The sequence below is a fragment of the Pinus tabuliformis genome, chromosome 6 (genome assembly GCF_031772625.1).
Source record: "Pinus tabuliformis cultivar Carrire ecotype Pingquan chromosome 6, CPIR1, whole genome shotgun sequence".
Lineage (NCBI taxonomy): Eukaryota > Viridiplantae > Streptophyta > Pinopsida > Pinales > Pinaceae > Pinus > Pinus tabuliformis.
The window spans coordinates 418651902-418796080 of record NC_142292.1 but is presented as its reverse complement, the minus strand read 5'-3'; the positions used below and the strand labels follow the sequence as shown (position 1 = coordinate 418796080).

Sequence of the window (144179 nt, the reverse complement as noted above, 5' to 3'; positions counted from 1 at the left end):
CAGTCGTTGGGATGAACGATGTGATTCCCGACTGTAGCATATGAAACACCTTCAAAGCCTTGACCAGTGCATAGGCCTGTTTTTCCAATATATTATACTTCTGCTCAGCATCCCTTAGGACTTGGCTTAAAAAGGTGCTGGGTTGCTCATAGCCTTCTTTATTTTTTTGCAACAGCACAACAACGATAGTATGTGGAGAGGCGAAAGAAAACATGTAGATAGGCACTGAATAGTCGGGGCTAACTAGCACTGGGGCTTTAGCCAAATCTTCTTTGATTCTAGTGAAAGAATCACAGGGGACAAATCTCCACTTGACTTCATTCTCCTTCTTGAGCATATCTATAATACCTTTGACTATCTCAGCATAGTTGGGTATGAATCACCTTAAGAAATTTATCCTCCCCAAAAAGGCTTGGACTTCTTTCTTGTTTCTAGGCAAGGGAATATGGCTGATGGCTTTGACTCGTTCAGGATCAATATTTACTCCTTCCTGCACTACTATGTGTCCAAGAAGCTTCCCCTCACTTAGGGTGAACTGATATTTCTTAGGATTCATAGAGAGACCATACCTCCTGCACTTCTCGAAGGTGAGCTTTAAATGGAGGATATGCTCTTCATCAGTCTTAGAAAAGATTGTGATGTCGTCTAAGTAGACTACCATAAATTTGTCTTGCTCACCTACAAAAGCTATGTCCATAGCTCTCTGAAATGTGGCCCCTGCATTTATCAACCCGAATGGCATGCGGGCGTACATGAATTTTCCCCACAAGGTGGTGAAAGCAGTCTTTTTCTGGTCCTCAGGGTGGATTGCCACTTTGTTATATCGGAGAATCCATCCATCATGGACATTATGGTTGTACCACTACCTTCTGCAATATATTATCCATCTTGTGCAGACGGTAGTTATCTTTTAGATATGCCTTGTTTAGATTCCAAAAGTCCACACATAGCCTTATCTCTCCATTCCTTTTCCGAACAGGGACCAAATTAGCTACTCACTCAGAGTATCTTAAAGGTACTATGATATTAGCCTGCAATAGCTTCCTTACCTCCTTTTCAGTGGAGGGAAGTAAGAATGGATTTATCTGTTTGAGATTTTGTTTGCATGCCTTTGCCCCACTCTTTAAAGGAATCTTATGCTAAATTATATTATTATCAAATGATTTCAAATCATCATAAGACCAAGCAAATACATCTTTGTAAGTTTTGAAAAGATATAACTACCTTTGTTTGTATTGAGAGGGGATTCCTTTGGAAATCCTGATCATCTGGTATTCCTCCTTTGATTCGACGTTACATTCTTCTACTTTCTCATCCTTCTCGGGGGCCATTTGTTTGGAGTCTATGTCATCTTTATTAAAAATCCTTTCCAGTGGAACAAGTCCACGAGGGATGGTGTTCCCTTTTAATTGAAAAATGTTTTTCCCAACCATTGTATTTTTCCATGAAGTGGCTTCTTGTTCTGCTTCTTCTTATACGATGGTGGAGTGGGCGAACTCACCATCGACTTCTATGAATCTTGTCATTTGCTTGTCATCTTCGAATACCTGCCAGTGTTTGACATTATCAAGTATTGAAGGCTTGTGTCTGACTTCTATCTCATATCTGAGGAGTAGATTTTGTGGGTGCCTAAAAGTGCTTACAGCTACCGCAAGAGAGTTAGTCATCCTGTTTTCTTCCCTGGGCATAAATTGGATGTTAAAGTCCAGGAAGAAATTATCGATTAAGTCCCACACTTCATTTCGATACATCCTCAGTCTAGGGTGTTTGGCCTGGAATTGATTTCTGATTTTCCTTATGACCAACTCAAAGTCTCCATAGACCGCTAGGTATTCAATATTCATCTTTTTTGTTGTTTGTAACCTGAGGGGAAATGCTTCATACTCTGCTACATTGTTGGTCACCTCGAATTCCAGCTTGAATGAGAAAGGTATCGGGCTGCCTTCCGAAGATACCAACAATATTCCAACTCCATTTCCCTCTTTTGAGTTTGCTCCGTTGAAGTACCATTTCCATACTTTGTTTTTATTTAAGTGTTGCTATTCCAATTGCCTTGTCAGTTGTACTGGTGCTTCTTCTAAGAAGTTCTCGTCTTCTTCTAAGAATAGGTAGGAAAGGTCACTTTATTTTCCATGAGATGGGGATTTTTCTGACCCTTTAGTTGGGGTCACGTTTTTTGCAAACCTGGATTCTCTATACATCCTCCTTTTCTCACCTCCGAAATTGGGAATAGTGGCATAAGTCAGATCTAGCTTGATAGAGCCACCCACCTTGGAACCCCAAGATCTGGATAAGAGCATTCCAAAACGAGGAGGTATATCAGCCACCACTATGTCCATTACCACACTTTTCACTGGGATCTGAGCCAGGTTTACCACCAGATCCTTTATCATGCCTAAGAACTTGACTCTTTTGGATTCAAAGGAGTACAGGTCCTTGTATGGTATGGTGATCTCCAAACCCAGTTGTTCCATTACTGATAATGGCATGAGGTTGTGTGAGGCCCCAGAATCTAGCATGTAATTATGCAACAAAAGGTCATGGATCACCAAAGTCACATAGAAAGGTGCAGTAGAAGGGTCCAACTCTTCCACATGCAGCCCGAAAACAACCATGGGCCTCTCCTCTTGGAGGTTCAAACTATCCTGGGTTGGTGTTGAGGTGACTGGATGCATGAATTGAGAGACCTAAGCTTTGTAATTAGGTTATTTTAGGAGCTCAGTTAGGGGAACAAGAATTTTTACCTTTTCAAGCTCCTTCTAGAGATTGAATGTGGGTTGGGCCTTTTCTATATCTCCTGGCTCTATTCTTTCTCCCTTCCTGCTGGCAGTTTTCAATAGAATAGGTGCCTCCTTTTCTGTGTGCCCCTTAGGACCATTTCTCTCCTTATTTGCAGAGACTCCTGTCTTGGGTGGGTCAGGATGGAGCTTACCTTTCCCCTTGTCTGGTGTTGGAGGAACCACTTAGGGAGTAGCTTCCCCTTGTTGTTCTAGTTCTCTCATCCTCTTCTTTGAATATCTTAGATTATACTTATGTTGGGGCTATGCTTTCATGAACTCTGCAAACTGTTTGCAATAATAATCCATATCTTCCTCATCCACTGCTACTTCTCTATCATGATTGGCCTCCTGGTGAGCCATATTCTCATGTTCTTCTTCGGAAAAAGCAGAGTACATATTTCCCTGCATCTCCTGTGTATCTGACGATTGTTCGTCGGGACCATCTTCCAAGTATTAAGGATGAGGGATCTGATCAAGCTACTCATTTCTTTCCTTTGGAAGTAGTTGCATTGGAGGCCTTCTATATTGCGAGTTATATCTCGGTTGTTTATTTGAGCATTCTATCTGGAGAGGTTCTTGTTCTCAATTTCAAGCTTTCCAACCTTTTGTGATAGACTCCTAATGAGTTTGTACAAATCATCCCACTACAGGTTTCATGATTCTATATCTCGACCAAAGGAGGATGCCTCTTCTTTCCCTCTTTTGGGTTTAGTAGGTTCTTGCTTTACTAGTGACTTCCATGCCGAGGCCATATTTGCTTCCACATCGAGAGCATCGATCTGAAGTTGGTCTAGAGTGAGAGACTTCCTTTCTCTCGGGGTAAAACCAACGTCGAACTAAAAATATCCCAATAAAACCACACGAGCTGCGGCTGGAGGAGGCTTTATATCAACTGGCAGGTTATTGTACTGCTTATTGAATCTTTTGATAAATTATGAAGTATCCTCCTTTAGCTTATTTCTTATGGCATTATACTCTGTGAGGAGGTACTCATGGTTTCTCTTTTCACCCCATTTATGTGTGAAATATTTTTCAAGTTCCTTGCAGGTAGTGATGGAGGCATTCGGTAGGGTTTTGAACCACTTTCTGGCCTCTCCATCAAGGGATTGTACAAAAAGTCTCATGACTACATCTAGTTGTTCCACATTTAGGATCTCAGCAAAAAAACTGAAGGTTTCAATGTGAATATGTGTCATGGTATCATCTTCCCCATTGAACCTAGGCAGATGCTTTAGGTAGCCTTGGGGAATTGCACTCAAAGGTTGAGGTAAATTAAGAGGTGCATATTTATTTAGAAAAAAGCTTGGAAGAGTCATCTGGATTAATGGAGGGGGGTTGAGACTTGACTGAGGAGCTTGGCCCAAAAACACAGTGGTAAGAGTGACTAGATTAGATGGGGGGTATGTCAGGGCCTTAGGAACAAATCCCGAGTAGTGAGTAACAGTGGGCTAAGAGCTAGATGAGGAAGCTTCAAAGGTTTGTGAGATGGTAACACACGCAGGGGGTGTTTTCTCTTTCCATACTTTCTTGAAAATCAACTTTTTTGGGTTAGATATAAATGGGGTTTTCTGTTGAGATGTATATGAGTGAGTATGATGCCTTTTAAAAGAGAGGGTGATAATTGATAATGGGGGGTTGTGGAGTCACCAAGGTGATGTGAATGTAATCAAAACAAACTTCGCTAACCTACACAAAGAGTGTTCAATTTGTCATATCCCAGGGGAAATATCCTTTAATATGTTCCCAACAACGATGCCAAAAGATGTCATCACTCCCAGAGACAACCTCAGATTGCTTACAAAACAAGTCCCTGCGCACATCTATATTGATGTGTCTCACATGATTTACAAGAAACTGGAGACATCACTTATGTTTTATAGATATATATATATATATATATATATATATATATATATATATACATATATACATATATATATGTATATATATATATATATATATATATATATATATATATATATGTATGTATATATATATATATGTATGTATATATATATGTATATATATATATATATACATATATGTATATATACATATATGTATATATATATATATACATACATATATATATACATACATATATATATATATATATATATATATATATATATATATATACATATATATATATATATATATATATACATATATATATATATATATATATCTATATATATATATATATATATATATATATATATATATATATATATCTATAAAACATAAGTGATGTCTCCAGTTTCTTGTAAATCATGTGAGACACATCAATGTAGATGTGCGCAGGGACTTGTTTTGTAAGCAATCTGAGGTTGTATATAGGAAATGGATTGGTTCATTTATCCAAAGAAATAAGACATGAATTTTCGATACTTCTTCACAAGCTCAAATCTCAGAAATATGCATAAAAATAGTGGAGGCCGAGTAGTCCAAGGGCTTACAACTTAATAAGATTTTGCAGAGCAAATGAGAGAGGACAAAGAGAATGAGAAACTCATCACATAGACATACGGCTTCAAGACTTCTACACTTAACACATGGAGCTTGAGGCATTAAGTATTTCTATATTTATCTGAGTTACAAATTAAAAATAATGGATGAAAGAGGGGTTGAATGCTATGATTCATGTGTTGCAGATTTAAATATATGATTGTAAAATTCCACATAGGTATATGCATCAACAATATTGAGACAAGTGAGTCAGTGATATAATTACAGGCACTTGCATTCACATGTCAATATAAATAAATCTATGAGGAATATTGAAATATTTATAGCAGCTATAATTGCATGAATACAGAGAAGGAATATGAACATAAAATGGGTTTCAATAGATGGAACATATATTGTAATTCTTAAAGAGGGAATCACCACCATTCCCTTGATATTCTGAAAAATCTATGTTACAAAGAGATCCGATCTTAAAATAGCATGTCGTGTTTTCTATAGAATTTATGAACCTTCTCTAAGTCTTGCTTTCCCCTATTTATCTAGAGAGGGGAGCAAGAACAATCATTACAACAAAATATCTCTAGTCTAGACTTAGCTGTCGGGTCGACTAGCTGTCTTAGTCATAAATGACTTTGTGGCCCAAAATATTACAAAATTAAATGCCTCAGGAAAGGAGGCATGTTACAATACAACAAATAAATAACCATCGAACGAAAAATATACAAAGATCTCCTTGCCCATCATGTGATCATCACTGTTGTGGGAGTTGTTCTACTTAAGGCATGGATTCCTTCATTGCTTCATCAACCTCTGTCTTTCTGCCTTTATTTCATTCGGCGCTGGCTCCAGGACATGTGTCACAGTGGGCTTCTTCTAGATTATCCCATCTCGTACTTTAAATGCACCACCTGTTCTTCTTAAAATCGTAGTTGTCAACCCATCATGCCCTTTAAACCTTTGTCCTGCACTATCAGTGCCTTGATTTAGTGTAACAATGAAGTCTCTCAGTTGCAGGCTTTTTACCTCTAAAATAGGTGAAACAGTGATTTTTTTATTACCTGCTTAGCCCCCCTTTATTATCGCCCCTTGTGTGACTTTCCTCATATGGTTGGGGGCTGGAACCAGGGGCTTAGCCCTTTGGGCACTAAGGCTATCAAAAACTATGTGGGAGCCTTTTCCTTTTATAACTTGAATCAACGTCAATGACACCTTTTTACCACCTTGGCTAAAATTTGGACACAAAATATTTATCAAATATAACCTATGAAACATCACATCCAGGGGCCTTTTTCTTTGTTACTTGGAATCTCGCATCACAACGTTGAGTGCACTTTTCCTTAAGTTTCTCCCCTAGGAAGTTGTGATCACCGATATGCGGGATGACGTCATCGTTTCAACTTGTCACCCTGTGAGTGGTGACACGTGTAACCCAGAAATGCACCTATAGGACCCCTGAAAATGTTGAAACTGCTTGACACGGGTCCTTCGTACTTCCACATCATTGATGACATCAGTTGCCATGTCAGCCATCAAGACCAATCATATTGCGCCATGTGGCCCCCAGGAAGAGAGATAAAATTGCCTACCCTGTCCTATCTTTTGCATGGGTTTCCTTTGTTAAATCATTTCGACCTTCCTTGATGATCTTATACTAAATCACAAAATTGCAACCCCACAAGGTTTTTTGGGGAGGTAGCCCCTCTATTCCTGCGATCACTAATAATGCGGGATTGTGGGGCTGCGAGATTGCCCATCGTTGATATGTCATACTGTCGTATTGCATCATGGAGGAGAGAGAAGGGGGCGGCCTAGCCTTTGTTTTACCATGCTTTTCCTTTATAAATGAATTTCAGCCTTTCCCAGAACCTTTACATTGTATCGCAAAATCGGCCCCCGCACGGTCTTGGAAGGAAAACCCCGCAGATCACCGGTATCCGGCACTTCGTCGATATGTCGGTGCGTCGATGCCACGTGGAGGAGAGAGAAGGGGGTGGCACTATCTTAGTTTTACCATTTGTTTCTTTTGTAAATGAATTTCGGCCCTAACCAGCGATGTCACACCATATCGCACGATTGCAACCCGCGAGGTCTATTAAGTCAGAACCATGTCGATTCATCGATCGCTGATATCGCGGGGTTGTGGGATCGTGGGACTACAGGATTTTGATATCGAAGTTTGGCATTGTGAACCACTGATAGCCATAAGTGTATTCCCTGGGACCCTGCTGATAGCTGATTTGTGATTTTGATCGGCTCCTAGGTACCCCATATTGTGATTTGCCTTAGACCTGTGGTGCTTTTTTCTTTGATTGTTGGGCTTTCCATAGGTAACTTCAACATGCTCTAACTTCCGATCCAGAAGTCTAATCTTGGACTTCTATATACCATTGGAAAGCTCTTTTCAAATACTAGGTAATGGAGAGGGTCCAATTTAGCTTTGAGATCTTTTGTGGCTTGGGAAAGTGACTCCAAACTTCACTTCTCTTGGGAAACCTTGACTAATTGAAACCCACAATGCAGTGAGTGACAACAGGAGGTTTCCCCCTCGAAGAGCATAATTTTTAAGTCATTGGTTTATATTTTCTTCTGTTTTGTGAGTTGGTTGCATAATAGACACTAGCTTGATGGCCTTCAAAATGTTGGCACACTAACCACATAATGTTGTTCAATCCATTTTTAGAGGGCCCCTCTCAAGCATGCATGGATCCTCCAAGTGTACTCTTATCCCCATGGTGTAGAAAGCTCATCTAAACTCAATCTTCTGTAAATGCTCCTCTAAGCATATATTCATTTCCTTCCTCCTCCTCCACTCCTTCCTTTGTTACCTACCTTATTAAATCCCTATCCTAATAAGGAAATGTGGCTCTGTATTATTATGAAATTTCACCACATTTCTTCACTTGCCTAACACTTGTTGCAAGCATGCAAATAAATGCATGGACATGGAATAACATTTTCCATGAGCATGTAAGTCAATGCATGAAATCCTTAGGAAAATAGTGAGTTATTGATGCTAGATCTGCATCGCTCATATAATCATTTAGATATATTGGACAATGAATCACCTATTTTTCCTAATATCCTTAGGGGAGTAGCATATTAGAAATATATGGGAAACTAGTTCATTATGTTACTAACACTTGATAAATATTTTGAAGAACTTGTTTTGGTCTCTTCTGTAGAAAATCCAAGTCGACTTCCTCTTTAATAGAGTAAGTCAGAGGAGAATATTTACCATCACCACACCTTTCATTTCTAAATTGTATGTTACCGCCAATTTATCAATAGATATTAATGCGCTTTAAATGTGTGATGTAACCAAATTTTAATTTTTTTTCCTCCATGAATAAAAAATTATAATTTTTCATTAATGTATATAAATATTTAAAAATTATGTAAATAATAGACATTAATTCAACTTATTAGTCCAACCGTATTACATGTATATTTACACATTACATGTCCATTTAACCCCATATATGCTTTATTAGAGTCGTATCATATGCATGTAACCTCATATATTCTCCACTTCATCTCATATCATATGCATTTAACTCCATATATGCCCCCTTTATGGTCATATCATATACATTTAACTCGATATATTCCCCCTTTGTGGTCATATCGTAATACCCTCTGTTGGGCCTTACATACTAATGTAAGTCAGGCTTCAATTTCTCTGTCAACCCGAGTAGGTACACTTAGAGGCGCTATCTAATATATATAGAGCTAGAAGGATTTAGTTTCTAAATGATAGCTTAATGTGGAAAAATCAACAATGCTCTTTTATAAGAGGTTTCTCTTTGTCTTTTTAACGCTTAAGCATTTACTTAAATGAAACAAATCTAATTTTCTATATGGAAAACAGAGTCCTAATTACTCATCACACAAAACAATGAATGAAGTATGTAGCTTTTGTGATCAACAATAGTGAAACCTATTACAAGGTTCAATCAACAAACTACTAATTGAGTTCTACAACTACAAATCACAACCAATGAACAGTAAACTATATATCAAGCTATGAGATAAAACCCATGAAATATCAATCACAATTGTCAATTTCAAGATGAATATCAATTAAGGTTTTCTTACAAAACTCTTTCACAAGAGATGTGGATCTCTTCAATTAACAATTTCCAATTTCATAAATATGCAGCGTATTAATTGAATGACAATTCTAAGTATCAAATCTATCTATGCAATTGTAAAAGAGAATTCAAGGAAAAGTGTACCATCTTTGTAGTGGGGGGCCTCCACACTTTACAAGCACAACTTAGACTAATTCAAATGAAGACAACAACTTGTAAGGAGGTAACCACTATAGAGCTGGTCCAGGAAGACTAAATTTGGATAGAAAGGAAAAACATTGGAAGAAGATGACATCTTATAGCAGCCTCTATATGATTATATACACGAATTACAAACAAAGGGGAAGGAGGAAGAACCACAAGAACAAAAATTTTCAAGGAAAAAGAAAAGGAAATTGGAAAGGAAAATTGAAAAACTGCAGCAACAACTTATGGAGTCTAAAATGCTGGAAAGAGTTGTGAAGAAAGAAAATGAAACCCTTAGAACGCAAAGTAAAAAATTTTGGGATGAAAATGAGAATTTGAAGAAGAAGGTCAAGAGACTCCAAGCCTATAAGGTTCAAATTGGTAAGAGGGCCTATAAATTATACAAACAGAAGAAGGCAATAAAAACTAAATATCAAATTCTGAAAACTAAATACAAGGCCTAGATCAACATCAATGCTTTACTCCAGGCAGTAGAGGTAGAGGCAGAAGCAGAAGCAGAGGAAAGGGTTTGACAATTTATAATTCATTTGCATGAGGACATGCAAAGTCTTGTGTTTGGGGGAGATGTTGGTACCAATTTATGACTGGTTATTTTATGTAAAAACCCTCTCTTATTCATCATTTTCCTTGATTTAGCCTTTAAATTTCCTCCATACTCCTCAGAAACTGATTGATATAATGTTATTTCCATTATTTTTATCTTGGAATTAATCTTAGGAATTTTTGTGTTGAAATTGGAAATTTCCAGAAAATTACAAGTTCTTGTAACTTCCTGTAATGGCTCCATGGTTTGACATGTTTTCGGATAGATTGGCAAATTCAAGGACCTAGGGATTGATCCTAAATGTACAAGGATGGTAGAATACCTATCCACTCTTGGATTTGAAAATTCTAGGTGGTCGGTCAACGCTATTCAAACCCAGCCACTTTAGCAAAAATACCAGATTTTGTGAACAAACTTTGTTACTTTGGGGATTTTGCTCAAATTGAGGATCTGAACAAATTCGACCTCCTTTGGTGTAATTTTTAGGATTTCATTAGGATTATGAGGAGTACGAATAGCTTCCTCTTGTTGTGAAGATTTATGATAAATAACTCAAAAGGAAAATTATGTAGTTTAGTAGTTAGTGATACATAAAAAACTTGGGAACACAGTTTATGTTTTTTTTATTTCCAGACTTGAATACAAAGATACAATGTCGGAATCCATATTTATGTTTCATATCCAGTATTTTTCTTCATTTTAATTATTCTAAGGTGTGCTTGCAAAGTGTGGAGGCCCCCCACTACAGAGTTGGTACACTTTTCCTTGAATTATCTTTCACAATTGCAGAGATAGATCTGATACTTAGAATTGTCATTCAATTAATATGCTGCAAGTTTATGAAATTGGAAATTGTTAATTAAAGAGATCCACATCTATTGTGAAAGAGTTTTGTAAGAAAACCTCAATTGATATTCATCTTGAAATTGACAATTGTGCTTGTTATTTCATGGTTTTTATCTCATACCTTGATCTATAGTTTATTGTTCATTGGTTGTGATTTGTTGTTGCGGAGCTCAATTGGTAGTTTGTTGATTGAACCTTGTAAGAGGTTCCACTATTGTTGATCTCCAAAGCTACATACTTCATTCACTGTTTTTTGTGATGAGTAATTAGGACTATGTTTTCCATATAGACAATTAAATTTGTTTCATTTAAGTAAATGCTTAATGCTTAAGTGTTAAAAAGACAAAGAGAAACCTCTTGTAAAAGATCATTGTTGACTTTTCCAAATTAAGCTATCATTTAGAAACTAAATCCTTCTAGATCTATATATATTAGATAGCGCCTTTAAGTTTACCTACTCGGGTTGACAAAGAAATTGAAGCATGATTTACATAAGTAAGGCCCAACATTGTTGGTACCAATTTATGACTGATTGTTTTATGTTAAAACCTTCTTTTATTCATCATTTTCTTTTATTTAGCCTTTAAATTTCCTCCATATTCCTTAGAAACTAATTGATATAATGTTATTTCCATTATTTTTATCTTGGAATTAATCTTAGGAATTTTTGTGTTAAAATTGGAAATTTATAGAAAATTACAAGTTCTTGTAACTTCCTATAATGGCTCCATGGTTTGACATGTTGCAAGACAGATTGGAAAATTCGAGGACCTGGGGTTTGATCCTAAATGTACAAGGATGGTGTAATATTTGTCCACTCTCATATTTGGAGATTCTAGGTTGTCAGTCAATGCTAGTCAAACCCAACCATTTTAACATAAATTCCAGATTTTGTGAACAAACTTTGCTATTTTGGGATTTTGCTCAAATTGAAAATTTGAACTAATTCGACCTCCTTTGATGTAATTGTTAGGATTTCATTAGGATTATGAGGAGTACGAATAGCTTCCTCTTGTTGTGAAGATTTAGGATAAATAACTCAAAAGGAAAATTATGTAGTTTAGTAGTTATTGATACATGAAAAACTTGGGAACAAAGTTTATGTATTTTTTATTTCCAGACTTGAATACAAAGATATAGTGTCGGAGTCCATATTTATGTTTCATATCCAGTAGTTTTCTTCATTTGAATTATTCTAAGGTGTGCTTGCAAAGTGTGGAGGCCCCCCACTACAGAGCTGGTACACTTTTCCTTGAATTCTCTTTTACAATTCCATAGATAGATCTGATACTTAAAATTGTCATTCAATTAAGATGTTGCAAGTTTATGAAATTGGAAATTGTTAATTGAAGAGATCCACATCTGTTGTGAAAGAGTTTTGTAAGGAAACTTCAATTGATATTCATCTTGAAATTGACAATTGTGCTTTCTATTTCATGGTTTTTATCTCATAGCTTGATCTATAGTTTATTGTTCATTGGTTGTGATTTGTAGTTGTAGAGCTCAATTGGTAGTTTGTTGATTGAACCTTGTAAAAGGTTCCACTATTGTTGATCTCCAAAGCTACATAATTCATTCACTATTTTGTGTGATGAGTAATTAGGACTCTGTTTTCCATATAGACAATTAGATTTGTTTCATTTAAGTAAATGCTTAAGTGTTAAAAAGACAAAGAGAAACCTCTTGTAAAAGAGCATTATTGATTTTTCCACATTAAGCTATAATTTAGAAACTAAATCCTTCTATATCTATATATATTAGATAGTGCCTCTAAGTGTACCTACTCGTTTTGACAAAGAAATTGAATCCTGGTTTACATCAGTAAGTAAGGCCCAACATTGTTGGTACCAATTTATGACACATTATTTTATGTAAAAACCCTCTTTTATTCATTATTTTCCTTTATTTAGCCTTTAAATTTCCTCCATATTCCTTTGAAACTGATTGATATAATATTATTCCCATTATTTTTATCTTGGAATTAATCTTAGGAATTTTTGTGTTGAAATTGGAAATTTCCAGAAAATTACATGTTGTTGTAACTTCTTATAATGGCTCCATGGTTTGACATGTTGTAGGACAAATTAAAAAAATTATAGGACCTCGGGTTTGATCCTAATTGTACAAGGATGGTGGAATACCTATCCACTCTCAAATTTGAAGATTCTAGGTTGTCGGTCAACGTTGGTCAAACCCAGCCATTTTAGCAGAAATTCTAGATTTTGTGAACAAGCTTTGCTATTTTTGGGATTTTGCTCAAATTAAGGATCTGAACTAATTCAACTTCCTTTGATGTAATTGTTAGGATTTCATTAGGATTATGAGGAGTATGAATAATTTCCTCTTGTTGTGAATATTTAAGATAAATAACTCAAAAGGAAAATTATGTAGTTTAGTAGTTATTGATACATGAAAAACTTGGGAACACAGTTTATGTTTTTTTTTATTTCTAGGCTAGAATACAGAGATATAGTGTTGGAGTCCATATTTATGTTTCAGATCCAATATTTATCTTCATTTGAATTAGTCTAAGGTGTGCTTGCAAAGTGTGGAGGGCCCCCACTACAGAGCTGGTACACTTTTCCTTGAATTCTCTTTTACAATTGCATAGATAGATCTGATACTTAGAATTGTCATTCAATTAATATGCTACAAGTTTATGAAATTGGAAATTGTTAATTGAAGAGATCCACATCTATTGTGAAAGAGTTTTGTAAGAAAATCTCAATTGATATTCATCTTGAAATTGACAATTGTGCTTGCTATTTCATGGTTTTTATCTCATAGCTTGATCTATAGTTTATTATTCATTGGTTGTGATTTGTAGTTGCAGAGCTCAATTGGTAGTTTTTTTATTGAACCTTGTAAGAGGTTCCACTATTGTTGATCTCCAAAGCTACATACTTCATTCACTATTTTGTGTGATGAGTAATTAGGACTCAGTTTTCCATATAGACAATTAGATTTGTTTCCTTTAAGTAAATGCTCAAATGTTAAAAAGACAAAGAGAAACCTCTTGTAAAAGAGCATTGTTGATTTTTCCACATTAAGCTATCATTTAAAAACTAAATCCTTCTAGATCTATATATATTGGATAGCACCTCTAAGTGTACCTACTTAGGTTGACAGAGAAATTGAAGCCTGATTTACATCAGTAAGGCCCAACATTATTGGTACCAATTTATGACTGATTATTTTATGTAAAAGCCCTCTTTTATTCATCATTTTCCTCTATTTAGCCTTTAAATTTCCTCCATATTCCTTAGAAACTTATTTATATAATGTGATTTCCATTATTTTTATCTTGGAATTAATCTTAGGAATTTTTGTGTTGAAATTGGAAATTTTTAGAAAATTACAAGTTGTTGTAACTTCCTGTAATGGCTCCATGGTTTGACATGTTGCAGGACAGATTGGAAAATTCGAGGACTTGGGGTTTGATCCTAAATGTACAAGGATGGTGGAATACCTATCCACTCTCAGATTTGAAGATTCTAGGTAGTCGATTAACACTGGTCAAACCTAGCCATTTTAGCAGAAATTCCAGATTTTATGAACAAACTTTGCTATTTTTGGGATTTTGCTCAAATTGAGGATCTGAACTAATTCGACCTTCTTTGATGTAATTGTTAAAATTTCATTAGGATTATGAGGAGTACAAATAGCTTCCTCTTGTTGTGAAGATTTAGGATAAATAACTCAAAAGGAAAATTATGTAGTTTAGTAGTTATTGATACATGAAAAACTTGGGAACACAATTTATGTATTTTTTATTTCCAAACTTGAATACAGAGATACAGTGTTGGAGTCCATATCTATGTTTCAGATCTAGTATTTTTCTTCATTTGGATTAGTCTAAGGTCTGCTTGCAAAGTGTGGAGAGCCCCCACTACAGAGATGGTACACTTTTCCTTGAATTCTCTTTTACAATTGCATAGATAGATCTGATACTTAGAATTGTCATTCAATTAATATGCTACAACTTTATGAAATTGGAAATTCTTAATTGAAGAGATCCACATCTGTTGTGAAAGAGTTTTGTAAGAAAACCTCAATTGATATTCATCTTGAAATTGACAATTGTGCTTGTTATTTCATGGTTTTTAACTCATAGCTTGATCTATGGTTTACTGTTCATTGGTTGTGATTTGTAGTTGCAGAGCTCAATAGTTAGTTTGTTGATTGAACCTTGTAAGAGGTTCTACTATTGTTGATCTCCAAAGCTACATACTTCATTCACTGTTTTTTGTGATGAGTAATTAGGACTCTGTTTTCCATATAGACAATTAGATTTGTTTCATTTAAACAAATGCTTAAGTGTTAAAAAGACAAAAAGAAACCTCTTGTAAAAGAGCATTGTTGATTTTTCCACATTAAGCTATCATTTAGAAACTAAATCCTTATAGATCTATATATATTAGATAGCGCCTCTAAGTGTACCTACTCAGGTTGACAGAGAAATTGAAGCCTGATTTACATCAATAAGTAAGACCCAACATTGTTGATACCAATTTATCACTGATTATTTTATGTAAAAACCCTCTTTTTTTCATCATTTTCCTTTATTTAGCCTTTAAATTTCCTCCATATTCCTTAGAAACTGATTGATATAATGTTATTTCCGTTATTTTTATCATGGAATTAATCTTAGAAATTTTTGTGTTGAAATTGGAAATTTCTAGAAAATTACAAGTTGTTCTAACTTCCTATAAAGGCTCCATGGTTTGACATGTTGCAAGATAGATTGGAAAATTCGAGGACCTGGGGTTTGATCCTAAATGTACAAGGATGGTGGAATACCAATCCACTCTCAGATTTGAAGATTCTAGATGGTCGGTTAACGCTGGTCAAACCCAGCCATTTTAGTAGAAATTCTAGATTTTGTCAACTAACTTTGCTATTTTGGGGATTTTGCTCAAATTGAGGATTTGAACTAATTCGACCTCCTTTGATGTAATTGTTAGGATTTCATTAGGATTATGAGGAGTACAAATAGCTTCTTGTTGTTGTGAAGATTTAGGATAAATAACTCAAAAGGAAAATTATGTAGTTCAGTAGTTACTGATACATGAAAAACTTTGGAATACAGTTTATGTATTTTTTATTTCCAGACTTGAATATAGAGATACAGTGTTGGAGTCCATATTTATGTTTCAGATCCAATAGTTGTCTTCATTTGAATTAGTCTAAGGTGTGATTGCAAAGTGTGGAGGGGCCCGACTACAGAACTGGTACACTTTTCCTTGAATTCTCTTTTACAATTGCATAGATAGATCTGATACTTAGAATTTTCATTCAATTAATATGCTTCAAGTTTATGAAATTGGAAATTGTTAATTGAAGAGATCTACATCTGTTGTGAAAGAGTTTTGTAAGAAAACTTTAGTTGATATTCATCTTGAAATTGACAATTGTGCTTGCTATTTCATGGTTTTTATCTCATAGCTTGATCTATAGTTTACTGTTCATTGGTTGTGATTTGTAGTTGCAGAGCTCAATTGATAGTTTGTTGATTAAACCTTGTAAAAGGTTCCACTATTGTTGATCTCCAAAGCTACATACTTCATTCATTGTTTTTTATGATGAGTAATTAGGACTCTGTTTTCCATATAGACAATTAGATTTGTTTCATTTAAGTAAATGCTTAAGTGTTAAAAAGACAAAGAGAAACCTCTTGTAAAATAGCATTGTTGATTTTTCCACATTAAGCTATCATTTAGAAACTAAATCTTTCTAGATCTATATATATTAGATAGAGCCTCTAACTGTACCTACTCGGGTTGACAGAGAAATTGAAGCCTGATTTACATCAGTGAGTAAGGCCCAACATTTTGGCGTCATTGCTGGGGAGGTGCAAACTAGGAAGATTTTAAAAAAAAACTAAAAATCTTAAATAAACAAAACAACAAAAACATAGGTTTAGTTTTAATTCTTTAAATCCATGATCCTTTATGTCTAGATCTAGGGATGAAAAAGGAAGATTCATAAAAAACCCCCACCAAACAACTAACCCTCCATTGGGAGAAGAAACTTTAGAGAGGATTGAGTACACAACACCAACTAGAAAAGTTACTATGGAAAAACTTGAGGAAAAACAAAGATCAGGCCAAAGACTTACTCTCGTTGAAAGACAAATCCTACTAGCTCATGAGGCAAAGAAAAGATATATACCTGAGACTTCTATAGTAGGGAAACAAAAAGAGAGTAGTACAAGAATCCAACAACCTATCCTTGAACAGATTGTTCCTCAAGAATCAAAACAGGAAGAAGAGATAGAAACCTTAGACAAGTCACATATCACAATGGCTGAAGACGGAGGATCCAGAGGACCTACTACATAACAACTCAGAGAGTATGAAGGACAAGTGGAAGAAAGGAGAAGACAAAGAGAGTTTGAATAAAAAGAAGTAAATGATACTCTGTTTGGAGGGAATCAAAATCCACCAGAAGAAGAGGAATCAACATTTAAATTTCCAATTCAAGATAGAGGAGAGTACATGGATGAGGAAATTAAAATGAAAAATATCCCACCATCTGTATTACCAAACTTTTATGGTATGGCATCTGAAGACCCTGATTCACTTTTATTTGAATTTGATATAGTATGTCGAACCTATGGATATACCGATGATGCACACCAACTTTGACTTTTTCCTGCCACATTAAAAGCAGCAGCACTTAGTTGGTTCATGGGATTAGGTGAACACACAGTCACTGATTGGAATAACACGAGAAAAATCTTTTTCAAAAAAGTATCAAACTTATTGTCGATCAAAAGGCTCTAAAGATGACATCTTTATAATGAATCAACAAGAATATGAGACCTTAGAAGAATACTTGGAAATATTTTCATACAATCTGCAAAAATCAAAACATAGAACCATGTTCATTGATCTTATTTGAACACTATTCCTTAAGGGAATCCGGGACAAATATCTAGATGACCTCAATCTCATGGGTAAAGGGGACATTTCTAATTTACCTTTAGAGAAGATTTCTGATTCGTGTCAGAAGTACTCCAGAAGTAGAGCAAGAAATGGAAGAAGAACTATGACATCTAGAATCACTAAATCTGCCACAGGAAATATTACCAGAGCTAAACTAGGCAATCTATTTGAAGATTTTAAAACAGAACTCTTAAGCACTTTGGAAAATCAAATAGACACTCTGAAAGCAAAGAAAATACAAGATGAACAAGAACAAGTGTTGTCTATATTTTTTCCTAAATTCCGAAAAAAAACATGCTTTGAAAGAATGTTCAGATCTGTGGGTTTTGTACAGAAAATCATGACACTAATGACTATTCTAAGATGAAAGTTTTGCAGAGTTATAATTTGGAAGCTAATGCAGAGATGGAGAACTTATTTTGTGGGAGCTCGGAGACCATGGCAGCCAAGACCTCCAAGTATGTTTCAAAATCCAAATCCAGCAAATTATCAAATGCTTGTTCATCATTCTTGGAATGTACCTATGCCATGGAAAATTTGGTTTAATCATCAACAACAATCTTATCCACAACAAGGATGGAGAGGATATTCACATCCTCAACAATTTCCTCAACAACCACCTCAGCAATATCAGCAGTCATTTCCAAACCCATATCCTCAACAATATCAGCAACAATACTCTTAGCCGTATCCACCATAGTACACACATCAATACCCTCAACAACCAATTACTTATCAATAGCAAAATCCTCAGCAAACCTTACCTACTCCTCCACCAATGAATCAACCACAACTACAATTACCATCTAATCAACCTCTTAAACCTACATAGATACCTTCTCAATGAGTAGGTAATCCAAATAATCGACTGGACAGACCAGTGTACAGTGTGGATGAGGGACCGTCATACCCAATTCTACCTCTGCAAAACATAGAACTTAGATCCGGTCTAACTCTTCACACAGAACCTTCACCTCCACCTATTTCAACGAAAGAGAATTTGAATAAAACTGATGAACACAAATTGCCAACACACAATAAACAAGATGATTTAGAACAAGGTAAACAAATTAGGACAGTGCAGTCACCTCCTTATCCTGAGTGGTTACTTCAACCAAAAATTAACCACACCTCTACCACAATTCGATGTCCTAGATGAGCTGAGAAATGTGTATGTAAACGTGCCATTGCTCCAGGCAATTAAGGATATTCCAATCTATATGAAATCCTTCAAAGAACTTTGCCTTAAAAAGCCTGCAAAGAAAATATTTAATCCACAAACCATTCATGTTATTGGCAATTTAGTTGGCCTTATGTCAAATGTCATTTCTATGGAGAAATATGTGTTGAAAATAACAAAAAGAAATGATAAAAATAGAATCCAGAATATTCCAATTTTAATTTGTCCTTGAATTAAAATTGAATTTAGTCTCACCAGCTACTTGGAAATAATTAATTAATTCATTATGGATTAATTAGTTGGAGAAATTCAAGTTAGAAGTCTTTCTGAAGTCATGCAATAGTTATCCCTTAAATTAAGGATATTATCCCTTAATTAAGGAGATAAGATTGAGTTATATTTGAGTTGTAATTAGTTAGCTTAGTTTATAGAGTTAAGTCCAGTTAAATTAGTTTCAAACTATTTGAGGAACTAATTGTGAGTTATCAGTCAATTGATGCATGCATGCACTTAACTAGTCTACTCCAGATAACTGAAGATTCCCTCATCAGAAACTCATGCATTTCTATTCTGAGAAAGACCCAGTTGAGCTAAATGTCAGGGACATTGTACTATCAGTTGCATGTGTTTTCCTATAAAGGAAACTCATGCATGCAGTCAAGGAAAGGTTCCTTGAGGATTGCACAGTTCTGATAGGTTGTTAGAGCAGTGTGTGAGAGTAGTGTTCCACTGGGTGAAGGAGAATCATCCTAGAGGAACTGCGCAAGGAAATAGGAGCTTGGAGGGCAGAGAGGAAGGCTTGTGAGAAGCTTTGATTGCCTATGAGCATATAGGAGGATTGTACTCAGAGCTGGCTAGCTGTGAGAACTAAGTCTTTGTATAATTCCTATGTATTTCCACCTTGTATGATAATATAGATAGTGGGGTTTTTAGCTGAGGCTTTCCCCTAAGTATTTTCTGTATTTCAAGTGCATTGATTCTTCTTCTTCTGATTATATGTGTTCAGATCGATCTTTCTCAATCTTTAAGCTTCCACAAATTGATAGTAGAAGTAGATTATAGTATAATATTTTGTATATTGCATTATCGGGTTAATATATAGTTAGATTTTCTACATGATATTAGAGCTAGATTTGTAGAGAATTTGCAAAATTTCTACATGGTATCAGAGCTAGTTGATCTATAGCGAAATTCTACAACATGTTGACCTTGGTATACTTAGAGTTACAGCAACCATCAACAAAATCTCCATTCCAAATACTCTAATTGACTTGGGAGCTGCAATAAATGTCATGACATTGGATACAATCAAAACCTTACAGCTGACAAATTTACAGTCAACACCAATTGTTTTAGAATTAGCAGATCGCTCTAAAGTCATTCCTAAAGGTATATTGGAAGATATAACAGTTTCACTGGACTCTTGGGAGTATCCAATTGATTACCTAGTTCTCCAGCAAAAGTCAAATTTAGGAGGACACCCTTTCATACTTGTCATACCAAGGTTGACAATTGCTAATGCATTTATTGGGTGTAGATCGGGTAATATGATCATTTCCAGAGGAACAAAGATAAAAAAACTTACATTATACCCATCAGCCCAAGCTCCAGCAATAACACATAACCTATGGTTTGATGAAAAATACAATTATAGGGAAGAAATATAGTTTGTTTTAAGCATCATTCAAATTTATGATTTCGGGGAAGACAACAATGAAGATTTGGTAGAAATTTTTATCTCTCAACCTGGTGTTTCAAAGGAATTGAGAAATGAACAATATAGTGCTGCAGATAAAATATTGGCATAGAGCTTCTAGGAAACTTGTACCATATATTCTCTGAAAACATTATTTGAAGATATATTTGCAATAAACTCCATTACAAACACACAAAGCAAGACTGTAGAAATCAGCCCAAGAAAAACACTGAAAATTGGAGAATTTTTAGATTCATCTCAGGAACAGAAATTGCTTGATTTGCTGACCAAATACCAAAAGGCATTTGCTTGGGACTACACTGACATGCAGGGAATTCACTCGGAAAATAGCACTCACCATATCTATACAGACACTAGGATTTGACCAGTGAGGCAGCCACAGAGAATGATGAACCCCATGCTTAAAGAGATTGAAAGAGATGAATTACAGAAGCTACTAAAAGTAGATTTCATTTACCCCATCTCTGACAACTAGTGGGTATCTCCACTAGTGATAGTCTCCAATAAAAATGGTAAGTAGTGAGTTTATGTTGACTATAGAGAACTGAATAAAGCCACCCTTAAAGACTATTTTCCATTTCCATTTATTGACCAAGTTTTGGATACATTAGCTAGAAAAATGTAATTTTCCTTCCTGGATGGTTTTAGTAGTTACAATCAGATCAGCATAGCCTTAGAAGGCTAAGAAAAAACAACATTTACTTGTCCCTGGGGCACATATGCCTACAAAGTTTTACCATTTGGCTTGTGCAATGCTCCAGCAACATTTCAGAGAGCAGTATTAGCAATATTTGCTGATATGTTTCATGAATGTGTTGAGGTATATATGGATGATTTTTCAGTATATGGTGATTCCTTTGACCATTCTTTGCAAAATATTGAGAAAGTTTTAAAATGATGTATAGAAACCAACTTGTCTTTAAGCAATGAAAAATGTTAAATGATGTTGAATGAGGGAATAGTCTTAGGAAATCATGTTTCTTCCGAAGGAATCAAGGTAGATCAAACCAAAATTCAAATTATTATCAAATTGCCAATTCCAATAAATCAAAAAGATGTAAGAAGCTTTCTTGGCTATGCAAGCTATTATAAGAGATTTATTGAAAACTTTAGTAAGATAGCCTTTCCTTTGTTTAAGCTTCTTGCAAAAGATGTATCTTTCAATTGGAATGATGCTTGTCAAAAAAAATTTGAGAAACTTAAAGAGAAATTGTCCACAAATCCAGTTTTGAGGGGACCCAATTGGACTTCACCTTTTCATATTTCAATTGATGCATTCGATACAGTAGTAGGGGCTTCTTTAGGGCAGAAAGACGACAGTCTAACTTATTTCATTTACTTCATTAGTAAAAATTTGACTCTTGATGAACTCAACTACACAATAACTGAGAAGGAAATGCTTGCACTCATGCATGCTGTGAACAAATTTCGTCACTACATAACTAGTTATGAAGTTTTTGTTCACACTGACCACTCTGTCTTTAGATACTTAATGAACAAACCTACAACTAATGGCAAGATCACAAGATGGTTACTATTACTACAGGAATTTAATCTCACAGTGCTGGACAGACCAAGGAAAGAGAACCAGGTAGCAAATTACTTTTCTAGACTACAAAATCCAGGTGAAGTTGTTCCAATTGAAGATTCATTTCCCGATGAAAATTTATTTGCAATTTCAATATTAACACCATGGTATGTGGATTTAGCTAACTACTTGTCCACAGGGAAGATATCTCCATCATTCAGCTCAAAGGAGAAGAAAAGACTGATTAATAAAAGTGAAAGATATTCATGGGTTAATGGAGAATTGTTTTATACTAGTTATGATTTAATTATTAGAAGATGTATCAGAGAGGATGAAATTATTGACATACTAAAATCTTGTCATGATGAACCTTGTGGTGGCCATTTTGCAGCCAAGAGGATAGCACACAAAATCCTTAGCCTTGGCTACTATTGGCCATCAATTTTCAAAGATTCAAAGAAGTATGTGAGAAGTTGTGATAGCTGTCAATGCGTAGGTAGACCAATTACCTCAAATAAGATGCCACTACAGCCACAGGTACATCTAGAGCCATTTGAAAAATGGGCTCTGGACTTTGTTGGACCCATTAATCCTCCCTCCAAAGGGAAAAAGTACATCTTGGTATGTACAGATTATGTGACTAAATGGGCAGAAGCAAAGGCACTTCTAAGGAAACTTAGCAAACAGTAGTCAATTTCATTTTTGAAGAAATATTTTTTAGATATGAAGTGCCCAGAGAGATAGTAACAGACCAAGGGACTCAATTCACTTCTACATTGGTTCAAGAAATCACTGACAAGTACAAAATCAAACACAGATGGAGTACACCCTACCATCCACAAGCCAACGACGAAGTGAAATCTACAAACAAGGCACAGGAAGGGATCATGACTAAAACAGTGGCAACAAACAGAAAAGATTGGGAATGTAATCTCAATGAGGCACTCTGGGCATATAGAATCACCTAGAAAAACACAACAGGGTTTACACCTTATCATCTAGTGTATAGCAAAGAAGTCATGTTGCCAATAGAATTTCAAATACATACTTACAAATTGGCAGCGGACTTAGGCATTGAACTCTCTGAAGCACATCAAGAAAGAATTATCCAATTGAATCAGTTGGATGAGATGAGACAACAAGCAGTAGAAATGACAACACTGATCCAGCAACAAAGACGACAGTGGCATGATAAACTAATCAAGAAGAAGGAGTTTAAAGTTGGTGACTATGCTCTATTATTTGACTCCAAATTTAAATATTATAAAGCCAAATTTACAACACACTGGATGGGCCCATATGAAATACTTGAAGTTTTCCAGAATGGATCAGTCAAACTCGGAACCATTGACCAAGAAGGCTGAACATTTACAGTAAATGGACATAGGCTGAAGATCTACCACAAGCTTGTCAACAAAGAAGATTTCATGAAAACAATGACATAGCAAAATGAGGTTCAGATAGTATAGTAGTCTGTTGTGATATCTATACCTTGGTCATTTTTCTACTTTAAAGTTAAAAACAAAGTAATAATAATAAAAAAAATAACAGTTTAGATGTGAAAAAAAATGATAATTTTTTGGATTTGGATTTTGAAACATACCTGGAGGTCTTGGTTTCCATGGTCTCCGAGCTCCCACAAAATATAAGTTCTGTTATGAAACCAGCTCAAGAAAATATAGAAAAGATAGATCAACGCCTTAGAATTCAGCCTCTTCGAGGGGGCAACCTCCTTTACATTACATAAATGAACAATTCTTGGATGATTCAAATGAAAAAACCTCCTTTCTATATATAGGAGTCTAAGGAGTCATAATATAATCCAGCCGACCTAACAATAATAATATAAAGCCACAAAAATAACAATAGAGGGATTCTATGGGGCACAGTAATAACAATATGGGGGCAATAGGGGCACAACAATATTAATAAGGGGTATAACTACAATAGTAATGGGGTAATCACTAGTATTATAGGGACCCAACATGCCCCTCTCCTTCAAAAAAGTGTTGTCCTCAACGCTTGAGTAGTTCTGGATACTTTTGCATAAAATTCTCATCCTCCCATGTGGAATCTTCAGCGGATAAGTTCTTCCACTTGATAAGATACTCTGAAATTGAACGATTTCGTAGCTGTCGAGTTCTTGTTTCTGTGACTGCTTCCGGTTCCAATATAATTTTTCCTTCCTCGTCAAGTTCTGGCAATATTTTTTGAACTGGGAGCTTGTCGCCTATAACCTTCTTTAAACATGAAACATGGAAAACTGGGTGCAATCGAGAAGCTGCAGGAAGCTCCAATTTGTATGCCATAGTACCAATCTTTTGCAACACCTTGTACGGACCATAATACTTTGGTGATAATTTATTATCCTTCTTAGCTTGCTTGAGGGACATTTGCTTATATGGTTGTAGCCGTAGGAATACCCAATCACCTACATCAAAACTTCTTTCACTGCGATGTTGATCTGCCTGTTGTTTCATTCTATTCTGTGCCAACACGAGGTTATCCTTTAAGAGTTGGAGGACTTGTTGTTGATGTTCGATGTGATGTTCCACTGCCTGAACCTTAGAATTTTCTCTTAAATATGATGTGATGGATGGTGGTTGATACCCATAAAGTGCCATAAATGGGGTCATTTTTGTTGTTGTATGGAAGGAAGTTTTATACCACCATTCAGCCAGAGGCAACCATTTGACCCATTGTGTCTGTTTATCAGATACAAAGCAACGAAGATATCCTTCCAAACATTTTTTTACTATCTCAGTTTGCCCATCAGATTGAGGATGATAAGATGAGCTATGAGCTAACTGAGTACCAAGACAAGAAAATAATTCTGTCCAAAAATTTCCAGTGAAAATGGGATCTCTGTCACTTACAATAATCTTTGGGTTTCCATGTAGCTTTTGAATTGTTTCCATAAATGCAGTAGAAACTGTACTGGCTTTAAATGGATGTGATAATGCACAAAAGTGTGCATACTTGGTAAGTTTGTCAACTACCACCATGATGACACTCTTTCCCTCAGACTTGGGTAAACCTGTGATAAAATCCATTGAAACCTCCTCCCAACGTTGGCTTGGAATGGATAAAGGTTGTAATAGACCCGGTGTCTTAATTGTTTCAACTTTATTTTGTTGGAAAACCAAACATTCAGCCACAAACTTTTGAATATCTGATTTAAGGCCATCCCAAAAAAATCCTTCTTAACCCTGTGGTAAGTTTTTAAAAATCCTGAGTGCCCTCCTAAGGGAGAAGTGTGCAATTCCATAAGAATCTTTTGTTTTAGCTGGGAATTCTTACAGAGGTATAAGCGATCTTTGTACCATAACGAATCATTTTTCCAGCTAAATGTATCAGACGTACTGGAATCTTGTTGTAACTTTCGAATAAGTGCCCACACTTCTTCGTCATTCTTCCATTCCTCCCTTGCTTCGTTTATCCAATCTGGTTGGATAATAGAAATGGCACACAACAATGCTTCCACATCCTCATCCTTTCTTGAGAGTGCATCTGCCACCACATTTTGCTTCCCTTTTTTGTAGATGATTTCAAAGTCATAACCCAACATCTTTGTGACCCACTTTTGTTGCTCTTCAGAGGATAATCTTTGTTCTAAAAAGTATTTAAGGCTATCATGATCCGTTTTTACCTTGAAGTGTCTTCCCATTAGGTAGGGTCGCCATTTCTTAAGTGCATGGAGTATTGCCAACATTTCCTTCTCATAAATAGCTTTGCTTAAAAACTTTCCCTTGATTGGACGACTTTCAAAAGCAATGGGTCTTTCATCTTGCATTAGAACAACACCAATTCCATTTCCTGAAGCATCACATTCCACAATAAAGGTTTTTGTGAAGTCCGGTGTAGCTAAGACCGGTGCTTGGCACATTGCCTCTTTAAGATGTTCAAAGGCCTTTGTTGCTTCCGGAGTCCATGAAAATGCATCTTTCTTCAATAATGTTGTTAGAGGTGCTGCTATTCTCCCATAATTCTTAACAAACTTGCGATAATACCCTGTCAACCTGAGAAATCCTCGCAGATGCTTTATGGATGTGGGGATTTTCCATTCCTTAATGGCTTTAATTTTGCTAGGGTCTACCTTAACTCCTTCATGAGATACAATATGACCCAAATATTCCACCTCCTGGACTCCAAAGAAACATTTGGATCTTTTTGCATATAATTGTTTCTCCTTCAATAGTTGTAGCACCTTGTCAACATGTTCAACATGATCCTTCCAAGACTTGCTGTAGATTAGTATATCATCAAAAAATACTAACACAAATTTTCTAAGGAATGGTTTGAAAATTGAATTCATCAAACCTTGAAATGTTGAAGGTGCATTGGTAAGGCCAAAAGGCATGACCAAAAATTCATAATGACCCTCATGAGTTCTAAATGTTGTTTTCGGAATGTCTTCAATCTTCATTCTGATTTGATGATATCCTGAACGAAGATCCAACTTGGTGAAGTAAATTGATCCATGCAATTCATCCAGTAATTCATCAATGACAGGAATGGGGAACTTATCTTTAATAGTGAGCTTGTTGAGCTCCCTATAATCCGGACACATGCGCCATGATCCATCCTTCTTGTGCACCAATACTACTGGAGCAGAGAAAGAACTTTGACTCAGTTGAATTATACCAGCCTCTAGCATTTCTGCAACCATACGTTCAATTTCACTCTTTTGGACATAGGGATATCTGTACGCCCTGATGTTTGGAGGAACACTTCCTAGAATCAGATGAATAGCATGATCATGATCACACATAGGTGGGAGACCTTTGGGAGTCTCAAATACCTTGGAATGATTGTCCAGGACTTTTTGGAGATCTGGAGAAATAGATGATTCCGATGTGGAAACATCTAGCGAGCATAATTGTGCAATTACACCTCTTTGCTCCTTTTTTAGAAGCTTTGTCATACTATTAGAGCTGATTATCTTTCCTGGTTTCCCTGCAATACCCCTTAATTCAACTTCCTTTCCTTCCGTAGAAAATTTGATGAAAAGTTCTTGAAAATTAAAAGCTATTGTACCCAGGGATTGTAGCCATTGGACTCCTAGTACAACATCAACACCTCCCATTGGAATGGAAAGCATTGGGCTAGTCAATACATATTCTCCCATGGATAGCTTGATATTATGGCACTTTCCAGAGCAATTTATTGTTCCTCCATTTGCAATCATCACTTGACACTCTGGTGCTGGATATAGGAAGCAATTCAATTCTTTTGCTACCTTACAATGAATAAAATTGTGGGTGCTTCCTGAATCAATCAACACTATTACCTTTTTCTTCTTGATTTGTCCTTCTATCTTGATGGTTTGAGGAGTGGTAATTCCCGCCAATGCATTACAAGATATGGTCGGATTTATTTGTTCTTCATCTAGGCTTTGTTCCTGGAGTATATCCTCTTCTTTTGACCTTTCTTGCTCCTTTTCTTCTTCCTCTTCACAATCTATGTAGAATAATTTCTTCTCAGCACACTTATGACCTTTAGTGTATTTGTTATCACAACCGTAACAAAGCCCTTTTGCTCTTTTTTCTTCCAATTGTTGTGGTGTCAACCTTATAGGTTGTGGAAGACTCAGGGCAACAACACTTCAGTCTTTATAGTTGTGAGTGGTATGCTTCCTGGTTGCCATAATTTTGCTTTCCATTTTTCTTGCTAACCTGAATGCCTTCTCTAATGAATCAAGTTCCCAAAGGCGAACATCATGTTGGATATTATCCTTTAAAGACCCTATGAACACATCAATCCTATGCTCCTCTGGAATATCTTTTACCCTTATGTTCAATTTTTGGAACTCCTCAATGTGCTCCATTATTGAACCCTTTTGTTTGAGACTTATCAATTGGCTAAAAAAAGTGTTGCTTTTTGTATCCTCATAATGTGCTATCAATTCTTCCTTAAAAATCAAGTGATAAATGGTTTACGAGAGCAAAGCCATTGATACCATACAAACTGATTTGGTTCCAAATATAAAGTTGTCATACGTACCTTTTGTGTTTTTTTCACATTATTGAGATCGAAGAATTGCTCCATCTGTAATATCCATGTGTCAGGATCCTTGCCATCAAACTCCCTCATATCGATTTTTGGAATATGGTGAGTCTTTGATCCAACATTAGCGTCTATGGAATCATGATTAACATTTCTTTTGTTCTCATCATGAGTTTCCTTTAGTACCCTTTCACCCTTAGGGACCATTTCTTGTAGCAACTTATTCATATTTATCTTCAATTCGTCCATGTCTGTCTTCAAATCCATCTTCAAATAATCCATCTTATCTTCCACGTCAATCATCTTAGCTTCTACGCCTTTCTTTAAACAGTCCATCTTAGCTTCTACACCTTTCTTTAAACCATCCATCTTAGCTTCTACATCTTTCTTTAAACCATCCATCTTAGATTATGTTCCTTTTTGTGCAAGGGATAGTTGTTGCACTTGGTCTTGTAATTTTGATATATCATGTTGCATTTTTTCCTCTTCTTCATGATTCATGCTAGAGCTTTCAGGTTCCTTACTAGGTGTTTGCATTTTCTTTCCTCAGGGCATCAGTTACCGATAATAATGCTCTATTATGCCCTTTGAATTCCTTCAAAATAAATTTTCAAACCAAGCTTAAGAAAAAATTTAAGAAAATCTACACACCTTTCTTCACTTTGTAGGACCTCGATATTGCCTTTGATGTATCTCTGTACTTTCCAATCATCTAGTTCTAAATTTGTGAGCTGTAGTATCCCTCTATGTCCTCTTTCCAATGCCACAAGCCTGACCCAAATTGGATTCTCCAAGAAAGAGTTATGTGAAATCTCCCACAGTGACTTTCTTATAGACTAGTTCAGTAGAGCGAACTTGTACGACGTGCCACGATTCATTGTTTCGACCTTTGGATCTGAAACATGCATACAAGAAACTACAGTCCGTCCTCTTTCTGTACCTTCTTACGAAATTTCAATCCGATCCCCAGAGAGAAAGTTATGACGATTTTCCCCAGGTCACCTGTTTTGAATGTAATTTAGGAGTCTGCAAAAAGACCAATTTCCTCAGATCATATCTCCGCAAATATCACGCGAAAAGCTCTAAAATTCGGACCCAAGGTTCAACGCGATTTCTTCTCAAATGGTTTTTTTTGTGACTTCTGAAACGTCACAGAAAAAAAGTTATAGCGAAAATGCCACGATGACCTGTTTGGAGCAGCGAAACCCTAGAATCCAAAGCTCTGATACCAAATGTTATGAAACCAGCTCAAGAAAAGATAGAAAAGATAGATCAATGCCTTAGAATTCAGCCTCTTCGAGGGGGCAACCTCCTTTACATTACATAAATGTACAATTCTTGGATGATTCAAATGACAAAACCTCCTTTCTATATATAGGAGTTAAAGGAGTCACAATATAATCCAGCCGACCTAACAATAATAATATAAAGCCACAAAAATAACAATAGAGGGATTCTATGGGGCACAGTAATAACAATATGGGGGCAATAGGGGCACAACAATATTAATAAGGGGCATAACTACAATAGTAATGGGGTAATCACTAGTATTATAGGAACCCAACAAGTTCTCCATCTCTGCATTAGCTTCCAGATTATAACTTTGCAAAACTTTCATCTTAGAGCAGTCATTAGTGTCATGATTTTCTATACAAAACCCACATATCTGAATATCATCTAATGGACATTATTTCAAATCATGTTTTTTTTTGGCATTTAGGACAAAATATAGACAACACTTGTTCTTGTTCTTGTTCATCTTGTCTTTTCTTTGTTTTCAGAGTGTCTATTTGATTTTCCAAAGTGCTTAAGAGGTATGTTTTAAAATCTTCAAATAGATTGCCTAGTTCAACTCTGGTAATATTTCCTGTGGCAGATTTAGTGATTCTAGATGTCGTAGTTCTTCTTCTATTTCTTACTCTACTTATGGAGTACTTCTGACACAAGTCAGTGATCTCCTCTAAAGGTAAATTAGAAATGTCCCCTTTACCCATGATATTGAGGTCATCTAGATATTTGTCCTGGATGCCCTTAAGAAATATCATTCAAATAAGATCAGCAGACATGGTTCTATGTTCTGATTTTTGCAGATTGTATGAAAATCTTTCCAAGTATTCTTCTAAGGTCTCATCCTCTTGTTGATTCATTCTAAATATGTCATCTTTAGAGTCTTTTGATCAACAGTAAGGTTGATACTTTTTCAAAAATATTTTTCTCATGTTATCCCAATCAGTGACTACGTGTTCACCTAATCCCATGAACCACCTAAGTTTCGTTGCAATTTAATGTGGCAGGAAAAGGTCGAAGTCGATGTGCATCATCAGTATACCCATAGGTTCGACATACTATATCAAATTCAAACAAAAATGAATCAGGGTCTTCACATGCCATACCATAAAAGTTTGGTAATACAGATGGTGGGATATTTTTCATTTTAATTTCCACATCCATGTACTCTTCTCTATCTTCAACTGGAAATTTAAATGTTGATACCCCTTCTTCTAGTGTATTTTGATTCACTCCAAACATAGTACCATTTCCTTGTTTTTCTCCAAGCTCTTTTTGTATTCTCCTTTCTTCCACTTCTCTCTCATACTGTCTGAGTTGTTCTGTAGTAGGTCCTCTAGATCCTCCATCTTCAGCCATTGTGATATGTGACTTATCTAAGGTTTCCATGTCTTCTTCCTGTTTTGATTCTTGAGGAACAATCTGTTCAAGGATAGGCTGTTGGATTCTTGTACTACTCTCTTTTTGTTTCCCTATTGTATAAGTCTCAGGTATATATCTTTTCTTTGCCTCATGAACTAGTAGGATTTGTCTTTCAACGAGAGTAAGTCTCTAGCCTGATATTTGTTTTTCCTCAAGTTTTTCCACAATAACGTTTCCAGTTGGTGTTGTGTACACAATCCTCTCTAAAGTTTCTTCTCCCAATGGAGGGTTAGTTGTTTGGTGGGGGGTTTTTATGAATCTTCATTTTTCATCCCTAGGTATAGACATAAAGAATCATGGCCTTAAAGAATTAAAACTAAATCTATGTTTTCTTTTCTTTTGTTTATTTAAGATTTTTAGGTTTTTTTTTTAAATCTTCCTAGTTTGCACCTTCCCGGCAACAGCGCCAAAATGTTGGAACTTACTTACTGATGTAAATCGGGCTTCAATTTCTCTGTCAACCTGAGTAGGTACACTTAGAGGTGCTATCTAATATATATAGATCTAGAAGGATTTAGATTCTAAATGATAGCTTAACGTGGAAAAATCAACAATGCTCTTTTACAAGAGGTTTCTCTTTGTCCTTTTAACACTTAAGCATTTACTTAAATGAAACAAATCTAATTGTCTATATGGAAAACGGAGTCCTAATTACTCATCACACAAAAAAGTGAATGAAGTATGTAGCTTTGGAGATCAACAATAATGGAACCTCTTACAAGGTTCAATCAACAAACTACCAATTGGGCCTTACTTACTGATGTAAATCAGACTTCAATTTCTCTGTCAACTCGAGTAGGTACACTTAGAGGTGCTATCTAATATATATATAGATCTTGAAGGATTTAGTTTCTAATTGATAGCTTAATGTGGAAAAATCAACAATGCTCTTTTATAAGATGTTTCTCAGTCTTTTTAACACTTAAGCATTTACTTAAATGAAACAAATCTAATTGTCTATATGGAAAACAAAGTCCTAATTACTCATCACACAAAATAGTGAATGAAGTATGTATCTTTGGAGATCAACAATAGTGGAACCTCTTACAAGGTTCAATCAACAAACTACCAATTGAGCTCTGCAACTACAATTCACAACCAATGAATAATAAACTATAGATGAAGCTATGAGATAAAAACCATGAAATAGCAAGCACAATTGTCAATTTCAAGATGAATATCAATTGAGGTTTTCTTACAAAAATCTTTCACAACAAATGTTGATCTCTTCAATTAACAATTTCCAATTTCATAAACTTGTAGCATATTAATTGAATGACAATTCTAAGTATCGGATCTATCTATGCAATTGTAAAAGAGAATTCAAGGAAAAGTGTACCAGCTCTGTAGTGGGGGCCCTCCACACTTTGCAAGCACACCTTAGACTAATTCAAATGAAGATAACTATTGCATCTGAAACATAAATATGGACTCCAACACTGTATCTCTGTATTCAAGTCTAGAAATCAAAAAAAACATAAACTATGTTCCCAAGTTTTTCATGTATCAATAACTACTAAACTACATAATTTTCCTTTTGAGTAATTTATCCTAAATCTTCACAACAAGAGGAAATTATTCGTACTCCTCAAAATCCTAATGAAATCCTAACAATTACATCAAAGTAGGTCGAATTAGTTCAAATCCTCAATTTGAGCAAAATCCAAAAATAGCAAAGTTTGTTCACAAAATCTGGAATTTCTACTAAAATGGTTGGGTTTGACCAGCATTGACTGACCACCTAGAATCTTCAAACCCTAGAGTGAATAGGTATTCCACCATCATTGTACATTTCGGATCAAACCCTAGGTCCTTGAATTTTCCAATCTATCCTGCAACATGTCAAACCATGGAGCCATTACAGGGAGTTACAACAACTTGTAATTTTCTGGAAATTTCCAATTTCAACACAAAATTTCCTAAGATTAATTCCAAGATAAAAATAATGGAAATAAAATTATATCAATCAGTTTCGCAGGAATATGGAGGAAATTTAAAGGCTAAATAAAGGAAAATGATGAATAAAAGAGGGTTTTTACATAAAATAATCAGTCATAAATTGGTACCAAAATCTCCCCCAAACACAAGACTTTGCATGTCCTCATGCAAATGAATTCTAACTTGTCAAACCCTTTCCTCTGCTTCTGCTTCTGCCTCTGCCTCTGTTGCCTGGAGTAAAGCATCGATGTTCATCTGGGCCTTGTATTCAGTTTTCAAAATTTGGTATTTAGTTTTGATGGCCTTCCTCTATTTGTATAATTTATAGGCTCTCTTACCAATATGAACCTTATACGCTTGGAGTCTCCTAACCTTCTTCTTCAACTTCTCATTTTCATCCCAAAAATTTTTACTTTGCGTTCTAAGGGTTTCATTTTCTTTCTTCACAACTCTTTCCAGCATTTCAAACTCGATAAGTTGTTGCTGCAATTTTTCAATTTTCCTTTCCAATTTCCTTTTCTTTTTGCCTGAAAATTTTTGTTCCTATGGTTCTTCCTCCTTCCCCTTTGTTTCCAATTCCTGTATATAATCATACTGAGGCTGATGTAAGATGTCATCTTCTTCTAATTTTTTCCCTTTTTGTCCAATTTTAGTCTTCCTATACCTCCTTTCATAGGTCTAGGAAGACTAAATTTGGACAAAAAGGGAAAACATTGGAAGAATATGACATCTAACAGTAGCCTCAGTATGACTATATACAGGAACTGGAAACAAAGGGGAAGGAGGAAGAACCACAGGAACAAAAATTTTCAAGCAAAAAGAAAAGGAAATTGGAAAGGAAAATTGAAAAATTGCAGCAACATCTTGTAATTTTTTGGAAATTTCCAATTTCAACAGAGAAATCCCTAAGATTAATTCCAAGATAAAAATAATGGAAATAACATTATATCAATCAGTTTCTAAGCAATATGGAGGAAATTTAAAGGCTAAATAAAGTAAAATAATGAATAAAAGAGGGCTTTTACATAAAATAATCAGTCATAAATTGGTACTAATACCCTCCCTAAAAAATCTTTGTCCTTAAAGCTTTGCAATTAAGGACGTGACATGTGATGAAACCAAATAATAAAATTTCCTTATATTTTTACATTCTTTGTGCCTTCATTAGGGGAATGTTGAGGTCTAAAATGGGCCTGCTAAGAAAAATGTACAAAAAAAATAAACTTTATAGGAATGTTATGAAACCAGCTCACAAAAAGATAGAAAAGATAGATCAATGCCTTAGAAACTAGCCTCTTCAAGGGAGCAACCTCCTTTACATTACACAAATGAACAATTCTTGGATGATACTAATAACAAGACCTCCTTTCTATATATAGTAGTCTAAGGTGTCATAATATAATCAGAGCCGACATAACAATAATAATGTAAGGGCACAATAATAGCAATAGTAGGCTTTTATGGGGCACAATAATAACAATATGGGGAATACATGGGCATAACAATATAATAAGGGGGTTGTACTAATAACAATAAGGGGTTACACTAGTAGTATAGGGACCTAACATGTCTCTCTCCTTCAAAAAGTGTTGTCCTCAATGCTTGAGTAGTTCTAGATGCGTCTGTATAAAATTATCATCCTTCCATGTGGAATATTCAGCGAGTAAGTTCTTCCACTTGATGAGATACTCTAAAATTGATTGATTTCGTCGCTATCTACTTCTCGGTTCTGTGAATGCTTCAAGTTCCAATATGATTTTTCCTTCCTTGTCAAGTTCTCGTAATATTGTTGGAACTTGGATCTTCTACAACTTTTGAATGAGTTCCCATCCTTCTTCATCGTTCTTCCATTCATCCCTTTCTTTTTTTATCAAATTTGGCTGGATAATTATTCCAACCTCTACCATTTCTGCAACCATATGTTCAATTTCACTCCTTTGGGCATATGGATATCTATAAGGCCTCATGTTTTGAGGAATACTTCCTGGATTCAAATGAATAGCATGATCATGATCACGAATATGTGGGAGACCTTTGGGAGTCTCAAATACCTTGGAATTATTGTCCAAGACTTTTTGGAGATCTGGAGAAATAGATGATTTCGATGTGGGAACCATTAGCGAATATAATTGTGCAATTACTCCTCGTTGTTCTTTCTTTAGAAGCTTTGTCATTCCATTAGAACTGATTATCTTTGCTGGGTTCCCTGTGATACCCCTTAATTCAACTTCTTTTCATTCCGAAGAAAATTTCATGAAAATTTCTTGAAAATTAAAAGCTATTGTACCCAAGGATTGTAGCCATTAGACTCTTAATACAACATCAACACCACCCATTGGAATGGAAATCATTGGGCTATTCAATACATATTCTCCCATGGATAGCTTGATATTATGGCACCTTCCAAAGAAATTTATGGTTCCTCCACTTACAACCGTCACTTCACACTCTGGTGCTAGATATAGAAATCAATTCAATTCCTTGGCTATATTACAATGAGTAAAATTATGGATACTACCCGAATCAATCAACATTATTACCTTTTTCTTCTTGATATGTCCTTCTATCTTTATAGTTTGAGGAGTGGTAATTCTGACCAATGCATTACAAGATATGGTCGTATTCATTTCTTCTTTCTCTGGGGTTAGTTCCTGGTGAGTATCCTTTTCTTTTGATGTTTCTTGATACTTTTCTTCCTAATATTTCACTGCTTGAACCTTCTTCTTCTTGATATGTCCTTCTATCTTGAGAGTTTGAGGAGTGGTAATTCATGCCATTGCAATACAAGATATGGCCAGATTCATTTGTTCTTTCTCTAGGGTTGGTTTGCAGTGTATATCCTCTTCTTTTGATGTTTCTTGATACTTTTCTTCCTCCTCTTCACAATCAATGTAAAATAATTTCTTCTCAACACACTTATGACCTTTAATGTATTTGTTATCACAATTGTAACAAATTCCTTTTGCTCTTTTTTCTTCCAATTGTTGTGGTGTCAACCTTGTAGGTTGTGGAAGGCTAAGAGAAACAACACTTCCATCTTTATAGTTGTGAGGGGTAGAATTCCTTGTTGCCATAATTTTTCTTTCCACTTTTCTTGCCAACCTGAATGCCTTCTCCAATGAATCAGGTTCCCAAAGACGAACCTCATGTTGAATGTTATCCTTTAAAGTCCCTATGGAGACATCAAACCTCTGCTTCTTTTGAATATCATTTTCCCTCATATTTAATTTTTTAAAGTCCTAAATGTGCTCTGCCATTGAAATCTTTTGTTTGAGATTTATCAATTGGCTAAAGAAGGTGTTTCTCTTTGTATCTTCATAATGTGCTATCATTTCCTCCGTGAAAATTGACCACGTAACAAGTGGTTTATGAGAAAAAATCCCTTTATACCATAAAAATTGATCCATTTCTAAATATGAAGATATAATACGTACCTTTTGTAATAGTTGCACCTCATGTAGATCAAAATATTGCTCCATCTGTAGTATCCAATTTACGGATCCTTGCCATTAAACTTCCTCATATCACCTTTTCTTGATTTTAGGAGCTTGATATTGAAATGACTATAACTTTGTAATTTTAGATCTCCAAGTTCTGAAGTTGTGTCCTACATTATCCCTTTGAGTCCTCTTTCTAACCCCACAAGTCTTATCAAGATTAGATTCTCTAAGAAAGAGTTATGCCAACTATCCCACGGTGACCTGATTATATACTATTTTAGTAGAGAGAACTTGTACAAAGTTCCACGTGTCACTGTTTTGACCTTTGGATCTGAAAAATATACACAGAAAACTATAGTCCGTCCTCTTTCTATAACTTCTTACGAAATTTCAATCTGATGCTCAAAGAGACAGTTATGACAATTTTCCCCACGTCACCTGTTTGGAATGTAATTTGGGAGTCTACAAAAACCCTAACTTCCTCAGATCATACCTGCGAAAATATAGTGAGACAAGCTCTGAAATTTGGACCCGAAGTTCCAAACGACTTCGGCTCAAATGGGTTATTTTTTATCTTCTAAAACATCGCAGAAAAACAGTTATAGCGAAAATTCCATAATGACTTATTTGGAGCAGCGAAACCCTAGAATCCAAAGCTCTGATACCAAATGTTATGAAACCAACTCACAAAAAGATAGAAAAGATAGATCAATGCCTTAGAAACCAGCCTCTTCGAGGAGGCAACCTCCTTTACATTACACAAATGAAAAATTCTTGGATGATACAAATGACAAGACCTCCTTTCTATATAAAGTAGTCTAAGGGGTCATAATATAATCAAAGCCGACATAAAAATAATAATGTAAGGGCACAATAATAACGATAGTAGGCTTTTATGGGGCACAACAATAACAATATGGGGACTACATGGGCACAACAATATAATAAGGGGGTTGTACTAATAATAATAAGGGGTTACATTAGTAGTATAGGGACCTAACAAGCAACCAATAGGATTCAAGATGATGATGTCAACCATGGGGGATTATTCACCATTTTTAGAGTAAAAAAGTAAAAAGATTAAAAAATAATAAAGTAATAAAACTACTTTTTCAATTCGTATTTTCAAATTATCTGCCTAAGATTTTACTCAAAGAGCGAGAGTATTAATTGGATGCAAAATTTAATTCCCCATCCAAGGAGTATCCATGTTGCATACTTTCGATAAACCCTACTACATGAAAAATGATAAATACATGAAAAAATGTGATTCCAAACACGTTTTTCATGTATTTCTCATTTTTCATGTGCTAGGGTCCTTCAAAAGTATGCAACATAGATACTCCTTGGATGAGGAATCATATTTTGCATCCAATGAGTGTTTCCACTTGAAATTTGGGTAAACCCATAGGTAGATAAGTTAAAAATACGAGTTGAAAAAATAGTTTTTTCTTTTTTCCCTCTAAAATTTGATGATGTAATCTAATCTTATTTTATTATTTCCACTATTATTTTATATTTTCCTTAGGAGGCCCATTTTAGACCTCAAAATTCCCCTAATGCGATGATGATCCATCCATCCTAGTTCTATTTTTTTAGCCTTAATCCTTGATGGCTAGTTATTACATAACTTTATTTTCATTGATTCCATATAATGTTGTTGTGACTTCTCCAATTTAGGGTAGTTGTTGGTCATTGATAATATCCTATTAAATAATGATTTTTTGATGTCATGTTCAATGGATATTGGTGAGTATTCTAACTTCTTCCTCAATGATAGTGATATTGATCATTTTTATTTCCATGAAATATTTCCTAGTAATGACGATGTTAATATGGTTTCACATTTGATGGCTCCTCTTCACTCTCCATACCCATTTCATCTATCTTCCTTTTAGAGACAATAGCCTCTTTTATCCTCTTTGACCGGTATGTGATTACTATAGCCTTAGAGATAATACCATCAAATTTTCCCTGTACATCCTCAAGTTTGAGTTAATCTTTTCAGGAATCTTCTAATGACCTTCTTGAATCTTGTCTTATTTCTCCTTTTGAATTTGCAATGTGACCCCACATATCAAATTTGACATTATTCTTCAACTCTAGAATGCATTTTTTATTTTACTTCATCCATGTCTAAGGCCTCTTCCATCTTATTCCAAATTTCATATTAAACTCTTTTGGTAGTATCTTCATCTAAGATCCTTATTTCTTTTTTACTTTGATAATGTTTTTTTTTCTTTCAATATTTTGACACCATCTAGTAGTTTTCTATTCTGATTTCGTAATCTACCTATTTCTTTATCTTTCTTTTTCAATTCTTCCCTTAATTTTTTTCCTTTTTCTAATTCCCCTTGTAACTCTTTTCCTATTTCAATTATTCAATCTCCTTAATGAGTGCTTCTTTAAAGTTTTGTATCTTCGATAAGTCATCATCCTTCTTCTTGATATCCTCTCTAGATTGTTTTAATACACTTGAAATTTATACAATGCTTCCAATTTTGTATCCATGATCCATTTATTTGAGAAGAGTTTCTCAGATGCTTCCCATATGATGTCCCATCTAATACCGAAATCAATATTGACCCACCAATTCTAGGCTTCACCATGAACATAAAAAATTTCCACCGAGCAATTATTGCCATGTTCCTTACCATAATCAACCTTTCCATAGAATTGATTCTGTCATTATCTTCATTTCCACTAAATTTATGTATTTCCATTACTTCTTAATTGAGATATTTTAGAACCATGTTTTGGATTTTGTTCTTTTAACAAACCTTTTTCCTCGTGTATCTTTGTAATTTTGGCTCTTTTGTGTTTGATATTTTGGCTTGTAGTACTCCAATATGGATTCTCTACAGTTTTATAGGTTTAATCAAAAATTGATGTGCCAAAGTAAATGTTATAATAATTTTCCTAAAACTTGTTGGTTGTTGGCCCCTTCTCCAGAGAGAAATCTTACAACATGCCATGTTTCCAAATTTCCAAATATGCTTTTGAAACTTCTAGTTTAAGTACTCCTCTATGTCTCCTTAGACCCCTAAAAACTTCATATTCTGAGACTTTTGTAGAAAATATTACAGTGAACATACCAAAATGACTCATTCAAAAGATGATTTGAGGACTAGTCACAAATCCTAACTTCCTTTAGATATATCTTCAAATTTATAGTGCAAAAGAATATGAAATTTGGATCACCTTTACTTCAATATCTCTCCTTTATAGCCTTAAAATTTGATGGTATGGAACTTTATAGAAAAAATGTTATCGTGAAAATTCTAAGATGTCTCATTTGAAATTGATTTTAGGATGAATCACAAACCATAACTTCCATAGGGTATATAACTATATGTATAGTGAACCAGAATCTAAAATATTGACCATTTTAACTTTTATATTTTTCCTCATTCTCCTAAAAAAATCATCTTTCGAAGATTCCAAAACAAATATTATAGTGAAAATTCCAAAATGACTTGTTTGAATATGATTTCACGACCAATTAGAAACCCTAACTCCCATGGGGTTTATCTTTGAAAGTATAGCGAACTAGAATTTGAAATTTTGACAACCTATAATTCGATATTGCTCCTCAATCACCTCAAAAGTTCACCACAAAATCCTAGGTTCATAGTTGTGATACCAAATGTTATGTTTCAAATAGATTAAAAACATAGACACAAAGTACGCTAGTGTAAGTCCTTCATACACCCAAATTTCCAATTACTTTCATACACCCAAATTACTTGTCCTCAATAACAACCATATGATTTTTATATATACATATTTACAAGTTCTACATATAACCGCTTATTTATTAGGCCAACCATATTACATATATATTGACACATTACATAAACATTTAACTTCATATATAACTCTATTGAAATCATATCTTATATTGTTATTCAAAATATCTTATATTGTTATTCGAAACATTACTTCTCAAAAATTTAATGTTGTGACCATAAATAAATCATAAATTACATACAAAGGAAAAAATCAAACGAAATATATTTTTGCTCCTATATAAAGTTGTGAGCAGGGAATCATTGTGTATACCATGTTGATAAACTTAAAATTTGAGGAAGAGATTTACTGTAGCACTGCACAATAATTATAATTAAAAAATTATATATAGATTTAAAATGCATGGACCTTTTATGTATGAGTGCAAAAATTTAGCATGTTGCTCTCAACAAAACAACTTTTGCATGGTAATAATTTCTTTTGGGGAACGTTTGGTAATCATTTACCTAATAAAGATATCAAAGAATTAATATTTTTAATGATATTTTATTTTTTTTCTATTTAAAACAAATAAAAAATAGAAGGTATAAGATACTTTTTTAAGGACAACTTATTTTTTTCTATTCAATATAAAAACAAATCTAAAAATTACTGCTTTAGCAATTTTTTTCCAAATCTTTCAGTGATATTTTTAAAAATATTTAATTTTTATTTAATTTATTATAATTAAAATTAAAATTAAAATTTTTTATATTTTTTAAATATTTAATTTATTATTATTAGAATTAAAATAAAATATACATATTTTAATGAAAAATTGAAATTAACAAAAGATAATTAAATTAAAAAATATCATACAAATAAAAAAAATAAAAAAAGATTTGAAGTTAATGTGAGTTCTATCATTTAATTAGAAATTTATAATATTTCATAATATCTGTTTTTAGAAAGGAAAAAATATATCACTAAAAATTAAATTAATATTTTAAATACCATTTATATTTAATAGAAACATAAGATTTTAAATACCATTTATATTTAATAGAAACATAAGATTTTAGTTGAAAAATAAAATAAAAATATTTAACCTCAACCTAAAATAAGCAATTTCAATTTGTATTTATATATGTTACCAATCACAGAACACTAACTATCTATTTATATTTTTATCATGTACTTTTTATATTAAAAGTCCATTAAATTGAAAGAGTGAAATGATAAATTTAAATTAATTAATTATTTTAATTAATTATTTAATTTTGATATTATGTTTTAAAATTTATAATTAGTATTATTTTTAAATTAATTCATTTTTATTTTTATTTTTAATAAAAAAAATTATAAATTTGTTATAAAAATTATATTATATCTTCATCCATCTCAACATCCACGACTTTATGTCGCATCGCTTTTATATTAAGAACTTCCAAAACAAAATTATAAATTTATTAGAAAAATTTTATCGTGTCTTCATCCATCTATCACAACATCCACGACTTTTTTGTCGCATAAGTACTTATCATTTTTATATTAAAAATGCTTAAAGAATAGGTTTAAAAGAAATTAAAACATGAAAACATCGCATTAAAACCTGGTTCTTTCTATATATAAAATTTACATTAAACTTAAAGAACTAATGATAACTATCAATTATAGGAAGGGGATCTCATATTCTCTCGTCAGACTTATAGAGAAGAATAACTTCTCTAAACGGAGTTTAGCCTGCATCATACCAGAGACCATATCATCTTTTCTCTTAAGACTCATAGAGAAGAATAACTTCTCCAAAGGGAGTTTATCCTGCATCATACCAAAAACATATTCACACATTTTAGTTTTATAATTTGAAAATATTTCCTAAATGCCATAATATAATGGTGAATATTATTCACTTATGTATTATAAACAAATTAATTAAATATATTTAATAATACTTAAATTATCATTTTAACATCTAATAATATTGAAAAGCATGAATTGTGAATTAGTGCAACTTTCACAGTAATAAATCAAAAATATGTTCATAAATTCAAATGGGAAACAAAATTATTATTGAATATTGTTATCTAACAATTTTCTTCATTAGTTATAAGTTTATGAAGTTATAAAAAAATTCTTACTATTTGATAATTGAATAATCTAATGGAAATGTATCATGAACATACTAAAATTTTGAATCTTTTTGCTTTCTTAGTAACTTTGGAGTGGATTAAGTAAAAAATTTAGGAGCATATTTGGAATTATATTTGGAATGGTTGGGTGTTGTTGACGTTGTGATCAATATCTTTTAAAATATTCTTATATTTGAATTTTGAAGCCTATTGAGGATCTTACGATCTGTCTTCTATGGTTACTTCATTGTCGATTGATGTTGTGCTAAGTGTTTAACTCCTCTTCGCGGTTTTAACTGTTGAAGTCACTTACTCACACATGCTTAGTTTGTAATAAATTCATAAGTGCACTTCTTTTATGCAATCTTGATCAAGTATCGCACAATGCCTATGCAATTTTCAACCCATGTCAACAATTTGTGCACACTTTCATTGATAGTCTCCCTCAATTTAGTTGCAATTGTACTTCTATTTCGGTGAGTTTTCTCAATTGTCATTTTCATGCACCTTTGTTTTCACATGTGTCACTTCCATGTTCACAATTGTCTCTTTTGCTTGCTTTCACTTCAACAAGTGTCATTTTCATGTTATCTTCACTCTAACATGTATTGCTTTCAATGTTGTTTTCATGTTTTCTTACTGTCGCAGGTGTCACCTTGTGTTGTTTTCACTCCTGCATGTGTCGCACCTTTTTGCATCACTAGAATTAGTTTTGTCACACTCTTCTACATTACATAGCCCTGCATACCATAAAAATATGAACTAGACACACTTCTTGCAACATAGCGCACCTTTTGATCACATTCAACACTTTTGTTGCAACTTGTGTTCTAAGTGTCATAATGTGTCGTTTCAACTGTCGCACTTAGAAATAAGTGTTCCTTTGTCGTCGTTTCGAGGTGTGACTTTTTCTCATGAGTCCTATGTATTCTCCTAGCTTGTATCGATGACATTAATGTGTGTGATCTATGTTTGAGTTATGCTCATGTGCATTTTCCTCCCTTACTCTACTAGTCCCACACTTAGCCATTTTGGAGCTCTTCTTGGTCCTACTGCTCAGTGCAAGTTGTGATGGCAATAGCCCTCTTACCAGGCGATGAGCACATCCCATTAATGAGCAACATTTCCCACTAAGACTTTTATTATGAGACCTTCTCAAGGCCATCTCCAGTAACTGCAAATTGAGGAACCTTCCAAGTATGGTCACCTAACCCTTCTTGTTTGTAATAACGCATTGCACCAAGTTTTGATCACCTTTTCCATGCATGATACATTAAGTAATTTTAGTTGATAGCAAGGACCTATTCCATCCCCTTGAAAAGTAAAATTGCACCATGCAAAGACCCTCCTCCTTCCTCAATGTTGTGAAGCACTTTCTAGGCTAAGTGACCTAGCTTTCTGTTGCCTCCCTCGGTGAAAAGTGAATTCTAGATGAACAATCAACCACTATTGAGAAAAAAATGTGCTATCATAAAGAGGACAAGTTCATTTTAGATGAACAATGACACCTTGTTGACAAAAATTGTGCTTTCCCTTAAGCCCCCTCTGTCCTTCAGCACATAACATAGTCTCAAGCCTCAAGCCTCCAACCTTATTCCTCATTCTTCCCCTCTGCTTTGAAAACTTGTTCAAACCTCTCTTCCTAATTACATGGCATAGTAAGAAGGCTCAACGAGGCCTCCTCTCAGTCCTTGACAAGTCAAACTGCGCTGACATAGTCTTCCTCTCTTTCCTTCCTGACACATGGCACAATCTTAAGCAAGAAGCTCATCAACCTTCTTCCTTGTGCCTCCCCACTGTGTTGGATCAAGGAGAGCCCATATTTATAGTGCATAGCATTGTAATAGTGGACAGTTCTGCCTTCCTAGGCCACCGTTGAGTTCAACTATGATTTCCTTATCAAGCCTCCTCATTTCAATCCTTCTATGGGCCCATCATAAGCAGCGCTTCCCAGGAGCTAGGTAGAGATATAATAGAAGATTTCAAGACTGATTTTTCCTTGTCATGAGTTAAATTCATCGATAGGAATACCTTCTTAGCATGATAAGAGGATTTTCAAGGAAGATGTCAAAGAAGCACTTGGAGAGAAGAAGTACAAAGAAGAACCATCGCAAAGACATGCAGCATATATTGCACTAAGACAGAATGGAGATAGTTCATGATCTCTTAGAAGATTCCAATATTGATCCAAGACCCTTTGGAGGATGAATGATAAGAAACTAGGTGGATCTTTCATGAAGATGGAGCATAGATTAGATTTTTCATGAATATTGAAGACATAGCATCAATAAGAACATATTATCATTGTCACCTCATCATGAAGTCCATGTCATCATTGTCAATTTGTAACTTGTGCAAGTATCATCACTATGTCATATGTGTCCATGTGTCTTGCCACATCATCATGTGGAATGTAATGATGTATTGTAAAGGAAAAGGACAAAATGTAATGTGTGGAAGTGCAAGGGTAATGTTTGGAATATGAAAAGTCCCATGTGGACAAATGAATTAATAGAAGTTCATTATTCATTAAGAGAAGTCCAAAAGTCTTTTAGAAGTTCAAAGATCACTTGCGAAATCTAAGATTCATGAGGGTAGTTCAAGGGTCACAGGGATATGAAAATTTCATTAGGGGAATTTTGAGGTCTAAAATGGGCCTCTTGAGGAAATTATAAAATAATAGTGGAAATAATATGATAAGATTATATTACATCTTCAAATTTTAAAGGGAAAAAATAAAAACTATTTTTGCAACTCGTATTTTCAACTTATATCCCTATGTGTTTACTCAAATTTTGAGTAGAAACACTTGTTGGATGCATAATTTGATTCCTCATACAAGGAGTACCCATGTTGCATACGTTTGATGGACCCTGCTACACGAAAAATGAGAAATACATGAAAAACGTGATTGCAATCACGTTTTGTCATGTATTTCTCATTTTTTGTGTAGAAGGGTCCATTGAAAGTATGCAACATGGGTACTCCTTGGATGAGAAATTAAATTTTGCATCTAACGAGTACTCCCACTCTAAATTTGAGTAAAACCTTAGGTAGATAAGTTGAAAATACGAGTTGAAAAAATAGTTTTATTATTTTATTGTTTTTTAATCCTTTTACTTTTTTACTCCAAAAATGGTAAATCATCCCCAATGGTTGACATCATCATCTTGAATCCTTTTGCTTCTTATAAATTTTATTTTGGTTGTACATTTTTCTTAGGAGACCCATTTTAGACCTCAAAAAGCCCGTAATGCCTCTTGTTATAAATAGTCCTTCATAACTCAAGCAAAAGGATTTTGGGGGAGTCATGGACTTTGAAGAGCTAGCCTTCACTTCTTCCACTTGGCATAGGAGAGAAAATCATTCTTTTGGAGAAGTAAGAAGTGGCTTAATGTTCCACTATTGGAACTAGTGGAACTAGTGCCTCAACATTGTAATTGTGTACTTGGAGCTTTCACTTAATAATTGAAGCTCATTGAGCTAACACACTTTCATGCATGTATTGTGAATGTTTTAAGACTATCCTTTGGATGTTTGCGATATATTTTATTGTTCTTTTGTACTAAAGAAATTGAACTATTTATGTGGCTTTGGTGCTTATCTTGTTGGATGTGCGTTGTATTTTCTTTCATGAATCGTTGTTATCTTGTGAACTCATTTGCAGGTTAATCAATGAGTTTTTCCATGCTCTCGTGTACCTCTCTTAGGATAGTACTATTACTTTCCTTCTAGAGACTCACTCTTGTCTCCCACTCGTGAAGGTATCCTTTTATACATTGCAATTGGTGTTTCACGATGTCAACTTACTTGTTTATAAAAAGGTTATGTGTAAATCTCTTATGTTATCCATTGAAACCAAGGAAAAACTTAAGTTGTGGTGGTCAGGCCGATACTCTGGATGGGGCTCTTACTCCAAATGATGTGAGGTCTAATTTGGACTTCACATCAAGGAGACCCATGTATGTTGGTGGCATCCAGCAGCGTCAACATGTGTGAATATATTTTGGTTATAATTAATGCCCTAATTTATCAAGCTAGAAACTTCATTTATGTTTCAATCAAATAAAGTTACCAATATATTTTTACTGATTTAAATGTTTTATCTATGCAGAGTATTCTACGTAATCACTTCGGTTTGAAAAATCATACAAATAGATAAATAGGTGGAGTTCGGGATTAAGAAACTCACTAATGGGAAAGTCTTGGATATTGAAGGCTATCAAGCTGAAATTTTCCAAATGGGAAGGTTTATCCTCATCTACCATATACGCAAACTCCTCAATTTTACAGTAAAACAAGGCTTCCCTAAACCTTAGACACATAGTCTATTGTGCCTATATTTAAACATGGGGATACAAACATTCCCTCTAACTATAGGACCATTATGATTAGCCACATTTTAGCCAAACTCTATGGTCTCATTTTTGAAAAGAAGATTATCCTTTGGCTTGAATGCCATGGTAAAATAACGAAAGGGAAAGATGTATTTTGGAGACATCACTCAACTATATACCATCTTTTTACTCTTAGGAAAATTGCAGAGGAATGTCGTCATAATAAAATTAAACTCTTTTATTGTTTTATTGACTTTAGAAAATATTTTGACATAATTCCTCACGATAAGTTATGGAATAGGCTAGAAGAGATAATGGTTCATCTTGATTTGAGGTTTTTGTGACTAGGCTATATGAGAATTTTATTTCCAAGCTTAATACCACTAAGGGTTGGTCAAAATAAATTAAATGAAATATTGGAGTTAAGCAAGGGTGTCCCCTATCCCCTACCCTTTTTGGAATTTAAATTGATAAGCTAGAAGAGTGCTTGGAAGTTGTTGGATGTGATGGCCCCATATTCATTGGTATCATCATTACTCTTCTCCTTTACATTGATAATATCATTCTTCTAGACAGGAGGCATGACGATATTGAGAAGCATCTTAGAATACTCCAAGATGTGTATCACTATTAATATTGATAAGACTAAATTCATGATAATTAAATCGAAAAAGAAATTTTATTTATGATAATAAATACTTGGATAAATTTTCATCATACAAGTATCTTGGAAATGACATCCATCATAAACTCACTAGAATTATAACATTGATAAAAGGATCGTTGGGGGCTAGAAAGCTTATTATGGGCTTGAAAACAATAGTAAGTTAATAGATCTTTGGGTATGGAGTAAAAAAATGTTTCTCTTTGAGACTCTCATCACCCTTGTTATTTTATATAAATGTGAGGTTTGGGGTTGTAGTATATCTCGAGAATTATGGAGGAATATTGAGTTGATCCAAAAGCAATTTATAAACTACAACCTTAATATTAAAGGAAACAATCCATACCCTATCCTCTTGATTGAAGCTTTCCTTTCCCCAATTGAAAATATGGTTATGAAAAAGTATCTCATGTATAATAAGAATCTATATGACATGGAAGCCAAGCAGTTCCACAAAATTACTTCTAACTTTAGCAAAAAACCCCACCTCAGGTTCAAGCGAGGTTGGTATAAGGATGCCTAGTCTTGGCTACACCATTAGGGGGTAAAGGAGGACATCATCTAAGAGAATAAGGACAATATTAAAAATATTATTACTTCCAAATTTAAGGATAAGTTATGGGGTGATAAGGAGTTAGAGGGAAAAAGGACACCAGTGTATTATAAGGAGGTGATAAACCTAAATCTTGATAACTAGAATTATCTTTCTAACTTGACCAGTGCTAAGAAGAAAATGAATATTACCAAGATAAGAACTAATTCTCATGAACTTCAAAGTGAAATCAAGCATTGGTCAATTCCCGGAACACCTTGGGACAAAAGATTTTGTCACCTTTGCAATACTAATAGGGTTTAAGATGAAAATAACTTGTTCTTAGATTGCCCAGCTCTTACTCACATTCATTCTGATGTTTAAGATCTTTGCCACACTACCAACCTTCTTGACTTGTTAATACAACAAAACTATGGTGATCTAGGAATTCTTATCTCCGTTATTTTCGATCAGTGAAAGAAACAAAATATTTAAAAATCTCAATTAATCTCTTACTATATTAAGGTCCAATAGACCATATTGGTCTTACTTGATGTTAATCATCATCATCATCATTCAATAAAAAACATATAATTTACTATTAACACTGGTAAATTGTTTTGCGAATTTTATTACTTTAACATTTGGAGACATATAACGATCTTAAAAGGTTCTTGTAATCAAAAAAGATATCACTGTAGACCCCTAGGTGAGGATATGGGAGAAATCCCAATAGTGAGTCTGAAGCATTTCAAACAAGTTATGGATCAAAAAATGATAGTTGAGAAACCCTAAAATTCTTAGGCAGAGGATGTCAAACATAATTTATTAGAGTTTTTACCATCAATTTGAAGATACTACCCAATGGAACATAAATTGGGGGAGAGGATGGATAATCAATGGTGTTAGAAATTGAAAATATAGAAGATGAAAACAAAGCCCCAAGGGACACATCAAAAAAGTTGAGAAATAGTATGAAGAGTCCAAAAACATAAATGACTAAAAGTGTTTGAGGTATTTTACATGACCTCTATGAAGACATCTACGATGAGTGTAAGAAAAAATAAGATCAAGAGACATGTCAAATTAATATTTAAAATCTAACTACCTTTAATGTCATAGGAATTCCACCTTCTCACCATTAACACTTAGTGGGAAGGAAAAAATGGGATGAACAACTTGACCTTCAAATGAAAATTAAGAGGTGGTGTTATATCATGAAAGACAAGAGTTGATGAGTGCATTTATTTGAGAGGTTGGAAATACATGATCTTGTAGTTTCAAGAATGAATGGGTGTATCCCAATATGAAGGTATCAATCCTCCTCAAGTTGAGGAGAACCCACAATTAACGGTTGAACTATTTTGGCAATGTGATGCTTGAGTAAATGAGATATTCTACTATATACAATAAAAATTTCATCAACCCATCCACATGGATTGGTTCATTTTGGTCTCTATTTTAATCTCTAAACATAAGTTTGAAAAAGGGGCCCAAAAGCGTATCAATAAGCCCAAGATATGACCATATAGGTTAAACATGACATGGAGAGGAATCCACAAGACAAACTATGAAGCAAGGAAAAATGGATGCAAAATTAAGATTGATGAAGCCAAGTGATATGAGTTGAGAACAAACAAGCAAGAAATGAGGCCCAATGACAAATTTTCATCTAGAAAGAAGTATATGAACCCGAAAAATCTCTATTAGATTTTTTTTTAGAATTTAGTAAATATGATAATTCATGGTACAAATGAAAGCTCAATTTAAGGAGCCAAGGCCAAGTCGATGATTAGAAAAGGGATCGAGATAATTGGAATTTCATATTGTAGCACCAAGATCATGAGTAACCATATGACAAGAATGCTTTCAAATCTTAGGAAAATCAAGTAGTTACTTAGAAATTTACTGAGCTAATACAAATAACACTTGTAAACTATTTATCGTGGATTATGGGGATATATTTTCAACATACCATGAACCATATGTTGTCTATATTCCTTCATAAACATATACTAGTGATTATATGCATACCAAAGTGTAACCCATGAAAATATTCTAGATGATTCAAGTTGAGAAAGGTGATCACAAATAAGCCTTGATCATGATAAAATATAAAATACGATGCTATTATAAATAGGGCTTTGATGAATAGCTTATCCTTTCCATGGAGGAAGCATATCCCAAGTTTGTTGAACATAAAAGAACACTTGAGAATATGTTGGAAGAATTACAAATTTAGATCTGAATTATGACAATGAAGCCCCAATAAAGAAACAATAAGGATTTTATATATATATATATATAGGAAATGTATGGGTTCCTGGTATGCACGTTGAATGTTGATGAGGAATATGACATTGAATATGATGCAATGAAGGTCAAAAAAGAAAGTAAATTCTTTTGGAAACACTTATTGGTACCTTTGAAGGTCATGGAATAATCAATGTAATAATGGAACTACACACCAATATAAATAAATATTGCCTATTTACTTAGATGATATTCATGGTCATCTTTTTATGTTCCAAATTTGGGTCATGGTTTAAATAAAAAATCATACTACATAGAAAGTTATTGGTCAATAGGTGGTGATCTCAACTAACTATTATGGCATCAGTGCTTATGCCAACATCAAATAGTTGAAGCTTCCAAGTGATACATATAAGGTTTTCTTTGGTAGTCCATGAATTTATTAGTGCATGGCTTAATTTGCTCCAATGAGATGGAAATTATATTTTGGCAAGGAAAGAGAAAATTTAGTATTCCTTTAGACAAAAGCAAACACATGGTCTAAGATGAAACATATGTATGTAGAATATATGAACCATCATAACTAAGCACTAAAGGAGGCCAACTATATATAATGGAATAAAAATTCCACTAGAACTTAGACGGCCAAACAATATCACATATGTGTGTATCATCGCGAAAACATTTTGACCAAGTAATACAAGCTTAGGCACATTAGAATCATGAATTCTACCTAGGGAATGTGAAAATTATTTTTCATGTTGAAATTCAAATCACTTGGCCAATGAATAAATTTAGAAATAGGTAAGACCCAGTGAGAAACAATGAGAAAATAAAAACAAGAACAAAATTATTTAGTGAAGAATATAAGATTAATGAATTCCACTAACAATAGGGATGACAATTTATCAGTGGTAATGGCTCAATTCTTACCCAGACAAGAACATACTTCCTTCATATATTGATGGTTTCATATACAAATGGTACTACCACAAAGAAATAAAGTCTAAGCTAAAGGATTGGAATGATATTTGGAATTAATTCATTATTGATTTAAATAAATGACATGTCAATAATAAGGTTGTATTATTGGAGGTTCTTAAGAAATTACACCATTGAATGTACATAAATTGATAACTATAAAATGGTGTCTACAGTCACACTACCAAATGAGGAATATACTCCAAGAAACTACACTAAGTAACATATTAGGGATATACAAATAATGGAGGAGGAAACTAATAATAAGATTATTGAAGGCATGGGTAACCATCAAAGAAGATCAACATTTCAACACAAGGAGAAGATTCAATTTCTTCGAGATTGTTGATTATTGGGATTATCAAACAATGCCAATAAATATTGCTCTCTTTCAAGAAATTTATCTTTAGTGACCATTATTCAAAAGGCATCATGAAATAATTCATCAATATAAGAACTAAACTCCAACCTGATCTTAAGACAATATGATAGATGCTTTATCATATTAAACCACTGGAAAAAAGAAAAGGTATAAGAATAACTCTACAAAATTTTGGAGGTTTCTATCATATGCCTTATATCACATATAAAGTTGGTTTTTCTAACCATTATTCCAAAGAAGAATAATGATAGGTGGAAAATATGTGTCAACTTGCACAAGTTGAACTAGGTAATGATAAAAGACCTCTTTCTATCACCTTTCATTGAATAAATGCTTGAGGGAGTCATGGGAAGGGAATTTTACTCCTACTTGATGGCTATTTAGAATGCAAACAAGTGTCCACGCAAGAAAAATATCATTATTTGACTGATTTTGCAACTAAATGGGGAGACTATGCCTATCGACTCTTTTCTTTTAGTTTGGTTAATGCCCCAACTTGTTTCTCAAGAACAAACCTAGAAATATTCAATGATTTTACTCATACATGCTTAGAATTATACTTCAACAATCTATTACTATTTGATTGTCTAAAGAGTAATATTTATTACCTATGATTCTCAACAATCATTGAGGAATGGGGATGTCCTTGAAAGTGAAAATTTCTTCAACCATTTGACCAAAAATTGGGACATGTTTTAAAAGAAGGCATTGTGTTGGACCTAGATAATCTTAGGTTCATTTGATAAATGGAACCCTTTACTTTCCCATCAAAGCTTAAGTAATTCTTTGGGAAACACTAGATACTATCAATTTTATTAAGGGATATGCACATATAATGTATTCAATGTAGCAATTATTGATGAAGCAAACTCCATTTTTCTATATCCTTGATTGAGGTGGATATTGGTGGTAACTCGCCTATTCCACTTGGACCCCCACCATTGTTTCTTTCATTTTCCCTAATTGTAGCACAACTTACTATTTTTGGTAGTTTTTCAGGTCCTAAATTTCCAAAGCTATTTCTAGGGCCTAAAAGAAGTTCCTTGGGAAAATGGAGAGATGAAAATTGAAAGGCTAATTTTTTATTTTATTTTTCGTTATCCTCTTGGAGATCTTCAAAACGAGGTGTTATAATAGCCAAACGGAGATCGTATGCCAAAGTTAAAACCCTAGGAAGTTGAAGTTCCAGCTAACCCCAATGTGGCCCACAAGCTTTTGGTGCTTCATCTCCTAGGGTTATATTTTTGGATGTTTATGGTTTCCCATTATTTCTTAATGATAAAATGGCATTTGAGCCTCATTGTAACACAATTGAGAGGCATGTAGCCACCACATCTCTTCTCAGAGATAAGCTACCATTGTCCGAGCTAGTTTATTTACATTCTGCATGTAAACAATTCTCATTATTTTATTAATGAAGTGAAGTTCAATTTTCATTGTATCTCTATGTTACTGTTTAAGTCTATATTTTCATTTCGTTCCTGCATAAATTTGGATTAATGGTATTAGAACGATCTGCTCTTTCTCTATTTTCCTATCCATGCCCCCAATGAGGTTGGGGTATAAGGAGTTGGGGCTTGAACTGGTTGAAGCTTCGCAAGACTAGATTCACCGACCATGACGGCCTCCCATGGCGGAAGAAAAGAAAAACGATGGAGTTGGACATCCTTTCGAAATATTGCTCGAAGAATCCATCGAGTGACAAAGGAACGATGATGGAAAACATTTCCCAGATCCTTCGACGGATGCCCATAGGCGATGCATCCTCATCTAGCAGCCACCTTGGAGGTGCAACTCCTTTAAGGTACAAGTTAGCTTTGACATTCCCATATTTGAAGTCCAAATAGATGTAGATGTCGTAGAAAAATGGTTAAATCTGTTGGAAGGATATTTTTCGGTTCATGATTTTTCAAATAGGGAAAACATTACTTTTACCCTCCTCAAAGCCGCCCCCCATGTTAAGGACTCATGGGAAACCTACTGTGAGAAAAGGGACGAGAGGGAACCCTCACTATTTTCAACCACACCCACTTGGAATTTTTTCCGAGGCACCATCAAGGAACAATATTACCCTATCAGGAGCTATGAAGATAAGTACATAAAATGGACCACACTACTACAGGGAAGGGACCAAGACGTGTCAGAGTTCACAAATATTTTCCATACCCTTCGCACAAAGTTAGGTATCAAGAATTTTTAGTGGCATCTAGTACTCAAGTATCACGGTTGTCTACACAAATACATCTAAGGTGGGATGGAGTTCATGAATATCTCCTCGCTTGGCACATCCTACCGATATGCTATCAAGATTGACCAAAAATTTAAAAAGAAGGAGTGAGACTTTGAATCTACGAATCTAAAGCAAGTGAAAGGTGTCGTCAAACCATAGAACAAAGGATAAAGGCAAGGTAGGTTGACCCAGGAAAAACCATCGAAGCCACAAACAACACCACGAAGACAAAGAAGGACTTAGGAAAGCAATGTGAGTTCCATAAGAGCCCCACTCAAAAAATAAGTGAGTGTCAAGCCAAACAGTCATCGGTAGCCAAGCTGAAGGCTTCATAGTTAGATGCATGCTATGACTCTGAGTCAGAACCTGACAAGGGGAATGACAAAGGGACGCATATTATTAATGCATATCCTAGTGCCATCGTTACCACCACCAAGATCCAGAAGATTGATCTTGAAGATTGAAAGGAAGGGGAGTGTCTCTTCCACTCACAAATGTGGGTGAAGGGGTATCTGTTACATTTCATTACCAACAACGAGAGCTAAAAGAGCCTCATATCAATAATGGTCATTGAGCAGCTGGGCCTACTAACTAGACAACACCTATAGACATACACCATTTGGTGGCTCCACCAAGGACGAGATCTCCAAGTCAACCAACAATGTCGTCTTCCCTACGACATCAACCCCTTCACGTATTAGGTATTGTGTGATGTTTCTCCTCTTGCATTTTATGATCTATTATTAGGCCAACCATACTTATGGAAGCATCATGCTATGTATGAGTCGAGGCCTCGAACTCTTATTATTACTTTGGGAAGTAAGTTATATAGGGTACCGGAGGTAGCCTCTCGTACCACCATCTCTTTTATCTCTACTAAGCAATGTAGTAAGATCATCTACCAAACCAAGAAATTTGTTTTCTTTCTGATTCACTCTCAAAATAACGGAAATATCATGGCCACATCCATGGCCCCTTAGAAGGGTTCTTCCAAGTAGCAGAAGTAGGTGGATAAGGCTGTGGAAGAATACAGGGACATCTTCTCCTCACCCACAGGGTTACCCTTGCACCATCAAGTCAAGCATTCGATCAATCTAAATCCCAAAGCACCTCTACCCAATGGGCTGATATACTACCATTCCATTCTAGAAAATTAAGAGATTAAACAGCAGATCCAGGAGTTGTTGCAAAAATGGAATATTTGACCAAGTTCCTCACTTTGTGGGAGCCTTATTGTACTTATAAAGAAGAAGGATGTGACTTGGAGGCTCTGCATTAATTATTGAGCACTAAAAAAATCATTGTCAGGAATAGGTATCCAATCCCATAGATTGATGAACTTTTGGACCATCTCAAGGGGGCCAAGCATTTCAGCAAGATCAATTTGAAGTTTGGCTATCACCAGGTTCCAATAGATCCCACAGATGTATGGAAGACCACCTTAAAATCCAAGGAAGCCCTTTTTGAATGGTTGGTCATGCCTTTTGGGTTGAAAAATATCCCTACAACGTTTATGAGGATGATGGATGACATCTTGCATCCTTTCACCAACTTGTTCATGGTTTTTTATTTGTACGACATCCTCATCTTCAACAAGATATGGGAGGAGCACTTGCAACACATTCAGCAAGTCCTTCAAACCTCGCGGCAACATAAATTGTGTGCCAACTTTGAGAAATGCACCTTTTGAATGAGCTGGGTCCTAAATTTGTGTTACATCATAGATGAGAAAACCTACATGCATGTGATTTTGGCTAAGATCCAAGTCATTCAAGATTGGTCAGCCCTAACCACTCTAAGAGATCTTTGCAGTTTTTTGGGTCTTGCCAATTTTTATCAAAGGTTTATGTTTTGATTCTTCCATATCACTTGGACTTTGAGTCAAATTACCAAGGGTGGAATGAAAGAAAAGTTTTACTGGTCTAAGTCCCAACAAAAGGTGTTCATTGAGTTGAAGCTTCGCCTTTTCTCTGCACCTATACTCACATTGTTAGACTTGCAACAACCATTTGAAATTGAGATAGACACTTCTAACTATGTTATTGGTGCATTCCTCACCCAGAAAGGGCATCTAATGTCCTATCATAGTGAGACACTTTCTGATACAATTCGGAAGTACCCCACCTATGATAAAGAGATGTATTATATCATGCAAGCTTACCAATAATGGAAACATTACATTCTGATGAAGGAGACGACCATACAAACAGGTCACCGACCTCTTCAATTTATATATACATAAGGGAAGTTGCAGAATGATCGCCATCAAAAGTGGTCTACATATCTGCAACAATTCCACTTGAACATTAAATACAAAAAGGGTAGCACCAATAATGTTGTAGATTGCCTCAATTGGCCCCTAGTTGCAACAATAACTATTATTCTCAACCCTTGTGTCCATGAAACCTCTGGATGACTACAACTATACAAAAATGATCCAGAGTTCACCACCACATACCAAATGCTAGTAAACGGAAAGCAAGTTCAATATTTCCACATCCAAGATGCATTATTATGTAGCTTGGGACACCTTTTTGTTCCTTCAAGTGAGCGTGCCAAGATGGCTTTGGAAGCGCTCTACAATCAAGTCGCGTGACACTTTGGTGTGGAGAAAATTATGGTCGTACTACATAAGCATTTTTATTAGACAAAACTCCGACAAGATGTTGGAAAATATATTAGATACTACATTTCATGTGTCATCTCCAAGCAAATCATTAAGAAGCAAACCTTGTACACTCCTATTCCTACTCCCAACAATCCTTGGGAATCCATATCCATGGACTATCTGTTTGGCCTCCCTTTTACCAAGCATGGTAATGTCTATGTATTTGTTGTCGTGGACATATTTTCTAATATGGCTATATTGGCGGCCTTCAAATAATAGAGGACATTTCCAAACTCTTTTTTAAAATAGTGTGGGTACATTTTGGGATTCCGCAGACTATTACATTAGATCAGGATAGCAAGTTTCTGAGTACATTCTGGTCAACCCTCTAGACATTGTTGGACACCAAGCTCATTGTTAGGCCCCTATACTACTAGTGTAACCCCTTATTGTTATTAATACAACCCCCTTATTATATTGATGTACCCATGTATTGCCCATATTATTACTATTGTGCCCCATAGAAGCCCACTATTGTTATTATTGTGCCCTTACATTATTATTGTTATGTCGGCTCTGATTATATTATGACCCCTTAGACTCCTATATATAGAAAGGAGGTCTTTTCATTTGTATCATCAAAGAATCATTCATTTGTGTAATGTAAAGGAGGTTTCCCCCTCGAAGAGGCTGAATTCTAAGGCGTTGATCTATCTTTTCTATCTTTTTGTGAGCTAGTTTCATAACATTTGGTATCAGAGCTTTGGATTCTAGGGTTTCACTGCTCCAAATAGGTCATCGTGGAATTTTCGCTATAACTTTTTTTATGTGACGTTTCAGAAGCTCAAAAAAAAACCCATTTGAGACGAAATTGCATTGAACCTCGGATCCAAATTTCAGAGCTTTTCGCGCTATATTTTCGGAGATATGATCTGAGGAAGTTGGTCTTTTTGCAGACTCCTGAATTACATTCCAAACAGGTGACCTAGGAAAATCATCATAACTTTCTCTCTGAGCATTAGATTCAAATTTCATAAGAAGGTATAGAAGGAGGACCGACTGTAGTTTCTTGTATATATTTTTTAGAGCCAAAGGTCGAAACAGTGACACATGGCACGTCGTACAATTTCGCTCTACTGAACTAGTCTATAATCAGGTCACTATGGGACATTTGGCATAATTCTTCCTTGGAGAATTCAATTTGGATCAGACTTGTGGCATTGAAAAGAGGACGTAGAGGGCTACTACAGATCGTAATTTCAGAACTTAAAGATCTGAAAGTACAGAGTTACAGTTGTTTCAAGCTCGAGCTCCTAAAAGCAAGAAAAAGCAAGATGAGGAAGTTTGATGGCAAGGATCCGGTAAATTGGATACTTCAGATGGAGCAATGTTTTGATCTACATGGTGTACCACTGTTACAAAAGGTATGTATTGCATCTTCATATTTAGAACCAGATCAATTTTTATGGTATAAAGGGCTTTGTTCTCGTAAACAACTTGTTACGTGGTCAATTTTCACGGAGGAAATGATAGCACATTATGAGGATACAAAGAGCAACACCTTCTTTAGAGCGACAACACAATAATTGGAAAGAGTAAAAGAGCTTTGTGACATAGTGGAAAGCAAATTATGAAAACCAAGAAGCATACCCCTCACAACTATAAAGATGGAAGTGTTGTTTCTCTTAGCCTTCCACAACCTACTAGGGTTACACCACAACAATTGGAAGAAAAAAGAGAAAAAGGGCTTTGTTACAATTGTGATAGCAAATGCACTAAAGGCCATAAGTGTGCTGAGAAGAAATTATGCTACATAGAATATGAAGAGGAGGAAGAAAAGGATCAAGAAATATCAAAAGAAGAAGATATATGCCAGGACCCCACCCCAGAGAAAGAAGAAATGAATCAGACCATATCTTGTAAAGCATTGGCAAGAATTACCACTCCTCAAACTCTCAAGATAGAAGGACATATCAAGAAGAAAAAGGTGCAAGAAGTGAAATATCACATCGAGAAAGAAGAAATGAATCCAACCATATCTTGTAATTCATTGGTTGAAATTACCACTCCTCAAACTATCAAGATAGAAGGACATATCAAGAAGAAAAATGTTCAAGAAGTGAAAGATCACATCGAGCATCAAGAAATGAATCCAACCATATCTTGTAAAGGATTGGAAGAAATTATCACTCCTCAAACTCTAGAGATAGAAGGACATATCAAGAAGAAAAAGGTTCAAGCAGTGAAAGATCACATCGAGCATCAACAACAAGTTCTCCAAATTTTAAAGGATAATGCCACTTCGGTGCAAAATCAAACGAAACAACAGGTAGATCAACATCGTAGTGAAAAATGTTTTGATGTAGGTGATTGGGTATTTTTACAGCTACATATCAAGCAAGCTATTTATGAGAAGGAAATGTTGGCAATACTACATGCACTTAAAAAATGGCGACCTTACCGAATGGGAAGACTCTTCAAGGATAAGGATGTGGAAGCATTGTTTTGCTATTTCTATTATCCAACCAGATTGGATAAACAAAGCAAGGGATGAATGGAATAAGGAAAAAGAAGTATGGCCACTTATTCAAAAGTTGCAAAAGATCCCAAACAATATTACTAGAAATTGAAGAGGAAGGAAAAATCATATTGGAACCTGAAGCAGTCACAGAAACAAGAACCCCACAGCTACGAAATCGATCAATTTTAGAGTATCTCATCAAGTGGAAGAACTTACCTGCTGAACATTCCACATGGGAGGACAAGAATTTTATACAGAAGCATCAAGAACTACTCAAGCATTGAGGACAACGCTTTTTGAAGGAGAGGGGCATGTTAAGCCCCTATAATACTAGTGTAACCCCTTATTATTATTAGTACAACCCACTTATTATATTGATGTACCCATGTAATGCCCATATTGTTACTATTGTGCCACATAGAAGCCCACTATTGTTATTATTGTGCCCTTACATTATTATTGTTATGTCGGCTCTGATTATGTTATGACCCCTTAGACTCCTATATATAGAAAGGAGGTCTTTTCATTTGTATCATCCAAGAATTGTTCATTTATGTAATGTAAAGGAGGTTTCCCCCTCGAAGAGACTGAATTCTAAGGCGTTGATCTATCTTTTATATCTTTTTCTTGAGCTGATTTCATAACATTTGGTATCAAAGCTTTGGATTCCAGGGTTTCGCTGCTCCAAATAGGTCATCGTGGAATTTTCGCTATAACTATTTTCCTGCGACGTTTCAGAAGTTGCAAAAAAAACCCATTTGAGAAGAAATCGCGCTGAACCTTGGAACCGAATTTCAGAGCTTTTTTCACTATATTTGCGGAGATATGATCTAGGGAAGTTGGTCTTTTTGCAGACTCCTGAATTACATTCCAAACAGGTGACCTAGGGAAAATCGTCATAACTTTTTCTCTGAGCATCGAATTGAAATTTCATAAGAAGGTACAGAAATAGGACGGACTGTAGTTTCTTGTAGATATTTTTCAGAGCCAAAGGTTGAAACAGTGACACGTGGCACCTCATACAAGTTCGCTCTTCTGAAAAGGTCTATAATCAGGTCATCTTGGGAGATTGTGCATAACTATCTCTTGGAGAATCCAATTTGGATCAGACCGGTGGCATTGGAAAGAGGACACAGAGTACTACAGGTTTCAATTTCAAAACTTAAAGATCAAAAAGTACAGAGTTACAGTCGTTTCAAGATCAAGCTCCTAAAATCAAGAAAAAGCAAGATGAGGAAGTTTGATGGTAAGGATCCAGTAAATTGGATACTTCAGATGGAGCAATATTTTGATCTACATGGTGTACCACTATTACAAAAGGTATGTATTGCATCTTCATATTTAGAACCGGATCAATTTTTATGGTATAAAGGGCTTTGTTCTCGTAAACAACTTGTTACGTGGTCAATTTTCACGGAGGAAATGATAGCACATTATGAGGATACAAAGAGCAACACCTTCTTTAGAGCGACACCACAACAATTGGAAAGAGTAAAAGAGCTTTGTGACATAGTGGAAAGCAAAATTATGAAAACCAAGAAGCATACCCCTCACAAATATAAAGATGGAAGTGTTGTTTCTCCTAGCCTTCCACAACCTACAAGGGTTACACCACAACAATTGGAAGAAAAAAGAGAAAAAGGGCTTTGTTACAATTTTAATAGCAAATGCACTAAAGGTCATAAGTGTGCTGAGAAGAAATTATTTTACATAGAATATGAAGAGGAGGAAGAAAATGATCAAGAAACATCAAAAGAAGAAAATATATGCCAGGACCCCACCCCAGAGAAAGAAGAAATGAATCAGACCATATCTTGTAAAGCATTGGAAAGAATTACCACTCCTCAAACTCTCAAGATATAAGGACATATCAAGAAGAAAAAGGTGCAAGAAGTGAAAGATCACATCGAGAAAGAGGAAATGAATCCAACCATATCTTGTAATTCATTGGTTGAAATTACCACTCCTCAAACTATCAAGATAGAAGGACATATCAAGAAGAAAAATGTTCAAGAAGTGAAAGATCACATCGAGCATCAAGAAATGAATCCAACCATATCTTGTAAAGGATTGGAAGAAAATATCACTCCTCAAACTCTAGAGATAGAAGGACATATCAAGAAGAAAAAGGTTCAAGCAGTGAAAGATCACATCGAGCATCAACAACAAGTTCTCCAAATTTTAAAGGATAACGCCACTTCGGTGCAAAATCAAATGAAACAATAGGTATGTCAACATTGTAGTGAAAAATGTTTTGATGTAGGTGATTGGGTATTTTTACAGCTACATCTCAAGCAAGCTATTTATGAGAAGGAAATGTTGGCAATATTACATGCACTTAAAAAATGGCGACCTTACCGAATGGGAAGACTCTTCAAGGATAAGGATGTGGAAGCATTGTTTTGTGCTATTTCTATTATCCAACCAGATTGGATAAACAAAGCAAGGGATGAATGGAAGAAGGACAAAGAAGTATGGCCACTTATTCAAAAGTTGCAAAAGATCCCAATTCAAACAATATTGCCAGAAATTGAAGAGGAAAGAAAAATCATATTGGAACCTGAAGCAGTCACAGAAACAAGAACCCCACAGCTACGAAATCGATCAATTTTAGAGTATCTCATCAAGTGGAAGAACTTACCCGCTGAAGATTCCACATGGGAGGACAAGAATTTTATACAGAAGCATCAAGAACTACTCAAGCATTGAGGACAACGCTTTTTGAAGGAGAGGGGCATGTTAGGCCCCTATAATACTAGTGTAACCCCTTATTGTTATTAGTACAACCCACTTATTATATTGATGTACCCATGTAGTTCCCATATTGTTACTATTGTGCTACATTGAATCCCACTATTGTTATTATTGTGCCCTTACATTATTATTGTTATGTCGGCTCTGATTATGTTATGACCCCTTAGACTCCTATATATAGAAAGGAGGTCTTTTCATTTGTATCATCCAAGAATTGTTCATTTATGTAATGTAAAGGAGGTTGCCCCCTCGAAGAGGCTGAATTCTAAGGCATTGATCTATCTTTTCTATCTTTTTCTTGAGCTAGTTTCATAACAATGTTCCAGTAGTGGCTATACAAAGTTCATAGTTGGAAAGGAAATGTTGACACATCATTTAAAATTCAGTGAAGATGAGTTAAGAAAATATAAGACATGGGATTTGTGTTGAATATGGTTTCTTAGGTGACGTGCAAGTAGAAACCTAAAAAATCATAAAATAGGGTATGTTTGGATGGGGTTTCAAAAGGGATTTATTCAAATTGTTTCTTGAAATCTGCACTTCCCTGTTTAACCAACATGTATTGTGTATGATCTAGGCATGTGGTATTTAGGATATTTGATCCCACTTGACCTTCTTATGATCTTCACATAATATTCATAATATATTCACATGATCTCCATTATCCTACACCTAAGATAAGTTGGTTGTAGATCCCTTTATTGAGGGATTGGTTTTATCTTGTTGTAACCTCTTTCTTTTCATGAAGGATGAGTTATATGTATAAATATGAGAGAATATTAGCCATTTATGGAGGTTGGATCTAAAACAAGGCCGAAGAGAGGTTAATAATATGTTTATGAATCAAATTTAGAATATCTATTTTCTCCTTTCATTTAATATCAAAAAATCATCTTATTCTTTTCCAATGCATATGTGTTGAGTTAACTTCAATTTTGCAGACTCTTCAGCGACGCTTCACTAGCCCAAGAGGGCTCCATGTGTATGGGATTATTATTTCTTCTTTTCCTAGTTTTGTTTAGTTATAGTTAGTTTTATTTTATGTTTAGTTTAGTGCTTCTAGTTCTTGTTAATTGTAGGTGATTTAAGTGTGTTTTTTCAGTTGATTTTCTTACAATTTGGAGTGCTTATTTAATTGCAATTTTGAATTGTCTACTTGATTAAATAATTATGTTACTGGAAGATTCATAATCATTTTAGTTGATACAATCATAAAACCATAAGTATATTTTTAAAGGCAAAACCCTATTGTTATCACCCAAAAAAGTTCACCTAGCCATTTCTTACTAGGTTGATCAAAATACACCATGTAGGATGAGTTTTTCCAGGGTAAAAAACACTTTCACCATAGGAAATAATTTAGTGAACCATTTTCCTAAATTATTTCTCATTAAAATCCAAAAACCCACATGAGATTAATTAATTAAATCATTATTTATTTATTATTCCATATTTATCCCTTATTTTTCTCATGAGACAATTGTTAAATCATTATTTAATAATTATTCCAAATTCATATTTAACTTAATCCTCACAAAGTAATTAATAAATCATTTTTATTTGTTAATTACTTTAACCAATTTCTAAATAGATATATTTTACCATTTCAAATATATTTTCCCTCTAAAAAAATATAATAAAATATCCATAACAACTAGATTTTGATTCAGAAAATAATATTTTATTAGTTTTTAATTCACAATGTATCTCAATATTTAGTTATAAATAGAGATTTTTCTCTCCATTATTCACCATCATCATTCTCATCATCCTCATTATCGTCTCATGACATTTGAGCTCCCACTTGAGTTCAAGAGCCCCTAGTTTCTTTTTTCCATTTGCATACCGCCATTGAGAGATAGCATAATATTATTGAAGCACAAGGTTAAGAAGGACCCATTCCATAGAGGGGGATCTACAGACCAAAGTCTTTAATCTCTCCTCATTATGTGTATTGTTCTTTATTAATAAAATTGATCATTTAAGTTCTCCATTGGGTTGCTCCACTTATCTTTTGTTGTTATATGTTTATGTTTGTATGATATATTTTTCTATAGTTTTTTTCTAACAATTTGTTATAGATATGAAGCATAGACACAACCATATTATATTGTTAGCCTTACTAGTCACCAGTGACTGAAGTGAGACATCTTTGGTACACTTGCTAAGAATTTTCATACTAACAAATGGCGAATCCATTGGTGTAGCAATTTAGAACCTTGGTGACTATTGTTTCAACAAATTTTCAGTGTTTTTCCATATTTTTTCTTTCTCTCAATTTTAATTTCTATTTTTAGATTTCTTTTATTTTCTGGAAATTTCTTGCTTTTGTTACGTTTTCGTGTCTTTTTCATAAGTTACAGGCACCATCCATGTAGGAGATAATGCAATCTAGAGCAAATCTACTGATCAAAACAATCAAGAACATAACACATTTTTTGGACCAAAACCTATGCCCCAGAATGCACTTTTTGGCTAAATGTTTGTATCAAGACGCACTTTATAGGTCAAAACCAGTGCCCTACATTTTTTCCAGGAATTTTATTCCTTTCTTAGTCACCTCTAGGCCTATATCCACTTTGTATTTTTCTCATTTTGAGGAAGGAAAAATTGCCTTAGGTTTTAGAGTACACCTTTATCATTTAAGAGAAAAATAGTTGAGTTGAGGATTCTAGTGTGCAACATTTTTTAGACACTATTTTTCAGTTCTTTTTCCATCTTTTTGCAGTCTTTCTAGACATTTTTTATAGCACTTTTCTCCATTTAGAAACTTGTGTTCTTTTCCCTCTTTAAGATCCGCTTGAGAATCCTCCCATTAGCAATTTGTTTTCTGCGATTTTCTAGCACTTTACCTTATGCTTTTTGTTCATTTTTGCATCACTTTTACCATATTTTTTCCTTTAGATACCAATCCCTTAGACAATAGATATTATGGCCATTTTGTGTCTTTGATTTGCTTGATTGAAATCATTTTTCTTGTTGCTTGATTTCCTTCTTGGGAGGGAAATTTTGCACTTAAGTTTGTTGTTTATTTTACTGTTCATTTTCAATTTTATTTACAGTTCATGCACTTTATTTTTAGTAGCATTGGCATCATCAAAACATGCTTAATTAACTCAACCACTTTACACATTTTTTTCAAACACCAACACCTAAAGTGAACATGAGCTCGGTTTCAGTCACCAAGCCAAGACTTGAAACACTCCACCATAAGCATAACTTAACTCACATATATTAAGCCCACTTGGGCACTAGGGCTAAAACAAACTTTGTAGTTAGGTTTAGGGTCAACAGGATTGGATTCCAAAAACACCCATGATCGCTTACATTGATACATAGAAAGTTGACATTCTAGGGAGATTGAAATCCATCAGAATCCTACGGTCAAAAATCAGTGCAAGCCAAAGACTTATTTTGAGAGGGGGTTAGGCTTAGGACTCAATGTGCATGACTCTCCACAAGGCTAGCCTGACTTGTTGGTCCAGGGTTCCATCTTGTTGTCTGCCTACCAAGAATCCCAAGACTCGACTACCCCCATGGTACGAAGGTAACCTTCGTGGCCAATCTTATGAAAAAACCCTATAGGCAGTGGTTGTGGGCAAAGCAGTCACTCCTCTACCCTACCTTTCTCTGGATAGCTCTACTTGCAAGGATTAGATTCTATCAAGTAATAAGTCTTTTGGAAGGCCATCTGAAATAGTAGAATTAGGACTTGTTTGAGGATTTAGATCACCTTTAGGCTACATGTCATTTTTTCATTGATAGGGTGTGTTTTATTGGATTAGAGTAGCATATCATTATATTTAGTTTACACTTGGAACCATTGCACTAGGTATTTTCTTGTTATTCGTTACTATTTTCCCCTATCACACCTTGTTTCTGCTGCAACAACGACCCTCCATAAAATTTTCCAAATTCAATTTTGGAGCCTACATAAACTGTCGTTTCAAGCCACTTAGTGTCATCTTATTTGTTTTTTTTCTCATAGTTTCACATCGTCCTATGTCAATGTTTCCTAAGTGTCATCACCTAACCCTTAGAAGCGCTTGATTTATCTAGTCTATGGCTAGGTGAACTCATCACTAGTATTGACTTAGAAAATCTCCTTATCACCGTGCACACATTAGAAAAACACTCAAAAGCACAAAAAAGCGAAAAAAAAAATCAAAAAAATCACTCAGAAAAGTAAAAAAATCATTCAACATTGGTGAAGACATGCGTCCAACTTAAGCACACTCCTTCGGGCTAAAAAAGTGCACCCTCCTTGAGCGCACTCCTTCATGCTAAGCAAGTGCCCCCTACCTGAGTGCATTCCTTCATGTTGAAGACATGCACTCTTCTTGGGTGCATACATGAGCATATTTGATCCATAAATTGTCATGGATATTTCATTGGATAGTGCGCCACAATAGATCTAATAATAATATATTAAAATTATGATTTTCCGTACTATTACAATTTTATTAAAACTCTAGATTTGTAAATTTAACTGTAATTAATGCATGCATGCAAATGGAAATTATGTAGAGAATTATAGACCGTCAAAATAATCCCACACACACACATACACATAAGACATGAGATATTCCCTGGGAAACCCTTTTGGGAGAAAACCCTGCTAGAAGGTGAGGTCGCTTCGCTCTCTTTCTCTGTCTGGAAATATGGTTGTAGGTACAAAGAAGTAATGCCTATGGCCAATGGCTATAGTGAATATATCCTCTCTGTTTTCTCTACCTCCTATCTCTCATGGCTATCTTTTCTCATCTATGGAACAAAAATTCTCTCGAAATAATAGAATGCCTCTTCCTCCTAGTTGTTATAGACATTTTTATGCCTTGCAGCATTGAGCATGAAATGTCCATAATCCAAGGGATCCAAAGTCCCTAAAAGAGTTGTTCCTACCCCTAAAGGAACAAGGTCAACAAGAGACAGCTTCTCCCAAAAGTTCTCCACCAAAAACCACTCAGAAACAGTCAATTCAGGATCAATTCAGAGGCTCCACTAGCTGTCTGCGCTGAAATGCAGAGATTACACTGGCTAGGTGCACTGCAACGCAGGTAGAAGCACTAACAGGGTGCGCTAAGCGGGAAATGACAAATGGCAAGTTCATTCAACGAGGTGGAAAGACCCTGGAAGCTTCCAAAATCTTCCTCAATGACACTTGCCTCAATGAATTCGACTAATGATGAGTAAGAGGTTCTCAACCTCCAAGTGGAAGCAAGAACTGACAGAGAGAAGCCACAAGTAAAAACATAAGCTGACTCATCCTCTCTGCTTACATCTATATATGGATCTCTCACCCAGAGGTTCAGGAGGCTGGAATTTTGTACTTTGCAGAGAATTGTTGTTGGTTTGAGATTAAGATTAGTACATTGGGTGATTTATGCTTTGTTGGAGGAGAGGAAGGGATTCTTTTGCTGGGAGGTAGATCCTGGATCGGGACTCACTTGGTTGTATCTCCTCTTGAACCTTGTTATCATATCAATAAAGCTATTTGAGTTTCTCCTATATGCTTGTATTTCAATGATGTTTTGTTGTATTTGCATATTTAGTTTATATCTGATCCTAAACTAGTTATGAATGTGAATCTATGTCTTTTGTGTAGTTTTCCTCTCTTGTGATCTTGCAGGAACTGGGTGAAGCTGGACCAGTGAAAGAGCAGGCAACGGGAAGCGAACAAAAGAGAGAGTGATTGGATCGACAAACTAGCGGAAGACACCGGTTAGTTACATCCTTCTTTCTCTATTTACATCTCATAAAGAAGAATACTCAGATAGTTTTCTTTGTTTGTTGCTAAGGCACTATCACCTCTTAGAGTGGGATAGGGGCATTCCAAATTGGATACTTTTCCCAACAACAAATTGGCGACTCCACTGGGGAGAGTATCTTGTTAGTTTATTTGTGTTTCTATTGCTATTCATTTCATAAACTCAAGAGTGCCGAATCGAACTGCATTTGCCATTTACAAATGCAAAGTAGAGATCAGCTACTCTAGTCCACTCACTGGGCCTGTTAATGATCTGAACAGCTGATCCACAAATGCTCTAACAGCCCTTTGTGATAGATCTTAGTCCTCCTATAAATCATCCTCCTAATTGTACCTAATTGATAGCTTTTATCCGGCCAAAAACTGTAAATCAAACTGCAAACCATAACCCAGAACCCAGAAACAACTCTCGTTTCTGCTTTAGCGCAGACTCTGTGAAGAGGTTTTGCATTTCAACGCAGGTCCCGTGAAGGCTACCTGCCCTGAATGTCAGATTCTCTGTGTTGAGGGTGCGTTGATCAGTCTTTGCCTTGTGCAGCTGTGGTTCCCTGCTTCCTTTTGCTCAGTTTTCTCTCTGTTTTTTGCAGCCTTTTATCAGTCAGTGTACCTATCTGAAACCCCTTTTCTTTGCCTCAATTCCGCCTCGGTTGTGTAAAGAAACTATATTTGTTCTTTGTGTATTTGTTACATCATTTGCAGTTTCCCATTACAAAAGTAAACTAGTCATATTGTCGCCCCTAGATCTAGACCTGTCGTAAGTGTCGTTTTGATCTTAGGAGTGAGTTTGTTTGCTATTCATAGTTGATTTAGCTTTTACTTTTGTCTTTTGGTTTGAATTTATGCATTTCAAAGTGTCGAAACAAGTAAATCATAAAGTGTCGTAATCGTCTTTTTGATTTCGAAAAAGGAACTTGTTTGTGTTTTCACTTGAAATCGAATTCAAATTTTTACAACAGCTTTCTTTTTAGGCATCAATATTAAGAAAGTGAAAACAAATACATGCATATGTGCATTTGCATTTTGACAGTTTGTATGTTGATTTAGGGAAAAGTGCATTACTGTGTGCTCTATGCTCTTTGAGAAAAGATGGTGTCTTTCTTTTCCCCTTGTAGCTAGGATTTTCATTGTTGAAAAGATATAAAAACTTGCTTATCATCTTTAGACTGCATTTAGGAATTGTATCATACATCTCGTGGTGATCCAAAAAGGCAAACTTCTAAAAAAGATCAACCTAAAATAAATTGAATGAACTTAACAACGCTTTGTAACATAACGCACAACATAGAGGTCTAGGCTAGAGACGTGTTCCGGCGTCGTAAAACCTGGTCACTGGTCGCCTCACTGATGGTTGGGTGATTCCTCCTGAGAGACGATAAGTGCCAGTACGGATTGTGCTCCCACGTACCGTCGCGTATATATTGGGAGACCCCTATAGGAATAAAACCTTTATCCATAGGAAGTCGTGTCAACCGCCCTACTGATCGCAATGCACTGAACACAGCATTCAGGAAGATTGACCGCCCGTACCCTAAAAAGTATTCTGCGGTTTTGCGAAAAGTTTGGCACACCCTCTACCTAGAACTCCAGAGCAGTTCCTTTTGGCCTTTTTCAGACTCTATAACAGAAAAAGTCCATCCGAGCATTTGTCACTTCGGGCTCGTTAAAACATCGAAGGAGACTAGAGTCATCTTTAGCTTTTTCTCGACTCTTTAAAAGTGAAAAAGCAAGTTGTGTCTAAGCGTCGTTAAAAATTTATTTTAAACGGAACAATCACCCCTTTTTCCTGCGTTGATCTTTAGGTTGAGAAAATGGAGCCCACCAACCAAGGAATTCCCCTTGGTGGAAATCCTAGTCCCTTCTCCTCTTGGGGAGATGTTGGTGCACCCCATATGGCCACATTGTCGCTTCCAGCACTGACAATTGGTCTGCCGGTCTGGCTTTTCTCAACCAATGTCGTTCAGAACACCACTATTCTTGAACAGTCGAATCAACAATTAGACGAGTCTAGAATTTCCCACCAACCTTCTACTTCCTATAATTCTTCCTCTCTTCCTTCCTCTTCGCGTGACGGAACTGGTAAAACTAAAAACCAAGTTCCTAAGGAGAAGAAGGAAAAGAAGAAGAAAGAGAAAAAGAAGAAGGAGCCAAAGGCAAATAAGGGAAAACAAGTGTCGTCTGATGAAAATCCACACACAGCACTGACCAGGCCTAAATCGCCATGTGTCATCTGCAAGGGAGACCACTTTCATAGAGATTGTCCCTGCATCCCTCAGATACTAAGGGACTGGTCTCCCCGTTTGCACAATCCGGTGTCGTCAACCTCTGATAGCCATGTTGAAAGTACACCGTCAACTAGCGAAAGTGAAGTTCCAGGACAGAAAGGGAGGGCTAGACCTCCCTGTAGACTGTGCGAAGGCAACCATGCCCTCCACCGTTGTCCCTTCTTAGACGAGGCTAAAAGAGTCTTGGAAGATCGTCCGGTTTCACCGTTACGACTTCCTCCTGGATACAAAAAACTCTTGCCAAGTCCTTCGTTAGTTGAAAATCCAGCTGGCCCGCTCAAGTGGTCAGCTGAAGCGTCTATCATTGAGGATAAACCGACTGAATCCATACCCGACGAAAGTCAAAAGGTCGAGGCGGCAGTTGACCCGGTCTTGCCTTCAGAGGATTTATCTTCGAATGATACAGTCACTGAAGAGGATAAGGATGACACCATCCAAATTCTTTTCATCAACACAGACTCTGACGAACACGGGGGCAATGCACCCATTCCTTTATCGCAGGAAGGAAGTTCATCAGAGCGATATCCGGCCGTCTATTCGGTCCCACCACCAAGAAACCTAGTTGTGTCCTTCGACTGGAACCAACTAGGCATACCCTGTTTGCCAGCCAGTATACCATTCAGAATTATTGTTCAAATATACATAATGGTAATGGCTGGCACCATCATTGACGAAGGGGCATCTGTGAATATCCTCTCCTCTGTTGCTTGGAAAGCGCTTGGTTCGCCAACGCTTTTGCCTGAAATGAGAAATCTGACAGGCTTCGATAAAGGAACCAGTCGACCTTTAGGGATCCTCCCCAATGTGCCTATCACATTGAAAGGGAAGACCGTTCAAATGAACGTGATGGTCGTTCAAGGACCCTTGGATTATAACCTACTCCTTGGACGAGACTATATATATTGCATGGGAGCCATCGTCTCCTCACTCTTTAGAGTAATGTGTTTTCCGCACGAAGGAATAGTGGTCAAGCTCGTGGACCAGCTTTCATTTCCCGGATCACGCATCACAAATAGTCGTATACCATCCCTAAATGGTCTCTTCACGCAAGAAATGTCTCAACCCACGGTCCGTCCTCCCGATGAGCGCGAGTGATTCGGAAGGATATGACTGGACCCCAGGGGGCATGCGTCCTGGTCTGCTTTGGCAGGAAAACTTTGGGTATAGGGTAGGTTTCAGCGGGAGAATATGACTAGTCCGTACCCCGTCCGTGATGGAAGAGGGGTTGTTCTAGAATAAGATTCTTTTGTCAAACTTATGTGAAAGGGCAGGCGTCGTCATTCACCTTTGTCCATCTCAGTGGACATCGCCGAAGAAGTGTTTTGTTTGAAAGATTAATAGAACAATCCTTGGGTAACCTGAAAGAGGTAGGCCTCTCTCGGTAGAACAAATGTTTTGGCGGAAAATGAAGTAGGGGTAACCTTGAAATCATACTTTATACCTGGGGGCATGCAAACCTTTTGGAGTGCAAGCAAAGAGCGGTTATTTATCTATTTTTTTAGGTTAGTCGTTTCCTAACTTGCATAAAGAAAGGATTCCAGAGCAAAGCTTTATAAGGTGCAAGCTCCATAAAAAATGGAATCTTACATGAGACATTCTTATCATATGACTAGAATCGAGCAGTTTTATCGTATAGTTCATGCTCGTTAAAAAATAAACATAAAATCGAGCAGTTTTAGCACATAGTTCATGCTCGTTAAAAAATAAACATAAGATCGAGCAAGTGTTTCAATCCGTGTTTAAGCTCGTTAAAAAATGAACTACCCAGTAAATAACCACTGCGAATGTAGATTTATCAGCCATTAAAGCCTTGGTCGTGTTTGCACCATCACCTCCACTTTTCCATTGGCCGATCATTCACCTCCATTTGATTGTTTACCCATTTTGAGGAACAGCTGCGAAGAGTGATTTCACTAGCCATCCTTGTGACACTGCCGTGATTGGAAAATTCCAAACCTCACCTAGAATCAGCTGCTAACCCGTTTATCACTCATTCCTCAAAAGACGAGTCTTCTTTAAGCTCTTTTCATCTGACTCGTAAAATATGAAAAGATTGCCGAGTTTTGGCCTTCCAGCTCGTTAAAGCGACCGGAAGTGCTATCCCTCCTCTAGATTTTAATCTTTTTGGACCTGAGGGATTATTGCACAAAAAGATCGAGCGCTTGTTTTTTTCGGCTCGTTAAAACTATCGAAAACTCATCCCTTCTGTATTGTTTTATACTTTTTCGGACTCAAGGGATTAGATGACGAAAAAGGAACTTTGGAGTTATCTTTACGTACCTTTTCAGACTCTCTAAAATTGAAAAGGACCGAGTTATCTTTGTCGTTAGACTCGTTAAAAAGCATTAATAGCGACAAACTTGTCTTTAGACGAGAACGAGTTTCACTATCGCTAGGCTCGTTAAAACATAGCGATGGGTTTGCCCGAAGGGCAAATTATAGAACAAGCATATGTTATCCTCCTCAAGCTTGACAAAAATAAAGAGGTACTGGTCAGAAATGACTGGGGAAAAATTGGGAAGAAACTCAAAGAACTTTTATTGGTAGCAAGTTGCTCTTGAACATGACACTTCCACTCCGTGCCTGAGTCGGGTTGGGTTGTTTCATTCACCGGTCACATCACCATGGTCCCGCCAATACCATCCATCTTTGGGGTAAATGCTACCAATCCATCACACAAGTGTCGCCGATATGTTCAAGAGAAGTCATCCAGAGAAGTCAACCATGTCCCATCCACTACCATACATTATCCTTCATCTTTTCATGACCGCCACCCTGAACCATATATCATCAGATCGTTTTCACCTCCATCAAAATCATTTGCTCCGTTCCGTGTCACTGATGTGGGATACATTAAGGCCCTCCTTTGACGGATCGCTTCTTGTCGACATCAGCTCATTATCCAAGAAGTTGATCTAGGAACACACCCTTCAGTACTTTGAAGCTTGCATGCCTCAATGGCAAGTTTCTCACTTCCGACGACAGGTATACATCAATGACCTTCGACCGAAAGATTTTGCGTGGTGTTCGACGCCAAGTCCTTTATTCACACCACGTGAATTGTACTGCAGTACCTTGAGGGTCATTATCATTATTGGTGATTCCTCTCGCGCTTGTTAACAGTTTACATCATTGACTGGTAATCAAGGGATGTCTTTCCATGTTCGACTTCAGAACATTTCTCACATGGATCGACTTGTACTTAGAGTGAAGATCGGACGAGATTGAAGACCCCGGATCTAGTTTCATCCATCCGGGCTGCGATATATATTCAGGAAAAATAAAGACATTGACATGTACAGCATTGCAACAGATAATCATCCTACCAAAAGGATGATGATTCCATCAAAAATCATCAGTCTACCATCAGACGATTGTCTGTTCTGTGTACAGAAAAATGAATTTATAAAGCTGAGCATGGGAATGCCCGCCTCAGCTAGATCATGAAAGCAGTATGAAAAATAATGTATTGTATTGTATCTTATTACAGGTCTCCTCCCAGCATTGGAAGAACTTCGGATCCTCCTAATAAAGCATTTCACCCGATAAACAGCCTCATACTTTAGGGGGCAACTGTTATAGACATTTTTGTGCCTTGCAGCATTGAGCATGAAATGTCCATAATCCAAGGGATCCAAAGTCCCTAAAAGAGTTGTTCCTACCCCTAAAGGAACAAGGTCAACAAGAGACAGCTTCTCCCAAAAGTTCTCCACCAAAAACCACTCAGAAACAGTCAATTCAGGATCAATTCAGAGGCTCCACTAGCTGTCTGCGCTGAAATGCAGAGATTACACTGGCTAGGTGCACTACAACGTAGGTAGAAGCACTACCAGGGTGCGCTGAGTGGGAAATGACAAATGGCAAGTTCATTCAACGAGGTGGAAAGACCCTGGAAGCTTCCAGAATCTTCCTCAATGACACTTGCCTCAATGAATTCGACTAATGATGAGTAAGAGGTTCTCAACCTCCAAGTGGAAGCAAGAACTGACAGAGAGAAGCCACAAGTCAAAACATAAGCTGACTCATCCTCTCTGCTTACATCTATATATGGATCTCTCACCCAGAGGTTCAGGAGGCTGGAATTTTGTACTTTGCAGAGAATTGCTGTTGGTTTGAGATTGAGATTAGTACATTGGGTGATTTATGCTTTGTTGGAGGAGAGGAAGGGATTCTTTTGCTGGGAGGTAGATGCTGGATCGGGACTCACTTGGTTGTATCTCCTCTTGAACCTTGTTATCATATCAATAAAGCTATTTGAGTTTCTCCTATATGCTTGTATTTCAATGATGTTTTGTTGTATTTGCATATTTAGTTTATATCTGATCCTAAACTAGTTATGAATGTGAATCTATGTCTTTTGTGTAGTTTTCCTCTCTTGTGATCTTGCAGGAACTGGGTGAAGCTGGACCAGTGAAAGAGCAGGCAGCGGGAAGCGAACAAAAGAGAGAGTGATTGGATCGACAAACTAGCGGAAGACACCGGTTAGTTACATCCTTCTTTCTCTATTTACATCTCATAAAGAAGAATACTCAGATAGTTTTCCTTGTTTGTTGCTAAGGCACTATCACCTCTTAGAGTGGGATAGGGGCATTCCGAATTGGATACTTTTCCCAACAACACTAGTGGCCAAGTTATAACACAGCCTGATAGCCTACTAGTGGTTAATTTTGACTACATTAACTCTTAACTAGAGTTACAATATAGAATATTCTAGAGTATTTTACATCAAAAACACGTGGCTAACCCCTTTTCCATGAATAATGGGCGTCGACGCGACATCCTCCCAAATTATAGGTGTGAAAATAGGAAGGTCAACTTTTGAGTGGCATAAATTTTGAGTGGATAGTAGTTTTGACTCTCAAAGAAGCAATACTTTCCACTCTTGAAGACTTTGCAAACTCTGTGGAAAGTAAAGAAGAGCCTCCACTCTTTCACGGTGGTGACAGAGACAACATTCCACTCTCGGGCTCAACTTTTGGTGGGATAGGCAGGGAAGAAGAAGAAGAGGAAGAAGAATCACCAAATTCTGATAAAGAAGAGGAGGACAATGAAGAAAAAGACATGGAAAATCAAAATCTAGACTCAATGACTCAGGGCCCACTAACACTTTCGGTTGTCCTTGACAAGATGCCAAGGCATTCAGAGAAGCTTCTAATGAAGTATGACCCTTATAAGATAGTGAAGGTTGAAGACCACTTGGACAAATCCTACCTACATCTGCAAACACTTGAGGTACATTATGATGATATTGCATGCAGACTATTTCCATGTACCTTGGATGGTAGAGCAGTTTTATGATATCACAACCTTCCTCCAAAATCTATCCAAAATTGGAAGGGATTCAAGAAGATATTTCTTGAATTTTTTTTTGATGACAAGATTGTTTCCATGTTATTAAAGGAGATGGGTAATCTTAAGATGGAGCAAAAGGAAAAAGTGAAATATTTCAACTAGAGGTTCAATCACATCTTGAACAAATTTCTGGAAAATACAAAACCTCATGACTCCATCACCATAGATTACTACACTTCTTCCTTGCCAGCAAGTATTGCGCAGTTTGTGAAGTGAACTACGAAACAAACATTGACAGAAAATTATGAAGAGGCTATCATTGTCGAGAAGGACTTGCGTGCTATTGGAGTCATCTTAGATGATGAAATAGAAAAAGACTCCAAGGACATGGGTAAGAGGTCTCATGCCTCTATGAGCAGGGCTAAAGAGAAAGAACCAAATGATATTGAAAGCCTAACTCGTCTCGTCAATTTCTTGTCCACTGAAATCACATAACTCAAACATAGGACAAGCGAGACCACAGTGAGCATCAAGCCTCCTAATTATAATCTATTCAGAAGAATTGTAGCTTCTAGTAGTAGCAATAACCAACCGACAAAGTTTGCAAAAAGTTCCAATATTATCCTGAACAATGAGAAGATGGGCACAGATCAATATTGCATGTTTCATCAAGAGCGTCATTCAGAGAATACATGCCCATAATGAAACCAAGACATGAGAATGATGATTGTGCAAATTGTTGATTCGGTCATGGCTGAAGAGCAGACTGATCTTGATGAAGAAAAAAAAGAAGCTACTATAGCTGATGAAGCTCCAAGTGTTGGGAATGCAGTGAACATGTTTAATTGTATCCTCACATCCCAAAATAGTATTGTTGATAAGAAACCTTCGAGTGACGATCCGACCTAGAAGCAGAACAATTAGTACAACCTAAGAAGCCAAGGGCCAACCACCACAATTGAGTTGTCGAAGAATAAATTCGAAGAAAACCTATTAAGGAAGTTGGGTGAAAGGAGAGTGAACTGGATGACTGGGTTAAAAGAGTATGATCTAGAAATCAAGCCAGTTCACACAGTCAAGGGTCATGGTCTTTTCCAACTAGCAGCAGAAGAAGTAAATGAAAAATAGGGAGAAGAAGAGCTTGCAGGATGGGAGCAAGGGGTTGAGATGTCTAACATTGAGAGAACCTCCCCCACTACAAGCATAAACTCTTGGTACATAGATATTTGTTAATACCTTAGGGACGATACAATTCCCTCTCACTTTTCCACATGGCAGAAGAGGGCACTCCAACTTAAAGTAATATCTTATCAATTGGTGCATGGGGTTCTATTCAGAAAGCACCACAACGGAGTATTGCTAAAGTGTTTGGAGGCACACAATTCAGAAAAGGTATTGTGTGATCTCCACGACAGTCCATCCGGGGGACACTTTGTAGGCAACACTACAACACATAAGGTTATGCAGGTCGGCTTTTAATGGCCTACATTATTCAGAGATGCTCATGCTTATGCCCACAAGTGTCCATTCTATCAAAGGTGTGCTGGCAGAAATAAAAAGTCAGTAGCCCCACTGCAGTTCATTGCAGTGGAAGAACCTTTTCAACAGTGGGGCTTGGAAATTATTGGGGAAATTTTCTCGCACTCATAAAAGCAACACCACTACATTTCAGCTGCTACATACTATTTCACGCGGTGGATAGAAGCAATTCCGCTCAAACCGGAGAACGATCAGGAAGTCATTAGTGTTCTGCAATAGAACATCATTTCCAGGTTCGGCGTTCCTACGTCACTTGTTTTTGACAATGCAACATACTTTTCATCATTAATACTTTATGATTTTGCATTGGAAAATGGAATTATATTGAAATATTCAACTAATTACTATCTGCGGGGGAATGGTCTCGCTAAATCCACGAAGAAGAACCTTATCCACATCATCAAAAAGATCACATTCTCTGAACAACGAAACTATCACTCTGCTTTAGTGAATGCCTTACGGGCTAACCAAGTCTTGCTAAAACTTACCCTGAACACCTCCCCTTACTTCCTGGTGTATGGAAAAGAAGCCATCCTCCCATCGAATATTTACTTGTCCAAATATTTGATCTTATATGTTATTGTTATTGACACTTTAAATACTATAACACACAATTTGTACATATCACCATTTCTAACTTCACTCTTTAGAACACATACCTTGCTTTCAATCTATACAAATACTCCATAAAAAAATCTTACTAACTGTGAAAAAGGTTCTTGTTAAAGGAAGGACATGTATATGTACCATTGGACATTTTCAATGAGATATTACCAATTCTCGTCATCTTACAATGGTTGTTATCTCCAACACTAATAGTCTTTAATTTGTGTACTTCTTCATATAATGTAAAACAATATCTCTTAAGTGTCGTAGAGCCAACATTTGGAAACACCTAAGTTTGGGTATGTGGCAACTGAAAACCAATGTTGTTGGTTATGTTTGAAGCCACATTAGGTTCGATTTCTTTCATTTTCGTTACCTCATCTATCCATCCCAACCATTTTGTGCATTGTTAAAATGTTCTGGAGCCCCATAATGAAAGCACATTCCCTTCTTTTCTCGTCCTTTGTTTCACTATTATTCTTGGAGACATTGTGTTGGGAATGGTGAAATTTTATTTCCCTATTGTTAATTATCTTGCCATTATATCACACTGAAAATAGAGTAGCCTGATACTTATTTATCTTATCTATTTTTGTGAACATCTCCAGAAGCGAAATTTGAAAACTTATTAACATGAATAAAATCCACTTTATCAAGTAATTATATTTATAACATTTAAAAACGTATTAACATGGATAAATCCACTTTATTAATTAATTATACTTATAAAATTAATACATAGAACATATAGAAAATTGTTTGTACATAACATTGAACTTTTCTCTTATTAATCATGTTGTTAGAAGATCACCGCTATTCAACAGGTGGTTAATGACCTTGGAGAGTTAATTATTAATAATGTTGTTAGAAGATCACCGCTATTCAACAGGTGGTTAATGACCTTGGAGAGTTAATTACATATACATATATAATGAATTGGTTTTCCTTAAAATTTCACCTAATATATTTACTATAAATGTATAAATGTGGTGTGAGTCATTTTTATTTATATTTAGTTATATCGTAATTTTTTATTCAGTGATTTATATTTATACATATTTGAGTCATTTATATTTATATATATTTAGTTATATCTTTATTTTTTATTTTATATAAATTATATAATTATTATTATTTTTTTGGAAATTTACAAAATTTAGAGAGTTAATTTTTGTTGATATAAATTTTTCAAGATCTTTACATGTAACTAATTTGTTTTCAAATAATATATAGTCCTAGTCTTATATATAAATCTCGATATTTCTTCTCTTTACAATATAATTATTACTCATTTTTGGGGAAATTTACAAAACTTAGAGAGTTAGTTTTTGTTGATATAAATTTCTTAAGATCTTCACATGTAACTAACTTGTTTTCAAATAATATATAGTCTTAGTCCTATAGATAAGGCTCAATATTTCCTCCCTTTACAATTTAACATCACATTTAGGGGGCTATCAATTTATCTATATATATATATATATATTCTTTTTATGTTGTTATTCTCTTTACTCTGGTTCAAATCCTGTATGTGACATGTAAAGCTCATAATGAGTATTTCTTCTATAAATAGTGCATGTGACATGTTGAACACATTTGGTCCTAAAGTAAAAACTAATAATGTTTTTTATTAGCTAAGAGCTCGAACATCTATTGATATTACTTGTTAGTGCCAAAGTAAGGACTAACAATGTTTTTTATTAGCTAAGAGCTCGTGTTCCTTAAATGTAAGGGTGAAAGTCCAAAATCCAAACACCTCTCACACAAAGGACACTATTTATTTGAGATTGTTTCTTAGTCCTAGAATAAAAACTAAAAATGTTTTTGATCAACTAAGAGTTCATCCTCCTTAAATGTTACGCCACATGCCCAAATCCCAAACAAATATGTTGAGACCACCTTTTGGTCCTAAAGTGAGAATTAACAGTGTTTTTAACTAGCTAAGAGCTCTTGTTCCTTAAATTTAGAGGCAAAGACTCAAATCCCAAACACATCCACACAAGAAAGATTGATTTTTTTCCCAATCACGTCTTATAAGAATAAACTTTTCCCTAATCATTTGAAAAGACATAATTTCCCTTAAATCACAATATTGATTCATTAGCATTTATTCTCTTGTTACCAATTCACCGCCTACATTATGATATATTTCACCACCTTTCAAGGAAAAAAATTGAATTAAAAAAAACTTTGATGAAACTTTTTAATATAAAAGATTGTTTTTTATTCCCATATTTTCAAAAAATTACGCTGGATTTCATTATAATCTTGCTAGAATTTCCATTATTTTCCAAGCTAATTTTTAGGGTTTTTAGACTACGCTATTACATTTCACCACCTACATTATACTAGCAATTGCACCACATTTTGCATAGGAAACATCGTAAGGTAGTAGCATAGGAAAGAGTAGCATAGAAAAAAGAAGTTAAAATTTTATGCAGTTTTGTTTCTTTATTGGTGTTTCTCTGAGAAAAACTTTGAAATTTAAACTTTGCATATTTGAGTTAAAACAGTTAGGAAGGACAATAGTTTGAAGAATACAATCAATGTCTGCTTTTTTAGAAGTATGTTCATTGATAATGTGTGCTTCTTCGAATGTCTCTAGTATGTACTTGCTGACTGTAAAAACCAATACAAGTATGTGTTCTCTTGTGGTCCAAAGGCTCTAGGGTTAGGCGCATCTCTTGTTTATTGATTTCTATAAATGTCTTCAGTTCATGTCGCCTAATTGTGAAATTCTCCACATGAATGTTGAATTTTTTTTAGAGTCGAAAACCAATCTCATTAACTTAATTGTGAAGAATTGGTGATGCAAAATCCAATGAATGGGTGAAATAGGAACAAACACAAAGTCCATGAGGTAGGTAAGAGAAGACTATGGGCTCACCGCTCCTATCATATGTGCACTACAGGATTGAAATTTCTTCAAGAGAAAGGAGGAGAAATCAAGATATTGCTAGAACATCTTCCATCATTGATGTACAATCAAAAGTGAGTTATACAATTGGTAGCTTATTGTTATGCCAATAACTAATGGTGGGAGAATGGTGGCACGATGAAACAAATTCTCTCTTCTTTTTTTTATGTCTACATTTTGATAGACTCTGAGTTGAGAAAAGTTACTTAGAGAGAAGTAGAACAATTCCTGGGGGAAAATGGGGTGCACACAAGGGAAAAGGAAAGGAGCACATTTTCCATTAGTTTATGTTAGGACTTTAAATTAATTCCACTTGATGTGTCATGGTTTACTAGAGAAGCTTCTGAGCTAGATGACTTAGAAGGCATTGATGAAAAAAACAACGAGGACAAGGAAGACGACTGTGAATATGAAAACACGGATGAAGAAGAAGATTTAAAGCCAAGAAAGTCAAATCAACTTGCATCTAAGAAACACAGCATTGTAGAATGAAGTTGTTAGGTCCCTATACTACTAGTGTAACCCCTTATTGTTATTAGTACAACACCCTTAGTATATTGTTGTGCCCATGTAGTCCCCATATTGTTATTATTGTGCCCCATAGAAGCTCACTATTGTTATTATTGTGCCCTTAAATTATTATTGTTATGTTGGCTCTGATTATATTATGACCCCTTAGACTCCTATATATAGAAAGGAGGTCTTGTCATTTGTATCATCCTAGAATTGTTCATTTGTGTAATGTAAAGGAGGTTTCCCCCTTGAAGAGGCCGATTTCTAAGGCATTGATCTATCTTTTCCATCTTTTTTTGAGATGGTTTCATAACAATTGGTATCAAAGCTTTGGATTCTAGGGTTTCGCTGCTCCAAACAGGTTATCATGGCATTTTCGCTATACCTTGTTTTCTGTGACGTTTTAGAAGCTAAAAAAAAAACCCATTTGAGTCAACATCTCGTTGAACCTCAGGTCTAAATTTGAAAGGTCTCGCTATAGTTTCATAGATATGATCTGAGGAAGTTAGGGTTTGTGCAAGCTCCAAACTTTGATCTAAAACAGGCCATCGTGGAATTGTCGCTATAACGTATTCGTTACGAAGTTTCTGAAGCTAAAATAAAAACCATTTGAGAAAAAATTGGTCTGAACCTTGGGTCTAAATTTCAGATCTTGTCTCGCTATATTTTCGGATATATGATGTGAGGAAGTTAGGGTTTTTGTAGACTCTTGAATTACATCCTAATCAAGTAACCTTGGGAAAATAATCATAACTTTCTCTCTGAGCATCAGGTTTAAATTTGGTAAGAAGTTACAGAAATAGGACAAACTATAGTTTTTTGTGTATATTTTGCAAATTTGAAGGTCAAAACAGTGACACGTGGAACGTCGTACAAGTTTGCTCTATGGAAAAAGTATATAATCAGGTCATCCTAGGAGATTGGGCATAACTCTTTCTTGGAGAATCAAATTATGATCCGACTTGCAGGGTTAGAAAGAGGACTCAAAGGGCTACTGCAGGATGCAATTTTAGAACTTAGAGATCTAAAATTACCGAGTTACAGTCATTTCAAGATCAAGCTCCTAAAATAAAAAAAGGGCGATATGAGGAAGTTTGATGGCAAGGATCCGGTAAATTGGATACTACAGATGGAGCAATATTTTGATCTACATGAGGTTCAATTGTTACAAAAGGTACATATTTCATATTTATATTTAGAACCAAATCAATTTTTATGGTATAAAGGGCTTTGTTCTCTTAAATCACTTGTCACTTGGTCAATTTTCACGGAAGAAATGATAGCACATTATGAGGATACAAAGAGTAACACCTTCTTTAGCCAATTGATAAATCTCGAACAAAAGGGTTCAATGGTAGAGAACATTGAGGACTTTCAAAAATTGAATGTAATGGTAAATGATCTTCCAAAGAAGCAAAGGATTGATGTATTCATAAGGACTCTAAAGGATAACATTCAACATGAGGTTCGTCTTTGGGAACCTGATTCATTGGAGAAGGCATTTAGGTTGGCAAGAAAAATTGAAGGCGAAATTATGGAAACAATGAATCCCACCACTCACGACTATAATTATGGAAGTATTTTTTCTCCTAGCATTCCACAACCTACAAGGCTTACATGACAACAATTGGAAGAAAAAAGAGAAAAAGGGCTTTGTTACAATTGTGATAAAAGGCCATAAGTGTGCTGAGAAGAAATTATATTACATAGATTATGAAGAGGAGGAATAAAATGATCAAGAAACATCAAAAGAAGAGGATATACACCAGGAACCAACCCCAAAGAAATAAGAAATGAATTCGACCATGTCTTGTAAAGCATTGGCAAGAATTACCACTCCTCAAACTCACAAGATAGAAGGACATATCAAGAAGAAAAAGGTTCAAGAAGTAAAAGATCACATCGATAAAGAAGAAATGAATTTGACCATATCTTGTAATGCATTTTCCAGAATTACCACTCCTCAAACTATCAAGATAGAAGGACATATCAAGAAGAAAAATGTTCAAGAAGTGAAAGATCATATTGAGCATCAAGAAATGAATCCAACCATATCTTGTAATGCATTGGAAGAAATTACGATTCCTCAAACTCTTAAGATAGAAGGACATATCAAGAAGAAAAAGATTCAAGCAGTGAAAGATCACATCGAGCATCAACAACAAGTTCTCCAACTTTTAAAGGATAATGCCACTTTGGTGCAGAATCAAATGAAACAACGGGCAGATCAACATCACTGTAAAAGAAGTTTTGATGTAGGTGATTGGGTATTTTTACAGCTACATATCAAGAAAGCTATTTATGAGAAGGAAATGTTAGAAATATTACATGCAATTAAGAAATGGTGACCTTACCTAATGGGAAGACACTTCAAGGTAAAAATGGATCATGATAGTCTTAAATATTTTCTAGAACAAAGATTATCTTTAGAAGAACAAAAAAAATGGGTCACAATTATGTTGGGTTATGACTTTGAAATCATCTACAAAAAAGGGAAGCAAAATGTTGTTGCACATGCACTCTCAAGAAAGGATGAGGATGTGGAAGCATTGTTTTGTGTTATTTCTATTATCCAACCAGATTAGATAAACGAAGCAAGGGATGAATGGAATAAGGACGAAGAAGTGTGGCCACTCATTCAAAAGTTGCAGAAGATCCCAATTCAAACAATATTGCCAGAACTTGACGAGGAAGGAAAAATCATATTGGAGCCTAGAGTAGTCACAGAAACAAGAACCTGGCAGCTACGAAATCGATCAATTTCAGAGCATCTCATCAAGTGGAAGAACTTACCCGCTAAAGATTCCACATGGGAGGACAAGAATTTTATACAAAAGCATCAATAACTACTCAAGCGTTGAGGACAACACTTTTTGAAGGAGAGGGGCAAGTTAGGTCCCTATATTACTAGTGTAACCCCTTATTGTTATTAGTACACCACCCTTATTATATTTTTGTGCCCATGTAGTCCCCATATTATTATTATTGTGCCCCATAGAAGCCCACTATTGTTATTATTGTGCCCTTACATTATTATTGTTATGTCGGCTCTGATTATATTATGACCCCTTAAACTCCTATATATAGAAAGGAGTTCTTGTCATTTGTATCATCCAAGAATTGTTCATTTGTGTAATGTAAAGGAGGTTTCCCCCTCGAAGAGGCCGATTTCTAAGGCATTGGTCTATCTTTTCTATCTTTTTTGTGAGCTAGTTTCATAACAGAAGTGGACCTGTTGGAGAGCATCTTCTTTAGTGCAAGCAAAAATAAAGCACCGAAAACATCCTATATTATAGGCTAATGTGAGCGGTCATATATTTTTCCCAATTTCATTCTCTTCCCAAATTTTTTTAAGGATGTCTCTGCAAATGAGCATCTTCCTAAGTGCAAGCAACAATAAAGCACCAAATACATCCTATATTATAGCCTAATGTGTGTGGTATGTTTTTCCCAATTTCATTCTCTTCCTGAATGATTTTCCAGGATGTCTCTACGAATGAAAGAATTTGTCATAATGTCCAAGATATATCGAATAATAATCCTAGGTGAGACTTAAAACCTAGTAGGGGCTCTAACAACACCCCACTTTTACCAACTTCGCATTCCACCATTGAGAACCCAGGTTATGGGCAATATAGAAAGCCATGGATGTTTGTTTTGATGGCACATGGAAATGGACAACTTCACCAGAAGAAATGGCAAGAACAACATACCACCATTGTGAAATGAAATCACTTAATAACATACTTGCCAATTGCAACAGTCTAAAAAGAGGCAGTGGGATAAAACAGACCACAGATAATCCATCTTCAATAAGAAATGTTTTCAATTGAGTTTTGCTCACTTATCTATTTTTCCCTTTCATGAATTTTTGAAACTCTCTCCTTTTTCCTATTATGATTTTCTAAAATATGCAAAACCCAACCCTTGACTCAACAAATTTTCTATAGATTTGGATAAATTATTTACCACCAATATTCTTTGCAGCACCTTTCAGGCTTCCAACAAAGTATTGTTGAAGAACTTCTAAGTTGATTGTTTTCTCCACTTTACCTCACTTCTTCTCAAGTCCTTTCCTGATGTTTGTATGCTCTAGGAATGAACCATAACACAAAATATCATTAGCGGGAACAATGGAAACTTTGTATCGACATGCGTTGATTCATTTTTGTGATGTTTCAAATATGATAGATTTGATTCCTCAAGATTTGGTTGTTGTTTCTAACAAGTGAATAACGAGGTAATGGGATGTTGCCCCATCTAGATTTCATTCTGATCACCCTCACTCCCCACCTACAAATCTTGTTGGAAAGAATCTTGCCTCACTATTTGTTTCTTCTCTTGGCATTGAACAAACTTGGTCCCTGAAGAAATTTGCAAATCTAGATATATTCATGAAATATTATTATAACTTGTCCATTACATGTCCTCCAAAAAATCATTCTGACATTCAAAGTTCTCAAACTATTTTGAAACGTCTTTCAAGCATTTTTTGAAGTTCTCAAGCATTTTTTTTAGCATTTATAGATAAGGCAACATCCCATTAAATTAATTCATATGTGAAAAAAGACATCAATAAAAGCAAATAGTTCTGGTAGCACCAACATACATTAACTCCAACAAGCTACGTTTATTTCTACTTGACTTTTCACTCGATGATCTTGGGATAAGCTACAACAACTAAGGAGTTTGCCTTTTCCCTTTTGATATAGCACACGATTTTCCATTGAATGCCAGGTATTATGGGTTGTGCCATGATTAATTTATTTTGTTGAATCCAAAACTTCAAGGGAATTCTTAAAATAAATAAATTATAGCTTCCTTCACAAATCTACTTACTTGCTAGCATGTACTCCAATTATTATATACTTTTTATTGTTTGTTTCACAAGTATGCTTTCTTTGTTCTTAGTACAGGTCAATAATGATATGCTTCTTTAATTAATGTTTTTGTTTGTAATTATGCTGAGAATGATAAGTTTTAGATTAGAGAAATTATTAAAGAGGTTGAATCTAATTATTTATCAAAAATATATTTTTAATAATAATAAATTATAATTCAAAATTTTTATTACTAAATTTAAAAATAAGATTTTTTAATGGTTTAAAATGTATTTTCAAATATTCAACTAGATTCAATGTCTTCACAAACCTGGCCTAAATTTACCATTTCAAAAAAATCTGTTTTTGACAAAATCTACCCAATATCAATTACCAGAAATAAAATAAAAACTTCTTACACACAATGTTCCATTGCAGGCTAGTCTCCAAGGGTTTTTGTTTGGATACAACGCATTGTTTTCCATGGATTGCGAGGTTGCAAGGGCCCTTCTATGATTAATGTTTGTTACATATAAATAATAAAAAGGGTCCTACCAAATTTGACGCAACCCATTACCATGTAACTTTCTGTACTATCGTACTATACAAAACCTCATCTCTTCTCTGGTTTTTTATTATCCCAAAAACTTATTAAGATATATTATGCTCAAAGTGGCAGTAACTTTCAAAGTAGCTAACTATTGAGAAAGTATGATGACGTGAAGATCATTAGAGGGGTGCCTACAACTTCTTCTGGGCAGATTTAATGCCCGCTTATTTCTTTCTAGAGACCCAGTCAATTTCATATTTTAATCTTAGCATTAGCAATTTCCTCGAGACTTAAATTCAGATGGGTGCAGTGGCTTTGTTGGACATGGAATAAACCAACACAACTGACATCAATTTCAAATAGAATAAAATAATTATCAGTGCATCAAATCTCTTTTCCACTATCGAGCGCACATGGATTTATACATAACCTCATTAAAAAAATGGTTAACAATTATGTTTGTCATAGCTTTTGCATAGTATATTATTAGGTGGACTCAACCCAATAGACAAATGAGTCTTATAATGTGTGGCCATCTAATCTACTTTTAATATTTGCACATGATAAAAGTATTTCTCACAAAGCTATATGGATATATAGGTATGTATGCGTGGTTGGAAGAAAATCTAGTTGAAATATTAAGCAAACTTGGGCGGGCATAAAGATATGAGAAATATTTTGGTACCTTGTGATGAAAATACCTTTTGTGTGTGGAAAACACAAGCTCCATATGTGTTGAGCGGAGTCGGTTTCATCATCGCTCTAATATCCTTTGGTTTCATTTTTCTGGTTTTCTCCTGCCGGAGGGACTCTCACAGCCGTTAGTCAAAGAAAAATAGCATCTAAGATCTATTTCCTTCCAAATTTTGTCCAATATAAGAAACAATTTCTTTCTTTCTAGAGATGCAGTTAGTTTCATCTTTTTCATCTCAACATTAACAGTTTCCTCCTGACTTAAATCCAGAGCCTCCATAATGGAATCCTACAACTGTTCAATTTCAAAGTTCCAAAAAATTGTAAACCAAATGATGAGATCAAAAAAACCACTGACCTCTTTTTTACAAGTATCGTAGATGATTTTAAGAAAGAATTTTTTTCCCACAACCCCTCTACCAGATACACCAATTACACAAGTTAGGCAATGAGCATCGCCCAACGATATTTGCAGCTTCTTCCAGGTATATTTAATGCCTGCTTCTTTCTTTCTAGAGATGCAGTCAATTTCATCTTTTTAATCTCAACATTAACAGTTACCTCCAGACTTAAAATCAGAGCCTCCGCAATGGAAGCATGTAACCATTCAATTTCATTCCCACAAACTATAAACCAAATGATGGAATCAAAAAATGACTGACCTCTTTTTTGTAGGTATTGTAGATGATTTTAAGCATGAAAGTCTTTCCCACATCCCCTCTATCAGATAAACCGATTGCACGAGCTTCACGATGAGCATCGCCCAGTCATACCTACAACTTCTTCTGGGCAGATTTGATGCACGCCCGTACGAATTCAGAATCAGGCACAGGTTGAAGAAGGCGTTGTGCTCAAGGAGCGGTTGAGTACACAATATGCTCTGTTGATCCGGACTTATGCAAGAACTTCACAAAATACAGAAATGCCCATATACACAGATATGTAGTAGAAACAAAACTTCATTTCATTAATATCAAATAACTGAAATATGCTTTCATATAGAAATAAAAATAAACTAGCTCGGGCGATGGTAGCTTATCTCTTAGAAGATATGTGGCGGCTACATGCCTCTGAACTATGTTACAATGAGGCTCAAAGGCCTATTTATTATTGAGAAACAATGGAAAACCTTGAACATCCAAAAATCTAACCCTAGGAGATGAAGTGCCAAAACTATGGACCCCGTTTGGGTAAATTGGTACATCAACTTCCCGGGGTCGTAACTTTGGCATGCGATCTTTGTTTGGCTATCATAATACTTCATTTCAAAGAACTCAAAGAGAAGGCCAAAAAAACCAATAAATTAGTCAAGGACTTTTTTGGTCTCTCTGTTTTCCCTAAAAACATCTTTTAGTCCCTCATAACGTCTCCGAAAGTTTAGGACCCGAAAAACTACCAAAATAATAAGTTGTGCTACAATTAAGGAAACTAAAAAGAAACAATGGTGGGGTCTAAGTGGAATAGGTGGGTGGCCACCAATATCCACTTACATCATTTGCATTGGAGGATATTGAAAAAACCATTTCAAGCTCTTGCGACAGGGCATCAAATATTACTATCCAAATTCTAATTTTTGAGGAGAGGTTGGAATTGTAGAAAAGGAGGCCACACCATCGCTCTTGTTGTTTCTTAGTGATAGAAGCAGGACGTTGTTATACCCGTGCAATCTAGTGCCCATTCCTCGCTTCTCCATGTGGGATATGAATCCATATGCTTCCAAGTTGTTCATCACCAATGGGATTTTAGTTTCCAATTGCATCAATTATAGCACCCAGAAAATTGTGAATGGGGATGGCACGTATCGTTGGTTCTGGCAGCTGTTCCAACACATCATAACAGTAGGATCACTTTTCCTTGCAGACACCCAACAATTTGATCGAGAGAGGCCACACCGAGAAGGCCTGAGCTATGCTGGAAAGATTCAAGGGACATCCAGTTTTCAAGAGGATTTTTTATGCATGAAAAATCTAGGATTCGCGTTGTTTTTTGTGTCGTGACAGCCTCTCATAAAAGGGCTCTCGCTCTACACAGATCACCCTCAGCAGGTGAGAGCGAGACAGTGAATCGAGAGCGAGAGTGTGGATCCGCCAACGACTACAAATTTTGAAATAGTTGTCTTCTTTGAAGCTCTGATCTTGTTGGTAACGAAGAGGACACAGAGGAGAAAGGAGTGCTCGATCAAGAGGAAGCTTGATGGCTTACCATGGTTAGAGGAAATCCATCATCTTTGTTCACCAAATGGTTCGCAATCATCCTCTGAATCTCATGTTACTCGCCTTCATTCGCTTACGAGGATGTTGAGCCAAGATGTAGAGAAAAAAAAGGTTTTCCATCTAATTATCCAGCAGAATATGATCCCGAGAATAATGGATGGATGCCCTCTTAAAGTTGCGCTGACAGTTTTACTAAAATATTTTACGGATGATGCATCCACGCATGGAGGGTCATCCATTTGTTGATTGTTTTGTGACCACAGAATTTTTGGCTTCAATGATTGCTTTATTTTAGAGATATAGTAGCGGCTTCAATGATTGCTTTATTTTAGATATATAGCAGTGAGGATATAAATTGTGTGTTATATTGTAAAAAGCGCAAAACCAATTATTGAATGGTGAAATACAATTAAATTAGTAGTTCTCGACGTTCTTTGGTGTCGAGAGAATGTATCACTAATTTGATTATGTGAATCTATTATTCGTTGATGGATCTTGTTGTGCTTCGAGCTTCAAGAGCATCAATTACAGGTTATGTTATGAGATCCATGTGTGTAGAAAGGTCAGTTGCATAATTGACTATTGGATATAGTCCAGTATTGAAATTATCCTTCGGGAGATTGAAAAGCGTCAATTATACAAAGTTCATCAAAGATGGTTAGAGGCAGTTATGTCTTAAATGAGTTGAATGGGAAGCTCGAAGATTGTGGTGGTGAAAAGAGCGTTGTCCGGGAGACTTCAAAGTGAGGATAAGTGTCGAAGAAAACTAGTCAGACAAATGTGACATGTGAATTGTAATTTGTCATTTTTGTAATGATGTTATGTAAGCATTAAAGGGGGACTTGGAAATAATGCTTACATTAGTAAATTGATAGATTAGGTTAATTACTTGTTGGGATTTGTTGAAAAATTTTCTCAACAATAGTCTGGTTGTTTGGAATTTGTTAGATTTCATGATCACTATTTATATAACTTGTAATTTAATTTTGAAATAAATAATATACATTGATTTGTGAATAATTTGTGCACAATATTTGCTCCTCCAAATTTGTTGTATCCATAATACAGCCATCCATTCGAGGATTAGGGCATTTCAACGAAGCTACGGAGGTAAGAGGGGTTGTTCGAATAAATGCGCTAGCCACTGAATTTAATGTAACGTTTATTAAAATGTAATAGACATAATGTTTAACTACAGTTTGCTTGTACCACAATGCAACAAGGGTTTCATACTTCAGGTTTGATTAATACATTCCGTAGCAGTATGGTATGCGAAGAGGGTTTGGTTCAAACCTACAACGTGATTATGTAATGAATTGTTAAATTTGTAATTTCAACCGCAGCGGTAACAGCTGCCAGAAACCGGTCAACAATCTCGTCGGAAAGCTCTCGGGTTGATTTCAGGCAAAGGTACTTTTCCGATGATCGAGCCCGAGAAATTTTGGTGATGACACGTGGTTCACCCCTGACGTAACGCAACGTAAGAATCTCGGGTGATAAAGTTCAGCACTTGTTGGTCTTCCGATATTGCCCTCCACCGTCGGATGTGCTCCACCTTCTTCAACCGTTGATTGCCCGAAGCTGCTCCAAACCTGCATACGGCAAATATTAAATTTATTGCGTGGAGTAAAAGGCTTATGGGTTGACCGCCGTATGAAAGAATTTAATGAATTTATGTGTTGTTCGTAGTTTTTAGGTAGATGCTTTTAATATAAGTATGGGCACGTATAATATATGTTTTTTATATATTTTTTTTATACGGCATGTATTAAAAAAAAGTCGTATGTAATAATTTTATGTTTTGAGTGTGTTGACCTTTTTTTTATGGATGTATCGCACATGGTTGGAAACAGAGTTTTTTCACAGCAGCGTAAAATAAAGAATGATGGAGCAGTAAAAGAAAAACACACAGCAGTGTGTAAAATGAGAAGAACCAGGTGATGTAATTTTTGGAGTTGTAAGAAAACCATGTGTGGTTTTTGCACAAGCAGTGCATAAAGAAAATGGTGAAGTTTTTTTTGTAAGTCTGTGTGAATTTTGTTTACAGCAGTAAACTTATGTAAACTTTTATTACAGCAGTAAGTTGTTTTCACTGCAGTGAATGTAAAAAGGGATTTACAGCAGTTAACCCAGTAATTTCTCAGAAATCTTTTATGGTGTTGAAATACTCTGTCTCTCAGTGAATTTTTTTTAAGTCTTCTGTGCACAAAAGGATCCTGGAGAAAAGTAAAAACAGAGCATTGCCTCTGTGTGTTTGTTTATTTGGTTTTTGGTATTTTTCCCCATTAAAAATACCCAACAGTGGTATCAGAGCAGACTTAGGCTCTTTGAAGGAGACGAAGAAGCTGAAGGGAGAAGGTTGTTGCTGCAACAAAACTTCTCAGGCAGACAGAAGACTCAGACAACAAAGGATTCAGGTATTCTTCATAGCTATCTTGTTTGTTATTGAAGAGACAGTCAGTGTTTTAAATACACAGTCAAGGAATGGCCAGCACAAGCACTGGTATGGGTTTGTTTAACACCCAGCTCCCACAGTTTAATGGGAAGAACTATGACTACTGGGCAATAACCATGACAGCCCTGTTTGCCTCTCAAGACTTATGGGAAATAGTTGAGGAAGGTTTTGAAGAACCAGCAGATGAAACTGAGTTCAATGCACTAACTCAGGGAGAGAGAGATCAGCTGAAGAGCAATAGAAAGAAGGATTCAAAAGCCCGTATGTTGTTGTATCTAGCAGTAGACCAGAGTGTGTTTCCAAGGTTAGCAGCAGCTAAGACAGCAAATGAAGCACGGCAAACCCTCAAGACAGCCTATCAAGGCATGGAGAGAGTGAAGACAGCAAAGCTACAATTGCTGAGAAAGGATTTTGAGAACTTGAACATGAAGGAGTCAGATAACATTGACTCATTCTTCACTCATGTGATTGGAGTAATCACACAAATGAGAACTCATGGAGAAACCATTGAAGACAGAAGAATTGTGGAGAAAATATTGAGGGTCTTACCCTCAAAGTTTGATGCCATAGTCACCACCATCGAAGAGACAAAGGATCTCTCAAGTTATTCAGTTGATGAGCTACATGCATCACTGATAACTCATGAGCAGAGGTTGAGTAGGAATGAAAACTCATCCCTTGAGCAAGCCTTCAAGACCCAGATGTCCTTTGGAAGAGGTAGAGGTCAAGGAAGAGGAAACCGAAGAGGAAGAGGCAGAAGCCAGAACAGAGGTGGAAGGAACAGCCCAGCAAATACACAAGGAAGAGGCAGCAATCCAAATCAGAACCAAGGTCAAGGCAGCAGCCAACAAGGAGGACAACATCATACTCAAGGACAAAGGTATGATAAATCTAATGTTCAATGCTATTATTGCAAAAAGTATGGACATTATGCTAGTGATTGTAGAAAGAAACAGCACGATATGAACAACAGACAAAATGCAAATGTTACAAGAGAAAACAGCAGTCAAAATAATGTCCTGTTAGCTTGTAACATGGCTGAAACACATAGTGAAGACATATGGTTTTTAGACTCAGGTTGCAGCAACCATATGACAGGAAACATTGCCCTCTTCTCAGCCTTAAATCAAAACTTGAAATCAGAAGTCACACTAGGAACTGATAGCAAAGTCTCTGTTATGGGAAAAGGGGAGGTAAAAATATTTACAAAACAAGGAGAAAGGAAAACCATAGTAGATGTCTACTATGTCCCCGGAATGAGATGTAACCTATTGAGTGTTGGACAGCTTATCCAAAAGGGTTACAATGTTTACTTTGTAAATGATGTGTGCACCATCATGGACATACCACCCAGCAAAAGATGCATTGCTGAAGTGAAGATGACAAGGAACAGGATGTTCCCTCTCCGGATCAGGGCAGACATGAAAAACAAAGGTGAAATTGCAGCAGTCACCCAAGAGGCCTTCCAAAGCGTGCCAAAGGATGAGAACTGGTTATGGCACTTGAGATTCGGGCATCTAAATTTTGGAGGTCTGAATTTGTTGAGCAGAAAAGGAATGGTAAAAGGATTACCATTGATAGAGAAACCGAACAGCCTATGTGAAGGCTGCATTTTGGGAAAACAACACAGAGAAAGTTTTCCATCAGGGAAGAGCATAAGGGCAAAGGCACCCTTAGAGATCATCCACTCAGATTTATGTGGACCAATGCAAGCTCCATCATTAGCTGGCAGCCTATATTTCTTAACATTCATTGATGACTGTACAAGAAAGACTTGGATATATTTCCTTAAAAACAAAAGTGAAGTGTTTGAGAAATTCCAAAATTTCAAGGCATTTGTTGAAAACCAAAGCGGGCTGCATATAAAAGTTTTGAGAACTGATAGAGGAGGTGAGTATATCTCCAAGGAATTCCTAAGATTTTGTAGAGAAAATGGAATTCACAAACAGTTTACAGCAAGGTACACTCCGCAGCAAAATGGAGTTGCTGAAAGGAAGAACAGGACCATCATGGATATGGCAAGGAGCATGTTGAAGGCAAAGCATTTGCCAAATGAGTATTGGGCTGAAGCTGTACATTGTGCAGTTTATATATTGAACAGGTGTCCTACAAAAGCAGTGATGAACAAGGTGCCAGAAGAGGCATGGAGTGGGAGAAAGCAAAGTGTCACCCACATGAGAGTTTTTGGGTGTGTGGCCTATGCACACATTCCGGATCAGCTAAGGAGGAAGTTGGACAGCAAAGGGGAGAAATGTCTTTTCATTGGATACAGTGAGGAATCCAAGGCATACAGGCTGTATATCCCATCTACCAAGAAGTTTTTTGTCAGCAGAGATGTTCAATTCATTGAAGAGGAAGCTTGGGATGGAAGCATAGAGAAGACAGTTAATGTTAAACACTGTTTGTCTCATGATGAAGATGAAGAGGAGGTGGCTGAAATGCATCCCCAAACAGCAGCGCCAACACAAGGACAGCAAGGGACACCATTGAGGATCAATGAGAGTGCTTCTCCAAGCACACCACAAGGAGGAAATTCAAGTGCATCTTCAAGCACTTGCACACCAAGTGAACGAGGTAAGAAATTTAGAAATCTAAGTGACATTTATGATGAAGGAATGAATTCCTTATTTGCCTTGTATTGTCATGTTGATGATCCTATTCATTTTGAAGAAGCTATTAAAGATAGGAAATGGATAGAAGCTATGGATGAAGAAATGAATGCCATAGAGAGAAACAAAACATGGGATTTGGTTGAGTTACCAAAAGGCAAAGAAGTTATTGGTGTGAAATGGGTCTACAAGACCAAGAGCAATGTTGAAGGCAAGATAGAAAGGCACAAGGCAAGGCTGGTTGTCAAAGGGTACAAGCAGCAATATGGAAGAGATTATGAGGAGACTTTCGCACCGGTTGCAAGAATGGAAACCGTGAGAGCAGCGCTGTCCATAGCAGCACAAAACAAATGGAAAGTCTACCAAATGGATGTGAAATCAGCATTCCTAAATGGAGTGTTAATGGAAGAGGTTTATGTGGAACAGCCTCTCGGATATGAGAAGAAAGGTGAAGAGCACAAAGTGTGCAAATTGAAGAAAGCTCTTTATGGGCTGAAGCAAGCGCCAAGAGCATGGTACAGCAGGATAGATTCATATCTATTGGATAATGAATTTGACAAATGTGAAGGAGAACCCACAGTCTACATCAAAGAAAAGGATGGTAAGATTTTGATTGTGGTCTTATATGTTGATGATGTTATTTTTACAGGTAATGATGATCAGCTCATTAAGAATTTTAAATCAGTCATGAAGGATGAATTTGAAATGACTGATATGGGTTTCTTGAGATACTTCTTAGGCATAGAAGTAGAGCAAAATGAAAAAGGAATTTTTATATCTCAAGCAAGATATGTAAATCAAATTTTGAGCAGATTTAAGATGGAAGAATGCAAGGCAGCCATCACTCCCACAGTAATGGGATTAAAGCTCAGCAGAGAGGACAGCAGCAAGGATTTTGATCCTAGTTTGTACAAGAGTATTGTAGGCAGCCTTATGTATTTAACAGCAACTAGGCCTGATTTAATGTATGCTGTTAGTTTAATTTCCAGGTTCATGGAGAGGCCAAAGGAGGCACATTGGCAGGCAGCAAAGAGAATTTTGAGGTATGTCAAAGGCACCAAAATGTTTGGAATTTTATATCATGCCTCAGAACATTCAGATTTGGTTGGATACACTGACAGTGATTGGGCTGGAAGTGTAGATGATCGGAAAAGCACTTCCGGTTATGTTTTTAATATGGGTTCAGGAGCCATTTCATGGGCTTCTAAGAAGCAGTCCATTGTAGCATTGTCTACAGCAGAGGCTGAATATGTGGCAGCTACAGCAGCAGCATGTCAAGCAGTGTGGATGAGAAGAATGTTGAGAAGCTTAGGCCAAGAGCAGGCAAAAGCGACAGTGATCTTTTGTGACAATAGCTCAGCTATTGCATTGTCAAAGAATTCAGTGTTTCATAAGAGAACGAAACACATTGATACCAGGTTTCACTACATCAGAGAATTGGTGAACAATGGAGAAATTGTCCTAGAACATTGCAGGACTCAAGAACAGGTTGCAGACATCTTGACAAAGCCACTTGATCAGAAGAGCTTTGAATTTTTGAGAAAGTGTCTGGGTATGACCGAATGCCCAGCTATTGAAATTAAAGGGGAGTGTTAAATTTGTAATTTCAACCGCAGCGGTAACAGCTGCCAGAAACCGGTCAACAATCTCGTCGGAAAGCTCTCGGGTTGATTTCAGGCAAAGGTACTTTTCCGATGATCGAGCCCGAGAAATTTTGGTGATGACACGTGGTTCACCCCTGACGTAACGCAACGTAAGAATCTCGGGTGATAAAGTTCAGCACTTGTTGGTCTTCCGATATTGCCCTCCACCGTCGGATGTGCTCCACCTTCTTCAACCGTTGATTGCCCGAAGCTGCTCCAAACCTGCATACGGCAAATATTAAATTTATTGCGTAGAGTAAAAGGCTTATGGGTTGACCGCCGTATGAAAGAATTTAATGAATTTATGTGTTGTTCGTAGTTTTTAGGTAGATGCTTTTAATATAAGTATGGGCACGTATAATATATGTTTTTTATATATTTTTTTTATACGGCATGTATTAAAAAAAAGTCGTATGTAATAATTTTATGTTTTGAGTGTGTTGACCTTTTTTTTATGGATGTATCGCACATGGTTGGAAACAGAGTTTTTTCACAGCAGCGTAAAATAAAGAATGATGGAGCAGTAAAAGAAAAACACACAGCAGTGTGTAAAATGAGAAGAACCAGGTGATGTAATTTTTGGAGTTGTAAGAAAACCATGTGTGGTTTTTGCACAAGCAGTGCATAAAGAAAATGGTGAAGTTTTTTTTGTAAGTCTGTGTGAATTTTGTTTACAGCAGTAAACTTATGTAAACTTTTATTACAGCAGTAAGTTGTTTTCACTGCAGTGAATGTAAAAAGGGATTTACAGCAGTTAACCCAGTAATTTCTCAGAAATCTTTTATGGTGTTGAAATACTCTGTCTCTCAGTGAATTTTTTTTAAGTCTTCTGTGCACAAAAGGATCCTGGAGAAAAGTAAAAACAGAGCATTGCCTCTGTGTGTTTGTTTATTTGGTTTTTGGTATTTTCCCCATTAAAAATACCCAACATGAATGGTTTCCAAAATGAAAGAATCATTTAGAACTTAACTCAAATCTCAATGTTAATAAATTAATAATTATGGTACTTCAGTGAGATATATATACATATTTTATTTATAATAATATTTTTTTAATACTAATGAAAAATACATATTAAATAATTACAAAATTTTAATTGAAAGAAAATTCCATATCCAATAATTGTCCAGCTTGATTGTTGATTTGGTTGTAGATCCGAGTGAGATACAATATAACCATTCAACTTTAATTAGCTCGGGCGATTTGGATGTCGATCAAAGTGGGATGCAATATATTGTGGCCGTAGATTTTGATGTCAATTTGAGTCAATAAGGTACGCCACGAAATGTGTTTCGTCGTGGCTCTATTATGGACAAGGACGTTAAATAGTGACCTCTGGCGGATTGCAGTTCCCATCAGGCGTCCCATCTCAACCAGGCCATCGCTCTATTATGGACAAGGACGTTAAATAGTGACCTCTGGCTGATTGCAGGTCCCATCAGGGGTCCCATCTCGACCAGGCCATCGCTCTATTATGGACAAGAACGTTAAATAGTGACGTCTGGCGGATTGCAGGTCCCATCAAGCGTCCCATCTCGACCAGGCCATCGCTCTATTATGGACAAGGACGTTAAATAGTGACCTCTGGCGGATTACAGGTCCCATCAGGCGTCCCATCTCGACCAGGCCGTCGCTCTATTATGGACAAGTACGTTAAATAGTGACGTCTGGCAGATCGCAGGTCCCATCAGGCGTCCCATCTCGATCAGATAGTGTTGACATAAACATATATGGTGGAAGGGCCAATGGCAGACCACTTATTTGTTGCCATTTGTCCTCTGCGCTGTGGGGTCGTACCAGACACCATGTTACTCCTTTCATCCATTAACCCGTAGCACCTAAAGAACCCAATGACACCCATCTGCACGGCAACGCCTAACCAGTCATCTATAGAGTATTTAATGCCGAAATATATGTATGGGTAATTTCGGCATTAAATAATATTTAGGCTCTCCCGTCTTATCGGGCTAAGTTGCGTGCATATATATTTCGACATTAAATACTCTATAGATGGGGCTAAGTTGCGTGCATATATTTCGACATTAAATACTCTATAGATGGCTGGTTAGACCTTGCCTATCTGCACATCTGTGGGCCATTGTAGTTAAACTTTTGCTGAATTTTCTAGAATTTTCTAATGAAGCCACAATTTAGCCAGAATGCCAAGAAATTTCTGGGGGAGAAAATTTCCAGAAACTCTGATTACTGGTGTGTTGGAATGGTGGAAATGGATTTGTTACAATCTAAATTTTTTGAAATAGCCTTAATCGTATTTAATTTCTAAATCATATTCCTGTGGATATAGGCTTCACAGTGCTTGCAAGTTCGTCTTCTACGAGTTCCTCAACAAGTATTACTCCCAAATTGCAGGGCTCGAGTATGTCGCCAAATGCAATGCATTGATATACTTTGGCAGGAACTGTATCAGCGGAAGTTATTGCCGGTGTTTCAGTTTCTTGTTGAGGATGTATTAGTTCGGGTACAAACCCAACATTGTTTTTTTAACACTTTCAAAAGTTCGTTAAATCAGGCGGGTTCTTGTGTGAATTCTGTTGCCTTCCTCAGTTTATTTTCTATGAACTGGTACTTCTTAAGGAGTATTTATGACGAAGTATTGATTTTCCTTGATGAGTACAGTGTACAAAGGTATTGGGGATCCCATATTTGGGATTAGTTTTGGTCAGGTAGTGAAGGGATGAAAAGCGAGGCTGGAGCTAGTTTGCACAGAGCCCGTTGAAGTTTTGGTTGGAGCTAGTTTGCACAGAGCCTGTTGAAGTTTTGGTTTTATGCTCTTGATGGTGAAGATAGGGTTTAATTAGACTGGTTTGTTTATCCCTCCTCTCTGTCACTTGACCTCCTTTAATATCATAACTGATTAATCAACAAAAACCAAATTTATACATGTCTTACTATTTCCGCTAATTAGTGATTTATTTTCCTGACAATAATCCATTGTGGAACCTTAAGAGATTTTAAACGAAGCTTAATGCAACAAAACAAATATTTACCATGCAGCAGATATCAATGCTCTGAAATTTGGAAGTGATTGAAGATTCTTCTATGCCTGTTCTATTACTATATTAACTGATCTAAAATTGTTTAAAAACTATACTGGAATGCATATGTATGCAGTAAAATTTTGTTTTTATATCTACTGAAAACCAAACTTCTGTCCTGATCTAAAATTGTTTAAAAACTATACTGGAATGCATATGTATGCAGTAAAATTTTGTTTTTATATCTACTGAAAACCAAAACTTCTGTCCTCTTCTTTGTTTCGATAAAGAAGAATATACTGAAAAACAAAACTTTTGGTAGGTCAATTCAAATGGGGTTGTGGTACGTCAATTCAAATGGGGTTGGGGTGTTTTTAGTGTGATTTTTTAGATTTTTGGGTGTTGGAATTCAGTAGAAAAAAAATTGATATGAAATCGGAAAAACCCACCAAAAAAATCCTTTCAAAACTTAAGACAACTCCCACCCAAATGTTGTCCTTTTAAGGATAAGGGTTATATAATCAATGAATAATGCAAACATAAGAAAGTATTTATTGTTGTGTTGTACATCAGCTTACCTGGATGAATTGGCATTCCGAGTATTCCGAGTAGTCGTGGGATTAATCGTTTCCATCTCCAAAGCATAATTTGAAGAAGATTGGTTGAAGGCACATCGTTGCAGAGGTGTATTTATCATCTCAACCTCTGAAGCATAACTCGTAGAGGCCTGGTTAGAGGCACATCGCTGCTCAGGCATATTTATCCTCTCCACCGGCAAAGCATAACTTGAAGAAGATTGGTTAGAGGCACATCGCTGTTGAGGTGTGTCAATGGGTAATGGAAACGGAGGAGCTGGAGGAATTGGAATGTCATCTCCTCCTTCCAGCATTTGGATGACTTTGCTTATCGGGGGACGGCTTGATGCATTGAACTGGAGGCACCATAGTCCAACTAAACTTAACTTTTTTGCAATCAATTGGTCCTCCTCTGACATGCTTTCTTTTCTGAGATCTCCAAATTTTCCCTCCCGCACCTGGTTAAAAGCCCAATCCGCATAGAAGAATTTGCTTGGTGTACTCTTTTGGTCATAGTCGATGTTCTTCCTTCCTCCCACCATCTCCATAACCAACATCCCATAGCTATAAACATCAGATCTATCAGTGACAGGACCATGCTCTGTAGACCACATCTCTGGAGCAGAGTAACCAAGTGTCCCTCTCTTAGCTACGGAAATGTTACTTTCCTCTCTATCTGAAATTTTGGCAAGACCAAAGTCTGCAACTTTGGGCAAAAAATTGGAATCAAGCAAAACATTGGCAGGCTTTATATCACAATGTAAGATGCGATTCCTGCACTCATCATGTAAGTATGCAATACCACGAGCTGTGCCAACTGCAATTGAATGCATCGTTTTCCAATCCAACTCGTGCCCATGGTCTCCATGGATATATTTGTCCAGAGAACCATTAAGCATGTATTCATACACCAAAGCTCTTTTGGATGCTTGAGAACAATAACCCAAGAGGCGCACGAGGTTAACATGATAGGTCCTCCCAACTGTAGCCACTTCTGCAATGAATTGCTGTTCACTTTGTTTCGATTCATCTAAAATCTTGACAGCTATCAGGCGTCCAGTAGGAAGCTTGCCCTTATAAACTGTTCCGAAACCCCCTTTCCCAACCTTGTCTGACAAATTCTTGGTGTAAGCTATAATCTGAGCATAAGAATATCTGGTTGGCATTTGAGATAAATAATAATGTAAAAAATTCTCAACTGACGGTGGTCTAGAGTCAACGGGCTCCATAAACGCTAAAATGCTCTGCTCCTCCTCACTTGAGGTCCTCAGACAACAACAACTTCTCCGACGGACGGATATGCAAGAAATGACTACTATGCTAAATACAGCAAGGAGTATCATGAAATACACTGAAATAAAGTTGAACAAGATCATTAGAGCATGGAATATAACAAATAAGCAAAAAATAACGAAAATGGATCAATTTTCAAGATAAATAGTTTACCTGCCATTACTTCTAGGGGTACCCCTGTGAACAACAATGTTCCTTGAGGAAAGAAAACAGAAAGAGTGGAGTGAGATAACGTAACGTATATAAAGACGAGGCAAGAAAATATGGCCAAGAAAACGAGTGTTGGAGATCCTTACCAGAGCAATTCCAGTTGTGAACATCATCGTGACTACAAATGCAATAAGGATAATCATCACCATAATAATAACCATAAGCATAAGGGGAACGATAACATCTTCCTCCGGTGGCTCTACAAGAATTACAAAACTCGGGTAAAGACCATGTAATTTGGAATCCTTTTTGCTTGAGTTGTTCAAAATTTGTATCATCGCTGATGCTGTAGTTCTTTGGAACTATTATAGGATACGAAGTGCAACCGTGCAATCCATTCTCTGGGAAAAAGAAGCATTGGCTCTGGTTTCCTTCGCAACCGAACAACGAGATGTGATCCACTTGGGATTCGCCAAGTAGGTACGACTGTTGTGCACAGTTAACAATTGTTCCCGCCATATATTCCTGAGAAAGATTCAAGAATGGGGAGTCTTCCTTTATCCAGTCGAGCGTGACAGAGGAATCACCTATATTATATTGGGCGATTCGAAGGGTTCGATTAGAGTAAGACTTGTTAGTGATATCTCCAATAACTTCCCCAGTGAAGTCGCCTCCCAAGTTTAGAAGGAGCCGACCGTCTTCGAACCAGACAGGTATATAGCCACATGTCCCGAAAGGATATTGGATGGTGGAATTGGCTATAGTGTAAGGAGCGCATTCTTCATAAGATGGAAAACCCGCGTTAACAAGGATGGGGGCGGAAATAAAATAGGTAAGAAGAGGCAGCATCATAGTGAGGAAAAGGAGGCAGGAGCTCATTTTGCCACGCCCAACCCAGCATATAGACATACAGCCCGCCATTAAAAAAAGAATTGAACCGAGTTTTCCAGCGAAACTAAAGCCTCACTGCCAAGAGAGTTAAAGAGATATTGCAAGAGAATTGGAATGAGAATTAAATAATGATGTGCAGAAGAGCAAAGAGGAAAGGGAAAAGGGGAAGTGCAAGGAAGGAAATGGCGATGGATTGTCAGTGACTCTGAACATATCGGACAGCGAATGCATGATTGACTTGACTTTGGCAACGATCAAAGAATCGTAACTCATTTTGTATCAAATCCGAACATATCGGACAGCGAATGCATGATTGACTTGACTTTGGCAACGATCAAAGAGTCGTAATTCATTTTGTACCAAATCGTATCCTCAGAGACTCCAGCTATTTTTTTTTTCATTATGAAAGTTCTGGGCACTTTCGCAGAACGCATTAATTGTCAATGGCGAAATCAACGGCGTAGTGGAAATAGGGAGGAAAAAGAGGGAATGGCAAAACCAACGGGAAAGTGGGAATAATAAACGACTGACAAAATCAAGGAGGAAGTGGTATTGGGTGATGTAAAAATGAATGGATGGATTGTGTTGAATAAAGTTATAAAATTGTAAATTAATGTTTTGGTTTTTGGGGTTTTGGTGTTTGGAATAGATTTGTAAGGAGAAAGTGGTATTGGTTTATGGAAAAATGAATGGATCAAAGTTGTAAAATTGTAAATTATTTTTCTGGTTTCTGGGGTTCTGGTGTTTGGAATAGATTTGTGAGGAGGAATTAGTATTAGCTGATGGAAAAATGAATGGATGGATTGTATTGACTAAAGCTGTAAAATTATAAATTATTTTTCTGGGGTTTTGGTGTTTGGAATAGATTTGTAAGGAGGAAGTGGTATTGGCTGATGGAAAAATGAATAGATGGATTGTGTTGACCAAAGTTGTAAAATTGTAAATTATTTTTCTGGTTTCTGGTGTTTTGATGTTTTGGAATAGATTTGTAAGTATTCTTACTCATATTCAAATTTATGGAAGCGTCACCCATAAACCCTTAGTGTAAGAGGATACAAACAATATGAAAACAAGTCCCATCACCAACTTCAATGTCTAAAATTTTAGTATTTAAAATTGATTTGCAAATAATCCCACCAGTGCTATTATATGGGAGTTATAGTAACAACTCTTCTTCATTATCATAATTCACTACGAAACAAAATTTCACCAATCTTTTACTGCCCAGCTATTCACATGCTCAAAAACAGTGTAATGTTCTCCCCACCTATATGAAATTATTTCCTCTTTAATGCTTTCCAAATAGAAAATTAAAAAATTCACAAGTTCCCAAACGATGTAATGTTTTTCCCACCTATATGAAATTGGGTTTTTCTTTCCTCATAGAATATGATAATTTTCCTAATGTCTTCCCTATGCCAAGCTATCAAATTAAACAAAGCAATATGGAGAGACGTGCAAGAACAGCATACGTAGTGGTAGAGATTGAAAGTGAAAGGCGGCGTGGGATGAAGGAATCTATAGTTCTCTTTGATGTAGGTCGTCGGTCATCGATTCCCATAATGACACGCTAGCTTCGGTGAGAAAGTCAATTTTATTGTTTCCTCTAAAGAGATTGTTTGGTATTTGCCTCATGACTTTTTGATTCTATCACTGTCTTAATATGTGAATGAAAGAGAGAGCTTGGAAGTTGGTCCCGCGACATTTTTATTCATCACTGCATTATAAATAGAACGTATGGCATTCGACTAATGTTTTTAAGATCTCGGAATCACCGTGCATTTGTAAGATTACCACTCTCCTATCAATGGAATATTGGAGTAGTGTTGCAATTGTTGATAATTCTCCACAGTTGTGGAACCTTGTACTTGAGACAACTAATAAAAAATTAAAATGAGGTAGTTACCAAGTTTATACTTCTTTTAGAACTGTTGTGAAAAATACTATGAAAACCTTCACGATTGAAATTCATCTATTGCCAATAAACTGATAACCAATTTATTGATGTACGGGCTTCTTCACAAATTATGGCTCTATAGATTATTCTAAATTTATTAACTTTCTTGTCCTCATACCATGCTTGAAATGCATTGGACAATGAGTTATCTTTCCACTTCATTGCTCCATTCATCAATGCCCTAGAAGTTGTTTACTATTTACATTTCCTTAGTTAAGTAGTATCTTACAAATAGGCAAACTAACTCCTCGTGTTGCTTATACATCATAGATATGCCAAGACCTTGTTTCTATCTGCTTTGCAAGAATCCCACGTTGGCACCCTATTTCGTAGAGTAATCCAAATGAAAATCTTACCTTTCCCCACATTTTTCCAAATAGTATGCCACCATTGGCTTTTTGATATTCTTTGATATGAAATCTGGAGAATTCCATTGATTCAAATGTTGTGCTCTATATATTAATTCATTCAATGAAAGTTACATTTATACTTGAAAAAAATAACTTAAACAGTTATAACTAGAAATACCTAATTTATAACTAAATCCCTAGCTATACAGAAATCCTGAAAGATTACAACATTTCCCCCCCTTAATCTGAAGGGACATATGACATACCAAGTAAAGGTCTAAAATTTTCGAACTTTTCACGCCCCAATGCTTTAGTAAAGATATCTGCAATTTGTTCTGATGTTGGACAATGTGTCAGATGAATTGTTTTGGCCTCTACGTGATGTCGAATCAAATGATACTTGGTGTTGATATGTTTGGTTCGATCATGAAACTTTGGATTCTTGGCCAATTGAATTGCAGAAGAGTTGTCAACAAATAAAGGAGTTGAAGCTTTTTGTTTCTCCGGCGAATCTTCAAGTATTTTCTGAAGCCAAATTATTTCCTTAGTGGCTCAAGCTGTTGCAACATATTCAGCTTCGATGGTAGAATCAGCAAGAACAGATTGCTTGAGTGATCTCCAATTGATAGTCGTTGATCCAAGATTCATCAAATAGCTAGAAGTAGAGACTCCATTCTCTTTATCTCCGCCAAAATCAGAATCTGAATAACCAACAAGATGAATGTCTAAAAATTTGGTACATTTGATGTCGTAAGTTTGGGTTCCTTTTAAATATTTCAGTACTCGTTTTGTTGCTACCCAATGCCCCTCACAAGGATGGTGCATAAATCTGGAAAGTATTCCTACAACAAATGTTATATCAGGACGAGTAATAAATAAATAAATCAAACTTCCAACAAGTTTCTTATACTTGATTGGATCTTCAAATGATTTTCCTTCTTCATAAGTAAGTTTCAAATTCTGCTCCATTGGTGTAGCAACAGGATTACAGTCCATCATACTATATCTATTCAATAACTTACCAACATACTTCTTCTAAGAGATGAAAATATGTTGTGGTTTTTTATCAACTTCAATTCCGAGATAATAATGAAGTAAACCTAAATCTGTCATATCAAAAACCTTTTTCAATTCCTTCTTAATGGATGATATATATTGATCATTGTTTCCTGTGATCATCAAATCATCAACATATACAACTAGATATACAACTGATCTTCCAAATTTCTTAATGAAAAGAGTTGCATCATCTAGGTCAAAATGTTTATAATTTAACTTTAGAAGATGTTGAGTTAGTTTCTCATACCATGCTCGTGGCACTTGTTTCAAGCCATACAAAGACTTCATTAGTTTGCAAACATTTTGTTCTTTCCCTTTAACAGAAAAACCTTCTAGCTAAAACATGTAAACATCTTCTTTCGAATCTCCATTTAAAAAATCAGTTTTGACATCCATATGATGAATTTTCCATTCTTTCTGAGTTGCAATAGAAAAAAAATATCTAATAGTTCCCCATTTAGCTGTAGGAGCAAATGTCTTTGTATAGTCAATACCCTCTATCCGTGCATATCCCTTCACTAGAAGTCTTGCCTTGTGTTTGTCTAGTGAACCATCAGCTTTATACTTAGTTTTATAAATCCATTTGCAACCAATAGGTTTGATGCTAACAGGAGGATCCACTAGCCTCCATGTGCCATTTTTTAAGAGAGCATCATATTCCTTTTGCATTGCATCTTTCCACTAATCATAACTAGTAGCATCTTCAAAACAAATAGGTTCACAATCCACAGAAAAGTTAAATTCACAATGAGAATAGTTACCTGAGTAACTTCTAGTCTTAAACTCATCATATTTCTTCGGAAATGTTCGAATACGAGATGATCTTCGCAAAGGTTGTGTAGGAAGTTGCTCATCTTATTCATTTGTCTTAGTTCTTGCCATTTCTATCCCTATCAACTATGTTTCCGTTTTTGTCCTTGTCATGTCTGTAGAAACGCTTGCATCAACCAATTTCTCATCAATAGAAGAATTATCATCATTGAGAGAAGGAAACCCCACAGAAGGTATCCCCCCTTCAGGATGTGGAAGTATATTATCTAATTCATAATAAAAAAAATTAGGCACAGACTTTTCTATATGATTAAGTTGTCTATCAACAGTGAGGGAATCTTTATCAGATTCAAGAAAAATTACATCTCTTGACAAATTAAATTTCTTGTTCTCTTCATCATATAAGCAGTATGCCTGAGAAGTCATAGAATACCCTAAAAAAATAAATTTTTTGCTCTATTCACTCAACTTAGTCCTCTGTTGTTTAGGAATCAAAGCATAACATTGAGAACCGAAAACTCTGAAATGTTTAACAGCGGGAAGACGATTATACCACATTTCATATGGATTTTTGTCGTTATTGATAGATGATGGGCACTGATTTCTAATATATGCTACGTAGAGCATTGCTTCTCCCCAAAACATCAATTTTACATTCTTAAACAACATCATTGGCCTTACCATATTAAGAAATCTTTTGTTCATTCGTTCTGCAACATCGTTTTGTTGTGGATTATATGGTATTGTGGTCTGGTGTTTGATGCCATTCTCTTGCAAATATTTTTCAAAGACATGTGAAGTATATTCTCCTCCATTATCAATTCTTATAGTACCAATATTTAGTTGAGGTTCATTTATAATCAAGAGATGAATTTTTTTAAACACATCAAAAACTTGTGATTTTTCCTTAAGTAGATAAACCTAACACATCCTCAAATAATCATCAATAAAAGTCAGTATGTATTTATTTCCATTCGCAGTTGGTACAAACATAGGTCCACATAAAGCAGAGTGTATGAGACAATTTTCTTGTAGCTCGAGAAGTAGAATTCTAAAAAGATTGTTTGTGATGCTTGCCCAATATACAAGCATTACATAGGGTCAATTTTTTGGGAATTGTTGGAAGTCTTTTAATCCCCCGATGTCTCATAATTAATATGACCAAAGCGTGCATGCCACAATAAAGAAGATGACAAAGTATCATTTTGTTGAACCAAATAATTAGTGTTCAATGTAACAAACGACACACCTTTCAATTTCAACAATTTATCTTTTTCTACACTAGTCATTATAGTTTTATTGTCGGTTGCTCTTCGAATTTCCACTTTACCATCAAATATGTGGATGGAATGTCCCTGTTGTCTTATTTGTACAAGAGATAATAAATTTCTTTTGAACTAAGGAATGTAAAGAACATCATTCAAAGTATAATTAGAAAGTCCAGGAATTTTTAACTGAATAGATCCAATCCCCGATGATTTGATTTGAGACTTATCAGCAAAATACCCTACTCCATCAATATTATCACTTAATTGTTCAAACAAATCTCTTCTAAAGGTCATATGACAAGTGGCACTTGTGTCTAAAATCCAACTATCATGCCATGAAGAAAAAGAGGTACTAAATATATCTTCCATATGAAAATTACAATGAGCAACATAATGTGCATTCTCAGAAGACTGTCCCTTTTCTGGAATTAGATGATCTTTCTTTTCAAGAATTTTTTCTCTTCTCTCATTAATTTTCTCCAAGGGAATTCTACAATTTGTAGTTGTATGTCCAATTTGACCTAAAGCATTTTACAATTGTTTTATCAGGAAAATTTCTTTGTTTATCATTCTGGTGTCTATCTCCCTGAATATTTCTGCCCCCCTACCTCTATAATTCTTCCTACCTCGACCCCTATTACCCTTAATATTTTTGTCAAATTCTTCTTGAGGTTTTTGGTCTTTTTGAGCAAGAAATAGGGTTTCAATATTAGAATTATGTCATGCTTATTTCTTGCCAAAATCCTTCTCTCTTTCAGCGATTTTCCCTACTAATTTATCAAAATCTAAATATTTTAACTGCCCACTAGCTTGGAGAGATTCCAAGTAGTGTGAATAACTAGGGTAAAGAGCTTTTATAAAGGCAGTGAGTTGCAGATCAACTTTAACTCCAGTAGATTCAATTTCATGATTGATCACTTTAATTTCAGAAGCAAGTTTTAGAGGATCATTATCTTTCATTTCCAAATTAAATAACTTCAACAATAACTGAATTATCTCCAATTCAGAATGTGAATCATAAAGCTCTTTTAGTTTTGTTATGGCATCATATGTTGTTTTATTTTGAGCAATGTATCTTCTTACCTATTCTAACACTAAAGTGGAAATTAAGGCATAGGCCTTTTTATCCTTACTTTTCCATATTGCTAACTATTTCTCCTCGTCATACTGATCTAGTGAATTCCCTTCTTTTCCTTCACAGATTCCATCCCACAGATCATTAAAAATAAGTGTATTTTTAACCTTCCTGAACCATTCCTGGTAATTTTCCTTTCCGAATAGAACAATCCTAATTAAATATACCAAGGAGTTCATCTTTTTTTTTAGATAATGACAAAATTCTTTAAAAAATTGTTATGATTACAGGAACAAAATTCTTTTAAAAAAAATTGTTTTAATCATTATAGCATAAATTTCCTTCTTTTTTTTTTAATTCTATATTAACGTACAGATTCAATAGCCACCGATCTATCTGCTCCAAGGCACCGTATGGTGGTCTTAAAAAAACTATTAACAACCCAATGGTTGTATATTAAAAATAGCGAGAGCAGAGTCTCCACCAAATTAAAAAAACTGCCAGAGCAGAGTCTCCACCAAGCACACCTCTACCAACGCTGCTAACTCCACCAATGTTGTTGCGCACGCTACCAGGTCACGCCTCTACCAACGCTGCTAACAATTAAGTATTCTAGTCAGCAAGCACATCTTCTTGGTTGGTTTACAACAATGGAGGATCTAGGCGTTTTGGTTCAACGGAGTTCGATCCAGGCTCTGATACCACTGATAAGAAGTCTGGAGAATTCCATTGATTCAAATGATGTGATCTATGTATTAATTCATTCAATGAAGGTTACATTTATACTTGAAAAAAATAACGGAAACAATTATAACTAGAAATACCTAATTTATAACTAAATCCCTAGCTATACAGAAATCCCAAAGGATTACAACATTCTTATCTTTCTATATTTTTACATTAATTCGAAAAAATAAAATGCCAAAGCCTTGTTGAGCCAAGAGACTCATTCTATAGCCCAGAATAAGGGCTATGTGTAATTTTGTCTGTAATTTCGTTAGTGCTCAACATGGAGTTCACAAGTGTCTCTCTTAAAATAAAAATAAAATATTATCTAAATAAAGAAGCAATGCCTGCTATAATAAAAAACAAAAATGAATATGTTAAATGCATGTTTAGTTAGTTATCCAATAAGGGCTATATGTAATTTTGTTGTCGTTCTCAATGTGGAGCTTACAAGTATCTCTCTTAAAATAAAAATAAAATATTATCTATATAGAGAAGCAATGTCTGCTATAATAAAAAAACAAAAATGAATATGTTAAATGCATGTTTAGTTAGTTATCCATATGACATAACATAATTTCACTTAAAGTAATTAGAAGTAAAAAAAAGGTTGTGTGAGTAAGATGTTTAAACCAAATATTTTTCAAAAATATTTCAACAAGGGATTTAAATAAACTATTTGAAGATGTATGATAACTAATTTATGTCAAGATAAAATTCATATATATAAGAAGAATGTCAAAAGAAAAGATTTTAATGTTGTATATTATAAAATATTCAATGTCGATTATCAATAAAATATTTTATTATGAATTAATATTGGTGTATACTTATAAATATCTAAATAACAAAAGAATTACATGTTATGTTAACTATCTATATATTATATAATGTTCTAAAAAAATTGTATATATCATATAAAGCTATTGCAAAAGCTAAGTTTTTATGAGCCCCAAGGGTTTAGCTCAATTGGTCAAAATCAGTGCCTCGCCATCAGGAGGTCACAGGGTCCAATCTCCCCGAAGCCCTTGGGGTCAGGCCTTGCTAGTGGACCGCGGGGCTAGATTCCCTTCGGGGTAGATCAGCCAGATATTTCCGTGGATGTAGCACTACCCGTTGACCAGGGTGTTTGTGAACCACATCCTAGAAAAAAAAAAAAAAAAAAAAAAAAAAAATCTACCAATCTAATATGGATCTACAAATCTACCATTTTTGTATTTCAAAAATCTAACAATAACAATAACCAAAGAAACATTTGTGTATTTCACATTTAAAATCAACAAGACATAGTTTTGTTGCTTCGGTGGTATCAAAGCCATGCGAGTTTTTGAACATTCTCCGCCGCACAATATGCTGTTAAGTTTTCGCCCTGAATTCATTGAGCAGTTTAGTAAAATTCAAGAAGCATTTCATCGATTAGAAAAATCATTTTTATAAGTTACAATATGTCTAAAGAAAATTTATGCAGAAATCCATAATAAGGAAGATGATAGCGATGGTGAAGAAACGAAAAAAAGGTGAAGTAGGAGAAGAATATTTTGATGAGAATGATAATAATGAAAATGAAGATGTAATAGATGATGATGGATATGAAAATGATATCGATCAAGATGAGGATCCAGATGCAGCTGATCATAATGTGGATGAGGATGATATAGATCAAGATGGTGACCCCGATGAAGTTGATCTTGATGTGGATGAGAATCATATCAATCAAGATGGTGATAAAGATGAGTCTTCTAGCCCAGAGGCAGTTGAACAAGCCAAAAAAGATGATGAAAGTGAAAATGAATCTAGGAAAGAAAATGTAAATGACTTACTAGAAATTTCGGAGGAGTCTCCTACAGAGTTTGGCAACTCCCCTCTTAATATTTCTCTTGATATTTATCATCCCTCATCCTTTGATTCAGATGAAAGAAGTGATGGGAATAACAATTATATTGATAAATATCAATATGAAGCTACAAAGGATGGTGAATCTCAGCAAGTTTAAACTAAGAAAAATCGATTTGAAGAGATCCAGAGTGAATACTCAGAAGATGATGATACACGACCGAGTAAAATGGAAAAGACTTATTATTATTTTGATCTCTTGAAAGAAATTAGATATGAAGATGAGGATATTGAAGATAACAAAGTTGAACAAAATTGTAGTGAATATCCTGAAGAGGAGGATGAACAGTTGTTCAATGCATATGAAAGGATTTCGTACAAGATATTTTGTAGAGAAAGAATATTCTATCATTGTTCAACTATTTGCAGTCCTTGATTTATTGTCAGTAACCTGCCTAGTCCTTTCATGATAGATGACAATGAGGTAACAGAAAAGTTTCAAAGTTTGCTGGAAGAATTTCCATATGAAATTCAAGAGCAAGTTCACCGGAGTTTTGCGTACATGATAAGTCTCAACATAGATGAGCTCAATGATAGAAGAGACGCAACACCTCTCTAAATTTTGGAGGATGCACTAGACAACTAGATGAAAGAAGTTTATTTCAATATAATTCCTCTGCTATATAGATATCTTCTTGGTGTCCCTTGGAGAACATCATGCATATTGCATGTCAACTCTCTTCAAGGCCTTGAAATAGGAAAAAGTCATGCTTATGCCATAACAAGAGTTATTGCCAAGAAGACCAAGATTGATATAAATTGCGTAGCCTGGCATGAAATCTTGTCTCCTTAACAACTAAATTCCAAGGATTGTGGGTTTTATGTTATGAGATTTGCAGTGGAGTTTTTTAAGAACATAAGTTCAACCTAGCCAATACCAGTACCAGATATTCTCCACTACTTAGAATTTTTTTCAAATTATGCTGAGGATAAGGTGAGTGCAATCATAATGAAGGTCCAAAGGAAGGTTCGATCGCAGTTAAAAGAATTTATTGGATCAATCAACATAGATGATAGGGATTTGATTGACAAATTTTTTGAAGGTAGACCGTGCACCGTAAACATTTTACCATATTGTATTCCGAAAGAAATTATAAAAAGTGATGGGAGTGACTACATGTTTCAAATGTTCCATAAAGTGAAACTTGTTTATGTGCAAAAAGATTATGTAAAGAATCACTGGGAACATATTTTGTCTCCACAACAACCAAATGTGCTGGACTGTGGGTTCTATGCTATGAGATATACAGTGGAGTTTTTGAAGAATGAAAAATCACCTCATACTTTTCCAATACATGAGTTTTTCCAAGCCTAGACTATAATTATGCTAATGGGGAAATCAAGGCGAAGTTCGCTCAAAAGGTTCTATGACAATTAAGGGGATTTATGGGATCAGTGAACACAAATGCCACATGAGATATCTATGATGAGACTTGCCATGTAACCATTAAAAGAGATAAGTCGTTTGGCACACATCTAATGGGTATTAATTTAGGAAATAAAATAAACATAACTATAAATTAGGCAATTAACATAAATATTAATTATAAAGTTACTTTATAAATGTTATTAAAGTTACTTGTTATAAAATAATTAATTAATTATATATAATAAATAAAATAAAATTAAAAATAATATATATATAGATATATAGATATATATATATATATATATATATAGACACACACACACACACGAGGGAAATGGATAAAAGCTAATTCCAAGGAAATAGCACCGATGACTTACTCATGCCGGAAAAGATGTGGGCAAGGAAGAAATTATTAACGATTAAGCTTTGAGGACAAAGCTTCTTGAAGAGAGAGGTAATGTTATGAATATAAAATTATATAAAATAAGATGAATATAAATAAATATAAATAATAAATAAACAAAATAATGATCATTCAAATAGTCATTAGTTAAGTGAAAAGGCATGTCAAAAGACATTCCCAATCATGAAAGGATACATGTCTACGTATATAAGCGGATCCTCATTGTAACATTTCTCATCACTTCTACATTTCATATATTAATAAAATATTATTTACAAAATATATTTGTGTATTTCACATTTAAAATCAATAAGCTACAGTTTTGTTGCTTCAAAGACATCCTCCAAATACTGACTTGGAATGGATAATGGTTGTAAAAAACCTAGGGTATTAATTGTCTCAACTTTATTTTGTTGGAAAACCAAACATTTTGCCACAAATTTATGAATACAGATTTAAGGCCATCCTTAAAAATTCCTTCTTGACCTTGTGCCAAGTTCTTAAGAATCTTGAGTGCCCTCCTATAGGAGAGGTGGGCAATTTCCAAAAAAACTTTTGTTTGACTTGGGATTTCTTGCATAGATATAAGTAATCTTTGTACCACAATGAATCATTTTTCTAGATAAATGTATCAGATGCATTGGGATATTTTTGTAGCTTTTGAATTAGTGTCCACACTTCTTCGTCATTCTTCCATTCATCATTTTCTTTAGTTATCCAATAAGGTTGGATAATAGAAATGACACAGAGGAATGCCTCCACATCATCATCCCTTCTTGAGAGTGCATCTACAACAACATTTTGCTTCCCCTTTTTGTAGATGATTTCAAAGTCATAACCCAACATCTTTGTGACCCATTTTTGTTGCTTGTTTGAAGATAAAATTTGTTCCAAGATGTATTTAAGTCTATCATTATTTGTGTTTATCTTGAAGTGTATTTCCATTAGATAATGACACCATTGCTTTAGAGCATACAGTATTGCCAACATTTCCTTCTCATAAATAGGTTTGTGTAAATTATTTCCCTTGATTGGACGACTTTCAAAAGAAATAGGTCTTCCTTATTGTATTAAAACAACACCAATTCCATTTCTTGAGGCATCACATTCCACAATAAAGGTTTTCATGAAATCTAGCATAACTAAGATTGAAGCTCGACCCATTGCCTCTTTAAGATGTTCAAAGGCCTTAGTTGCTTCTGGAGTCCAATAAAATGCACTTTCTTCAGTAATGTTGTTAGAGGTGCTGCTATTCTCCCATAATTCTTAACAAACTTGCGATAATACCTTGTCAACCTGAGAAATCCTCAAAGATGCTTTATGGTTGAGGGGATTTTCCATTCCTTAATGGCTTTAATTTTGTTAGGGTCTATCTTAACATCCTCATGAGATACAATATTTCCAAAATATTCCACCTCCTCTGATCTAAAGAAACATTTGGAGGTTTGTGCATATAATTGTTTCTCCTCCAATAATTTGAGCACCCTGTCAACATGTTGAACATGAGCCTTCCAAGACTTACTCTAGATTAGTTTATCATCAAAAAATACTAACACAAATTTTCTAAGGGTTTGAAGATGGAATTCATCAAACCTTGAAATGTGGAAGGTGCATTAGTAAGGCCAAAAGACATGACCAAAAATTCATAATGACCCTCATGAGTTTTTAATGTTGTTTTCAGAATGTCTTCATTCTTCATTCTAATTTGATGATATCCTGAATAAAGATCCAACTTGGTAAAGTAAATTGCTCCATGTAGTTTATCCAACAATTCATCTGACAAGAATGATAAATTTATCTTTAATAGTGAGCTTATTAAGATCTCTATAATATGGATAGATACACCATGATCCATCCTTCTTGTGCACCAATACTACTGGAGAAGAGAAAGAACTTTCGCTAGATTGAATTATACCTACCTCTATCATTTCTACATCCATACATTCAATTTCACTTTTCTGCGCATGGGGATATTTGTAAGGTATAATGTTTGGTGGAACACTTCATGGAATCAAGTGAATAGCATGATCATGATCATGATTATGTGGCATACCTTTGAGAGTCTCAAATACCTTGGAATGATTGTCAAGGACTCTTTGGAGATTTGAAGAAATGGTTGACTTAGATGTTTGAATATCTAGTGACCATAATTGTGCAATTACCCCTCATTCGTCCTTCTTCAAAAGATTGTTCATGCCATTAGAGGTTATTATCTTCCTAGATTTCCTTGTGATACCTATTAATTCAATTTCCTTTCCTTCCCAAAAAAATGTAAAGATTTTTTTTGAAAATTAAAATCTATCGTCCCCAAAGATTGCAACCATTGGACTCCTAATACAACATTTGCATCACCCATTGGAATGGAAATCATTGGACTATTCAATACATATTCCCCCATGGTTAGATTGGTACTATGGCACGTCCCTGATCAATTTATAGTTCCTCCATCTGTAACCATCACTTGACACTCTGGTGCTAGATATAGAAAGCAATTCAAATCCTTTACGATCTTACAATGAATTAAATTATGGGTACTACATGAATCAATCAACACTATTACATTTTTCTTCTTGATATATCCTTCTATCTTGAGAGTTTGAGGAGTAGTAATTCCAACAAATGCATTACAAGATATGGTCATATTTATTTCTTTTGTTTCAACCCATGGGGTTGGTTCTTAGTGTTTATCTTCTTTTTCTGATGTTTCTTGCTCCTTTTCTTCCTCCTCTTCACAATATATGTAAAATAATTTCTTCTTAGCACACTTATGACATTTAATATATTTTCTATCACAACTGTAACAAGTCCCTTTTGTTATTTTTTCCTCTAATTTTCATGGTGCCAACCTTGTAGGTTGTGGGACTTCCATATTTATAGTTGTGAGTGGTAGACCTCCTTGTTTCCATAATTTTACTTTCAACTTTTCTTTCCACCTTGAATGCATTCTCCAATGACTCATGTTCCCAAAGGTGAAACTCATGTTAGATTTTATCCTTTAAAGTCTCTAATAAGACATCAATTAGATGATCCCCTAAAATATCAATTACTTTGATATTCACTCTTTGGAATTCCTCAATGTGCTCCACAACTAAACCTTTTATTTGAGATTTATCATTTGGCTAAAGAAGGTATGGCTCTTTGTATCCTCATAATTTGCTATCAATTCCTCTGTAAAAATTGTCTAAGTGACGAGTGATCTATGATAACAAAGTCATTGATACCATACAAATTGATTGGGTTCTAAATATAAAGATGCAATGTGTACCTTTTGTGTATGTTGCACATCATGTATATCAAAGAACTGCTCCATCTGTAGTATTGATGGTAACAGATCCATGTCATCAAAATTTCTCATGTCAATATTTGGAATATTGTTGGTCTTCAACTCGAAGCAAGAGTCTTTAAAATCATGATTCACATTCCTTTTGTTCTCAGCATGAGTTTCATGGAATACCTTGTCACCACTAGGAAACATTTCTTGTAGTAACTTTGTCAAACCTTCCATTTCTTATTTTAATCCATCATTCAAACATTCCATTTCCCTTTTTATTTTTCATTCTAAAATATCTACCTTAACATTAATTTCTTGCACTTCATTTTTGGTTTCTCTTTGAGAGACCGAAAATTATTACACTTGTTCCCCCAATTTTGACATATCATGTTGTGTTTCCTCTTCTTCATGCATCATTATAGAGATTTATGAGGGCTTAATGGATGTAAATTATTTTTTTATGAGGAAATTTGGAACTAATTAATGATATATATGCTTCAATATGCTCTTTGAATCACTTCAAACATATTTTTCAAACAAAAGTTATGAAAATTTAAAAATACACACCTTTCAAGTGCTTGATTTTGAGCTTGTTGATAAGGTTGACATTGACATTGTTGTACCTTTGATATTTCAGCCTACCAAGGATTGAAATTATCTTATATGGTATATCTCTATGTCTTTTTTCCAACTCCACCAGTTACACCGAGATTGAATTCTTCAAGGTAAAGTTATGCCAAATCTTCCATGGTGATCTGATTATGGACTGGTTCATTAGAGTGAACTTGTATGCGATGCCACATGTCACTATTTCAGCCTTCGACCCTAAAAATCCTATCTAAAACTCCTATCCAAAAAATTACAGTCTGTGCACTTTTAGTCACTTTTTACAAAATTCAAATCCAATGCTCGAAGAGAAAGTTATGACAATTTTACTGGGAACACTTGTTTGAGACAAAATTTTGGAGCATACAAAAACCCTAACTTCCTTTGACTATATCTCTTAAAATATAGTGAAACAAGGTCTGAAATTGTAACCAAATGTTCATTGGGATTTCTCCTCTACATGGTCTAAGTTTAGTTTCTGAAATCTCACAAAAAAAAGTTATAGTGAGAATTCCAATATGGCCATTTTGAAGTAGCAAAACCCTAGCATCCAAATTTCTAATACCAAATGTTATGTATCCAGATCAAAATAGCATAGAAACATAAGAAAAGATAGATCAATGACTAGATAATAAGAAACTTCAAAGGGGAAACCTCCCTTTACATCACATAAATGAACAATTCTTGGATGATTCAAATGACAAGACCCCCTTGATATCTATAGGATTCTAAAGGGTCAAAATATAATTAAGGCCCACATAACAATAATAATGTAAGAATCATTTTTCTCTTGGGGTTAAGCCCTCTGCAACCTGCATGTTTGGTTTCCATGGCATATGAGGGTTTCGTTCACGGGAGGTTGTCTCGTTTGTAGGTGGTTCTTATAGGTTTCGGCCTTACATCCACAGGTGAAGGAAAGGCTATGGTCAGCTTCCTTCCTCAGAGTCTTGTTTCACTCACTCAGGCGTGCATTGTGACCCCAACACCACTCTACAAGGGGAAAAAATCAGATGGGAGAGAAGGATGAGAGAGCTCTACAAAGACTGTAGCGGTCATCCATGGTGGCCGCGAGGGCCATAACCCCGGGGATTGAAGACCATAGTTTTCTGCACTTAGCCGACCTGTTTCCCCACCCTCTCCTCACGTAGTTACACCTCCCCTGCTATAGACTTTTGCCTTGTGACTCAACGTGAAGCACTTGGAACCTAGCTCCTTGTTTTATGCCTCTGCGACATCTGATGTTCAACTGACCGTTCCTGTCGGTTACGATGGAGACTAACGACGTTAACTACGATGCGGACCCCAACCTCAACCAAGATATCTAGAAGCATCATCGAACAGGGATGGGCTCTGGCCCCTTTGCTACAAAATTACGAACGCTGACAGTTTCCCAGTCCATTCTGTTCAGCCTGAGCCCGTCTGATAAGCATCCTACGCCCTCCATTCACATTGATGATTCTCTCGGCTTAGATTGCCCTCCGCTCTCACCTGCAACCCTAAATCTCCTGGGAACCTGCCTTCAGCCCCCTCCTACATTTGATGCTCCCTTGGTCCACCCTCCGTAGTCCTCTGTCCCATTCTGTACACCTTCCTCCTCCCGCATTCCCCCGTCTGGCCCCCCTCCCCTCTCTATTCTTGCCTTCACCAGCGCAACCCTCGCACCCGGAAGCTCTAACCCTAATACTCCCATTCATTCTGGGTGCTTCAGTTCTCCCATCCCTAATCCCAAATCTACCCCTTCCACCCCCCATACTGTCAATCAGGGTTGCAGAGGCTTGCTTAAGGAACATCCGATGGCCCAGCGCTCTAATAAGCCCAAGAAGGGAAGGTGCCTTAAAGCTGTGGATAGGGACATTAACTTAACCCTTGGTGAAGATATTCCAATGGGGGAGGTTGCAGACACAGCAAAGAAGGTCTTGGTTGGACGTGTAAGGGCAGAAACTACTCAGTGGATCGCCTTCGCCTCTGGACTTTGGAGATTTGGGGTTCCCTACTCAAGGAGCTCCCCATCATCAGAGTTTTGGCTCGAGGCTGGTTTGCCCTTCGCTTCCATAGGGAAGAATACACTAATTGGATTCTTTCCCATTTCTGGCATATTGAGCTTGCCCCTGTACTGCTCAAAAGATGGGACCCCTTATTTGACCCAGAGTGCGAACAGTTGGGTGCAGGGCCGATTTGGGTCCATTTGCCAGGCCTACCAATGCAGTTCTGGACTCCTGTGGTGTTCAAGTGCATAGGAGATGCTCTTGGGACTTATGTGGAACACGACCAGTCTTTTGAGAAATCTGGCACTTAGAGCATCTGAACCCCTTGAATATGTTCCCTAATGATCTGGCTTTCCTTCAATTACAGGGGTTTAGCCAACCCCAAGAAAAAACTAGTTCTCAAGCGCCTCTTAACCCATACCCCCTGTGACATATTATTTCTACATGAAACCCTTGGGCCCTCTAAGCAGATCACTAAAATCATTCTCTTTACTTCCTAGATGGCACTTTCAAGGCCTGGATGTAGTGGGCAGATCTGGGGTACTTTCCATGGGGATCAACCCTAAATTGATCAAGGTGCTATCCTCTTGGGGTGGCTTGGGCTTCTTAGGCATGGACATTCTAGTAGCAGACATAGGCAAGCATATCCGAATCATTAATGTCTATGCCCCCAACCAAAACAGACTTGCTTTTTGGCAATCATTACTGGGAAACCCTCTGATCAACCACTCCACCATCATTGGGGGAGACCTAAATTTCTCCATAGGGAACGAGGAATCCTGGGGCCATCACGCACAGATTGACACTCTCTCAGATCAACTGAGCTCCCTCCTGGACCAACATGGGCTTATTGATGTTCCCATGAACAAGAAGATGCCTACTTGGCATAACAGGCGTACTGGTGTTGCTGCTCTTGGAAGAAGGCTAGACAGATATCTTATTCATGAAGAGCTGCTCTGATCCCTAGCCTTATATAGACAATGGGTAGGCTCGGGAGGCATCTTGAACCATTCCCCAATTTACTTGGAGGTGACCAGCCCATTCAGGAAACCTAAGGCCCCTTTCAAATTTAATTCTACCTGTTTAAAAGACCCGGACTATGTCAAATTGGTCTCGGATTTCTGGCAAGCCCAGCCTCCACTCAAAGATCAGAGAAAGGCTGAGGATTTCTGTAGAAACCTGAAACAGCTCAAGAGATTAACTATTGACTGGTCTAAAAGGAAAAAAGAAAGGGATGAACAATCACTTGTAGATATTGAAGATCAGCTGGCCTTCTTAACTGATGAAAATGGGATTGGATATTTATCCAATGAATCAAAAATTCGCCTGGTGGAATTGGAAACACAGAGATCCAAGATCCTTCTGGATAAGGAAGAACTATGGAGGCTTAGAAGCAGAGCAATTTGGCTGCAAGCAGGGGATGGCAATACAAAATTTTTCCACAATTTTTCCAATGGAAGGAAAGCCAACAATACCATTTGGCAGATGCCCATGGACCAGGAGTGAATGGCTTCCACTTATCCCCAGCTAACACAGCTTGGAACTTCACACTTCAAGAAGCTGTTTAAAGCCCCTTTAGCCCCCTCTCTGCCTGATATCATTAACCTAGTTGGCCACTTCCCTGGATATCTGGACCCGGATGGAATTGATGACCTTATTAAACCTGTCTCCATGGAGGAACTTGAAAGCACATTAAAATGGTTCAAGAGAGACAAAAGTCCAGGCCCGGATGGCTGGCCTGTGGAATTTTATATTGCCTTCCTGGACATCATTGGCCCGGATCTACTCGGAGTGATTGAAGAAAGTCGAACTCTTGGTTGTATTTATGCCCCTCTCAACTTCACCTTCATAGCCCTCATTCCAAAGTCCGACTCCCCATCCTCCTTTCATGATTTCCGTCCTATTTCCCTTTGCAATTGTCTATACAAAATTATTGCCAAGATTATAGCCAATCGTATAAAGCCTATTTTATCTGAACACATCTCACAAGAACAATTTTCCTTCCTCCACCACAGACATATCCATGAAGCCATTGGCTCTGCCCAGGAAGCCCTTCACTCTATTAAACTAAAAAAGCTCAAAGGGATGGCTCTCAAAATTGACTTATCCAAAGCCTTTGACAAAGTAAGTTGGCTATACCTTAGAATGATCCTCACTCATCTGGGTTTCCCTTTGGAATTCATCAGATGGATCATGGGTTGTATTACTTCTGTATCCTTTGCAGTTCTTATTAATGGGTCTGCCTCCCTCCCCTTTCAGGCAGAAAGGGGTATCAGACAGGGTTGCCCCTTATCCCCCTTGTTGTTTCTCCTTGTTATGGAAGGCCTGAGTAAACTTATTGATTCGAAGAAGCAAGCTAGGAGACTCGGGGGCCTGAAAATTACTGATCATTTCCTTTTGTCCCATCTTCTCTTTGTGGATGACATTCTCGTCTTCCTCAATGGGAGTGTACAGGACATTATTACTTTAAAGGAGCTATTAAAACTCTTCAGTGTAGCTACAGGAATGGAAATCAACAGGGAAAAGTCCACTATATCTTTCTCTGAATGCACTCAACAGGAAATTCAACTTTCTCTACATAATTTCCCCTTTCAAGTGTTGGATCTTCAGGTCGGACTGAAGTATCTGGGTTTTAGAATTAAAGCGGACGGATATAAAATAGCAGATTGGACTTGGCTGCTCACAAAAGTGGAGAAAAGAATAAACATCTGGTGTCATCGTTTCCTATCCAGGGCAGGAAGATTGATACTCATCAAAGCAGTTTTAGAAGCTACCCCGGTTTTCTGGATGTCCTTGGCTTGGATACCCCTGGGGATTCTACATAGGATCCAAAAAATTTGCAGCCACTTCCTGTGGAGGGGACAAAAGGATGGGAAGCCATTTGCCTGGGTCAAATGGAGCAGAATTGAAAATCCCAAAAAATGGGGAGGTTGGGGACTAAAGCACCTTCCAGCTTTTGCACAAGCTCTGGCAGCAAAACAAGGTTGGTTGCTCCTGACCCATAAGAGCCTTTGGTCAGAGGTGGTCTCCCACAAATACATTTGGCCCAGTACCTTAAGTGAGTGGATTAGAAGACCCTCTTGGAACAGAAAAGGTATCTCGGTCATCTGGAGGGCCATCCTAAATACCCTGCCCATTATCAAAAGAGGCCTCATCTGGAAGATTGGTAATGGGGCATCAGTGCGCATTGGACTTGATCCCTGGACCGGTAGTGGGAATGTATATCATCTTCCTCCGGATTTGATCACATTTCTGAACAACATAGGTGTCATGTATATCTCTCAACTTGGTGATCAACACAACTCAAATATTTTTCTACAAGCCTAGCGCACTGGTGAGGAATGCCACATCCCGATTCAATGGGAAAGACAGTGGAAAAATTACCTGCAAGCTCTGACAGAATCCCATGTCTGACTCAATGAAGATGAGGATGAACTGATTTGGGGTCTCTCCAAAAAGGGTCACTACTCATCCAAGCATGGGTATGACCTCATTCAAGCAGAGGCAAAACCGAACAAATTAATGAGTTGGTGGACTCAGCTTTGGAAGTTAAAAGCTCTCCCACGCACTATATTATTAATTTGGAATATCATTGAGGATAAAACACCCACAGGAGTAAATTTAAGGAAAAGGGCATTCACTGGACCTACCTGGTGTGTTCTCTGTCATCAGGAAGAGGAATCAAACCATCACTTATTCCTTGATTGTCCTACTTCAAAACAGCTATGGTCGCAAGTACTTCTCACTCTTAAAATCAGTCTAAGCTGGCATGGTGTGGATATCCCTACTACTTGGGACAGTTGGTGGGAAGTTGCTATGGACCCTTCAAGTAGAAATCTGACGCTTCTGGTCTTTTGGCACATCTAGATGTGTCGAAACAATATCATCTTCCGGGACCGGCTTATAAATTGGGCACTGATTCCACCAAAGATCTACTCGGCCTATGAGGAAATTCCAGCTGAAGAACATATCAACCAACCCAGGATTATCACTCAGGAACAGATTGACACAACAAAGCCCTGGGCATACTTTGATGGGGCAACACAAGCACAGGTTTGTTGGGGGGGGTGTAATTATCCACCTATCAGTCACACATTCTTTCCACATCTGCATGGGCTTAGGCAAGGGCACAAATAATTATGCAGAGCTGATCAGCCTTCGACACCTAATGCATTTTTCCATTCTCAAAAATTGAAGACACATTCAAATATTTGGGGACTCCAAAATAGTCATAAATTAGTTTAACAAAACAGCTACATGCCATGCATATTCTCTACGAACTATTATGGATGATATTGTTTTTCTAAAAACACATTTTGATCATATTTCATGCACTCACATCTACAGGGAGCATAATGAAGGTGCGGACAAGCTATCAAAAGAGGCATCGCATCGTCCTCGAGGAGAATGGCTAATCACAGAACATTCACTGAAAGGGACCTACCAGTATTTTCACAGGCCATATATAGATCAAGAACTTTGGAGGGCGGACAACCCCTAAAACAACAACACTTTCTGTCTTTTTAACAAGTTTTATATACATTTATACAACATTTTTGGGCATCTGAACAGCGATCACACTCTGGTAAGTTTTTGCTTATGTAACTACTATTGATGTACAACAACCCTATTGGGTCTACACATTTCTTGTTTTGGAACTATCAGCTGACTAAGGTCACAGTGTTTTCATATGCCTATGGGCATCTACAGCATGTAATTTTCAATATATGATGGAAATTACGATTTTTCTCCCCAGGAAAAAGCAATAATAATGTAAGGGCGTACCAATAACAATATTAGACTTCTATGTGGCACAAAAATAACAATATAGGGGCTACACTAGTATTTTAGGGACCTAACACCTCTCCTCTTGACTTTTAGGGTGTCATTGATAAGAGTTAGTAAGTACATTAATCATTCTTCGGCCAATAAAATTTTTAATGCTATATCCTTGTAGATTTTTGTTTTTCAGGGCATAAATTTGATTTGATATTCCTTAATGCATCACCAAGAACATTGTGATTGTTGAGATGAACTTGTAAACCAAAAAACATATAAGATAAATCCCTTTCATTAAAAGAGAATTATCTTAATACCAAATATATCTTAATTCCCTTTCAATTTATTTATTTTCCATCTGATTGGTTGGACTCCTATTTTGCAATGATTCTAATGATTCTAGTGCACTCTAGTTTGTCAGTGTTGGCGTCAAATCAATGAGAGTAGAGTACTAATAGACCATATCTAAAATGTCAGAAATGAAATCTAATCAATAGATTATTTAGTATACCATTGACACTTTGTTACTCAAAGACTCATAGATTGTAGTTCATTATTTGCAGCTCAAAATTGTCCCATCCTTTCACTATTGTTGTCTTCGCTTGCTTTAATGACGCACATGGATGGTAGAAATACTGCTTCCATTGACAAATAAAAATCACAACCGTAGATTAACTTAAGCAAATCTCAAGGCCGAGAATGGTACTTAGATACACTAGTGGCACAAATATGTAAATATATAAATAGATACAGATACCATTGCAAATAAGAAACAATCAAAATTTCTATAAAACACATACCAAGATACAATAGTGACATGAATACGTAAATATGTATTTGTTAATTTAATATAAATTATATTAAAATTTTAAATTTAAATAACAAACAAATTAAAAAATCCATTTTATATTCTAATATTTTAAGGGAAAAGTCAAATTTCATAAAATAATATGTATAATTTAATTAATCTTAAAATAATTAATTATAACTTTTAATTTTCTGTAAACAAATATTATTAATATAGAAAAAATTTGATTATTGGGGGAGGGATGCCATTAGGCAAACGGGTCCACGTATACCAACCATTATGCCACTTAAACCAAGTGAGGTGTCATATGACACTTGTCCTCCACCATGCGACACCTATCCTCCATGCATCATGACTGGTTCAACTGGTTTAGGGCATGTTAAGTCCCCTCGAGAATGCATACTCTGATTGTTGTTTTGTCGGCTGCCTTATTTTGTTCGATCCGTTTACTTGCTTGTTTCTCCACCCGGGTACTTGCGCGGTGCTGCTGGTGTTACGCTCACAACCATGCCTGTCGTTGGCCCTGCAGACAATGGGTTATGGAGTTTTTCTACTGCTTCTTCGAGAGGTTGTGAGGATCTTTTCTACTATTTAATTTGCAATATTGGGCCCATTTCTCTTCCCCGTATGGTGTATTCGCTTGGTTATTCATCTGCAGAGGTCTATGTGGTGGATTTAGCTTGGCTCAGTGTTGGTTATGGCAGTTTCGTGCTCCGAAGGGTTTTATCAAGTAAATTGGTAAATTTATTGGCTAAACCATTGATTTTTGCTCATTCTATGCAGGTTTTTCGCAGTCTAACCCCATGGAAGGCATGTCTTGCAGGACATTGTGCATTTTGCAGTTGGAGTTGGAGTTGGGGTTCCTGTTGTGCACTTGAGCTAGGGTTCCTGTGGCATGTTGGAATGGAGGAAGCCGTCAAAGAAGGTAGGAAACAGTCCTACCAATTGAGAACCTGTGTTTTTTAACACATTAAACTTGTTGGATTTTTGTGCCTTTCTCCTTACATGCATGTGTTTTTGAACACTTTCATCTTGTCTAAATTGTGGGCTTTTGGAGGGTTTTGTGTAAATTGTGGGTTTACTGTGAATTAATTTTTTTCACCCTATTTGTTACTGTGCATTATTGTGTGCCATTACTATGCATTACTGTGTGCATTACTATTGTGTGCCATTGTGAATTATTTGTGGGTTCAACTACTCTATTGTGTGCATTACTTTGTGCCATTTGTGAATTACTACCCTGTAGAAAATGCTAGAAGCAGAAGGGGATTTCTGAGCACAAGGGGGTTTGAAGGTAGTGGAAAATATCTAAATGTTCCCTACAAGTCTCAAGGGTTTGATTAAAGGCTTTTCTGTGCATTACTGTGTGCCATTGTGATTCTATTGTTTCCTCACTATACCTATTCCCTATTTTCCATTAATAACACCAGGAATCTTCATTATTCATTACGAAGATATAAATATAGTGGCTAACTCACTAAGGAACAAATCACTTATTAATAAGTGATGCTTTTGTCATAGACTCTTAATGTTGGTGTTTTCAAACTAATGACAGTCTTGTTTGAGAACAATGGCTTCTTAGAATTCAGCCTCTTCAAGAGGGCAACCTCCTTTACATTACACAAATGAACAATTATTGGATGATACAAATGACTAAACCTCCCTTCTATATATAGGAGTCTAAGGGGTCATAATATAATCAAGTCAACATAACAGTTAAAAACATACGGGCAAAAAATAACAATAGTGGATTTCTATGGGGAATACTAATAACAATATGGGGACAATAGGGGCACAATAATAACAATAAGGGATACAATGACAATATTAATGGGGGAATCACTAGTATTATAGGGCCTAACATGCCCCTCTCCTTCCGAAAAGCGATGTCCTCAATGCTTGAGTAGTTCTGGATGCTTCTGTATAAAATTCTCATCCTCCCATGTGGAATCTTCAACGGATAAGTTCTTCCACTTGATGATATACTCCGAAATTGATCGATTTCGTAGCTGTCGAGTTATTTTTTCTGTGACTACTTCCGGTTCCAATATGATTTTTCCTTCCTCGTCAAGTTTTGGCAATATTGTTTGAACTGGGAGCTTGTCACTTATAACCTTATTTAAACAAAACATGTAAAACTGGGTGCACTCGGGAAGCTGCAGGAAGCTCCAATTTGTATGCCATAGTGCCAATCTTTTGCAACACCTTGTACAGACCATAATACTTTGGTGATAATTTATTATCCTTCTTAGCTTGCTTGAGGGACATTTGTTTATATGGTTGTAGCCATAGGAATACCCAGTCACCTACATCAAAACTCCTTTCGCTGCGATGTTGACCTGCCTATTGTTTCATTCTATTCTGTGCCAACGTGAGGTTATCCTTTAAGAGTTGGAGAACTTGTTGTTGATGCTCGATATGATGTTCCACTACTTGAACCTTAGAATTTTCTCTTAAATATGATGTGATGGATGGTGGATGATATCCATAAAGTGCCATAAATGGGGTCATTTTTGTTGTATTATGGAAGGAAGTGTTATAGCACCATTCAGCCAGAGGCAACCATTTGACCCATTGTGTTTGTTTATCAGATACAAAGAAACGAAGATATCCTTCAAAACATTTGTTTACTATCTTAGTTTTCCCATCAGATTGAGGATGATAAGATGAGCTATGAGCTAACTAAGTACAAAGACAAGAAAATAATTTTGTCCAAAAATTTCCAATGAAAATGGGATCTTTGTTGCTTACAATAATCTTTGGGTTTCCATGTAGATTTTGAATTGTTTCCATAAATGCAGTAGAAATTGTACTGGCTTTAAATGGATGTGATAATGCACAAAAGTGCATGCATACTTGGTAAGTTTGTCAGCTACCACCATGATGAAACTCTTTCCTTTGGACTTGGGTAAACCTGTGATAAAATCCATTGAAATCTCCTCCCAACGTTGGCTTGGAATGGATAAAGGTTGTAATAGACCTGGGGTCTTAACTGTTTCAACTTTATTTTGTTGGCAAACCAAACATTCCGCCACAAACTTTTGAATGTCCAATTTAAGGCCATCCCAAAAAAAATTCCTTCTTAACCCTGTGGTAGGTTTTTAAAAATCTTGAGTGCCCTCCTAAGGGAGAAATGTGCAATTCCATAAGAATCTTTTGTTTGAGTTGGGAATTCTTACATAGGTATAAGTGATCTTTGTACCATAACAAATCATTTTTCCAGCGAAATGTATCAGATGTACTGGGATCTTGTTGTAACTTTCAAATGATTACCCACACTTTTTCATCATTCTTCCATTCCTCCCTTGCTTTGTTTATCTAATCTGGGTGGATAATAGAAATGGCGCACAAAAATGCTTCCACATCCTCATCCTTTCTTAAGAGTGCATCTGCCACCACATTTTGCTTCCCTTTTTTGTAGATGATTTCAAAGCCATAACCCAACATCTTTGTGACCCATTTTCGTTGCTCTTCAAAGGATAATTTTTGTTCTAAAAAGTATTTAAGACTATCATGATCCGTTTTTATCTTGAAGTGTCTTCCCATTAGGTAGGGTCACCATTTCTTAAGTGCATGTAGTATTGCCAACATTTCCTTCTCATAAATAGCTTTGTGTAAATACTTTCCCTTGATTGGACAACTTTTGAAAGCAATGGGTCTTTCATCTTTCATTAAAACAGCACCAATTCCATTTCCTAAAGCATCACATTCCACAATAAAGGTTTTTGTGGAGTCCGGCGTAGCTAAGACCGGTGCTTGGCACATTGCCTCTGTAAGATGTTTGAAGGCCTTTGTTGCTTCTGGAGTCCATGAAAATGCATCTTTCTTCAATAATGTTGTTATAGGTGCTGCTATTCTCCCATAATTCTTAACAAACTTGCGATAATACCTTGTTAACCCGAGAAATCCTCGCAGATGCTTTATGGATGTGGGGATTTTCCATTCCTTAATGGCTTTAATTTTGTTATCATCTACCTTAACACCTTCATGAGATACAATATGACCCAAATATTCCACCTCTTATACTCCAAAGAAACATTTGGAGCTTTTTGCATATAATTGTTTCTCCTTCAATAGTTTGAGCACCCTGTCAACATGTTCAGCATGATCCTTCCAAGACTTGCTATAGATTAGTATATCATCAAAAAATACTAACACAAATTTTCTAAGGAAGGGTTTTAAAATGTAGAAGGTGCATTGGTAAGGCCAAAAGGCATGACCAAAAATTCATAATGACCCTCATGAGTTCTAAATGTTGTTTGCGGAATGTCTTCAGTCTTCATTATGATTTGATGATATCCTAAACGAAGATCCAACTTGGTGAAGTAAATTGATCCATGCAATTCATCCAATAAGTCATCAATGACAGGAATGGGAAATTTATCTTCAATAGTGAGCTTGTTGAGCTCCCTATAATCCAAACACATGCGCCATGATCCATCCTTCTTGTGCACCAATACTACTGGAGCAAAGAAAGAACTTTGACTAGGTTGAATTATACCAGCCTCTAGCATTTCTGCAACCATACATTCAACTTCACTCTTTTGGGCATAGGGATATTTGTATGGCCTGATGTTTGGAGGAACACTTCCTGGAATCAAATGAATAGCATGATCATGATCACGAATAGGTGGGAGACCTTTGGAAGTCTCAAATACCTTGGAATGATTGTCCAAGACTTTTTGGAGATCTAGAGAAATAGATGATTTCGATGTGGGAACCTCTAGCGAAGAGAATTGTGCAATTACACCTCGTTGTTCCTTCTTTAGAAGCTTTGTCATATCGTTAGAGCTAATTATCTTTCCCGGTTTCCCTACAATACCCCTTAACTCAACTTCCTTTCCTTCCGCACCAAATTTCATGAAATGTTATTGAAAATTAAAAGCTATTGTACCCAAGGATTGTAGCCATTGGACTCCTAGTACAACATCAGCACCACCCATTGGATTGGAAAGAATTGGGCTATTCAATACATATTCTCCCACGGATAGCTTGGTATTATGGCACTTTCCAGAGAAATTTATGGTTCCTCCACTTGCAACCATCACTTGACACTCTGGTGTTGGATATAGGAAGCAATTCAATTCCTTTGCTATCTTACAATGAATAAAATTATGGGTACTTCTCGAATCAATCAACACTATTACCTTTTTCTTCTTGATATGTCCTTCTATCTTGATAGTTTGAGGAGTGGTAATTCCAACCAATGCATTACAAGATATGGTTGGATTCATTTCTTCTGTATCTATGGTTTGTTTCTGGAGTATATCCTCTTCTTTTGACATTTCTTGTTCCTTTTCTTCCTTCTCTTCACAATCTATGTAAAATAGTTTCTTCCCAGCACACTTATGACCTTTAGTGTATTTTCTATCACAACTGTAACAAAGCTCTTTTGCTCTTTTTTCTTCCAATTGTTGTGGTGTCAACCTTGTAGGTTGTGGAAGGCTAGGGGCAACAACACTTCCATATTTATAGTTGTGAGTGGTAGGCTTCCTGGTTGCCATAATTTTGCTTTCTATTTTTCTTGCTAACCTGAATGCCTTCTCCAATGAATCAGGTTCCCAAAGGCGAACCTCATGTTGGATATTATCCTTTAAAGTCCCTATGAACACATCAATCATATGCTCCTCTAGAATATCTTTTACCCTTATGTTCAATTTTTGGAAGTCCTCAATGTACTCCATCATTGAACCCTATTGTTTGAGATTTATCAATTGGCTAAAAAAGGTGTTGTTTTTTGTATCCTCATAATGTGCTACCATTTCTTCCGTAAAAATTGCCCAAGTGACAATTTTTTTACGAGAGCAAAGCCATCGATACCATACAAACTGATTTGGTTCCAAATATAAATTTGCAATACATACCTTTTGTGTGTTTTGCACATTATGGAGATCGAAAATTTGCTCCATCTGTAGTATCCATGTTCCGGGATCCTTGCCATCAAACTTCCTCATATTGATTTTTGGAACATGGTGGGCCTTCAATCCAACATTAGAATCTATGAAATCATGATTAATATTTCTTTTGTCCTCATCATGAGTTTCCTTTACTACCCTTTCACCATTAGTGACCATTTCTTGTAGCAACTTATTCAAATTTATCTTCAAATCTTCCATCTTATTGTCCATGCCATTCATCTTAGCATCCATGCCCTTCATCTTAGCTTACATGCCATCCATATTAGCTTCCACGCCATCCATCTTAGATTCCACGCCATCCATATTTACTTGCATGCCATTCATATTAGCTTCCACGCCATTCATCTTGGCTTCATTTACCTTTAGTGAGAGTGAAATTTGTTGTACTTGGTCTTGTAATTTTGATATATCATGTTGCATTTCTTCCTCTTCTTCGAGTCATGCCAGAGATTTCAGGTTTCTTACTAGGTGTTTCCATTTTCTTTCTTCGGGGCATTAATTAATGCTAATAATTCTTCACTATTCCCTTCGAATTCCTTCAAACTAATTTTTCAAACCAATCTTATCCAAAATTTAAAAAAACTACACACCTTTTTTTTCACTTTGTAAGAGCTCTATATTGAATCTGTTGTATCTTTGTAACTACGGATCTCGAATATCTAAAATATTGTCTTGTGGTAGCCCTTTGAGTCCTCTTTCTAACCCTGCAAGTCTGATCAAGATTGGATTCTCCAAGGAATAGTTATGTCAAATCTCCCACAGTGATCTGATTATAAAATAGTTCAGTAGAGCAAACTTGTACGACATGCCATGTGTCATTTTTTCGACCTTAGTACCTGAAACTGATACACAAAAAACTACAGGCTGTCCTCTTTCTAAAAATTCTTACGAAATTTCAATCTGATGCTCAAAACAAAAGTTATGACAATTTTCCCCAGGTCACCTGTTTGGAATGTAATTCGAGAGTCTGCAAAAACCCTAAATTCCTCAGATCATATCTCTGCAAATATAGCGAAACAAGCTCTGAAATTTGAACCCGAAGTTCAGAACGATTTCGGCTCAAATGGGTTTTTTTGTAGCTTCTGAAACATCGCAAAAAAAATGTTATAGCGAAAATTCCACGATGACCTGTTTGGAGCAGCGAAACCCTAGAATCCAAAGCTCTCATACCAAATGTTAGGAAACGAGCTCACAAAAAGATAGAAAAGATAGATCAACGCCTTAGAATTCAGCCTCTTCGAGAGGGAAACCTCCTTTACATTACAAAAATGAATAATTATTGGATGATACAGATGACTAAACCTCCCTTCTATATATACGAGTCTAAGGGGTCACAATATAATCAAGCCAACATAACAGTAATAACATAAGGGCACAAAAATAACAATAGTGGGTTTCTATGGGGCATACTAATAACAATATTGGAACAATAAAGGCACAATAATAACAATAAGGGATACAATGACAATAGTAATGGGGGAATCATTAGTATTATAGGGGCCTAACAAGATCCTTCTACACGTAAGATAGTCATTAGTAGAGATGTAACATTTGATGAATCTTTTCTTCTTAAAACAGATGTTGAAAATTTTGAATAGGAGAAGGTATTGCCGAATAAACAAATTCAGTTGGAGACTCAATATTTTTTGAAAAGTCAGAAGGAAGAAGAGATTTCTGAAGAAAAAAGTTAAAGATTATGTAAAACAAATTGTAGAAGTTGAGGAACTAGTTAAGTAACCAACAACTCTAAGGAGGCGTACAAGGGAAAGAAGAACACCCTAAACATATGAAGATTATGCTTCATCTATTGCATCAATTGTAATTGAATATGGGGAACCTTCTTTTTATCAATAAGTAATGGATGATGTGGATAATGAAAAATGGAAGAAGACTATGGACAAGGAAACATACTCCTTAGCCAAGAACAAAACCTGGGATCTTGTAGAACTTCCTAATGGGAGAAGTGTTGTCAGATGCAAATGGGTCTTCAAATTGAAGTGAAATGTTGATGGAAGTATTGAAAGATATAAGGCGAGGCTAGTAGCAAAAGGGTACTCTCAAGTAGAAGGTATTAACTTTCATGATATTTTTTCACCAGTCATAAAACTTGTTTCTATTCGTATTGTGTTAGCACTAACTACATTACATGATCTTGATTTAGAACAGTTAGATGTTAAAAAAATCTTTTTGCAAGGAGATTTGGATGAAGATATCTATAGGGAACAACCATAAGGTTTCGTACAAGGTCGTAACAGAAGATTAGTTTGCAAGCTCAGGAAATATTTGTATGGCCTAAGGCATTCTCCCAGGTAATGGTACAAGAAGTTTGATTCCTTAACGGTGAGCCAGAACTTCACTAGAAGTGAGTATGATCATTGTGTGTACTTTAAAATTTTCAATGGAATATTCATTATCTTGGTTTTTTATGTTGATGATATGCTTATTGCAAGAAAAGCTATAGAAGAGATCAACAAGTTAAAGGATCGGCTTTCTAGGACATTTGATGTGAAGGATCTTGGAGTTGTCTTGTAGTGACTACAATCAACCTCCAAAATTTTGGCTCACATGCGAATTTCAGAGCCTAACTTGGATCCTGCAATCGGTCATCCTTGGTAACTTGTTGGTAAGATGAGGATTTCAAGCTTCCCTCCCTGATCTTAAGAGTTATCCGTGTTCTCATATTTATGCAGCATGTGTCATCTTTGGGCATAGGGGTTGTTGTTTTTCATGCAAAGGGAATGTTGTTTTGCTTCAAGGGAAAGCATGTGCACATGAGTGATTTTCATCACATAGACATGTTTCACACCCACTTCACTCTTGTCACAAAGTTTGTTGCATCAAGAAAAGTATGTCTTATGAATTTTGGATGGTCTACGTTGTGTCACTAAGTGTCCATGTGCGATCACAATCAAGTCTTATCAATTTTTATGTATGTTTCACTGATCTCACAATTCACCATTTTCCCAAGCAACCTAGCCTCATCTAGCTTCCCAGAATTGTGTGTTTTGCTTCTACAACCATCAAGCTTCCTCCCTTTCCTGCTGAAACCCCCCAGTGCACAAAGACACCAACCTCCCTTGCCCACTAAAACCCCGCAGACCACAGAGACACCAACCTCCCTTACCTACTGAAACCCTGCAGCCTGCAGAGACCCCAGCCAGCACTACCCTCATAAAATGCGCAGAGCAGTCAGGCAGCTAGCACTTCTCTCCAGAAATGCGCAGGGCAGTACAGCTGCACTGCACTCAAAAATTGTGTAGAGGTGTCCTCCTAGGACCCCCATCTCGTCGCAGTGTCCTGTGCCTCAAAACTACACAGTGTTGTCCAAGCTGCCATGTTTGTCTTGCATGTAGAAACTGCGCAAACGGGCCTCCTAGGGCCTCATTCTGGCAGCAGTCATTGTCCGCTAAAATTGCGCAAATCTACCTCTCAGTGACTACAGGAAAAGGTGACATGTTGAAATCGCTTCCAAGGAGTTGAGGAGAAGGACCAAGGAACCAAGTAATGGAAAAGATCAGGACCACATGCAAACTTCATCGGATGCATGATCATCTTGAGGGTAAGTATGGTAAGTAAAGAACACCTTTCGAAGTACACCTCTTAGTTGAGTTTGCAGGATTTATTGTCATTGTCATATCATCCTGTCCTCACTAACATGCATGTGCACAAACATGAAAAGTCATTTTATTTGTTTCTTCTACATGTCTTGCTTCCTTTTCACTTGTTTTTTTAAATGTTGCCTTTGGCATGTTGATTGCTATGTCATGCTTGCAACCTCGTTCTGGTGATGTTGAAGGTTGTGTTTGAGTTGTGCTCACTATGTAAACATCTATTGCACTCACACACGATGTTGTAAGCATTTTCACGCAAGTGTCGTCCCGGTCATCCGAACATCTATCACAAGTGTCGCGTTTTTCACTCGCACCCGTCGGTCAGTCACACTAAGTGCATGTTGTCTTCATGGTTAGAGGTTTCTTGTCTTCAAGTCATGTTGGGTGTATGTTCACAAGGTCATACATGTATGAAGTCACTCGTTCACACACTTAGTCATTTTGTCGAAACCCTATCAACCAGACCACCCTCCAACAATCAAATCGCCCCTGAGCTGCACTACACAGTCTCAGCCCTTAATGATCATGTACTCTTGCCCAAAATTGCATAGATCTTGAGGTTGTCTCCTAGGTAGTCTGCACTGTGCAATCCTGGAATCGACTCAACTGACTTTCACCTAGAACAGTGTAGAAGTTTCCAAGCAAGCCATCTCAATATGTGTTGCCTGCTGGAAAATCAACCAAGCCTCCATCTGGTCAACCAGAGAGCGGGCCTCACTCCTCCAAAAAATTGTGCAGAAGCTCCCAATCATGCCCACTTCCACTGACTGAAGAAACTGCGCAAACATGCCAGACAGACACCAGTTTTCTGTTACTACATTGCCCTCAAAAATTTCACATTTTTCTCAGCTAGTCACCCTGTCAGCCAGCCTGCTGCTCCTCCTGAAAATTTTGTAGTTTTCATGAGCAGTCTCCCTGCTAACCAGCATCCTGCTCAGCCAAGAAACTGGACAAGGATGTCTAGCAGGGCAGCGTCCCAGCTCTGCACAATTTTTTCCAGCAGCCTCCCACAGCCCGCTGCCAGCCTCCCAAGAGAAACTGCACAATTTTTATTACCAGTCTCCCCCATCTACCTGCATTTTCTCCCTGAAAAAATTTACGCAAATCTGCCCTCCAACCGAGCCAGATCCCGTAGACAATCACTGCTAATCCGGACTGCACATCTCAGCCTCCAAGTGACCTCTGCGCAATTTTCATGGACAATGCCCGGAGCCCGCATCCCAACCTTAAATGTGCCTTGCGCATTTTCAGAGCCTTGTCCTCTCTCCCAGTCGCCTGCACCTGAAAACGAAAGAGGATGCATCATGGTAAACTAGGAGATTTATGGATTTGATTTCATCTCATCATGAGTGATTGCAAATACAGGTACATGGATGAAACATGGCACGACGACAAACAAGATGAACAAGGAGCGCATGCTAGGAGACTTGTTTGCGAATGAAAAAACACACGAGGCGTACCAAGTAGCAAGAGAAGGAGATAGATGTGCATGCATCTACACCCTACTCGTCAGTGATGTACCCCAGATATTAAACCTGGGTCAGGGCAAAGGTGCATTTCTCCAAGTTAACACATAGCTTGTGTTGTCAAAGGGTTTGAAGGACATGTCGAATATGGTGGAGGTGCTCTTCCCAATTCTGGCTGAAGATCAAGATGTCATCTAAATAAACCACCAGGAATTCATTGGTAAAGGGTTGCAATATGCCATCCATCAGTCTCATGAAGGTTGAAGGGGTGTTCGTCAATCTAAATGGCATCACCAACCAATCGAAAAGGCCCTCCTTGGATTTGAAGGCAGTCTTCCACACATTGGAGGGTTTAATAGGAACCTGGTGATAACCTGACTTCAATTCAATCTTGTTGAAATATTTTCCCCCCTTGAGCTGGTCTAGAAGGTCATCAATCCGCAGGATTGGGTACCTATTTCAGACAGTGATTTTTTTCAGTGCCTGATAGTCAATACAGAGCCTCCAGGCCCCATCCTTCTTCTCTACCAATACAATCGGGCTCCCACAAGGTAATGAGCTTGGCCTGATGTGCCCTTTCTGCAGTAGTTCTTAAATTTGCCTCTTGGTATCATCGTTCTCTAGAATAGAGCATCGATAGATCGGTCCATTGGGCAGCAGTGCGCTCGGGGTCAGATCGATGGAGTGCTTGACCTGCCAGTGCAGAGGTACCCCTGTGGGTGAGGAGAAAATGTCACTATACTCCTCCACGACCTTGTCCATCTATTGTTGTTGTGGAGAGGAGCCCTTCCTGGAAGCCATGCCCACAACCTTCTTCTTTCCTTGGGGGCGAATCATAAGGAAAATGAATTTCCTGGTCTGGGAAATGATCTTAATGCATTGCTTTGCAGTGATCAAATAGACGGAAGTAGGCAAGGCTACCTCTTGTATCCTATACAGCTTATTAACCAAAGTAATAATCACAGAGTGAGGTCTAGACTCATATATAGCATGTCGCTTCCACAAGTATGGTTGTCCTAATAATACATTAGAAACTTCAAGAGTAGCAACGTCATGCAGTACCTCATCCATGAAGGTCTTGATGTTGTAGGGAAGGCGGCATTGTTGGCTGATGCGAAGATCTCGTCCTTGGTGAAGCCACCCGATGGTGTACGGTTGTGGATGTGTTGTATTATTTAGGTCAAGCCACTTCACGACTTCTTCTAAAATGAGGTTATTTTGGCTCCCGCTATCGACAATGAACTGCAGTGGAGAACCCTTCACCCACATCTATGAGTGGAAGAGGCGTTCCCCCTCCTCTGGATCTTCAGGCTCAATTTTTTTGATCTTTGTGGTGGCCATGGTGGCATTGGGCTCCGCATCAATTATCTACTTCCTTTTGTCAGTCCCCTTATCAGGTTCTGACTCAGAGTCAGAACCGGCATCTGATTCAGAAGTCGTCAACCCGACCACCAGTGATTTCTTGGCCCAACACTCACTTGTATTATGAGTGGAGCTCTTATGGAACTCACACCATTTTCTCGTGTCCTTCTTCGTCTTCGTGGTGTTGTTCTTTGCTTGCAGCTTCGGCGGGTTGTCCTGGGTAGCCCCGCCTTGGCTTGATCCCTTGTTATGTGGTTTGGGAGTGCCTATTCCTTGATTTGGATTCTTATATCCAAACTCTCGCTTCTTCTGTTTAAACTTATGCTCAATCTTTACAGTGTATCGATACGTTGTGTCGAGCGAGGAAATGTCCAGGAACTTCATCTCATCTTGGATGTACTTGTGTATACAGTCATGGTACTTGAGCACCAAATTCCAGCTTCGTGCGAAGGGTATGGAAAGTATCTATGAACTCCGCCACATCTTGGTCCCTTCCCTATAGTAGCGTGGTCCATTTTATGTATTTATATTCATAGCTCTTGATAGGTTAATATTGTTCCTTGATAGCGTATTGGAAAGAATTCCAAGTGGGTGCAGCTAAAAATAGTGAGGGTTCACTCTCATCCTTTTGTTCATAATAGTTTCCCACCAGTCCTTGACGTGCAGGGCAACTTTGAGAAGTGCAAACGTAATCTTTTACCCATTGGAAAAGTCATGAACTGAAAAATATCCTTCCAATAGATTTAACCATTTATCTATAGCGTCTAGATTTATCAGGCCTTTGAATATGGAAATATCGAAGTTAACTTGTACCTTAAGGAGTGGCGCCTCCAGAGTGGCCGCTAGATGAAGATGCATCACATGTGGGTAGCCGTTGAAGGATCTAGGCAAAGTTATCCATCATCGCGTCCCTCTATCGCTCGAGGGCTTCCTCGAGCAACATTTTGAAAGGATCTCCTGCCCACTCGTCTTTCTTTTCTTTCGCCATGGGAGGTCGTCAGGTTTTGTGAGGTTGATCCTATAATGGTTCAACCAAATCGAGCCCTAACTCCTTATACCCTGACCTTGTTGGGGACATGCAAATAAAAACAGAGAAAGAGAAGACTGCTCTGATACCACTGATCCAAACTTAAACAAGAACGCAACAACTTACAGATATAATCATAAACACAGAGATGCAACAAAAAAACACTTCATTTCATTAATAGAAAAATATTGAACTATGCTTACAAACATAATGGAAATAAGATAGCTCGGGCGATGGTAGCTTATCTCTGAGAAGAGATGTGGTGGCTACATGCCTCCGAACTGAGTTATGATGAGGTTCAAGGGCCTCTTTATTATTGAACAATAATGGAAAACCCTAAACAACCAAAACCCTAACCTGAGGAGATCTAACACCAAGAGTTTATGGGCCTCGCTGGGGTTAGTTGGGCAGCCAACTTCCCAGGGTTGTAACTTGGTCATATTATCTTCGTTTGATGCATATGATACCTCGTTGGAAATATCTCTTCAAGAACTACATATGCCAACATGATTTCAACTATAATCGTCGACGGAATTTTTCCAAAAACATCGTTTAGTGCCTCAAAATGGCTCTGGAAGTTCAAGACCCGAAAAACTGCTAAAAATAGTAAACGTTGCTACAATTAAGGAAACAGATGAAACTGACTAGGGGGTCTAGGTGGAATATGTGGGTGGCCACCAATATCCACCTGGATCAGACATGGACACCACCACTGTCGTGTCGTGTCCTGTCATGAGTCATCTCAGCCACATAACTATTGTGGGCCATAATGTTGTAATCAATGTAATGTAGCGTGGAAGTCCAAGAGACCCACATGTCAAGTTGAAGAGTCATGTAAGTCACTCAGTCATGAGGGAAGTTGAATAGTCACAAGGGTCAATTTCACCCTTGGCTATATATACCCCTCATTTGTACATGCAAAAGACTTTTTCATCTTGGCTCCTCCCACATAGCCTTGAGAGTTTGTAATATTTTCTTTGAGGAGCGACCAGTGGCTCCAACGCCCCGCTATCGTGGTTAGTGATGCAATGGTGTACGGATGTGTCTTCGAACTTTCACTTAATTCAGAAGCATGTTAACAGGCCAACACATTTTCACACATGTATTGTATTCATTTGTAAGAGTATTCTTTAGACACTTGTAATGCATGTTGCTTTAACCTGTATTAAGACAGTTGAACTATTTCGGTTGTTTGAGTACATATGCTATTGGAAATGTGTTGTATCAGTTTCTAACGTTGTCTCACCCGTGTGGCTATCTCGTCGAACACTCGACAGATTCATTCTTGTAACTTGTTATAACACCTGTCGCACTCGTGTGGACTATTCCGCTTGGTGTTGTATGTGATATATGTTCACCTTGTGTTTGTGACTGTTGCATCCATGTGGACTACTCTGCCAGAAGCTACACATGTCTTGTTGTGTTGTGTGTCTCTAGCAGAGTTGGGACTATTACCTTTGAAATTGAGACTCGCTTCCACCCTCTCCCTCTACAGTGAAGGAACTTTGACACAAGTGGCACTAAGAACTCACCAGGAACGTGAACCTCTTTGTTCGAAGCCAAAGAAAACCACTCTCATGTGTTAACAAGCAAGAGCTAAGGCATATCTTTAAGATAATGGCAACCGGGCCATCGTACCGGATGGGACTCCTACACCAAACGATGTGAGGTCTAGTTGGGACTTCATACTGAGGAGATCCCTTGAATGTTGGCAGGTCCAGCACCATCAATAAGTTGCAAAAAATATCTTAGGCATGGAGATACACAGAGACAGGAAAAATGGAAGATCTAGATATCGTAGCAAAAGTATGTGGAGAAAATATTTGCAATGTTCGGTATGGAAAATGTGAAACCTATTACTGCTTCTTTAGCTTCCCATTTTAAGCTTTCTTTGGGTTTGAGTCATAGAACTTATGAAGAAAAGAATTATATGTCTCAAGTACCATATGCAAATGTGGTAGGAAATTTGATGTATGCGATGGTATCTATAAGACCTGATATTTCACATGCAGTTGGAATTGTCAGCAGGTTCATGGCAAATCCAAGAGAAGAACATTAGCAAGCAATGAAATGGGTGCTTTGATATTTGATAGGCATAAGTGACCATTTTATCATCTTTAATGGTAGTGAAGATTCAATATGTGGATATGTGGATTTTGATTATGTAGGTGACTTGGAAAAAATGAGATATACTATAGGATATGTATTTACTCTTGCAGGTGAAGTAGTTAGTTGGATGCCAAAGCTTCAAGAAACAGTTTCTTTGTCCACTACTAAAGTAGATTATATAGTTGCTTCAGATGCCTATAAAGAGGTAATCTGGTTGAAAGGCCTACTTTACAAGCTTGGAAGGACGTAGGAGAAATTGAATGTATTATGTGACAGCCAAAGTGCTATTCATTTGGCTACAAATCCATCTTATCATAGCAATATTAAACACGTTGATGTAAGATACTATTTTATGATCGATGGCGGAAAAGTAGCTCTCAAGAATGTCCACACACAAGAGAATTGTATAGACATGTTCACAAAACTAGTATTGGTAGAGAAGTTGTGATGGTGTTTGGCTTTACTTGGCTTGCAAAAAAGAATATGAATGGGCATGGGCAAGGGATTAGAAAAATTGTTTTCAAGGTGGAGATTGTTAAGAATGACAAAAATTATTGTTAAAATGTAATTATCTTAGTAAATATGGGTTTACCATTTAGACAATTGTGTAACCATAGTGAGTTATGTAACGGGTTCTTCGTATTAAAATGATGTTTCCCGAGAGGCTTGATTTAATGGTTGGAGAGTCATTTTATGACCTTGAGTTATAATAATTTCAATCCCTTGCCCCATGGAGGTTACCTTGACACACTGTCAAGGTTTTACGACGTAAATTCCTTGTGTTTTCTTGTGTGATTTAGCTTCTCATTTACGTGCATTTTCTTTATTATTTATATGGTTAACAAGCTCAAAATACCAATAGAAAGCTCATGAAAACATATATCAAAAGGAACAAGAAGATCAAAACCTCATATTACAATACTAGGAAATTAAAACAACAATATGATCGAAATGTCAAAGATTACAATACACTAGAACATAGATCAATTACACAATCAAATTAGATCCTATGGGGAAAATTAGATCCAATTAAAAATAATCACAAACAATATATAAACACTAGCATAACAATATTCACAATATTGGCACAAAGGGCCACAATGATATTCAACCTATTTTCAAAGGTCTCCTCTCCAATGTGCATGGCTCCTTTAAGCGCACTTTTATCCCCGAATGTAGAAAGCTACTCGAAGTTTAATCTTATATAAATTCTCCTCCAACCATATCTTTGTTGCAATCCTTTTCTTAAATCCCCATCTTAACAAGGGAAGGTGGCCCTTTATTAGTGTGTAATGCCACCACATTTCTACAATTTCCCAACACTTGTTGTGAGCATGTAGATCAATGCATGGACATGAACCAACACTTTCCATGAGCATCCAAATCAACACATGAAGCACCAAGTACTCATGGTGGGATATCGATGTTCCGCATCAGTTTCCCTTCCTTTTAAAATTTCTAAACCTCCTCATATGTGACAACTTGAGCCAATATATTAATGTAAACAAAACAAAAAATTCTATATAGGAGTTTCTCAAAATCAAACTTCAACAAATGACTCTCCATGTTATTTCTATAAAGATCATCGATCAATCGAGGTTTAATCCATGGATCAATATAGTTGTTGAATCACCTTATGTCTACAACATTTTGTGACCACCAGATTACATAATCAAAAATGCATACTAATGTATACTAAATAAACATATTTTTACCTAAAGATACACCTACATGTCTAAATATGCTAACATCCCTCCTTAAGAACAACATGGGTTAGGATGAAGGATTTATAGAGGTGACACAATAGGAGAAGGATGAACGCATTAGAGATTATCCTTCCCCAATGACAACTTCTTAAACTCATAAACAATATTAAAGTTTAGGAAGCTTCATGTATACAATCACTAGGGAAATTTTGACGGAAAATGGGCCTCAAAACAAAAATGCATTCATAAAATCAACTTTAAAACAACCAATAAAATTCAAGATGATGATGTCATCTCCATGGGTAAATATTTTTGGAGGAAAAAGAAGAAACTATTTTTATTAGTTGTATTTTTGGCTCATCTCCTTAATAGATTTACTCAAATGTCAAGTGCAAGAATATATTGGTTGTAGAATTAACTTTTGCATCTTATTTGTACGTTCTATGCACACTTTTCAAGAGACCCTCAGTTTAAAAAATGAAAATACATGGAAAAATGTGTTTCTTCCATGTATTTTGAATTCTTTTTAGTGTGGGTCTACTCAAAATTGTGTAAAGTAGGTACCCATTAGATAAAGAGATTAATTTTGATCCATATGATCCTAATATGGATCATATATGAGATTAATGGTAAATGATAATAAAAAACACACGAGATCATTGGAGGTAGCGTCAAAGTCATTGAATTTTTGCATACTATTTATGTTGAGATTGCTTTTGGTCCTAGAGTAAGAACTAAAAATGTCTTTTATCAACTAAGAACTATTCTTCCTTAAATGTAGGGGCACAAGCCCAAATCTAGAACACATCTATTGAGATTCCCTTTTGGTCCAAAGTAAGAACTAATAATGTTTTTTATTAGCTAAGAGCTAGAACACATATGTTGAGACTACATTTTGGTCCCAAAGTAAGCACTAACAATGTCCTTGATTAGCTAAGGGCTAATGTAGGGGTTCAGGTCTAAAACATTTCTCACACAAGGCACACTATTTATGTGAGACCATTTTTTGCTCCTATAGCTAAAAAAAGATTGATAAGCTAAGAGTTTATCCTCCTTAAATGTACGGGCACGAGCTCAAATCCCAAACACATTTGTTGAAACAACATTTTGATCCTAAAATTAGTATTAACAATATTTTTAAATAGTTAAGAGCTCGTCTTCCCTAAATTAAAGGCAAAGGCCCAAGTCCCAAACACATCTCGCACTAAAAAGACTTAATTTCTTATATATATTATTTATGTTAACATTATATATTAATTTTAAAATAAAAACTAAAAATATTTTTTATTAACTACGAATGAATACTTATCCCTTAAATTTTTCCAAAGGAAAGAAATCATTCTTTTCACTAATGAAAAGAAATAGAATATGTGAAAACTAAGACAATAATTGTAACATAAGCAAAAAAAAAAAAAGCATATATGAGATATGAAATTGTAAAGTAATCCAAAATACTTCTCTCCTAAATATGTAGACATAGGTCCAAATCAATCCCTATCATAATTTATAAGAATAAAATTTTATATCATTTCAAATAACATAATCCCTCAAATAACAATAATGATACAATTCATTGCATTCTTTCTATTCCCTATTATTTTTTTAGTTTTTTTAACTATATGGTGAATCGGTAATTGTCAGGCCTAATCTATGGGAGACCCAGGATCAAACCTCATAGCTGCCACCATAACACCAAGAGCATAATCAGCCACCTGCAAGTTGGGTATACTAAGTTCCTATGATTTTAGCAAGAGCAGACTCACGAGAATGATTTTAGCAAGAGCAGACTCACGAGAAAGGGGAATCCGCCCCTCTAGCCGCCACCACAGCAGGTCATTGTACTCAATGAGATTCCGCCCCTCTAGCCGTCACCACAGCAAGTCATTGTACTCAATGGGATTTGAACTTCAATCTCCCCGGGCTTCGCCCATATGACTTACTGTCAAACCACACATCACTGTACTCCCTATTATTACCTATTCACTATTACACAATAATAAATTGCAGGGTCCATTACCTATTCACTATTACACACTAGTAAATTTCACGGTCCATTACCTATTCAGCACTACATTATAATAAATTTCACGGCCTTCAAAACACTCGAATTAAAAATAAGATTTAATAGAATTTTTTAATACGAAAGATTTTGTATCTTAAAAATAAAAGTCGTGAAAATTTCGTTGGCTGGTTTTGCCGTCCATGCGTTGAATGTCGCGTTGCCAGTGTAATTTTCAAACATGATCTTTGGGACCAATTCACATTTGTATCCGTTATACTGTTACCCGTTGTCATTTTCAAACACGATCTCTGATGCCAACACTCATTTCGAACCGTTATCAGTTGTATTTTTCAAAGGCGATCTCTGACACCAACCCTCATTTGGATCCATTACCCTTGTTGTCACTTGTAATTTTCAAACATGATCTCTGACACCAACCCTCATTTGGAGCCATTATCCTTGTTCTCAGTGGTAATATCTCTTTCGTAGGAAGGAAGTTCCGTCCAGGTTGACAAGGATGGTATGCACATTGGATGGGTGTTTTCTACCGATGCCACAATTAATTTTATCGGGATGGCAAAATTTTTGTTCAAATTTTATAATTTTTTATTTTTTATTGTTTTGGTGTTTCAAATAAGTTTTTGATAGTAAAAATAGATTTAATATCAGTCATAATTGTGAGCACTTAAAATCTTGAAATTTAATCACTATAATTTAAATTTCAAAAAAAAATTACAAAAATAAATACCAGAATGGAATGTAATCTTCTTAAACTAGAACCATTGGATAAATAAAACTCCAAGCATGGGTAATGTTTACTTGTTAAATCCATTTTACTTGATTGTTCAGATTGTTACTCATTCTAAGTCAAAACGGTGTTCACAGTTACTATATTGAAATTGGCCTTCCAGAATTTTTAGGTGGAGGGTTGGGATATTCTTCATTTATATTAAACCCTAATCTTATAATCTTAAACCCTAATATTATAAGTTTTTCCTTTCGAAAATTTAATATATGTCTGTTCATTTCATTATTCCTTCTCTTCTTTTATTTCTACTCTCCTCAGATTCACCGAACATTACTCCTGCACATGACTTCAGGAAACTGGACAATGGTTATGCGCACTACTCCACCCTACATAGATCTGTTTTGAAGACCTTTCAGCGTTCTTTTTCCCAATGAATTGAGCCATTCCCCATTCAAAACCTTCACCTGATACGAATCGATAACTTGGGTTGCGCTACGTCTAGAATGAACGCAATCTCGGAAGTCGATTTAGTGGTGAAAACATTCAAAAGTATGTACGCCCATCGATGTTCGGCACTTCGT

General features: G+C 36.3%; 1 protein-coding gene across 1 annotated transcript; it reads right to left on the bottom strand.

The window, feature by feature from the left end:
- Positions 1-41636: 41636 nt before the first annotated feature.
- Positions 41637-101466, bottom strand: LOC149259082 (uncharacterized). The gene is made up of 4 exons (XM_089374804.1): positions 100585-101466; positions 100442-100483; positions 98999-100346; positions 41637-41952 (listed from the first exon to the last, which is right to left on the bottom strand). The coding sequence occupies exons 1-4, from the start codon at positions 101357-101359 to the stop codon at positions 41916-41918; spliced, it is 2202 nt and encodes a 733-aa protein (XP_089230930.1). The 5' UTR covers positions 101360-101466; the 3' UTR covers positions 41637-41915.
- Between the last annotated feature and the right edge of the window lie 42713 nt (positions 101467-144179).

Bases quoted from the DNA above. Each gene is read 5' to 3' on its own strand.
- LOC149259082 (XM_089374804.1), bottom strand. From the start codon at position 101,359: ATGGCGGGCTGTATGTCTATATGCTGGGTTGGGCGTGGCAAAATGAGC. The intron at 100,484-100,584 runs GTAAGGATCTCC...TCTTTCCTCAAG, and splicing joins TCACAACTGGAATTGCTCTG to GAACATTGTTGTTCACAGGG. The intron at 41,953-98,998 runs GTAAGCTGATGT...GGTATGATGCAG, and splicing joins CGGAATGCCAATTCATCCAG to GATAAACTCCCTTTGGAGAA.